At 43.7% G+C, this 144,179-nt stretch overlaps 1 protein-coding gene across 9 annotated transcripts; it reads left to right on the top strand.

Moving 5' to 3' along the window:
• Window positions 1-60,650: 60,650 nt before the first annotated feature.
• Window positions 60,651-123,561, top strand: BNIP2 (BCL2 interacting protein 2). Of its 9 annotated transcripts, none has more exons than XM_056572545.1 (12): window positions 60,651-60,870; window positions 84,413-84,529; window positions 87,880-87,941; window positions 88,869-88,934; window positions 96,826-97,005; window positions 103,467-103,643; window positions 110,178-110,280; window positions 111,130-111,261; window positions 112,225-112,311; window positions 112,432-112,530; window positions 114,626-114,661; window positions 123,308-123,561. In XM_056572545.1, exons 1-12 carry the CDS (start codon window positions 60,809-60,811, stop codon window positions 123,357-123,359), a joined length of 1,173 nt encoding a protein of 390 aa, XP_056428520.1. In that variant the 5' UTR covers window positions 60,651-60,808; the 3' UTR covers window positions 123,360-123,561. The 9 variants fall into 9 exon arrangements, with proteins under 9 accessions (XP_056428520.1, XP_056428522.1, XP_056428525.1 ...); XM_056572550.1 differs by lacking the exon at window positions 60,651-60,870 and adding an exon at window positions 61,046-61,064; XM_056572544.1 differs by lacking the exon at window positions 60,651-60,870 and adding an exon at window positions 61,129-61,220.
• Window positions 123,562-144,179: the final 20,618 nt, after the last annotated feature.

The raw sequence follows: 144,179 nt of genomic DNA, 5'->3' as shown, positions 1-144,179 counted from the left end.
GCTGTACTCAGTTCTTTTCAGCGCTCCCATAGGAATGAATGTGTCAGCACGTGCTCCTCACCCAGCGCTCGGACCCCCCGCGATCAGCTACTTATCCCCTATCCTGTGGATAGGGGTATGTTTTTTTTAGAGGATTTCTCCTTAAATTTTCTCACAATTTCACACCAACAGAAAAAAGAATGGGACCAACCAGGGCTGGGCCGCATCTCTCCAAGGGCACTATAGCAGCTGCATGGTCTGCCTCTATGGCACATATGCCTTTGCGGCTGAAGCTGTGTGTGTGCGTCTGATGTAGGAAAATTAGATTGTGAGCCCCACTGGGGACAGGAACTGATGTATATAACAATCTATATGAGTGGTTCCTAACCAGTGTGCCTCCAGCTGTTTCAAAACTACAGCTCCCAGCATGCTGGGAGCTGTAGTTTTGAAACAGCTGGAGGCACACTGGTTGCCAAACACTGATCTATGTAGAATCCTGCAGATCTGTTCATGCTATGTAAGTAATACAAATAAATAAATATATATTTATATACAAAGATAATTCTGGATGGCAAGATTGTCCCTTTCATTGTCAGAGTCAATATAACAGAATCGGGGAAGGTTTATCCATGATTCAACATTCCATAGCTATATAAGCAAGCTGCATTACAATGACAAATCTAGGCATTTGTCTTACAGTGCAGGCGGCTCTCATTGCTCCAGTTTTAATAATCATTAGCTATAAACCATTCATACACTTTAAAAACGATTGTCTCTTGTTGTTGGATGAAGCTCAAGCTTAATTTAGCAATATTACTAATTTTTTAAAAGTTGAACCATTTCCATATTCAATATTTTTCATACGAACTGTAAATAACCAGCCAATTTGGTGGATAATAAATGATCCCTTCTAAATTGCAATCATTTCTGGGCTTAGTTATTACCCTAGTCAGAGCAATATCCTGCACTGGAAAAATGGCAATGCTCACACTACATGCATATCATTTTTTAAGACTTAGAATAAAGTTCTGGAGTAAGTCCATTTGTTTAATTTATAGATGTAAAATAACCATAAAAGGCTTCTCATTTACAATTTATATTTTATCATGTTAACTGTGTTTCTATTCTTCAGTTTCTTCCCTTTTAATTAGGATATTTCTTATCTTCCGATATATTTCTTATCTTCCTAGCATATTAATGCTTTAAAAAATAATACAGACTTTGCCCAGTTTCAATTTAAATGGTTGTTTGCCGATCTTAAAGGGGTACACTGGTGGAGAACATTTTTTTTAAATCAACTGGTGCCAGAAGGTTAAACAGATTTGTAAATTACTTCTATTTAAAAATCTTAATCCTTCCAGTACTTATCAGCTGCTGTATAATACAGAGGAAGTTAAGTTATTTTTTAATTTCCTTTCTGTCTGTCCACAGTGCTCTCTGCTGACACATGTACCCCTTTAACTCTGTCTGAAGAAACATAAAATGCTTTTTTTTTCTTTCTTTTTTTTTGTCTCCCACAGTAGTTTAATTATAATGTTCTTTAGGGAAAAAAAAATTACAAATGTGTGTATTAAAGCACATATACCACACTGAAAAACGTATCGCCTATCCAAGAGATAGGGAAAAAATTTTAGACAGTGAGCAGGGCGTGATGACCCCTGCACGAAGCGACGGCCGACACGTCCCCTCTTTGTATCTCTCAGCTTTCCTATAGAGACATATGGAAGGGGCGTGTTAGCCACCTCTTACCTGCCTAATCGCCTTCCGATCGGTGATCTGATGCACCAGCCAGCCATGGCAGCCTGGAGCAGCAGAGCACCGATAACACTGATCAATGCTATGCTATGAAGATTGCATGTAATAGTCCCATATGGGGACTATAAAATTGTGCAAAAATTGTAAAAAAAAAAAAAAAGTTTATAAAAGTTATTTAACCCCTTCTCTAACAAAAAATAAACATAAACATCTGGGGTAATGGTGCGTGCGTTAATGTCCGATCTATAAAAATTTTACATTACTTTAACTGCACTGTGTAACGCCTGCACTCTCCAGCCGGACACACCAGCCGTAAGCGCTCTTTGCTCATGTCCCCGCTGCCAGCGGGGCTGGGATTCGCATCGTGGGAAACGCCCACATGCAAATCCCAGCCCGTCACTCACCTCCCTCATCTTCCGCCTCTCCGTGTCCTCGCAGCCCCGGCGCGCATGCCCCTGCCTCCTAGAGCACGCGCTTGTGCAGGAGCTCTCACTCTTAAAGGGCCAGTGCTCATTTAATCAAGTGTCTTCACCTGCACCCTGATCCTCCCTTTGTTCCCTGCCGGATCTTTGGTTGTCTATTACCATAGTGAAAGTCCTGTGTCTCTTTTACTGTGTACCTGTTCCTTGCTACCTTACCTCCCCTGCACCTGTTACCTGCCCTGACCTACTGCTATCTTGCCACGTCCTGCCAGTCTCCTTCTATGCCACGCCACCTCCCAGCTACCTGTGTGGAGGAGTCGTGCCAGGGGTAGCGACCTGGGTGCCGCCTGCAGCAGCAAGACCATCCCACTTTGCGGCGGGCTCTGGTGAAAACCAGTGGCACCTTAGACTCTGCCCCCTGGCACGGCTCACATCATCATCCACACAGGCCCAGAGGATCCACCACCTGCCATGACCATAACACAATCAATGGTGTATACGTAAAAAAATACTAAAGTCTAGAATTACGTATTTTTGGTCACTTTGTATACCCTAAAAAATTTTTTCAAAGTGATCAAAAAGTCCCATAAAAACAAAAATGGTACCGATAAAAACTACAGAATATGGCACAAAAAAGAAGACCTCGTACATCCCTGTATACGTAAAAATAGAAAAGTTGTAGGGGTCAGAAGAAGACATTTTTAACCCATCCATGACACAGGGCGTAAAGGTGCCCTCCAAGACGGTACCTATCACCCTTTAGCAGCAGGAGTAAGGTGGCACTGGTGTGTTTACAAAGCACCCATGGTGCCAGAACAGTGGTCCCCCCAAATGTGACCCCATTTTGAAAACTACACCCCTCACAGAATGTAATAAGGGGTGCAGTGAGCATTTACACCCCACAGGTGTCTGACAGATTTTTTGAACAGTGTTCCATGAAAATGAAAAATTTAATTTTTAATTTGCACAGCCCACTGTTCCAAAGGTCTGTCAATTGCAAGTGGGGTGTAAATGCTCACTGCACCCCTTATTACATTTCAAGAGGGGTATAGTTTCCAAAATAGGCTCACATGTCGGGGGAGGTCCACTGTTCTGGCAACACGGGGGCTTTGTAAACACACATGGCTCCTGACTTCCATTCCAAACAATTTCTCTCTTCAAAAGCCATATGGCGCTCCTTCTCTTCTGAAGCCCTGTAGTGCGCCCGCAGAGCACTTTACATCCACATATGTGGTATTTCCATACTCAGGGTGTTACAAATTTTGTGAGGCTTTTTCTCCTATTACCCCTTGTGAAAATAAAAAAATTGGGGTAATACCAGCATTTTAGTGAAAAAAAATCAAATTTTTCATTTTCATGTCCAAATTTTAAGAAAATTTGTCAAACACCTGTGGAGTGTGTAAAGGCTCACTGTACCTCCTTGTTACGTTCCTTGAGGGGTGTTGTTTCCCAAATAGTGTGCCATGTGTTTTTTTTTTGTTTGTTTTGTTATGTGACATGCCCCCCAAAAACCATTTCAGCAAAATTTGCTTTTAAAAAGCTAAATGTGGCTCCTTCTCTTCTGAGCATTGTAGTGCTTCCGCAGAGCACTTTACATCCACACATGGGGTATTTCCAGCGCACTGGGCTGGATGTCAGCTGGCCTTCTCACCACTGCGGGAGTGCGCGCCACCGGTTGTTCAATTCACAAGTCTCGGAACCGGGCACCAGCTGGAGGTTATTGAGGCAGACCTCCGCTGGATGACTTCATGAGATAGACCCATACGGTTTTATCAAATCTTTTTTATAAACTGTCTGTCAGTGGTTGTGTAGATAACTATCACACCTTTACTGTCTGACACTGATCTGCTGTGGGGTTAAAGTACCTTAATGGATGATTAATAACTCCTAATTAGTTCTTTAATACTCCTCTGATGACATAACTGAAGTAGGCGATAGAAATGCGTTGGGTGAACCAGTCACCAGCAATGGATGACTGAGGGAGTGACATGTAAAGAACGACCCAATTTGAGTTGTTCAAACAGATACTAGATGTGCTTGTGCATGATAGAGAAAGCATTCCAGATCTGATGTGTTTATCTTTTTAACAGCTCTTTCTGTGCAACATGTACCATTATGTGAGCACTTGATTAACACTATTTGCTTTGATATTTTAATTAATATTAATAAAAGGTATATTTTAGGCACCTCTATTTTTCACTGGTTTTGGTCACCTTTCGTCAAACACCTATGGGGTGTTAAGGCTCACTCTACTCCTTGTTACGTGCCTTGAGGGGTGTAGTTTCGAAAATAGTGCCTTTTTTTTTTTTTTTGCTGTTCTGGCATTATAGGAACTTCCTAAATGCGACATGCCCCCCAAAAACCATTTCAGCAACAGTCACTCTCCAAAATCCCACTGTCACTCCTTTTCTTCTAAGCCTTGTAGTGCACACGCAGAGCACTTTACATCCACATATGAGATATTTCCTTACTTGAGAGAAATTGGGTTACAAATTGGGGGCTCTTTCTCCTTTCACCCCTTGTAAAAATAAAAAAAATGGGTCTACAAGAACATGCGAGTGTAAAAAATTTAGATTTTGAATGTTCTCCTTCACTTTGCTGCTATTCCTGTGAAACACCTAAAGGGTTAACAAACTTTCTGAATGTCATTTTGAATACTTTCAGGGGTGCAGTTTTATAATGGGGTAATTTATGGGGTATTTCTAATATGAAGGTCCCAAAAATCCACTTCAAACTGAACTGATCCCTGAAAAATTCCGATTTTGAAAATTTTGTGAAAGATTGGAAAATTGCTGCTAAACTTTGAAGCCCTCTGATGTCTTCCAAAAGTAAAAACATATCAACTTTATGATGCAAACATAAAGCAGACATATTGTATATGTGAATCAATATATCATTTATTTGTTAGGTCTATTTTCCTTACAAGCAGAGAGCTTAAAAGTTAGAAAAATGCAAAATTTTAGAATTTTTCATGAAATTTTAGAATTTTTCACCAAGAAAGGATGCAAGTATCGACAAAAATTTACCACTATGTTAAAGTAGAATATGTCCCAAAAAACTCTTGGAATCAGAATGAAAAATAAAAGCATTCCAGAGTAATTAATGCATAAAGTGACAGTGGTCAGATGTGCAAAAAATGCTCTGGTCCTTTAAATGGGTACTCCGGTGGAAAACTTTTTCTTTTTTTTTAAATCAACTGGTACCAGAAAGTTAAACAGATTTGTAAATTAGTATACAAAGCTGCTCGGCACCACTCTAGTGTATGACACCGGATTAGGTGGATGTGACTACGGCCCCTTGAAACTGCTAATGGCTCCTGATGGCGGTGCTGCACATGTAATAGAGTTCATATAACTTGAATCACGGAGAATATGGAAAAAATGGAGCACTCACCGGAGTCCTGTGCAGTAGCTTCTTTATTCACATGAAGACATAGGGTAAAACAGAACGCATAGAGTCACCAGCTAGAGGTCTGAACAGACACCAACATCTACTAAGGAGCCAAGCAAGGTGGATAGTGCGGACGGACGCCACCTGCCCCCTGGGCTTCAATGAAAAATATGAAATAGGCGCATTTATATAAATATTTATATCGAGACCTTACCTGCATAGGTTGCTTTTAATGTTATTTGCACTTTTTTGTATTTTCACATGTATAAGTAATGAAGAGATCTGGTTTACCTGTGTTGTCAAGGAAACCAGGTCCTCCTTTTAAAAGCACACTTCTTCCTGTGATCGTCATCTCCCCTGTCTGACCAAGCGCTTCGGCGTGCAAACGGCCCATCACTGAGACGATCTCTCCCCCCCGCATCCGTCCATCTGTCCTCCCTGCTGTTTTATCCTATGTCTTCATATGAATAAAGAAGCTACTGCACAGGACTCCGGTGAGTGCTCCATTTTTTCCATATTCTCCGTGCTTCAAGATTTGTAAATTACTTCTATTAAAAAATCTTAATCCTTCCAGTACTGATTAGCTGCTGAATACTACAGAGGAAATTATTTTCTTTTTGGAACACAGAGCTCTCTGCTGACATCATGACCACAGTGCTCTCTGCTGACATCTCTGTCCATTTTAGGAACTGTCCAGAGCAGCATATGTTTTCTATGGGGATTTTCTCCTACTCTGGACAGTTCTTAAAATTGACGGAGATGTCAGCAGAGAGCACTGTGTTCAAAAAAAAAAAGAATTTCCTCCTCCGGAGTACCCCTTTAAGGTCATAATGGGCAAATGTGGTGCCAATATTTAAAAAGGAGTCAAAAGGTGATCCGGGAATTATAGGCCTGTTAGTTTAACCTCTGTTGTATGTTAATTGTTTGAGGGTTTTCTAAGGGATGCAATTTTGGAGTATCTTGATACAAATAAATGTCAGCATGGTTTTATGAGGGATCGGTCCTGTCAAACTAACCTGATACACTTTTATGAGGAGGTGAGCTCCAGACTGGACCAGGGGCAATTGCTGGATGTTGTATATCTGGATTTTTCCAAAGCATTTGATACGGTGCCACATAAAAGATTAGTGCATAAAATGAGAAGGATCGGGCTGGGGGAGAATGTGTGTAAGTGGGCAAGTAACTGGCTCAGTGATAGGAAACAGAGGGTTGTTATTAATGGTACTTATTCTTTTTGGGTGACTGTTACTAGTGGGGTACCACAGGGGGTCAGTCTTGGGTCATTTTCTATTTAATATATTTATTAAATACCTTGTAGAGGGGTTGACTAGTAAAGTAGAAATCTTTGCAGATGATACTAAACTCTTTAAAGCGGTAAACACAGTAGAGGACAGTGCACTGTTACAAATTGATCTGGATAGGTTGGAGGTTTGGGCTGAGAAGTGGCAGATGTGGTTCAACACTGATAAATGTAAGGTTATGCACATGGGGAAGAAAAATCCGGGCTGGGATTATGTATTAAATGGGAGCACACTTGGGATGACTGAAGTGGAAAAGGACTTGGGAGTCTTAGTTAACAGTAAATTTAGCTGTAGTGAACAGTATCGGGCAGCTGCTGCCAAGGCAAATAAAATTATGGGATGCATCAATGGGGGCATAGATGCCCACGACAAGGAAATAATTCTACCACTGTACAAATCACTAGTCAGACCACACATAGAATACTGTGTACAGTACTGGGCACCAGTGTACAAGAAAGATATAGTGGAGCTGGAGAGGGTTCAAAAACGGGCAACCAGAGTAATACGGGGAATGGAAGGACTACAGTACCCAGAAAGATTATCAGAATTAGGGTTATTTAGTTTAGAAAAAGGAAGGCTTAGGAGAGACCTAATAACTATGTATAAATATATCAGGGGACAGTACAGAGATCTCTCCCATGATCTATTTATACCCAGGACTGTATCTATAACAAGGGGGCATCCTCCATGTTTAGAGGAAAGAAGGTTTCTACACCAGCACAGACGGGGGTTCTTTACTGTAAGAGCAGTGAGACTGTGGAATTCTCTCCCAGAGGAGGTGGTCATGGTGAACTCTGTAAAATAATTTAAAAGGGGTCTGGATGCATTTTTGGAGAGTAATAACATTGCTGGTTATGTATACTAGATTTATAGGGACAGAACGTTGATCCAGGGATTTATTCTGATGCCATATTTGGAGTCAGGAAGGAATTTTTACCTCGATTATGGGTTAAACATACTTATTTTGTTTAAAAAAAAAGTGATTTCTTTTTAAAGCAGTACAATATTAGTAAAATACCTAAACATGGGTATCATTTTAATTGTATTGACCCACAGAATAAAGAAAACATGTCACTTTTACTGGAAAGTGCACAGCTGTTACGCCGAGCGCTCCGGGTCCCCGCTCCTCCCCGGAGCGCTCGCTTCTCTCTCGCTACCGCAGCGCTCCGGGCAGCTCCACTGACCCGGTGCGCTGCGATACCGTCTCCAGCCGGGATGCGATTCGCGATGCGGGTAGCGCCCGCTCGCGATGCGCATCCCGGCTCCCGTACCTGACTCGCTCTCCGTCTGTCCTGTCCCGGCGCGCGCGGCCCCGCTCCCTAGGGCGCGCGCGCGCCGGGTCTCTGCGATTTAAAGGGCCACTGCGCCGCTGATTGGCGCAGTGGTTCCAATTAGTGTGTTCACCTGTGCACTCCCTATTTATACCTCACTTCCCCTTCACTCCCTCGCCGGATCTTGTTGCCATTGTGCCAGTGTAAGCGTTTCCTTGTGTGTTCCTAGCCTGTGTTCCAGACCTCCTGCCGTTGCCCCTGACTACGATTCTTGCTGCCTGCCCCGACCTTCTGCTACGTCCGACCTTGCTTCTGTCTACTCCCTTGTACCGCGCCTATCTTCAGCAGTCAGAGAGGTTGAGCCGTTGCTAGTGGATACGACCTGGTCACTACCGCCGCAGCAAGACCATCCCGCTTTGCGGCGGGCTCTGGTGAAAACCAGTAGTGACTTAGAACCGATCCACTAGCACGGTCCACGCCAATCCCTCTCTGGCACAGAGGATCCACTACCTGCCAGCCGGCATCGTGACAGTAGATCCGGCCATGGATCCCGCTGAAGTTCCTCTGCCAGTTGTCGCCGACCTCACCACGGTGGTCGCCCAGCAGTCACAACAGATAGCGCAACAAGGCCAACAGCTGTCTCAACTGACCGTGATGCTACAGCAGCTACTACCACAGCTTCAGCAATCATCTCCTCCGCCAGCTCCTGCACCTCCTCCGCAGCGAGTGGCCGCTTCTGGTCTACGACTATCCTTGCCGGATAAATTTGATGGGGACTCTAAATTCTGCCGTGGCTTTCTTTCCCAATGTTCCCTGCACTTGGAGATGATGTTGGACCAGATGCCTACTGAAAGGTCTAAGGTGGCTTTCGTAGTCAGCCTTCTGTCTGGTAAAGCTCTGTCATGGGCCACACCGCTCTGGGACCGCAATGACCCCGTCACTGCCTCTATACACTCCTTCTTCTCAGAAATTCGAAGTGTCTTTGAGGAACCTGCCCGAGCCTCTTCTGCTGAGACTGCCCTGTTGAACCTGGTCCAGGGTAATTCTTCCGTTGGCGAGTACGCCGTACAATTCCGTACTCTTGCTTCAGAATTATCCTGGAATAATGAGGCCCTCTGCGCGACCTTTAAAAAAGGCCTATCCAGCAACATTAAAGATGTTCTGGCCACACGAGAAATCCCTGCTAACCTACATGAACTCATCCATCTTGCCACTCGCATTGACATGCGTTTTTCCGAAAGGCGTCAGGAGCTCCGCCAGGATATGGACTTTGTTCGCACAAGACGTTTTTTCTCCCCGGCTCCTCTCTCCTCTGGTCCCCTGCAATCCGTTTCTGTGCCTCCCGCCGTGGAGGCTATGCAGGTCGACCGGTCTCGCCTGACACCTCAAGAGAGGACACGACGCCGCATGGAGAATCTCTGTCTGTACTGTGCCAGTACCGAACACTTCCTGAAGGATTGTCCTATCCGTCCTCCCCGCCTGGAAAGACGTACGCTGACTCCGCACAAAGGTGAGACAGTCCTTGATGTCTACTCTGCTTCTCCACGTCTTACTGTGCCTGTGCGGATATCTGCCTCTGCCTTCTCCTTCTCTACTATGGCCTTCTTGGATTCCGGATCTGCAGGAAATTTTATTTTGGCCTCTCTCGTCAACAGGTTCAACATCCCAGTGACCAGTCTCGCCAGACCCCTCTACATCAATTGTGTAAACAATGAAAGATTGGATTGTACCATACGTTTCCGCACGGAGCCCCTTCTAATGTGCATCGGACCTCATCACGAGAAGATTGAATTTTTGGTCCTCCCCAATTGCACTTCCGAAATCCTCCTTGGACTACCCTGGCTTCAACTCCATTCCCCAACCCTGGATTGGTCCACTGGGGAGATCAAGAGTTGGGGGCCCTCTTGTTTCAAGGACTGCCTAAAACCGGTTCCCAGTACCCCTTGCCGTGACTCTGTGGTTCCCCCTGTAACCGGTCTCCCTAAGGCCTATATGGACTTTGCGGATGTTTTTTGCAAAAAACAAGCTGAGACTCTACCTCCTCATAGGCCTTATGATTGTCCTATTGACCTCCTCCCGGGCACTACTCCACCCCGGGGCAGAATCTATCCTCTGTCCGCCCCAGAGACTCTTGCTATGTCGGAGTACATCCAGGAAAATTTAAAAAAAGGCTTTATCCGTAAATCCTCCTCTCCTGCCGGAGCCGGATTTTTCTTTGTGTCCAAAAAAGATGGCTCTCTACGCCCTTGCATTGACTACCGCGGTCTTAATAAAATCACGATAAAGAACCGCTACCCTCTACCCCTCATCTCTGAACTCTTTGATCGCCTCCAAGGTGCCCACATCTTTACCAAACTGGACTTAAGAGGTGCTTATAATCTCATCCGCATCAGAGAGGGGGATGAATGGAAAACGGCATTTAACACTAGAGATGGACACTTTGAGTATCTGGTCATGCCCTTTGGCCTGTGCAACGCCCCTGCCGTCTTCCAAGACTTTGTTAATGAAATTTTTCGTGATCTCTTATACTCCTGTGTTGTTGTATATCTGGACGATATCCTGATTTTTTCTGCCAATCTAGAAGAACACCGCCAGCATGTCCGTATGGTTCTTCAGAGACTTCGTGACAATCAACTTTATGCCAAGATAGAGAAATGTCTGTTTGAATGCCAATCTCTTCCTTTCCTAGGATACTTGGTCTCTGGCCAGGGACTACAAATGGATCCAGACAAACTCTCTGCCGTCTTAGATTGGCCACGCCCCTCCGGACTCCGTGCTATCCAACGTTTTTTGGGGTTCGCCAATTATTACAGGCAATTTATTCCACATTTTTCTACCGTTGTGGCCCCTATCGTGGCTTTAACCAAAAAAAATGCCAATCCCAAGTCTTGGCCTCCTCAAGCGGAAGACGCCTTTAAACGGCTCAAGTCTGCCTTTTCTTCGGCTCCCGTGCTCTCCAGACCTGACCCATCTAAACCCTTCCTATTGGAGGTTGATGCCTCCTCTGTAGGAGCTGGAGCGGTCCTTCTACAAAAAAATTCTTCCGGGCATGCTGTTACTTGTGGTTTTTTTTCTAGGACCTTCTCTCCGGCGGAGAGGAACTACTCCATCGGTGATCGAGAGCTTCTAGCCATTAAATTAGCACTTGAGGAATGGAGGCATCTGCTGGAGGGATCAAGATTTCCTGTTATTATTTACACCGACCACAAGAACCTCTCCTATCTCCAGTCTGCCCAACGGCTGAATCCTCGCCAGGCCAGGTGGTCTCTGTTCTTTGCCCGATTTAATTTTGAAATTCACTTTCGGCCTGCCGATAAGAACATTAGGGCCGATGCTCTCTCTCGTTCCTCGGATGCCTCGGAAGTCGAACTCTCTCCGCAACACATCATTCCTCCTGACTGCCTGATCTCCACTTCTCCAGCCTCCATCAGGCAAACTCCTCCAGGAAAGACCTTCGTCTCTCCACGCCAACGCCTCGGAATCCTCAAATGGGGTCACTCCTCCCATCTCGCAGGTCATACAGGCATCAAGAAATCTGTGCAACTCATCTCTCGCTTCTATTGGTGGCCGACTCTGGAGACGGATGTCGTGGACTTTGTGCGAGCCTGCACTGTCTGTGCTCGGGATAAGACTCCTCGCCAGAAGCCCGCTGGTTTTCTTCATCCTCTGCCTGTCCCCGAACAGCCTTGGTCTCTGATTGGTATGGATTTTATTACAGACCTACCCCCATCCCGTGGCAACACTGTTGTTTGGGTGGTCGTTGATCGATTCTCCAAGATGGCACATTTCATCCCTCTTCCTGGTCTTCCTTCAGCGCCTCAGTTGGCTAAACAATTTTTTGTACACATTTTTCGTCTTCACGGGTTGCCCACACAAATAGTCTCGGATAGAGGCGTCCAATTCGTGTCAAAATTCTGTAGGGCTCTCTGTAAACAACTCAAGATTAAATTAAACTTTTCTTCTGCATATCATCCTCAATCCAATGGACAAGTAGAAAGAATTAACCAGGTCTTGGGTGATTATTTACGACATTTTGTTTCCTCCCGCCAGGATGATTGGGCAGATCTTCTACCATGGGCCGAATTCTCGTATAACTTTAGAGTCTCTGAATCTTCCTCCAAATCCCCATTTTTCGTGGTGTACGGCCGTCACCCTCTTCCCCCCCTCCCTACTCCCTTGCCCTCTGGTTTGCCCGCGGTAGATGAAGTGACTCGTGATCTTTCCACCATATGGAAAGAGACCCAAGTTTCTCTTTTACAGGCTTCATCTCGCATGAAAAAGTTTGCCGATAAGAAAAGAAGAGCTCCCCCCATTTTTGCTCCCGGAGACAAGGTATGGCTCTCCGCTAAATATGTCCGCTTTCGTGTCCCCAGTTACAAACTGGGTCCACGCTATCTTGGTCCCTTCAAAGTCTTGTGCCAAATTAATCCTGTCTCTTACAAACTTCTTCTTCCTCCTTCTCTCCGTATTCCTAATGCCTTTCATGTCTCTCTTCTTAAACCACTCATCATCAACCGTTTCTCTCCCAAATTAGTTTCTCCCACTCCTGTCTCCGGTTCTTCTGACGTCTTCTCAGTGAAAGAGATACTGGCCTCCAAGACAGTCAGAGGAAAAAAGTTCTTTTTGGTGGATTGGGAGGGCTGTGGACCTGAAGAGAGATCCTGGGAACCTGAGGACAACATCCTAGACAAAAGTCTGCTCCTCAGGTTCTCAGGCTCTAAGAAGAGGGGGAGACCCAAGGGGGGGGGGGTACTGTTACGCCGAGCGCTCCGGGTCCCCGCTCCTCCCCGGAGCGCTCGCTTCTCTCTCGCTACCGCAGCGCTCCGGGCAGCTCCACTGACCCGGTGCGCTGCGATACCGTCTCCAGCCGGGATGCGATTCGCGATGCGGGTAGCGCCCGCTCGCGATGCGCATCCCGGCTCCCGTACCTGACTCGCTCTCCGTCTGTCCTGTCCCGGCGCGCGCGGCCCCGCTCCCTAGGGCGCGCGCGCGCCGGGTCTCTGCGATTTAAAGGGCCACTGCGCCGCTGATTGGCGCAGTGGTTCCAATTAGTGTGTTCACCTGTGCACTCCCTATTTATACCTCACTTCCCCTTCACTCCCTCGCCGGATCTTGTTGCCATTGTGCCAGTGAAAGCGTTTCCTTGTGTGTTCCTAGCCTGTGTTCCAGACCTCCTGCCGTTGCCCCTGACTACGATTCTTGCTGCCTGCCCCGACCTTCTGCTACGTCCGACCTTGCTTCTGTCTACTCCCTTGTACCGCGCCTATCTTCAGCAGTCAGAGAGGTTGAGCCGTTGCTAGTGGATACGACCTGGTCACTACCGCCGCAGCAAGACCATCCCGCTTTGCGGCGGGCTCTGGTGAAAACCAGTAGTGACTTAGAACCGATCCACTAGCACGGTCCACGCCAATCCCTCTCTGGCACAGAGGATCCACTACCTGCCAGCCGGCATCGTGACAACAGCATAAACAAAACTCCAAAATTTGCAAAATTGCCGTTTTCTTTTCAATTGCCATATATTTTATGGTAAAAGAAGTGATAGGCACATGCAAAAAAAATATTTATGCAACATATTTACACATGTATGAGCTAAAAATAGATGATAAATACATGAATGTCATAGAATATGAAGACCACAAAGGGAAAGAATAATATGAAAATACAACAAATGAAAAACCTATGAACAATGAAGTAAACTATTAATATGTAAGGATAAGCCTGTTGGCTTTATGTGTGTCCAGAATATAGATCCACTATGTCTCACATGTAGCAGAAGACCTAAAAATAGAACTGCTGTTAATATACTACAGATCCTATGGCCATAACCAGGGCATTCGCTTGTTTAGATATATATAAGCTGGGGGGGGGGGAAATATTTCTTAACGTGTCTGCCCTCTTAGGGACAACCTAAACCCCATTTTGTAAGATTTTGGCAAGATCCGGGTTTTGTCTAAGAATAGGGAGGCGGTGAAGGACAATGTTACATATCTCAGTGAACTGTCTACTGGAAGTAGTAAGGAAATTAATACCACAAGTAGATTGATTGTGTGGGCATTTCAGTTTTTGGGCGTGTTCAAAGGCATTGGCCCTCATTTACAAAGACTAGAGTGTCTTTTTTTTCCTAGTGATTTACTAATCTGTCGCCCAATTTCCCTTTCTTTCTGTCGCAGGGTTTTTTTCTGTACACAAAATGTACAAAGTACACAAAATGTACACAAAATGTACACAAAATGTATTCTGTGCGACAGAAAAAAGTCTCTACAAATTCTGACTACATTAGTGCTTGTACTACTACCCCCATCATGGAACACAGTCTGTTCCATGTTGGGGGTAGTAGTACAGGGGCTGAGGGATTGATCGCATCGGGTCTCACTTCTGAGCCCCGATCCGATCAGATGTTATTAAGCAGGGGAGCGGGCGACATGTTCCGATCCCGTGCAATGTACTGTAAACTTTCATTTTTAAATTCCCCACCAGTCCACCAGGAGCCCTGAATGGCCGCGACCGAGGAGCCAATCAGGGCTCCTGGCAGAGTTTTAATATAGAAGCGCTGTGGTGGGCAAAGATGTATAGAATCGCTGGGGGGGTATATATCTGGCCCCTCCAGCATATCTATATATCTTTCCCCCTGCTGCGCTATATCAAACTTAGTGCCCGCTGCACTTGAATAAATGTACTGCCCCCCCAGCACTATTATATATCTATACTGACCCCCGCTGCACATATACTGACCCCCGCTGCGCATATTTATATATATATACTGCCCCTCCCAAGCTGCGCATATTAATCTTCATGTTCTCCCTCCCCTGGCTGCCAATGAATGAAAACTCTATTAGCGGGGGAGCGGAGGGCTGCTGCCCGCTCTCGTTGCTAAGAGTTTGTCATTCATAGCGGGAAGCAGCTGCATATCATGCTGTGGGGGTCAGACATATGGATATATGTCTGACCCTCACATCATACATATACAAATGCCGACTCACCGCTATGAATGACAAGTAAGCTATTAGGAGCACTTGTCATTCATAGCGGTGAGCCGACACCTGTATATATAGATGCTGTGAGGGTCAGACATATATCCATATGTCTGACCCCTACCGCGCATCTATATATACAGGTGCTGGCTCACTGCTATGAATAACAAATAAAGCAGTGCAGGGAGCGGAGGCTCGCGCTGCTGCTCCTAATAGCTTACTTGTCATTCATAGCGGTGAGCCGGCATTTGTATATGTATGATGTGAGGGTCAGACATATATCCATATGTCTGACCCCCACAGCATGATATGCAGCTGCTGCCCGCTATGAATGACAAACTCTTAGCAGCGAGAGCGGGCAGCAGCCCTCCGCTCCCCCGCTAATAGAGTTTTCATTCATTGGCAGCCAGGGGAGGGAGAACATGAAGATTAATATGCGCAGCTTGGGGGGGGCAGTATATATATAAATATGCGCAGCGGGGGTCAGTATATGTGCAGCGGGGGTCAGTATAGATATATAATAGCGCTGGGGGGGCAGTGCATTTATTCAAGCGCAGCGGGCACTAAGTTTGAGATAGCGCAGCAGGGGGGAAAGATATATAGAAACGCTGGATGGGCCAGATATATACTCCCCCAGCGATTCTATACATCTTTGCCCACTACAGCTCTTCTATATTAAAACCCTGCCAGGAGCCCTGATTGGCTCCTCGGTCCCCACCATTCAGGGCTTCTGGTGGGGAATTTAAAAATGAAAGTTTACAGTACATTGCAGGGGATCGGAACATGACGCCCGCTCCCCTGCTTAATAACTTTTGATCGGATCGGGTCTCAGAAGTGAGACCCAGTGCGATCAATCCCTCAGCCCCTCTACTATTACCCCAACATGGAACAGACCCTGTTCCATGCTGGGGGTAGCAGGATTTACTCTGTTTTGAGTAATTTCCCGACAGCTCAGAGCTGTCGGGTTTCTGTGAAGCAAAACTCACAGGTTTTCCTGTGAGTTTTCTTCACACTCGGAGGGTTTTTTCTCTTTTTGTTGGGAACACGCCCCTTTTGTCGGAAAAATCACCCCTTTTGTAGTTTTTTTTTTTCACTCTGAGTGATTTTGATTTTGTCCGGTTGTGCACCAGATTCTGGCGCAAATTCTGGCGCAGACAAGATTCTGGTGCAAAACCCGACAAAAAGTGTCGGGATCCTGTTAGTAAATGAGGGCCATTGTGTAGAATAAATGTAGGGTTAGAGTAAATTTTCTATTATAATTTTTTCAGCTGATGGTACTTTCTATTCATATCTATGACTAAGATCATTATGATTGGAACACGTCAGATTTTATCCTTTTGTTCTCCTCCACGTGGATATCACTTTTGAGGATTTTGCAATAAAGCTATATGTTTTTAGGAATCCTGCAATCTGGAAATTTTCGTTTGCTCTCCCCTACTAACTGTGGTCTCGCCCCAAACCATCCTTGCAGGCAGGTTCCTTGGATCAAAGTGAAAGCTGGTTTACTAATGGTGTGCATTGAGACTTGTCCTCAAGAAGATAGGTAATAATTGATCAGTGGTGGTCAGACTTTTGAAGCCTTACTGATCACAAGAAAGGGGATCCTGAGTGCAACTCTTTAAATGAAATGGTGGTCCTGTATTCTCAATAGTCAGACCCCCATGAATCACTTATCACCCATCCTCTGGATATCCTCTATCTTATGGATACGTAATCTTGGTATAACCCTGTGCTCTATTATATTATTATGTTACCGTATATACTCGAGTATAAGCCGAGTTTTTCAGCACGATTTTTCGTGCTGAAAACACCCCCCTCGTGTTACACTCGAGTGAACTCTCCTCCTGTCAATCCCTTCTCAGTGGTCTTCAACCTGCGGACCTCCAGATGTTGCAAAACTACAACTCCTAGCATTCCCTGACAGCCATCGGCTGTCCGGGCATGCTGGGAGTTGTAGTTTTGAAACATCTGGAGGTCCGCAGGTTGAAGACCACTGTGGCCTTCATCATCATCCAGACCCCCCCCCCCCCCCCTTTAGTTTTCTACTCACCTCCCCTCGGTGGGAAGGAAGGGTGAGCTGGTCCGGGCCATCTATGATGCAGGGACCGTCCAGTGGGGATGGTTAGTTGTTCCGGGCTGTCCATTTTCCCCGGGAGGCCCTCTTCTCAGCTCCGGGCACGGTCCCGGACTAGTGACGTTGCCTTGACGACAACACACAGGGACGTTCATACGCAGGGACGAACGTCCCTGTGCGTCGTCGTCAAGGCAACGTCACTAGTCTGGGGCAGGGCCCTGAGCGGAGAAGAGGGCCTCCCGGTGAAACTGGACAGCCCGCAATGACTAACCCTCCCCACCGGACGGTCCCTGCAGCATAGATGGCCCGGACCAGCTCACCCTTCCTTCCCACCGAGGGGAGGTGAGTAGAAAACTAAAGGGGGGGGTCTGAATGGTGACAAAGGCCCTCGCAGTGGTCTTCAACCTGCGGACCTCCAGATGTTTCAAAACTACAACTCCCAGCATGCCCGGACAGCCGATTGCTCTCCGGGCATGCTGGGAGTTGTAGTTTTGCAACATCTGAAGGTCTGCAGGTTGACGACCACTGGATTGACAGGCGGTGATGATGAAGGGGGATGATGACAGGTGGGGATGATGAAGGGGGGATGATGACGGGGTGATGATGAAGGGGGGATGATGACAGGGTGATGATGATGGGGGTGTTAATGATGGGGGTCTGGATGATGACGGGGGGTCTGGATGATGACAGGGGGATGATGAATTCCCCCCCCCCCCCCCCCCCTAGGCTTATAGTCGAGTCAATAACTTTTCCTGGGTTTTTGGGGAGAAATTAGGGGCCTCGGCTTATATTCGGTTTGGCTTATACTCGAGTATATGCGGTATATTAAACTATATATAAAAAGCACTACATACATAGCATTTTGGTTTCTGGCATTAATATAGGATCTGGAAAATGGCAGAAAAAACTGCTGTAAATGTTACAAAAAATATAAACACACAAAAAAAAAAAAAAAAAAATGAAAAACGCTGGTAACACATACCATTACACTGATGAGCAAAATGCCACTCCAAAAAATAGCTGTGTCTGTAGTAATGGACTTTTAATGTATATTCACTGTCCTGTTTGTACATCTGAATAATAATTTCATATGACAATATAATTACATTGGAAAACAATTCCTATTTCCTTGGAATTTTATGGATTTATCATCATTTTTATCTTTACCTACACATCCTTCTATAAATGATATTGTAAAGAGAGTTAAATAAGTTAAACCAATGCAATTACATTCACAGATTTAAATTATTTCAGGTATCAATTTATAAGGCTTTGCATCAGGCACGTACAATTTACTCTGTTCAAATAAATGCACTTGTAGCAGTATATTTATGATGTCAGCGCTGTTTCTGTGTTTGCATTCCCCTCCTGAGTAATAGCCTGCATGGAAGAACTTGACATTTTAACAGTATTTTCAAACAATTTCATTCATTATCAAATAACCATTTAGTTCACTGCTGCAATTTCATACCATTTACTGGCCCTTTTAGACATTGCTAAACAATGATTTATCAGTTTCAGCATACGTTTAACTGCTTATCCCAGCACATAGGGTAAGTAGTATGAGGAAACTGTCAAGGTCTGCTTTTAAAAGGCCACGTAGCAATAGTTTTACATTTATGCAATTTTCACTGAAGGAGAGTTCGCCTATTTGGCGACCAGGAGATTTTCATTCAAGTGGAAACACTTACATTAAGCTTAGATATCAATATTTCAGTATTTATGATACAGTACTTGTTAAATCTACCGTAATATGGATGGAGCAGTGTGACTCCCATACTTGGACTCTACTTGGATACATACAGTGCTTTGCAAAAGTATTTACCTCCTTGATCTTTTTCCTCCTTTGATGCAATAAGAACCGGAATTCCAATAGATTTTGGGGGTTTTACACAAGCCTGGCACTTTTAGGCTGGGTTCATACAAATATCAATTTTCCAACATATTTCATTTTACACAGGCTTTTCAGTTTATACTTGGGAAAAAGCTGTTTAAAGAAATGGCTGATTATGGCAGAAAAGTCATGTGTAAAACTAAAAACGTAGCAAAATTGTATTTAAAGGGGTACTTCATTGCTAGACAACTTATCTCCTATCCAAAGGATAGGGGATAAGATGTCTAATCATGGGAGTAAGGCCGCTGGGATGGCCTCCCCAACCCAGTGTTCTGAACATAATGTTCAGAGCGCCGGGTGTCTGCATGCAGATCGCAGGGGTCCCAGCGGCCGGACCCCGCAATCAGACATCTTATCCCCTATCCTTTGGATTGGAGATAAGATGTTTAGCAACAGAGTAGCCCTTTAAGATGCAAAATATTACTTACTATGACACAAACAATTTAGACAAAAAACAAAGAGCTTATCCGGGAAATAATTTTTTTTTAATTTTTATAAATTTGCTCAGGCTATCTGTACTCACTTTCCAGTCTCCTGCACAGCCTCCGTTATCAGAGTGTCCAGTCTCCACTGTGCAGCACTTCCTGACACACGGGTACAAGCTTTTGTCACTCAACCAATCACTGGAAGATGAGTACAGTTTTTTTCCTGTTATAAGGCAGCCTGGGCATATTTGGCTTAAAGGGGTACTCCAGTGGAAAACATTTTTTTTTTTTCAATTCAACTGATTTGTAAATTACTTCTATTAAAAAAATCTTAATCCTTACAGTATTTGTGAGCTGCTGTATACTACAGAGGAAGTTGAGTTGTTCTTTTCTCTCTGACCACAGTGCTCTCTATAGACACTTCTGTCCATGTCAGGACCTGTCCGGAGCAGGAGAGGTTTGCTATGGAGATTTGCTCCTGCTCTGGACAGTTCCTGACATGGACAGTGGTGGCAGTGCAGAGCACTGTGGTCAGACAGAAAATAACAACTCAACTTCCTCTGGAGCATACAGCAGCTGATAGGTACTGGAAGGATTAAGATTTTTAATAGAAGTAATTTACAAATCTGTTTAACTTTCTGGAGCCAGTTGATATGAAAAAAATATTTTCCACCGGAGTACCCCTTTAACCCCTTAAGGACCTGGCCCATTTTCACCTTAAGGATCCGGGCATTTTTTGCACATCTGACCACTGTCACTTTAAGTATTAATAACTATGGGACACTTTTACTTTTCATTCTAATTCCGAGATCGTTTCTTCGTGACATATTCTACTTTATGTTAGTGGTAAATTTTTGTCGATACTTGCATCATTTCTTGATGAAAAATTCCAAAATTTGATGAAAAATTTAAAGATTTTGCATTTTTTTTTACTGCTTGTAAGCAAAATAGACATACAAAATAAAGTATATATATTGAATCACATATAAAATATGTCTACTTTATGTTTGCATCATAAAGTTGACATGTTTTTTTACTTTTGGAAGACATCAGAGGGCTTCAAAAATCAGCAGCAATTTTCCAATTTTTCACAAGATTTTCAAAATCAAAATTTTTCAGGGACCAGTTCAGTTTTGAAGTGGATTTGAAGGGCCTTCATATTAGAAATACCCCATCAATGACCCCATTATAAAAACTGCACCCCTCAAAGTATTCCAAATGATATTCCGTAAGTGTGTTAACCCTTTAGGGTTTTCACAGGAATAGCAGCAATGTGAAGCAGAAAATTCAAAATCTTCATTTTTTACACTCACATGTTCTTGTAGACCCAGTTTTTGAATTTTAACAAGGGGTAAAAGGAGAGAAATCACCCTAAAATTTGTAACCCAATTTCTCTCAAGTAAGCAAATATCTCATATGTGTATGTCAAGTGCTCTGTGGGTGCACTAGAGGGCTCAGAAGGGAAAGAGCGACAATGGGATTTTGGAGAGTAAATTTTTCTGAAATGGTTTTTGGGGGGCATGTCACATTTAGGAAGCCCCTATGGTGCCAGAACAGCAAGAAAAAAAACACATGGCATACTATTTTGGAAACTATACCCCTCAAGAAACGTTACAAGGGGTCCAGTGAGCCTTAACACCCCACAGGTGTTTTTCTACTTTACTTAAAGTTGGATGTGTAAATGAATTTTTTTCCCACTAAAATGTTGGTTTTTCAACAAATTTTTAATTTTTACAAGAGGTAATAGGAGAAAATGTCCCCCAAAATGTGTAACCCCTTCTCTTCTAAGTATGGGAATACCCCATGTGTGGACATCAAGTGCTCTGCTGGCGCACTACATGGCACACTATTTTGGAAACAAAACCCCTCAAGGAATGTAACAAGGGGTACAGTGAGCCTTAGCACCTCACAGGTGTTTGACGACTTTTCGTTAAAGTCGGATGTGTAAATGAAAAATATTCTTTTTTCACAATTATGCAGTTTTTTTCACCACATTTAAAATTTTTACAATGGGTAATAGGAGAAAATGACGCACAAAATTTTTAACCCCATTTCTTCTGAATATGGAAATACCCCATGTGTGAATGTCAAGTGCTCTGCTGGCGCACTACAATGCTCAGAAGAGAAGGAGCGCCATTGAGCTTTTGGAGAGAAATTTTGGTTGGAATAGAAGTTGGGGGCCATGTGTGTTTACAAAGCCCCCCGTGGTGCAAGAACAGTGGACCCCCCACATGTGACCCCATTTTGGAAACTACACTCCTCACAGAATTTTATAAGGCGTGCAGTGAGCATTTACACTCCACTGGCGTTAGACCGATCTTTGGAACAGTAGGCTGTGCAAATGAAAAATTACAATTTTCATTTTCATGGACCAATGTTCCAAAAATCTGTCAGACACCTGTGGGGTGTAAATGCTTTACTGCACCCCTTATTACATTACGTGAGGGGTGTAGTTTCCAAAATGGAGTCACTTGTTGGGGGGGAGGGTCCACTGTTCTGGCACTATGGTAGCTTTGTAAACACACGTGGGCTTCAATTCTGGACAAATTTTCTCTCCAAAATCACAATGGAGCTCCTTCTCTTCTGAGCATAGTAGTTCCCCGCAGAGCACTTTACATCAACATATGGGGTATGTTCTTACTCAGAAGAAATGGGGTTACAAATTTTGGGGGGCTTTTTTTCTCCTATTTTCCCTTCCAACTTTAACAAAAATTTGTCAGACACCTGTGGGGTGTTAAGGCTCACTATACGCTCACTATACCCTTGTTACGTTCCATGAGGGGTGAAGTTTCCAAAATGGGGTCACATGTGGGTATTTTTTTTTTGTGTGTTTATGTCAGAACCACTGTAAAATCATCCACCCCTGTGCAAATCACAAATTTAGACCACAAATATACATAGTGCGCTCTCACTCCTGAGACTTGTTGTGCGTCCGCAGAGCAGTTTACGCCCACATATGGGGTATTTCTGTACTCAGAAGAAATTGCATTATAATTTTGGGGGCCTTTTTCTTTTACCTCTTGTGAAAATAAAAAGTATGGGGCAACACCAGCATGTTAGTGTAAATTGTTTTTTTCTTTTACATTAACAGGCTGGTGTAGACCCCAACTTTTCCTTTTTATAAGGGGTAAAAAGGAGAAAAAGCCCCCAAAATTTTAACACAATTGCTCTCGAGTACGGAGATACCCCATATGTGGCCCTAAACTGTTTTCTTCAAATATGACAGGGCTCCGAAGTGAGAGAGCACCATGCGCATTTGAGAACTAAATTAGGGATTGCATAGGGGTGGACATAGGAGTATTCTATGTCAGTGATTCCTAAACAGGGTGCTTCCAGCTGTTGCTAAACTCCCAGTATGCCTGGACATTCAGTGGCTGTACGGAAATACTGGGAGTTGTTGTTTTGCAACAGCTGGAGGCTCCGTTTTGGAAACACTGCCATATGATACGTTTTCATTTTTATTGGGGGGGACAGTGTAAGGGGGTGAATATGTAGTGTTTTAACCTTTATTATGTGTTATTGTAGTGTAGTGTAGTTTTTTTAGGGTACATTCGCACTGGCAGGGGTTTACGGTGAGTTTCCCACTTGGAGTTTGCGCTGCGGCGGAAAATTTGCCACAGCTCAAACTTGAAGCAGGAAACTCACTGTAAACCCGCCCGTGTGAATGTACCCTGTACATTCACATGGGGGGGGGGGGGGCGGCAAACCTCCAGCTGCTGCAAAACTACAACTCCCAGCATGCACTGACAGACCGTGCATGCTGGGAATTGTACTTTTGCAACAGCTGGAGGCACACTGGTTCTAAAACCTTTAGTTAGGTTCTGTTACCTAACTCAGTATTTTCCAACCAGTGTGCCTCTAGTTGTTGCAAAACTACAACTCCCAGCATGTACTGATCGCCGAAGGGCATGCTGGGAGATGTAGTTATGCAACAGCTGGAGGTACGCAACTGTGCTGTCCCGGCACCTTATTTCATACTGCGAGTCCCTAGGACTGTCAGGGTTTGCTTCCCTAATTAACCCCTAGTCACCCCTTAGTAACTTGATATTTATAAATATTATCTATGTAAATACATGTATATGGTGTTACTCACTTGTTTTGGCATCGCAGGACCAGCAGGTCATGTGACACGGTTCACAGAACTCTATGGTTTGCTAAAGGACCTTTGGTGGTTCTAGTCAGGTGATCACCCACAATCCATTGTAACGGTGAGTGACAGCTGATAGGGACCAATCCAAAATGGCCAGCCCCTGCCCATATAAGGGAGCTGCGCCATTTTGTCACTCTCTTGTTCCTGTGCTGCCAAGCAAGCAGCATCGCTCTTGGGTTGCTGACTCTGGACGAGTTAGGACCTCTGCAGCTTTCAAGACAAATACTAGGCCAAAGCCTTGCGGCCTAGGCCTACACTAGAGACGGATAGTTCTTACAATTCCCCACTATCTCCGCAAGACCTCTGGACCTAATCCAACCCCTAAATCCAGCGGATCTATGCACATACAATCCTCCTAATCTTAAGAGAACTTTCCGGTCCTAAGCAACTGTCAGTCACTGCTGTGCTGTCTATATAGACTCTGTTATCTGGACTGTTACCGATACTGCATGTACAGAAAATCTTCAGTAAAGTTCCTGCAAGTTTTAAGTTCAGCACTTCTGTGGACCATTTATTTTACACTCACCTATCGCTCTTCGGAAGGGTGGCGATAGGCCCAGCATCACTACAGAGTTTTAACCCTCACCCTGGCGTCACAAGTGACAAGGGTTAAATTAACCCCTCTTATACTACAGCAACACCCCAACTACCCTACAACCCCACCAGGCTACCACACAACTACAACTCCCAGCACGGAGAGACAGACGTTTTCTGTTCGTGCATGCTGGGAGTTGTAGTTTTGCAAGATCTAGAGGGCCACAGTTTAGAGACCACTGCACAGTGACTTCCACACTGTAGCCCTCCAGATGTTGCAAAACTACAAATACCAGCATGCCCAAACAGCTGGGCATGCTGGGAGTTGTAGTTTTGCAACTTCTAGTGTGCTACAGTTTAGAGACCACTCCATACTGTAGCCCTCCAGATGTTGCTAGGCAACAACTCACCTGCTTCCATAGTCGCAGGATCGCCGCCTGCCGCCGCCGGTAAGTGGACCTCCACCACCGTCGCCAGTCACAGGACAGTTCCCAGAACTGAGGAACCAAACTTTAATCCCCCCCCACCCCGATCTGCCATTGGTCGGCCACTTCTGACCAACCAATAGCAGGGATAGGAGGGGTGGCACCCCTGCCACCTCACTCCTATCCCTTCAGGAGGATCGGGGGTGTCTTGGACATCCCCGATCCCCCTTATTTTCCGGGTTACCGGAGACCCGTATGACCCGGAATCGCCGCAGATCGCAGGTCTGAATTGACTCAGGACCCTCCTGGGCATTGTCACGGGATGCCTGTTGAATGATTTCAGCAGGCCTCCTGGTCTGGTCCCCGCCCGGTAGGTATGCCCTGAGTCCTTAAGTACCAGGGAGCGAAGGCGTACCTGTATGCCCTAGTTCCCTAAGGGATTAAAGGTGGTGTCTGGTTATATAAAATTTATCACCTACCCACAGGATAGGGCATAGGTGTCTGACCCTGCATGATCTCTAAAACGGGGCCCGTCTCTGAGGTGGGACATCACTGTGTGTGACTGGTGGCTCGTCTCAGAAGGTCGGAGCTGGAGCGATCAAGAGTAAGAGACAGGTCCTGTTCTTGAGATTGCAGTGCAAGCATTTAGAGTTCCAATGATCAGACACTTATCCCCTATCCAGTGGATAGGGGATACGTTTTACAGTACCAGAGTACCCCTTTAATGTGATGTTTTTAGGGTACAGCAACAATTTTAACTGACCTTAAATAGGCACTGTCATTTAACCACTTAGAGACAAAGGGCATACAAGTACGCCTTCGCTCCCTGGTACTTAAGGACCAAGGGCGTACCTGTATGCCCGTGGGAATTTCGGGCCCAGACCAGTATGACTGCTGATATCTATCCCGTGCCCCTGGTCCTGAGACCCCCCCCCATGTCGGCTCCCATGTGAATTCACACCAGCGATTTGTGGCGACTGAGTCATACGGGTCTCCGGTGACCCAGAAAATGAGGGGGATCGGAGTTGTCCATGACACCCATGATCCCCCTGAAGGGATAAGAGTGAGGTGGCAGGGGTGCCACCCCTCCTATCTTTGCTATTGGTCGGTCAGAAGCGACGACCAATAGCAGATCGGGGGCGGGGGGGTTAACGTTCGGTTCCCCCATTCTGCCCACTCACAGTAATCCGGGCAGAACAGGGGAACCGACGGTGACTGACACCGGATGTCCACTTACCATTGGCGGCAGGCGGCAGAGGACGGCGATCCGGCTCCCTGGTGAAACGATCCTACGCAAGCCGGTGAGTAGTTGCCTAGCAACATCTGGAGGGCTACAGTTTTGAGACCACTATACAGTAGTCTCTAAACTGTAGCCCTCCAGATGTTGTAAAACTACAACTCCCAGCATGCCCACACAGCTGTTTGCTGTTTGAGTATGCTGGGATTTGCAGTTTTGAAACAGCTGGAGGGCTACAGTTTGGAAGTCACTGTGCAGTGGTCTCTAAACTGTGGTCCTTCAGATCTTGCAAAACTACAACTCCCAGCATACCCAAACCGCAAACCGCTGTCTCGGCATGCCAGGAGTTGTAGTTGCGTACCTTCGGCTGTTGCATAACTACATCTCCCAGCATGCCCTTCGGCGATCAGTCCATGCTGGGAGTTGTAGTTTTGCGACAGCTGGAGGCACACTGGTTAGAATATACTGAGTTAGGTAACAGAATCTAACTTAAGGTTTTACAACCAGTGTGCCTTCAGCTGTTGCAAAAGTACAAATCCCAGCATGCACGGTCTGTCAGTGCATGCTGGGAGTTGTAGTTTTGAAACAGCTGGAGGTTTGCCCCTCTCCCAGGGTACATTCACAAGGGCGGGTTTACAGTGAATTTCCTGTTTCAAGTTTGATCTGTGGCAAATTTTCCGCCGCAGCGCAAACTCCTAGCGGGAAGCTCATCGCAAACCCCCACCAGTGCGAATGTACCCTAAAAACACCACACTACACTACACTTACACATAATAAAGGGTAAAACACTACATATTCACCCCCTTACACTGTCCACCCCCCCCCCCCCAATAAAAATGAAAATGTATCGTACAGCAGTGTTTCCAAAACGGAGCCTCCAGTTGTTGCAAAACAACAATTCCCAGCATTTCCGGACAGCCACTGACTGTCCAGGCATACTGGGAATTTAGCAACAGCTGGAGGCACCCTCTTTGGGAATCACTGGCGTGTCCACCCCTTTGCAATCCCTAATTTAGTCCTCAAATGCGCATGGCGCTCTCTCACTTCGGAGCCCTGTCGTATTTCAAGGAAACAGTTTAGGGCCACATATGGGTTATTTCCATACTTGGGAGCAATTGTGCTACAAATTTTGGGAGGCTTTTTCTCCTTTTACCCCTTATGAAAAGGAAAAGTTGGGGGCTACACCAGCCTGTTAGTGTAAAAAATTAAAAATTTTACACTAGCATGCTGGTGTTGCCCCATACTTTTCATATTTTTTTTTTATTTTTTTTTATTTTTTCACAAGAGGTAAAAGGAAAAATGACCACCAAAATTTGTAACACGATTTCTCCTGAGTACGGAAATACCCCATATGTGGGCATAAAAAGCTCTATGGATGCACAACAAGGCTCAGGAGTAAGAGCGCACTATGTACATTTGAGGCCTAAATTGGTGATTTGCACAGGGGTATCTGATGTAACAGCGGTTCTGACATAAACGCAAAAAAATGAAATATCCACGTGTGACCCCATTTTGGAAACTACACCCCTCACGGAACGTAACAAAGGGTACAGGTGTTTGACGAATTTTAGTTAAAGTTGGATGGGAAAATGAAAAAAAAAATGTTTTCACTAAAATGCTAGTGTTACCCAAAATTTGTCATTTTCACAAGGGAAAATAGCCCCCCAAAATTTGTAACCCCATTTCTTATGAGTAAGAACATACCCCATACGTGGATGTAAAGTGCTCTGCGGGGGAACTACAATGCTCAGAAGAGAAGGAATTGAAGGCCACGTGTGTTTACAAAGCCCCCATGGTGCTAGAACAATGGACACCCCCCCCCCCACATGTGACACCATTTTGGAAACTACACCCCTCAAGTAATGTAATAAGGGGTACAGTGAGCATTTACACCCCACAGGTGTCTGACAGATTTTTGAAACAGTGGTCCATGAAAATGAAAAATGTAATTTTTCATTTGCACAGCCCACTGTTCCAAAGATCTTTCAAACGCCAGTGGGGTGTACATGCTCACTGCACCCCTTTTTAAACACTGTTCTGGCAACACTGGGGGCTTTGTAAATGCACATGGCCCCTGACTTCCATTCCAAAAAAATTCTATCTCCAAAAGCTCAATGGCGCGCCTTCTCTTCTGAGCATTGTAGTGTGTTAGCAGAGCACTTGATGTCCACACATGGGGGTATTTCCATACTCAGAAGAAATGGGGTTACAAATTTGGGGGGGGAGGGAATTTTCTCCTATTACCTCTTGTAAAAATGTAAAATTTGGGGTGAAAACTGAATCTTAGTGGAAATTTTTTTTTTTTTCATTTACACATCCGACTTTAACAAAAAGTCGTCAAACACCTGTGGGGTGTTAAGGCTCACTGTTCCCCTTGTTACGTTCCTTGTGGAGTGTGGTTTCCAAAATAGTAGGCCATGTGTTGAAGATTTTGAATTTTCTGTTTCACGTTGCTGCTATTCCTGTGAAACCCCTAAAGGGTTAACACACTTACTGAATATCATTTTGAATACTTTGAGTGGTGCAGTTTTTATAATGGGGTCATTTATGGGGTATTTCTAATATGAAGGCCCTTCAAATTCACTTCAAAACTGAACTGGTCCCTGAAAAATTTAGATTTTGAAAATTTTGTGAAAAATTGGAAAATTGCTGCTATACTTTGAAGCCCTCTGATGTCTTCCAAAAGTAAAAAAAAAACATGTAAACTTTATGATGCAAACATAAAGTAGACATATTGTATATGTAAATCAATATATAATTTATTTGGAATGTCTATTTTCCTTATAAGCAGAGAGCTTCAAAGTTCCAAAAAATGCAAAAATTTTTATTTTTTCTTAAAATTTTGGAATTTTTCATCAAGAAATGATGCAAGTATCGACGAAAATTTACCACTAACATAAAGTAGAATATGTCCCGAAAAAACAATCCCGGAATCAGAATGAAAAGTAAAAGCATCCCAGAGTTATTAATGCTTAAAGTGACAGTGGTCACTAATATAATCAGCCCTGGTTGGGATACATTGGCATCACACACAAAAGGGACTACAACTCCCAGCATGTGTCATTCAGGAGTCTTCAGTCTGTGGTATAACACCAGCATGCTGCCTCTGTAATCTCCTGGGGGTTGTAGTTCATCACACCTCTATAGGGCATACACCAGTGTTTCCCAACCAGGGTGCCTCCAGGTGTTGCAAAACTACTACTACCAGCATGCCCGGACAGCCAAAAGCTGTCCGGGCATGCTGGGAGTTGTAGTTTTGATACAGCTGAAGACACCCTGGTTGGGAAACAATGTACTTTGTTTGTAATTGGCTAGAACAGTGTTTCCCAACCAGTGTGCCTGTGGAAAAACTACAACTCCCAGTATGCCCAAAGGCTGTCAGGGCATGCTGGGAGTTGTAGTTTTACAACAGCTGGAGGCACACTGGTTTGGAAACACTGGTGTAACATGATGTGTATGCTGAATAGGCCTAGACAGTGTTTCCCAACCAGTGTCCCTCCAGCTGTTGCAAAACTACAACTCCCAGCATGCCCAAAGGCTGTCAGGGCATGCTGGGAGTTGTAGTTTTGCAACAGCTGGAGGCACACTGGTTTGTAAACACTAGCATACACACACATAACAGGGACTTCAACTCCCAGCATGTGTCATTCAGGAGTACCCCCCCCCCCCCCTCCTTCACACACAGAAATCATCCCCAGTCCGAGATTTATTCCCCTGCAGTCTATACATCCCCAGCCCGTGCACTTTGTTGTCCTCCACTTCAGATCACACTCTTATCTTCTCTGTCTTCTTTCAGTGCAGACCTGCATCCTCAGAAGTAATGTCCTCTCTCTCCCCCTGCTCTGGCTTCTTTCTCTCATGCACACCTGCGTCCTCCAGGAGGGGGAGATGAGGGGGCGTGGCTTCTTTCTCATACAGACCTGCGTCCTCCGGGCTCTGAAAGAACAGAGAAAAAAAAAGCCCTGACGCGTTGTCCACAGCCTCATCCTAACATGGCCGACGCTGTGGACGACAGTAAGAAATCCAACACAGAACTACAGAACTTCCTGGCCCACAAACAGGTAAGAAAAAAGACACATGCTACACAAGCATGTAATACATGTCAATTACAAAAAACATGAACATTAAAAGAGAATGCAATATAGCCAAAAATCTTAACCACTGGAGTACCCCTTTAAGGTGAAAATGAGCTTGGTCCTTAAGGGGTTAAGGACCAGGCCAATTTTATTTTAGCATTTTTGTTTTTTCCTCCTCGCCTTCTAAAATCCATAACTCCTTTATATTTCCATCTACGGACCCATATAAGGGCTTGTTTTTTGCGTGACCAATTGTACTTTGTAATGAAACCTTTCATATTACCATAAAATGTACGGCGAACCCCAAAAATTATTAGGGTGAAATTTTAATGAAAACCACAATTTTGCACATTTTGGAGGGTTTAATTTTCACACTGTACACTTTATGGTAAAAATGACATGTGTTCTTTATTCTGTGGGTTATTGCGATTAAAATGATACCCATGGCTAGATACTTTTATATTTTTGTACCGCTTAAAAAAAATCTAAAACTTTTTGTACAAAATCAGTAATTGCCCTATTTTGCCCACCTATAACGTGTTCATTTTTCTGTATATAGGGCGGTATGAGGGCTCATTTTTGTGACGTCATCTGTACTTTTTATTGATACCACATTTGCATATATAAAACTTTTAGATAATTTTTTATTAATTTTTTTGTGAATAAAATGGGACAAAAAAGCAGAATTTTTAGATTTTTTTACGTTAATGCCGTTCACCGTACGGGATCATTAACATTATATGTTGATAGTTCGGACATTTACGCATGCGGCGATACCAAATATGTTTATAAAAAAAAAAAAAGCTTTTTGGCAGTAAAATGGGGAAAAATGACAATGTTCATTTTTATTGGGGGAGGGGATTTTTTTTTTTTTTTTAATTCCTTTATTTTTTTTACATTTTTCAAATTTTTTTTACTCTTTTTATGTCCCCATAGGGGACTATTTATACCAATTTGATTGCTAATACTGTTCAGTGCTATGCATAGGACATAGCACTGATCAGTATTATCGGCTATCTCCTGCTCTGGTCTGCTGGATCTCAGACCAGAGCAGGAGATGCCGGGAGACGGACGGAGGCAGGTGAGGGGACCTCCGTCCGCCATTACAGATGATCGGATCCCCGCGGCAGCGCTACAGGATAGCAATCATCTATTTTAACATGTGCATTGCCGCAGATGCCGGGATTTGCACTGACCACGGCATCTGAGGGGTTAATGGTGGACATCCACGTGATCGCAGATGTCGGCCATTACCAGCAGGTCCCTGGGTGCTGATAGCAGCCGGGAACCTGCCGTGTATGACGCGAGCACCGTTCCGATGCTCGCGGTCATACGCAGGACATAAATGTACGTCCTGGTGCGCGAAGTACCTCCAAACCAGGATGTACATTTTCGTCCGTGGACGTTAAGGGGTTAAGGTTTTATGCCTAAAAAAGGATGTTGCTTTGGTAAAAAAGGAATGTGGCTTAAGATGTGACAATGTGAGCCAAAAAGGCATCAGGATTCTTGCTCACAATTCTGGTGCAGTTAAAGCCAATAGTAGACGGTCTAAGCATACAACAGATTTATCAAGCAGCTTGAGCCACTGTTAAAAACTGGTATTTCTAGACTTTCGAGTATAATGCTTATTCTGTAGTCTTGATTAAAATATTTTGTGTACAGTACAGTGTGTACAGTAACTATGCACACAGACTTCAAGCAAACCCTGCGTGTAAGAGCAGTGTCTCTTTAAATGTTCTGTTTGTGTTCTGAGTTGGGTTGCTGTGGTTACATTCTGACCTATCCATGGTTTTGTCTTTTTTGCCAATTGGATACCTTGTATGACCACACCTGCTCAGCTGCATGGTCCTGTACCCTCCCTAAGTCCCCTCAGGAAGAGTCCATGCAGTCCATAGGGCTCTCCTGCAGGGTTCACCCTTTTGCTCACCTTCTATTGTCTCATATAAAGGCATTGTAAATATTGTGTATGCATTGTCAATATGTATAAAGTTTGTACAAATGTGTACAGAAGTGTTAGTCATGTGAAGTACTGTCATGTGACATACCCAGAGTTCCATGGGTACAGGACCCCCAGGCTTTTCAACCAATGGGCTTTAGTTCAGCCTCCTTAGTATATAAGAGGCTGTAGTCTCCATACTCGCTCTCTTATCTCCTGGATTTCAGCCAAGCACAATACCTGTACTATCTAACTTCATCTCATCTAGGCCAAAGCCTAAAGAACCTGCAGCCACTTCAAAACGTGAGTTATCAAGCTCTATCTACAATTCTAGTGACTACTACTCAACTCAAGAATAATATTAGCCTGCGAGGTATCCTGTGTCCCGGTTTCCTCTAGAGAGACTGCATAACTGTAAAGACTGTTTCTTAAGAATTACAAGTAAAAGTTCCAGTTCTTGCATAATTCCTACTGTGGACATTCCTTTATTGAAGACCGTCATTGGGTTGGTTGACGGTGGTTACCATACCGGAAGAACCACATCCTGGCATCACGAATAATCAGGGGTTAATAACACCTTACCCCACATGGTTAATACCATCAGACCCTGCTACACTATTGCAACACCCCAGCTCACCACACCTATATGAGCCTGCAGTGGGCTAATACACTTTGCCTGTGAAAGAACTTAGTTCCAGAGAATAGCATTTATATCCTGCATCTGCATTTATCTTGATTATCTGGTATTTGTGACCATGGTTTTGTCTTTGGAATTCTCTCTTGTTTTCATTTCTGCATATTACTGTCCTCTTGGTTTCCCCACTCGGCTTGTTGACAATCCTTTGTGTTTGTTTGTCTCCCTTGAGTGTTGTATTGTATTTATCTTTGTATTTCTGAATGTGTTTTTTTATATTGTTATTTTAACACTACATCCCAGCACCTAGGAGGGGACTGTCTTCATGGGTTGTGGATCAGTCCCTTAGGGCGCAATAGGCATGGACTGCATTTGAGTGTAGGACCTCACTTATTCCCTGTCCATATGTGACATTTTAACAGGCCCACTTACTACATTTGCCTTGCACCTTTATTATGAGAATCTATGGCAGCTCTGGTGGAGCAAAAGCAGGGTCTCACACAGTTGATGCAATTTCTGGCTGAGCGGGTTCAGGCCCAGGAGTGGGCACAAGTTCAGACTGAGTCTAGTCCTCCTACTGTTTTTGTTGAACCTAAAATAAAGTTTCCTGATCATTTTTTTGGTAATAGAAATAAGTTTGTGGTGTTCAGGGAGAGCTGCAAGTTATACTTCCGTTTAAAGGGGTACACCAGTGCTTAGACATCTTATCCCCTATCCTAAGCACCGAAGAACCCCTTTAAGGACTCTGTCTATCTATTTAAATGTTCTGTTTGTGTTCTGAGTTGGGTTGCTGTGGTTACATTCTGACCTATCCATGGCTTTTTTCATTCAAAAGGGTGAGATTTTGGGTGGGTTCATTGCATTCTGAAAAATCCTAATTTTTTGTTTAGTAAAATCTATCTGTTTACATGATCTTAACATGTCACAATCCTGTGTTTAATTGGTCCTCTGGAGAGCTTGTCAAGTGGGGTTCAAACTGTCTCAGTAATTGTATTTCCACCTGTATTGTGACTCTCTGTGTGGCCTAGAGCGATATACCTGAAATTATTCTGCTAAACACCCTAAAGGTTGAATCTATAATTTGTGTGGGCCTGGAAGGGCAGCAACAAAAGATTCCATTCCACTCCAGTCAAGTCTGCAAAAAGGTCACATTCGTCCATCGGTGTCACCTATAGGAGCAGGGTTCTTCTTTGTGGCCAAAAGAGGTGGAGGATTAACCTTGTATTGATTATCAAGGCCTGAATAATAATCAGAACGTATTGCCCCTTATTCCAGATCTGTTTAATTCAATACAGAGGGCATGTTGGTTTACCAAACTTGATTTTTGTGGGGCTTATAATCTAATCCGTATCAAGGAGGACGATGAGTGGAATATTGCATTCAACACCCCACAGGGGCATTTTAAGTATTTGGTAATGCCTTTTGGTTTAAGTAATGCTCCCGCTGTTTTCCAGAATCTTGTCAATTATATATTTAATAAATTCATGGGAAGGTTTCTTGGGGTTTACCTTCATGATATTTTGATTTACTCACGTGATTGGTCTTCACATGTTGGGCATGTGCGCTCCATTCTGCAAGTTCTCTGTCAAAACAAGCTGTTTGTCAAACATGAAAAGTGTGTGTGTGTTTGGTGTATAATTTTTAGGGTACCGTATTTTTCGGCATATAAGACGCTCCGGCATATAAGACGCACCCAATTTTAAAGCATAGAAATCTAGAAAATAAAGATTCTGAACCAAATACAATGTAAAGTATAGGACAGTGATCTTCAACCTGCAGACCACTGGTATAGGAGGTAGTACTCACGTGCCCCCGCCGCTCCGGACCCGTCACCGCTTATCACCGCTGCCCTGGATGTTTCCCTCCATCACTGTCACCACGTCACCGGGGTGTTCCCGTCGCTCCGGAACGTCTCTGCTGCCCGGTATCCTCGCTCTCTGTCACCGCCATCACGTCGCTACGCACGCCGCTCCTATTGGATGACGGGACGGAGTGTGCGACGACGTGATGATGACGAAGGAGAGTGCTGGCCGTGCAGGGGATCCCGGCACGGAGCAGACACCGAGGAGGCAGGTAAGGTCCCTCCTGGTGTCCTGTAAGCTGATCGGGACGCCGCGATTTTACCGTGGCGGTCCCGAACAGCCCGACTGAGCAGCTGGTTAGTGTCACTTTCGCTTCAGACACGGCGGTCAGCTTTGATCGCCGCATCTGAAGGGTTAATACAGGGCATCACTGTGATCATTGATGTCCTGTATTAGCCGCGGGTCCGGGCCTTTGATGGCCGCAGGGATTGCCGGTTATAATGTGTATTTGTCGTGTAAGACGCACCAAGTTTTCCCTCCCCCAGTTTTGGGGAAGAAAAAGTGCGTCTTATACGGCGAAAAATACGGTATATTTTGTATCCAGGGCTTTACAAGATAGCCTCTTCCTCCTTAAAGGCTCTGCGGCGGTTTTTGGGGTTTGCAACTATTACAGAAAATTTATCAGAAATGTCTCTTTTGTTTCAAGACCATTAACTGATTTGACTCACAAAGGGGCTGATCTGGCCAATAGGTCAGCTGAGGCGGTGACAGCTTATGAACATCTCAAGAGGAGTTTTACTACCACCAGATCAAACCAAGCCCTTCACTGTGGAAGCTTCTGAGGTTGGTGTAGGAGCAGTACTGTCTCAGGGTACTTCCTCTCATACCTATCTACGTCCATGTGCATTCTTCTCTTGTAAATTCTCTGGAGCAGAATATAATTATGATGTTGGTAATCGAGAGTTGCTTGCAATCAAATGGGTGGAGACACTTTTTGGAAGGTGCAGTTCATCAGGTCTCTGTCATTACTGACCACAAGAATCTGACTTTCCTGGAATTAGCCAAATGCCCCAATCCTCGCCTAGCACGTTGGGCTTTGTTTTTTTTTACTAGATTTCATTTTATCATAACTTATCGCCCTGGTTCCACGAATGTCAAGGCTGATGCCTTATCCTGGAGCTTTAATGCTTGGCAGCCTGTAGACTCTGACCCTGAGACTATACTACATAAAGGTATTGTAATTTCAGCCGTATCTTCAGATTTCACTTCCAAGAATAAAGTTTGAAGCAAGCAGTACAAAAAATCAGTTTGAATTGGGCATGCATCTGAGGAAAAGTAAAGATATGAAATAATACATTTATTAGAATTAATATTTTAATTATATGTTATACACACTTATAAAAAAAAAAATTAAAACATATGAAGAAGTGAAATACCAACATTAAACAAGTGTTGATTCTGCAATATGTCTGATAAATGTCTGTGCCTTGTGTTATCACCCCAGTAAACCGGTTCTCCTTAGTACAGCTCTTTCATGGAAGATTTTGCTTGTATTAGCAACATTTGTTTGATGTTAATAAAGCTGCTCGTGCTCTTTTTAGGGCAGCTGGTTTTGGCATCTGGCCTTCTATTTGAGCATTTTTTTCTCTGGGTTACAAATGTGCTTACCTTTACTTGAAATCTTTTTCTGCCACCATGTGGAGCTTTTGGAAATTGCAATTGATAAACCACTGTTCATTTCTTGTGCCATCCCGTGGTAAAATTATATTATGACTGCGGACACACAACTTTTCCTATTAAAATATTAGTTTAACAGATACATAGGTATATTTGATTTTTCAATTAAACTGAAAAAATAGTGTTCATAGAACTAGAAAAACATTTCATGTGAAAAAGCCATATTTTCTATACAGTGGTCCCTCAACATACAATGGTAATCCGTTCCAAATGGACCATCGTTTGTTGAAACCATTGTATGTTGAGGGATCCGTGCAATGTAAAGTATAGGACAGTGGTCTACAACCTGCAGACCTCCAGATGTTGCAAAACTACAACACCCAGCATGCCCGGACAGCCGTTGGCTGTCCGGGCATGCTGGAAGTTGTAGTTTTGCAACATCTGGAGGTCAGCAGGTTGAAGACCACTGGTATAGGAGGTTGTTCTCACGTGTCCCTGCCGCTCCGGACCGTCACCGCTCGTCACCGCTGCCCTGGATGTCGCCTTCCATCGCCGTCGCCTCATCCCCGGGTGTCCCCAACGCTCTGCTTCCCCGGCATCCTTGCTCTCCGTCGCCGCCATCACGTCGCTACGCACACCGCTCCTATTGAATGACGGGACGGCGTGCGCAGCGACGTGATGACGACGATGGAGAGCACCGGCAATAGAGGGGATCCCGAAGAGGATGCGCCGGAGCCCCGAGGACAGGTAAGTGATCTTCAGCGGACCACACGGAGCACCGTAAACTGCTATACGGCAGCAGCAAAATATGTTGATGCTGCCTTCAACATGCGATGGCCTCTGAGAGTCCATTGTATGTTGAAATTATCGTATGTCGGGGCCATCGTAGGTTGGGGGGGGGGGGGGTCACTGTATTGCAGTTTCCCAATTGAAGTAAAATGCTGCAAAACAGACCAAACCTGTATGGTCTTGCCTACCATGCTGCAGCTCAGTTTCAGGGTTTTAGTAATCTTTTTATAGCCTAAGGTCCCTTTCACACTACCGTTATTTTCCTGCATTCTGAGACCCGTTATTTAGCAATAACGGGTCATGAAAAAATGGATGAAATAACTGAATACAAAGGATGATAACTGATGACCAATTTTGGCGCACATTCTGTCAAAATAATGCACGTGTCATCCATTATCACCCATTATGCACCGTTATAGTCTGTTATTTTATGTCCGTTATTTTATTTCCATGTGACTTCCTGGTTGTGATGCTGTGCTGAGCATGCTCAGTAGCAATAATGGATCATAACGGAATATATAAATAACAGACAATAACGGATGCCATTTGTGAACATCTGTCCCCCATAGACTTCAATGTTAAAATTTTAACGTCCATTATTCCACCATTATTTTTGAAGGGATAAAAGTTGCCCTGTCAAAAATAAAGTACGTAAGTCATAACAGGACACAACTGATGCTAAAGGATGGTCAAAAAATCCCATTGACATGAATGGGACTTTCTGACTGGAGTTCATGACAGGGTTTTTTGCAGGAGCTTATCAGTAGTGTGATAGGGGCCTAAGCCATTTTTATATAGAGCAACAATTCTTTTTTTCAGATCCTCAGAATTTTTTTTACCATGAGGTGCAATGTTAAACTTCCAGTGACAAGTATTGGAGAGTGTGAGAGCGATAACTCCCAATGCAAGACACCTTCTCCTCATTTACACCTGAGACCTTGTAATGCTAATGAGTCACAGTATATCAGGGAGGGAAAATAGCTAATTTGGCCCAATTTGGACATTTCCCCTTAGGGGTGTACCCACTTTTGTTGCCAAGGTTTAGACATTAATGGCTGTGTGTTGTGTTATTTTGAGGGGACACAACTTTAAAGGGGTACTCCACTAGAAAACATTTTCTTTTAAATCAACTGATGCCAGAAAGTTAAATAGATGTGTAAATTCATTCTATAAAAAAGAATCTTAATCTTTTCAGTACTTATCAGCTGCTGTTGTGATCCACAGGAAGTTCCTTTCTTTTTGAATTTCCTTTCTGCCTGACCACAGTGCTCTATGCTGACACCTCTGTCCATTTTAGGAACTGTCTGGAGTAGAAGCAAATCCCCATAGAAAACTTATTCTGCTCTAGACAGTTCCTGACATGGACAGAGGTGTCAGCACAGAGCACTGTGGTCAGACAGAAAGGAAATTCAAAAAGATCCTGTAGATCATAACAGCAGCTGATAAGTACTGGAAGGATTAAGATTTTTTAATAGAAGTAATTTACAAATCTATTTAACTTTCTAGCACCAGTTGATTTAAAAAAAATGTTTTCTAGTGGAGTACCCCTTTAACCTCTTAAGGACCCATGACATATGCGTACGTCATGAGTCCCGGTCCTGCGATATAACGCGGGGTCACACAGTGACCCCGCATCATATCGCGGCGGGCCCGGCGTCATAGTGAAGCCGGGACCCCCCTCTAATAGCGCGCGGCACTGATCGCTGTGCCGCGCGCTATTAACCCTTTAGCCACGCGCTCAAAGCTGAGCCGCGCGGCTAAAAACAAAAGTAAAGTGTGCCGGTTAGCTCAGGGAGCTGTTCGGGATCGCCGCGGTATAATCGCGGCATCCCGAACAGCTGTAGCACAGGAGGAGGTCTTCTTACCTTCTCTTGCACTGTCCGATCACCGAAAGAATGCTTCAAGCCTGAGATCCAGGCTTGAGCATTCAATCGCCGAAAACACTGATTGATCCATTCCTATGGAGATGGATCAATCAGTGTAAAAGATCAGTACATGCAATGTTATAGCCCCCTATAGGAGCTATAATATTGCATAAGAAAAGTGTAAAAAAATCATTAACCCTTTCAATTATCCCTTCCCCTAATAAAAGTTTGAATCACCCGGCATTTCCAAAAATAAAAAAAACATTATGTAAATAATAATAAAAATAAACATATGTGGTATCGCCGCGTGCGGAAATGTCCGAATTATAAAAATATACCGCTTTTTAAACCGCTTGTTCAATGGCGTACGCGCAAAAAAATTCCAAAGTCCAAAATAGCACATTTTTTATCACTTTTTATACCACAAAAAAGTGAATAAAAAGTTATCAAAAGGTCTGATCAGAACAAAAATGGTACCGCTAAAAACTTCAGATGACGGCGCAAAAAATTAGTCCTCAAAGCGCCCTGAACACAGAAAAATAAAAAAGTTATAGGGGTCAAAAGATTACCATTTTAAACGTATAAATTTTCCTGCATGTATTCATGATTTTTTTCTGAAGTGATACAAAATCAAACCTATACAAGTAGGGTATTAGTTTAACCGTGTGGACCTACAGAATAAAGATAAGGCATCATTTTTGACAAAAAAATGTACTGTGTAAAAACAGAAGCCCCCAAAACTTACAAAATAGTGTTTTTTCATCAATTTTGTCGCACATTGATTTTTTTTCCCGTTTCACCGTAGATTTTTGGGTAAAATGACTGTCATTACAAAGTAGAATTAGTGACGCAAAAATTAAGCCATTATATATAATTTTAGGTGAAAATTTTTTAAAGTTAAGGAGGAAAAATTGAAAATGAAAAAACGGAAAAAGCCAGGGTCCTTAAGGGGTTAAACACTGATACAGGCTGTGTACTCACTACATTACATTGTAGCAGAATGTTATTTCTTCAGTGTTGTCACAGGAAAAGATTTGATGAAATATTTACAGAATGTGAGGGGTATATGTTCTTATGTAAGATACTATACTTAGTAAATTTACTGTACATGCCCCATTTTGGATAATAGGGTGCACTGTACATTTTAATCTCATACTGACTTACAGCCAATATAAGTAAATGTGCCCCATTGTGCTTTGTTTAACAAACCTGTCTCACAGGGAAAGCTATTTTGTTTCCACAACAATGCAGCTATAGATAACAAACACTTTTGGTAAATCTCTTTTGTACATAAGGTACATTGTTCAGAAATCCATGTCTAGTTGTGACTGCAAACAATGCCAACAAAATGCAAACTGCATAGATCTGCACAGACCTCAGCTTTCTGATGAGAAATCTGGGGGATAATCAAAAGCTGTCGATTATTTAGACAGTATAAACTTAGACTGGACAGTCTAATGCGTCTTTTAACAGTGACTCATGCTGTTTGAAATTCAGGTGCATCTTTAAACTGTCTACTCTAAGGCCCTATTCACACTATGGAAAATCTGTGCAGACTATACTTATTGCAGCCTCACATTGATTTAAATGGTAATTCTGCTGTTCTGTTCATACGCTAGAAGATCCATGATCAAACGTCCAATGATGATTTAGATTCTGTCAGAAAATTTTATATGTTTAACCCCTTAAGGACTCAGCCCATTTTGTCCTTAAAGGGGTACTCCGGCGCTTAGACATCTTATCCCCTATCCAAAGGATAGGGGATAAGATGCCTGATCGCGGGGGTCCCGCCACTGGTGGGGACTGATTTTAACTGGGGTGCTGCATGCAAGATCACGGGGGTCCCCAGCGGCGGGACCCCCGCGATCAGGCATCTTATCCCCTATCCTTTGGATGTCTAAGCGCCGGAGTACCCCTTTAAGGACCCAGTTGATTTTTGTACTTTTGTTTTTTCCTTCTCCCCTCTTAAAAATCATAATGTATAAAATTTTGCACCTACAGAGCCATATAAGGGCTTGTTTTTTTTGCATCACCAATTGTACTTTGTAATGATATCACTTATTTAATAAAATAATTTGTAGCCAAACAAAAAAAAAAACTTATTTGTGGGGCGAAATTAAAAAACAAAAACAAAACATCATTTTGTAACTTTTGGGGGCTTCCGTTTCTAGGCAGTGCACTTTTCAGTAAAAATTACACCTTATCTTTATTCTGTAGGTCCATATAGCTACAAGGATAACCATAATCCATGCCCAATTAATCAGGCCCCACCTTCTTTCCAATAAGCCATGCCTCCTCGTCAAGTGTGGACAAAAGCGTGTAAAACACCTAGAAAATGTGGTGCAAGTCATGTAAACCAGTTTTTTTGCCACACATTGCAACAGATTTTTGGAACAGGCAGCTTTAACCCCTTATCGACGCAGGACATATATTTATGTCCTGTGCTGGCTCCTGCGTGACCCCGTGTGTCAGGCCCAAGGCCTGATTATGAAAACATACATGTGTTTTATAATTGTATCTGTGTATAAACTAAGACCTGGGGGTGAGGGTCATTCGACTGTGGGTTTGTGTATTGCATTTTATTGGGGTCTGGCTGTTTGGTATCTCCTTTGAAGTCATGCACCCTGGTCCCATCATATAATCAAACAGATAAGGGGTCAGGAAGAGAGATGCCCCACCTGGTGGGATCAGAGGGGGGGGGGGGATGGAGTTTCCCTCCAAGGAAGCAGATAAGACTTAAATTGCTAGACTCAACTGTTGTTCAAGGCTGTGCCCAAAGCTGACAAGAGCTGGACTCTCACTGACAAGGACGGCTATACCATCATGCTGTAAGAACTTCATATTTGTTTTCTGAACTTGCCTTGCTAAACTCTTTCATATTTTTGTAACTGTATGTCATTTTATATATAGCACTGTGATACCTTTTATCAGATTAAATGTTTAATTAATCAGCTCTGGTCTTTGATCTCTAAATATAGGAGCTCACCTTTCTGAAGGCAGCTCTGGTGGAAACACGTTTATCTAAGGGTTAATTTGGTGACTTGCTGGGACTAGTAGCGGATACTCAGAGGTCTGGTGGCCTGAACCCTTGCACCATCACACTCTTTCTAGCATCTTAGCTGGACCGATAGGGTGTGATCGTGACACCGTGTCATATCATACCATGGCTAATACCGATCGCGGTGATACCCAGTATTAACCCTTCAGACACGGCGATCAAAGATGATCGCCACATCTAAAACAAAAGTAAACCGTTCCCGGCAGCTCAGTCGGGCTGATAAGGACCACCGATGTGAAACCGCGATGTCCCAATCAGCTGTTGGGACACAAGGAGAGTCCCTACCAGCCTTCTCATTGTCCGATCGTCAATTCACTGCTCCATGCCTGAGGATCCAGGCAGGAGCAGTGGACCACAGATAACACTGATCAATGCTATGCTATGGCATAGCATTGATCAGGGTGGGCAATCAGTGTAATGCATGTTATAGTCCCCTATGGGACTATAAAAAATTGTCCCTATGGAACTGTAAAAAAATTGTTAATTAATGTGATTTAACCCCTTCCCTAATAAAAGTTTGAATCACCCCCTTTTCCCATTAAAAAAACAAAACAATGTAAATAAAAATAAATATAAACATATGTGGTATAACTGAGTGCGTAAATGTCCGAACTATAAAAATATATAATTAATTAAACAGCATGGTCAATGGCGTACACGCAAAAAAAATTCAAAAGTCCAAAATAGCGTATTTTTGGTCACTTTTACAAAAAGCGATCAAAAAGTCAGATCAAAACAAAAATGGTACCGATAAAAACTTCAGATCACGGCGCAAAAAAATTATCCCTCATACATCCATGTATGCGGAAAACTAAGAAAGTTATTGGGGTCTTAAGAGGACATTTTTAAACGTATTAATTTTCGTGCATGTAGTTATGATTTTTTCCAAAAGTAAAACAAAATCAAACCTACATAAGTAGGGTATCATTTTAGTCGTATGGACCTACAGAATAAACATAATGTGTCATTTTTACCAAAAAATGCAATGCATAGAAACGGAAGCCCCCAAAATTGCTTTTTTTTTAAATTTTGTGCCACAAATATTTTTTTCCAGGTTCTGACATAGCTGACTGATGTCATAACAAAGTAGAATTGGTGTCGCAAAAAACAAGCCATCATTTGGGTCTGTAGGTGCAAAATTGAAAGGGTTATGATTTTTTAAAAGGTAAGGAAGAAAAAACGAAAGTGCAAAAACAGAAAACGCGGAGTCCTCAAGGGGTTAATTATCTTCCTCAGTGTTCATCCACATATGGTGCATTCATTATCTAGAACAGAATCCCATATAAGAGATTGCTAGTGTCTATGAGGGGAATAAATCAAGCCTTTTTTTTTGCAATATTTCATTTAGAGCATTTTTGACTGTTAACCGGATAGTGGACTGGTTTAGTCACATTTTGCAGTGGTTACTAATTCATCACTTGCGACTTTTATGCGAGTGACGCACGTTTAGCGCAATGGACGTCATTTACACCATATCTCCAGCTAGCTCCTACCAGCCCTAGAAAAGCTTCTAAAGAGGCTGGATGATTTGACCATGTGACAAACTTATCAAGTGCTGTGCGACATTTGATGAATTTGCACCATGCACAACAAAGCCAATGTTATTTTTGTACTCTATCATAGTGCAGTCATGATGAATGTCCCTCAATTATCCTTGAACTGTAACATCACTGTGTACATAGGCAGTTTTTGTAAATCTGTCTGTAACAGTTTAACTGCCTTTGTAGTCTTTTTACATTTCCCGGTCAGCTTTTATTTCTGAAATGTTCTGTGATTGGTAGCTATTGTACTGTAAGACAGTTCTAATTAATCTTCCCCCATTTTCAAGCACAAACTTTTTATTAATCCTATCCATTAAGTATAACATAAGTGATTTTTTTTTTTATCTACATCGACATGCCACAAACAGTTTTATTTATTTTTGGTAATATTTAAGCATTATATAACAATAACATTTATTTGTACATGTCGAATAAACAGTGTATTGTAATAAAAAAAGAAAGACAGATTTGCGCAGACACCATATTGTGCTGGTGACATAAAGGTTGGAGTTAGGCCTCGGAGTGGAGTATAAACAAATTGTTTCTCCAAGGAATTTAGTTAGGGTTGTCATAAGTCTCACAAAGACATGGAAATTGTAGTTTGATCTCTCCAGCTTACACAATCTTACAGCAACCATTTACCTTCTGGAAATAATTTTCTTTCAATCAGGAACATGTCAATCCTTAGGTATAGTTTGTGTGGGTTTAAAAAGAAGGTGACGGCTCTTTTAGTTGGGTGTTGAAGATGTATAAAAGGCTTTCCCTGTTTCTGAGTAAGAACAGGTCAGAGGTTTTCTAGAAACATTCGGTGCTGTGGAGTTGTTGACCTGTTTTATATGTTTTCTGTACCTATAATGAAACTATGGTGTAAGTTTTTTTGCTCATGTAACACATGATATGTGTAAAACATAACATAGTGGTTCTCTGGGTCAAAAGTTTATTGGGGCACGGAATACCTTTCTTTTAAGTATTTTGTGTGAGCCCACCCTGGGCAATAGTAAGAAATGGGTACTAAATCAGCCCTTAACCCCTTTACGACTCAGCCCATTTTCACCTTAAGGACTCAAAATTTTCATTTTCTGCACGTTCGTTTTTTCCTCCTCATGTTCTAAACATCATAACGCGTTCAATTTTGCACCTACAGACCCATATAAGGGCTTGTTTTTTGCAACACCAATAATACTTTGTAATGGCATTACTTATTTTATAACATAATCTTCGGCGAAACAAATAAAATTATTATTTGTGGCGTGAAATAAAATAAAAAAAATGCCATTTTGCAACTTTTTAGGGTTTCCGTTTCTATGCAGTGCACTTTTTGGTAAAAATTGCACATTGGCTATTGCTAACCTGACAGGATTTGTCGGGTTGTGCGCCAGATTCTGGCACATTGCACCAAAATTTGCGCCAGAATTGAAAAAAACCCTGACTAACTCTTCATTTTGCTAAGAAAAGCCGAAAAAGTGGCGTGGCTGTCTGGGAAAGGGGCATGGTCACCAAAAAGGGGCGTGTTCCCGACATTTTCACAAAAACCCAACATATTTACTAAGGTTTCCACATAAAATGTGGTGGATTTGAGCTGAGGAAAACCAGACAGATCAGAGCATGTGTAAAATAAGGAAAGTGTAGGGAAAGTGGAAAATGTAGGGAAACCTTAGTAGATACCGTGGAAAATAAATTGTAGGGAATTAAAACCCACAAGGAAACCTACACAACATTCTTAGTAAATGAGGGCCATGATGATTATTCTGTAGGTCCATATGGTTACAATGATACCCAATTTATGTAGGCTTTAATTATTTTACTACTTTAAAAAAAAATTATAACTATATGCGCCAAAATGAGTATGTTTAAAATTGTCATTTTTTGCACCGTGGTCTGTAGTTTTTATCTGTACCATATTTGTTTTGATGGGACTTTTTGATGGCTTTTTATTAAAATTTTTATGGTATATGAAGTGACCAAAAATGTATTTATTTACATGTACACTATCGAACGTACGGTTTAGCTAACCTTATATTTTAATAGTTCAGACATTTACGCACGCGGCGGTACCGTTTTTTTTAATTACATTTTATTTTTAAAAAGTAAAAGAGGGGTGATTCAAACTTTTATTGGGGGGCTTATTCACATTTATTCCCTTATAAAGGGGGCTATACCATGCAATATTTTGATTTCACACACTGTTCAATGATATGCCATAGTTTTACTTTCACTTTAGAGGGCCGCAATCAACTTTTATTGCGGTGTTTAGAGGGTTAATGCCAGGCATCGGCCCGATCGGCGGTACCAGGCATTAGCCATGGGTCCTGGCTGCCCATAGCAACCGGGACCCACTGGATTAACCCGCTCTCCGCTCGGGAGAACAGGGGTGTACATGTACATTCTGCATCCTAAAGTGGTTAAAATTAGACACAACACAGTATCAGATTATAACACAAAACTTTCATTCAAGTAAGGCTCTAAAACTTTCATAGATTATAGTAACCAAAAATTGCCATCTAGTTTAAAGCACTAAGTGAATTTGTTTACTCTCTCACTATGAGATTGTATAACTGGTTCCCTGAAGAAGGTGGATGGTCCTGGACGACAGAAGAGCTATGTCATGTTGGGTAGGGAAGAGTGCATCCTGAGCTTATCCCAGAACTGCTTTTCCTGCCCCTTTGCATAGCCACTCTTGCAGAAGCTCTACAACTGTGCGCCAGTCCCCCTGCTGACTAAAGTGCAGGGGCAATTTAGTCAAACCAATAAACAAGAACAGTACAAGGTCAGGGAAACAGGTCAGAATACAAAAGGTAAACAACTATAACACACAGACAGGGAGCTTGAATACTAAATAATGGCAGGAATCCAAAAGAAGCAACAAACATATATCAGGGTAACAAGGTAACGAGTATATAATGTACAGACAACAGCCTAATAACCACAGCAAGATACAGCAGGTATGAGAATATGAACTGAACAGAATACCAAAAGACATAGCGGCAAGAATAACCAGAAAAGCAGAGAATGGACAGGTTAACTGAAGTCATACGTTATATAGTTTAAGGATGCATGGAACAGCTTAAGGATCACACTATGAACAGAAATCAAAATTATTCAAGGTTAGAGACATAGCAAAGCTAAGGTACGAAATTCTGCACGAAATTCTGACTTCTGAACATAGCCTAAGGAGGCTAGAAATAACCCATCAAAGCTGCTGATTGGACGAGGACAGTAACTCTTACCTGACCAGGGAGCAAGGTGCACAGCCTGACGAGGAGCGATCATTACAGGCTAATTTTATTGTTTGTTCTGTCCTTGGGATAGCCTACACCATTGGCTTTGTTGCAGCTCAATGGTGGTGTAACAATCCTACAGGCTCACCTGAGTCAGAGGACCGCTGGCTGGAGGTAGGAGTGGAGCCCAGTGGCAAGGACCACAGGCAGGTAGTAAGTGCAGGAAGTCTGGCAGAGGCGTAGTCAGTAATCAGGCGGTGGGTCAGGGCAGGCAGCAGTAAGCGTGGTCAGAAAATCTAGATGGCAACGGTGGTAGCAGTTCAGTAAGTAGGGACAAAGCAGAAGAGTAGTCGGTAGGCAATTCCTGGTCAGCAGTGGACTTCAGTAGTAGCAAGAGCAGTAGATGAGGAGACGCTTGATCAAGGCTCAGGAGCTCAATAATCAGCAAGCTAGAGTGCAAGGGGCTGGACTTATATAGGGAAGTACCAGGTGTGGGGAATCAAGGGTGATGAGCAAGGCTTGGCAAACCTAAGGTTGCATGATAGGTTTCAGGAAGGAATGTCCAGAGAAGACGGTAGCCTAGTAAGCAGGGCTACTGCCTGGGATGTGGCTGGTCACAGGTTCAAATCCCGACAGTACTCCCCCCCTTCCAAGGTGACCTCTGGGCACCGCAGGGGCAGGCTTACCGGGGTGCCGTTGGTGGAACTCTTTTACCAGTCTGGAGGCGTGGACATTTTCTTCGGGCTCCCAGGAGTTATCCTCGGGAGGGTAACCCTCCCACCCAATTAGGTATTGTAGTCTTCCCCGGTGAATCCTGGAGTCGAGGATCTTTGCGACCACGTATTCTTCTTCACCCTGTACCCTCACGGGTGGTGGAGGGGGCGAGTGGCGGCCTGTGAAGGTGTTCTCCACGTATGGCTTGAGGAGTGAGCAATGGAAGACAGGGTGCACCCTAATGGAGTCCGGAAGGTCAATCCGGAACGTGACCTCGTTTATTTGTGCGGTGATCCGGAACGGACCCATGTATCTTTGGGCCAACTTTTTGGAGGGTACCTTCAATCTGAGGTTCCTGGTGGACAGCCACACCTTGTCTCCCACATGGAAACCCGGGGTGGGTTTGCGACGTCTGTCTGCTCCCTGTTTAAAACGCCTCTAGGCGAGCTGGAGGTTGTCTATAATGTTCTTTTGTGCCTCCTGTAGGGTTGTTAGGCGTTCGGCCACTGCTGGGAGGGTGGAGGCGACGGGCATGTGGGGAATGAATACCGGGTGCGAGCCTGTGTTAGCAAAGAAGGGGCTGTGCTTGGTTGAGCTGTGCTCAGCATTGTTGTAGGCAAACTCAGCCGTGGGGAGATGGTCAAGCCAGTCATCCTGCAGGTGGGAGCTGAAACAGCGTAGGTACTGCTCTAGGGTCTGATTAGTTCTCTCAGTCTGCCCGTTTGACTGAGGGTGGAAAGCGGAGGACAGGTTTACTTTAACCCCGAGCGCCAGGCAGAAGTTCTTCCAGAACTTTGAGGCAAATTGTACGCCTCGGTCGGAGAACACTTCGTCCGGGATCCCATGCAGCCTGAAGACCTCTCTGAGAATTAGATCGGCCGTCTGTTTGGCGGTGGGTATGCCTTTGTAGGGGATGAAATGGGGCATCTTGGTGAGACGGTCGACCACGACCAGGATGGTGTTCATCCCTTTTGAAGGAGGAAGGTCTACCACAAAGTCCATGGAGATCGAGCCCCAGGGGCGAGAGGGAATAGGGAGGGGTTGTAACAGACCCACGAGAGAGGAACGAGGAGTCTTATTGCAGGCACAGACCGCGCACGATGAGATGTACCTCTGATGTCCTCCTTGTATGTTGGCCACCAGAAGGAGCGGGAGAGAAGCTCCTGGGTCTTTCTTGTGCCAAAATGGCCGACCAGCTTGGAGTCATGGTTGAGTTTGAGCACTTCGAGCCGTGCGATTTCTGGTACATATAGTTGTAGGTCCTGATGAAACCAATGGCCGTTCTTAAACGTAAGGCTGATATTCCCTGTGGGGTGGGCAAGGAGGGGGTCATTTTCATATCCTTCTTTGATTGTGCCCAGGAGTTCTTTAGAATAGGTGGCCCCTACGACCCTTCTCTCGGGTAAGATGTTATCTTGGCCCTTGTTACTCTGTGAGGGCTCGGAAAACATTCTGGAGAGGGCGTCAGCCTTGCCGTTTTTTCATCCGGGGCGATAGGTGATGAGAAAGTTGAAGTGGGAAAAGAATAGGCTCCATCTGGCCTGTCTGGCTGAGAGTCTCTTAGCGCTGCGGATGAACTCGAGGTTCTTGTGGTCAGTTAGTACGATTATGGGGTTTGTGGCTCCCTCCAGCAGGTGTCTCCACTTGGAGAAGGCATCCTTGATCGCCAGTAGTTCTTTGTTACCGATGTCATAGTTCTTCTCGGAGGGGGACATCTGGTGGGAGAAAAATGCACACGGTGTAATAGCATCCTCTCCCCTGTTCGTTGTGACAAAACTGCCCCCACCGCAGAGTCTGATGCATCCACTTCGACTGTAAATGGGAGCTCGGGGTTCGGGTGGATTAGGATTGGGGCAGAAGTGAAGAGGAGTTTCAGCTTGGTGAAGGCCTCCTGGGCCTCAGGTGTCCAGGAGAAGGGGACTGCCTTCTTGGTGAGTTGGGTGATTGGTGCTATGACCTTGGAGAAGTTCTGGATAAACTTCCGATAGAAGTTGGCGAAGCCAATGAATCTTTGTATCTCCTTCTCATTTTTCGGAACGGGCCAGTTCATCACAGCTTGGACCTTCCCAGGGTCCATACTTATGCCCTCTGGGGAGATGATGTATCCGAGGAACTGAGTGGTGGTTCGCTCAAACTCGCATTTCTCTAGCTTGATGTAGAGAGAGTTCTGTCAGAGTCTCTGCAGTACCCTGCAGACGTGTTCTCGGTGCTGCTCGAGGTCTTCAGAGAAGATCAATATGTCGTCCAGGTAAACGACTACAAACAGATCCAGCATGTCCCTGAGGACGTCGTTAATGAAGTGCTGGAATGTGGCGGGAGCATTGCAGAGTCCGAAAGGCATGACCAGGTACTCGAAATGACCATAGCGTGTCCGGAAAGCTGTCTTCCATTCGTCCCCAGGGCGGATTCAGACGAGATTGTAGGCCCCTCGAAGGTCGAGTTTAGTGAAGATCTTCGCTGCCCGGAGTCTCTCAAGGAGTTCCGAAATGAGTGGGAGCGGGAACCGGTTTTTTACAGTTATGTCGTTAAGCTTTCTGTAGTCTATGCAGGGACGTAGGGAGGAGTCTTTTTTCTCTACGAAGAAAAAGGGGGCTCCGGCAGGGGAGGTGGAGGGCAGGATGAACCCCTTCCTCAGGTCCTCGTCCAGGTACTCTTTCAGAGCCTTGAGTTCAGGCTCTGAGAGGTAGTAGATACTGCAAAAGGGTATTTCGGCCCCGGGCAACAGTTCTATAGGGCAGTCGTAGGGTCGGTGTGGTGGCAGCTTGTCTGCGTTTTTCTTTTCGCAGACATCCTGGAATTCGCGGTATTGAGGGGGTAGCAGATCCTTGACCGATAGTTTTGAGATGTTGGTGTCTTCGGGTGGAAGGACAGGTTAGTGGGAGCAATTTAGCGAGCAGAACTCGGACGGGAATTGTATGCAGCGGGTTTCCCAGTCCACCGAGGGGTTGTGGGTGGCCAACCATGGGATGCCCAAGATCACTGGGAACTTTGGGGAGGCGATCAGAGAGAAGTGGATCTTTTCACAGTGATCTGGTTCTATGAGGAGTTGTAGTTCGGTGGTCTCGTGAGTGGCCAGCCCCGAGGAGAGTGGGGATCCGTCAACGGTTTCCAGGTCAACGGGAGCTGCCTTGATTGTCAGTGGAATGTTCTTTTCGCGGGCGAAGGTTAAATCCATGAAGTTGCCTCCCGCCCCGGAGTCTAACATCGCTGAACAGGGAAGTTGTCGCCCCTCAATGTCGATGAGGATGGGGACGATGAAGTGGGATCCATGAGCCGCCGTGTTGTTATTTTCGGGGGCTGCAGGCGGAGTTGGAGTCTGTAGTTGCTCCTTTAGCTCTGTGACGGCAATAGTCTTTCGGATCTTATGAGGACATTTGATGGCAAAATGACCTGGCTCCCCACAGTAGAGGCAGAGGTTTTCTGCCAACCTTCTCTCCTTCTCAGCTGTGGATAGAGACCTACGTAGAGCGTTGACCTGCATAGGTTCAGTTACTGACTGGGGGTCACGCTGGGCGGTGGAAGAGAAGGAGTAAGTGGGTCTGTGGTCCGAGGACCAGAGTCTTTCTTTTTTCCTCTCGGAGAGTCTTTGATCTATCCGGATGCATAACTGAATGAAGTCATCCAGATCGTCCGGGGCCTCAACTCTGGCGAGTTCGTCCTTAATTAATTCGGACAGGCCTCGCCGGAATTGGCTTCTCTGTGCTGCTGGGTTCCAGGTGGTGTCCGTGACCCAACGGCGAAACTCGGCGGTGTATTCGGCGACGGAGCGTCTCCCTTGCCACAGACCATGTAGTCGCGCCTCGGCTGTCGCACAGCGGTTGGGGTCATCGAAGACTTGGCTCATGGCGGTGATGAAGTTGTTAAGGTTGTCCAGGAGGTGACTGTTAGTCTCTACGTATGGTGATGCCCATGCTAATGCTTCATCCGTCAGGAGATTGACCACAAATAGCACCTTCTTTTTCTCGGTGGTGAAGGGGGCCGGGTACATTTGAAAATAGATGCGGCATTGGTTTAGAAACCCCCGATACTGGCGTCTGTCGCCGCTGAATCTTGATGGGAGTGGCATGCGGGTGTCTACGGATGCGTCGCGGACGTCCAGGAGTTGCCTCTGTAGTTCAATAATCTCCCTCTGTTGGCTTTGGACTACGCCTTGGAGCTGGGCAAATTTCTCCTGATATGTAGTGCCAAATTCTTGAAGTTAGGAGACCTGCTTACGCAGAGAGGCCATTGCGGACTCCATAGTGTGGCTGATTATTCTGTAACAATCCTACAGGCTCACCTGAGTCAGAGGACCGCTGGCTGGAGGTAGGAGTGGAGCCCAGTGGCAAGGACCACAGGCAGTTAGTAAGTGCAGGAAGTCTGGCAGAGGCGTAGTCAGTAGGCAGGCGGTGGGTCAGGGCAGGCAGCAGTAAGCGTGGTCAGAAAATCTAGATGGCAACGGTGGTAGCAGTTCAGTAAGTAGGGACAAAGCAGAAGAGTAGTCGGTTGGAAATTCCTGGTCAGCAGTGGACTTCAGTAGTAGCAAGAGCAGTAGATGAGGAGAAGCTTGATCAAGGCTCAGGAGCTCAATAATCAGCAAGCTAGAGTGCAAGGGGCTGGACTTATATAGGGAAGTAACAGGTGTGGGGAATCAAGGGTGATGAGCAAGGCTTGGCAAAACTAAGGTTGGATGATAGGTTTCAGAAATGAATGTCCAGAGAAGACGGTAGCCTAGTAAGTAGGGCTACTGCCTGGGATGTGGCTGGTCACAGGTTCAAATCCCGACTGGTGGTTGACCATTCCCTTCCCTTTTTAGCTTTCCCATCTGTGTCTTTTTTTTTGTGTGTTCTTTAATATTACTCATAGTACAACCGTATTGCCTGTCAAGAACATCTCGGAAAATTTGTCATCCGTGGGTGATGTGAAGTACCTATTCTCCTCCAGACATGGTGTGCCTCCAAACAATTCCATTTTGCTCTCATCTGACCACACTATATTCTGCCAGTATTTCACTGGCATTTCCAAATGTTGTGCAGCAAATGTTAACCTGTTAAGGACAACGGGGGTAAAGGTACGCCCCTGATGTTTGATACTTAAATGAAATATGCAGCAAAATACAAATTATCCCCTATCCTATGGATAGGGGATAAATTTTGATAGCGGGGGATATGAACGCTGGGACCCCCTGCAATCTCTTGCACGGGGCCACGCCTATGCTGCGGCTCTCCCATGCAGGAGGCGTGCTGGCCGCAGCGTGACATCGCAGCCGACACGCCTCCTCAATGTAGTTCTATGGGAGAGGCAGCGTTTGTGCCTCCCCGCCCATCAACCTCAGAGAGATCAATGCTACGTGCATTAGCCACTCACGTAGAGCAGCAATGTGGGGCGCCTTTGGGAGATCACAGGGGGTCCGCGCGGTCAGACCCCCACACTATCAAACACTTATCCCCTATCCTGTGGATAGGGGATAAGTTGTATTTTGCTGCAGTTGTCCTTTAACAATCCAAACCAGGGCATACATGTAAGCTCTGGAGTATTAAAGAAGTTATGTGCTGCATGACAACTTATCCCCTATCCAAAGGACCCGCTGGGACACCCCCCCCCCCCCCCCCCCGATCTCCTGCACGGTGCCCTGGCTCTCTGCAGAGAAGGAGCTGTGTTGGCCAAGGGAGGAAGCGGTGGTCGACACGCCCCCTCCATGTATGGCTATGGGAGAGGTGGAGAAACAGTGTTCCCGTTTCTCTGCCTCTCTTATAGGGAAACATGGAGGGGGCATGTTGTCCCCCACTTTTTGCGGGGGATGACACTTTACTTGCAAGGAGTGGAAATCACTCTGTGTACTAGAAAAGTGGGGTGCAGTGCAGGAGGTTTCGGGGGAGTCCCAGCAGTGGGACCCCTGATCATCAGACACTTATCCCCAATCCTGCTTAAAGGGGTACTCCGGTGGAAAAACATTTTTTTTTTCTTTTTTAAATCAACTGGTGCCAGAAAGTTAAACATATTTGTAATTTACTTCTATTTAAAAATCTTAATCCTTCCTGTATTTATTAGCTGCTGAATACTACAGAGGAAATTATTTTCTTTCCGGAATGCTCTCTGATGACATCACGAACACACCGCTCTCTGCTGACGTTATTATAATAATAAGTCTTTATTTATTGTTGTCCTTAGTGGGATTTGAACCCAAGGCCCCAGAGCTGCAAGGCAGCAGTGCTAACCACTAAGCCACCATGCTGCCCTTAGCATACATCTGCACGGTTGCTAAAATGGACAGAGATGTCAGCAGAGAGCACTGTGGTCGAGATGTCATCAGTGTTCCAAAAAGAAAGGAATTTCCTCTGTAGCATTCAGCAGCTAATAAGTACTGGAAGGATTAAGATTTTTTAATAGAAGTAATTTACAAATATGTTTAACTTTCTGGCACCAGTTGATTTAAAAAAAGAAAAAAAAAATAGTTTTTCCACCGGAGTACCTTTTTAAGGTGTTATTTAGGCTGGGGAGGGCCAGTAACAATGGTCCTCGTCCACCCTGGTAACATCATGCTGTTGCTGCTTGGTTGGTATCAGGCTGATCCTGAAAATACAGGGAACCCTATGCATGTTTTTTTTATTTTTGAAAAAAAAGTAAACGCATAGGGTTCCCTCTATTGTTCACATTGTTCATTATATGCAAAACCGACTATGTGGTTCAAGACGTAGCCTAATATGTGGATTCTGCAGACACGGCAAAGACATTTTTTTTGTGAGAATATATTAGCCGACATCTGGTTGTCCCACTCAATATAACAGAGTAATTTGAATATTAGAATTTGGACATCCAGATGTCGCCTACCCACTGATTTTTAATGGTTTCTAATACATGATAATCATGATTTTATATTTGATATATTAATAAATAATTTTATTTATTTATTTATACACTACACCCTCCATACACCTCATATATACACACACTACACCCTCCACACACCTCATACACACTACACCCTCCATACACACTACACCCTCCATACACCTCATACACACTACACCCTCCGTACACCTCATATACACTACACCCTCCATACACCTCATATATACACTACACCCTCCATACACCTCATATATACACTACACCCTCCATACACCTCATATATACACTACACCCTCCATACACACTACACCCTCCATACACCTCATATATACACTACACCCTCCACACACCTCATACACACTACACCCTCCATACACCTCATACACACTACACCCTCCATACACACTACACCCTCCATACACCTCATACACACTACACCCTCCGTACACCTCATATACACTACACCCTCCATACACCTCATATATACACTACACCCTCCATACACCTCATATATACACTACACCCTCCATACACCTCATATATACACTACACCCTCCATACACACTACACCCTCCATACACCTCATATATACACTACACCCTCCACACACCTCATACACACTACACCCTCCATACACACTACACCCTCCATACACCTCATACACACTACACCCTCCATACACCTCATACACACTACACCCTCCATACACCTCATATATACACTACACCCTCCATACACCTCATATATACACTACACCCTCCATACACACTACACCCTCCATACACCTCATATATACACTACACCCTCCATACACCTCATACACACTACACCCTCCATACACACTACACCCTCCATACACCTCATATACACACTACACCCTCCATACACCTCATATACACACTACACCCTCCATACACCTCATATACACACTACACCCTCCATACACCTCATATACACACTACACCCTCCATACACCTCATATATACACTACACCCTCCATACACCTCATATATACACTACACCCTCCATACACCTCATACACACTACACCCTCCATACACACTACACCCTCCATACACCTCATATACACACTACACCCTCCATACACACTACACCCTCCATACACCTCATATACACTACACCCTCCATACACCTCATATATACACTACACCCTCCATACACCTCATACACACTACACCCTCCATACACCTCATACACACTACACCCTCCACACACCTCATACACACTACACCCTCCACACACCTCATATATACACTACACCCTCCACACACCTCATATATACACTACACCCTCCACACACCTCATATATACACTACACCCTCCACACACCTCATATACACTACACCCTCCACACCTCATATACACTACACCCTCCACACCTCATATACACTACACCCTCCACACACCTCATATACACTACACCCTCCACACACCTCATATACACTACACCCTCCACACACCTCATATACACTACACCCTCCACACACCTCATATATACACTACACCCTCCATACACCTCATATATACACTACACCCTCCATACACCTCATATACACACTACACCCTCCATACACCTCATATACACACTACACCCTCCACACACCTCATATATACACTACACCCTCCACACCTCATATATACTACACCCTCCATACACCTCATATACACTACACCCTCCACACCTCATATACACTACACCCTCCACACACCTCATACACATTACACCCTCCATACACCTCATACACACTACACCCTCCATACACACTACACCCTCCATACACCTCATATACACTACACCCTCCATACACACTACACCCTCCATAAACCTCATATACACTACACCCTCCATACACCTCATATATACACTACACCCTCCATACACCTCATATATACACTACACCCTCCATACACCTCATATATACACTACACTCTCCATACACCTCATATATACACTACACCCTCCATACACCTCATACACACTACACCCTCCATACACCTCATATATACACTACACCCTCCATACACCTCATATATACACTACACCCTCCATACACCTCATATATACACTACACCCTCCATACACCTCATACACACTACACCCTCCATACACCTCATACACACTACACCCTCCATACACCTCATACACACTACACCCTCCACACACCTCATATATACACTACACCCTCCACACACCTCATATATACACTACACCCTCCACACACCTCATATACACTACACCCTCCACACACCTCATATACACTACACCCTCCACACACCTCATATACACTACACCCTCCACACACCTCATATATACACTACACCCTCCATACACCTCATATACACACTACACCCTCCATACACCTCATATACACACTACACCCTCCATACACCTCATATACACACTACACCCTCCACACACCTCATATACACACTACACCCTCCATACACCTCATATACACTACACCCTCCACACCTCATATACACTACACCCTCCACACACCTCATACACATTACACCCTCCATACACCTCATACACACTACACCCTCCATACACACTACACCCTCCATACACCTCATATACACTACACCCTCCATACACACTACACCCTCCATAAACCTCATATACACTACACCCTCCATACACCTCATATATACACTACACCCTCCATACACCTCATATATACACTACACCCTCCATACACACTACACCCTCCATACACCTCATATATACACTACACCCTCCATACACCTCATACACACTACACCCTCCATACACCTCATACACACTACACCCTCCATACACCTCATATATACACTACACCCTCCATACACCTCATATATACACTACACCCTCCATACACACTACACCCTCCATACACCTCATATATACACTACACCCTCCATACACCTCATACACACTACACCCTCCATACACACTACACCCTCCATACACCTCATATACACACTACACCCTCCATACACCTCATATACACACTACACCCTCCATACACCTCATATACACACTACACCCTCCATACACCTCATATATACACTACACCCTCCATACACCTCATATATACACTACACCCTCCATACACCTCATATATACACTACACCCTCCATACACCTCATACACACTACACCCTCCATACACACTACACCCTCCATACACCTCATATACACACTACACCCTCCATACACACTACACCCTCCATACACCTCATATACACTACACCCTCCATACACCTCATATATACACTACACCCTCCATACACACTACACCCTCCATACACCTCATACACACTACACCCTCCACACACCTCATACACACTACACCCTCCACACACCTCATATATACACTACACCCTCCACACACCTCATATATACACTACACCCTCCACACACCTCATATATACACTACACCCTCCACACACCTCATATACACTACACCCTCCACACACCTCATATACACTACACCCTCCACACCTCATATACACTACACCCTCCACACACCTCATATACACTACACCCTCCACACACCTCATATATACACTACACCCTCCATACACCTCATATATACACTACACCCTCCATACACCTCATATACACACTACACCCTCCATACACCTCATATACACACTACACCCTCCACACACCTCATATACACACTACACCCTCCACACCTCATATATACTACACCCTCCATACACCTCATATACACTACACCCTCCACACCTCATATACACTACACCCTCCACACACCTCATACACATTACACCCTCCATACACCTCATACACACTACACCCTCCATACACACTACACCCTCCATACACCTCATATACACTACACCCTCCATACACACTACACCCTCCATAAACCTCATATACACTACACCCTCCATACACCTCATATATACACTACACCCTCCATACAACTCATATATACACTACACCCTCCATACACCTCATATATACACTACACTCTCCATACACCTCATATATACACTACACCCTCCATACACCTCATACACACTACACCCTCCATACACCTCATACACACTACACCCTCCATACACCTCATATATACACTACACCCTCCATACACCTCATATATACACTACACCCTCCATACACCTCATATATACACTACACCCTCCATACACCTCATATATACACTACACCCTCCATACACCTCATACACACTACACCCTCCATACACCTCATACACACTACACCCTCCATACACCTCATACACACTACACCCTCCACACACCTCATATATACACTACACCCTCCACACACCTCATATATACACTACACCCTCCACACACCTCATATACACTACACCCTCCACACACCTCATATACACTACACCCTCCACACACCTCATATACACTACACCCTCCACACACCTCATATATACACTACACCCTCCATACACCTCATATACACACTACACCCTCCATACACCTCATATACACACTACACCCTCCATACACCTCATATACACACTACACCCTCCACACACCTCATATATACACTACACCCTCCATACACCTCATATACACTACACCCTCCACACCTCATATACACTACACCCTCCACACACCTCATACACATTACACCCTCCATACACCTCATACACACTACACCCTCCATACACACTACACCCTCCATACACCTCATATACACTACACCCTCCATACACACTACACCCTCCATAAACCTCATATACACTACACCCTCCATACACCTCATATATACACTACACCCTCCATACACCTCATATATACACTACACCCTCCATACACCTCATATATACACTACACTCTCCATACACACTACACCCTCCATAAACCTCATATACACTACACCCTCCATACACCTCATATATACACTACACCCTCCATACACCTCATATATACACTACACCCTCCATACACCTCATATATACACTACACTCTCCATACACCTCATATATACACTACACCCTCCATACACCTCATACACACTACACCCTCCATACACCTCATATATACACTACACCCTCCATACACCTCATATATACACTACACCCTCCATACACCTCATATATACACTACACCCTCCATACACCTCATATATACACTACACCCTCCATACACCTCATACACACTACACCCTCCATACACCTCATACACACTACACCCTCCATACACCTCATACACACTACACCCTCCACACACCTCATATATACACTACACCCTCCACACACCTCATATATACACTACACCCTCCACACACCTCATATACACTACACCCTCCACACACCTCATATACACTACACCCTCCACACACCTCATATACACTACACCCTCCACACACCTCATATATACACTACACCCTCCATACACCTCATATACACACTACACCCTCCATACACCTCATATACACACACTACACCCTCCATACACCTCATATACACACTACACCCTCCACACACCTCATATATACACTACACCCTCCATACACCTCATATACACTACACCCTCCACACCTCATATACACTACACCCTCCACACACCTCATACACATTACACCCTCCATACACCTCATACACACTACACCCTCCATACACACTACACCCTCCATACACCTCATATACACTACACCCTCCATACACACTACACCCTCCATAAACCTCATATACACTACACCCTCCATACACCTCATATATACACTACACCCTCCATACACCTCATATATACACTACACCCTCCATACACCTCATATATACACTACACTCTCCATACACCTCATATATACACTACACCCTCCATACACCTCATACACACTACACCCTCCATACACCTCATATATACACTACACCCTCCATACACCTCATATATACACTACACCCTCCATACACCTCATACACACTACACCCTCCATACACCTCATACACACTACACCCTCCATACACACTACACCCTCCATACACCTCATATACACTACACCCTCCATACACCTCATATACACTACACCCTCCACACACCTCATATATACATTACACCCTCCACACACCTCATATATACACACACTACACCCTCCACACACCTCATATATACACACTACACCCTCCACACACCTCATACATACACACTACACCCTCCACACACCTCATATATACACACTACACCCTCCACACACCTCATATATACACACTACACCCTCCACACACCTCATATATACACACTACACCCTCCACACACCTCATATATACACACTACACCCTCCACACACCTCATATATACACACTACACCCTCCACACACCTCATATATAACACTACACCCTCCACACACCTCATATATACACTACACCCTCCATACACCTTATATACACTACACCCTCCATACACCTCATATATACACTACACCCTTTATACACCCTACACCCTCCATACACCTCATATATACACTACACCCTCCATACACCTCATATATACACTACACCCTCCATACACACTACACCCTCCATACACCTCATATATATACACACTACACCCTCCATACATCGCCTCAGGCACAGTTTTCCAGTGATACAATCATACACCACGATCTCCTCTCCTGTGATTCACCGACTGAACAGTCTACAATGAGCGGTCACATGGTACTCTGACATCTTGGTCATGTGGTCGTGACGTCATCAAGGTCCTTGTAGAGGATAGGAACTGGGGCTCCTCCGCTCCCGGAGGCCGTGTGTACAGAGGGATCCGTGAAAAAGCCGCCCGGGCCACTCCTTGCAGTGGTGAGCGCCGCCGGACCCTGCTACAGATGACATGATTCAAGGGGACGGACCCGCAGACATGTCTGCTGAGGAGCCAGACGTCCAGGATGCCGAGTGAGTGCTGCAGCGTCCGTGACAGGAGCCGGGGCGGGCGGCCGCCTGTGTCTGCTCGATCGCGGTTATTCTTAGCGGTGGTCGTAGAGCTGACAGAATGGTCGGGAGGATTAACTTCCATTACCGGGGACAGGGCCGGGAGCCGTCTGAACCGCGCTTCTCCGTCTACACCGCGCTTCTCCGTCTACATCTCCGTTAGACACTGTTCACCCTGGGCACGGTTCTGGTGGGATCTATAGGGTTAAAATAGCGCGGGGCAAATCATCGGGCGGTCACATGACAAGAGAGCATTGGGACAGCGTATTTACTATAGATGCCAATGGGCAGAGCCAGCCATACTATGCACACAGGTCTGCCCCGGACACTTGTGGAATGGGGGAAATGGAGAATGAAAAAAAGTCACCTAAAACATGTTCCTGGTGATGGTATAGGAAGGTGGGATGACATGGGGGGAGATTTATCAAAACTTGTGCAGAGGGAAAGTGGTGCAGTTGCCCATAGCAACCGATTGGCTAAATCATTGCTCCACACCAAAAACAACCATATATATATATATATATATATATATATATATATATATATATTCTTCTATTGAGTTTAATAGAAAAACAGATCCCCTGACCACTACCCCATAGAGCAGCAGTCTCCAAACTGAGGACCACCAGCTGTTGCAAAACTTCAACTCCCAGCATGCTTGGACAGCCAACGGCTGTCTGGACATGCTGGGAGTTGTAGTCTTGCAACAGCTGGAGGTCCACAGTTTGAAGATAACTGCCGTCTTGGGACAATCGGTGGAAGTCCCAGCAGTGGGATCTCCACCATTCAGCTTTTTATTCCATATCATGCTTAAAATCCATGTGTGTGAACATGCCCGTAGGGTTAAAGGGCCAGTGCACTTGTTTAGTGCTGGTGGCAAGGAAGGACTCTGCATGGAAATACTTTAAAGGGGTACTCCTCTGGAAAACATTTTTTTTTTAAATCAGCTGGTGCCAGAAAGTTAAACAGATTTGTAAAATACTTCTATTTAAAAATATTAATCCTTTCAGTACTTATCAGCTGCTATAATTTCCACAGGAAATTCTTTTCTTTCTGAATTACCTTTGTCTGACCACCCCTGTCCATTTAAGGAACTGTCCAGAGATAAAGAGGTTTTCTATGGGGATTTGCTCCTACTCTGGACAGGTCCAAAAATGGACAGAGGTGTCAGCAGAGAGCACTGAGGTTATGACAGAAAGGAAATTCAGAAAGAAAAGAACTTCTGTCGAGCATACAGCAGCTGATAAGTACTGGAAGGATTAAGATTTTTAAATAGAAGTCATTTACAAAACTGTGTAACTTTTTGGCACCAGTTGATTAAAAAAAAAAATATTTTCCAGTGGAGTAGCCCTTTAAAGGGGGGATGCAGAATAATGCAGTTCATCCTTCCAATAGGGGCTCTCAGCAGTCAGGCGATTATATATGTTGGTGAGATGGGTATAAGGGTACGTTCACACGGGCGGATTTTACGCTGCAGATCCGCTGGTGAAGGCCCCGCTCTATGCTGGCTTTACATGTGCCTGCTCGTAGTGGCAATACGCCGCTACCAGCAGACACACTGCGATGTGCGAGTCGCAGTATACTCGCACATTGCGGGAGCTCTCTGCCTAGCTCAGTGCAGGCCGCGGTGTGCGTGTACGCGGCCACGATGTACGAGTACGCTGCGCATATTGCTGCAGTGTGTCTGCTCGTAGCAGCGTATTGCCACTACCAGCAGGCACATGTAAAGCCAGCATACAGCGGGGCCTTCACCAGTGGATCCGCAGCTAAATACGCTGCGATAATCCGCACGTGTGAACGTACCCTAAGGCTATAAATACACAGTAGCTTAGGCCACAAATCACATGACCAAAGATCGCAGCTAATAAAAGCAAAATCAATTGTGTTGCCACAGGCAAGTTATCGCTCACGACCCCACAGAGCGAGCGTGCATATGTTGGAAAGTTGGAGAGCAGCTGATCTCTCCAAGAACAAATGGATGGGGCATATTAAAATCCAGCCTGCCCGATCCTTTATTCCCCTGACATCTGCTGTTGGGAGGCCCCCATTTACATTAGATGTGTATCGCCATCTGAACTGTCACAAAGCATCCTGGGAAGGGTTCAGGGAGACTGCAGGGTTGGATTCTTTGTTGCACTTCCAGACAGATCTTTGTAAGGATAAGGATGACTCTGAATTGCAGCATGATGTCACAAGGTGTGGCAGTGTAAGGTTTGGTTTTTTTTCTTGCTTGAAGCAAGGATTTCAAAGGAGTACTAAGGTGTGGTGTAGGACAGTTTATTCCCTAGGCAAAGTATAGATAAGTGAACATGGGGGGGGGGGGTCCGATCGCTGGGGCCCCCTACAAAAGAGTCGGGGCATTGTATAGTGCCCCGGCTTTTCCCATTAACGGAGCAGAGTCTCTCACAGCATGAAGCGACCCTCCATGCATCTCTCTGTGGGTCGACAGTCTCTTTGCCCAGAACGGGTATTGCTTCGGGCAGGAGATTGCCCCCCCCCCCCCACTATCAGACATTTATCCCCTATTCTTTGGATAGAGGATAAATTGTCCTACTCCTCTAAATCGTAGGTCCCACCATCTTATTATTATTATTTTTTCTGTCCCTACCTATTGGTCATCTCTCCCTAACCCCCTCCCTGCCTTTAAAAATGTTTTTCCTACCTTCTAAAGTCTTTTTTTTTTTTTTCTGCCTCTCACACTGCTTACTCTCGCTGAGCAGGAAGCTGACTTCCCCAGCAGGCGAGACTACACTGAAGCCTGCTGGCGTCGGCTTCCGCCCTAACCTCATCTGTGCAGAGCTCCCGTCGGGATCGTGCATAGATGAGCGGCCTATAGCACGGCAGGCTGCTCTGGGGTCTCCTCCTCCCTGTTTCTCACTGCATGTGCTATCCAGGGAGGAGGAGTATAGGAGCTTCGGCGAACCTGCCTTGCAAAATTTCACTGCCGAGTACCGGTACCTGCCTGCCACCAGTCTGTACATGCCGGACGTACATGCCCCGGCGTTCACAGTGCTAGCACCCGCCTGTCTGATTGATAGGAAGGGAGCGAGCGCTGGCTGACAGAATTCAAACTGATGCCCGGCCGGGATCAGTCCGAATTCAGCGGTGACGTCAGCCGCTCTGCAGCCGGCCACTAGGAGGGAGACCCCTAGTGGCCGGCTTTTCAAGGGCAAAAATAAGCTATTTAGACACACACAAAAAAAAATTAAAGTATATTCGGAATATGTTTTACTACATTAGTAGTAGAACATCTAAAAAAATAAAGATGATGACAGTGCTCATTTAAGGATGATATTATATGCCACACACTTGTTGCAGTTTTTTTTAGCATCTTCATAGGGTTTGCAAAAATCCATGTGCTTTCCACCTAGATCAAATCTTTAGGCCGGGTTCACACTACGCTTAGGAATTTCAGTCGGAAATTCCGGTGCAGCAGAATACCATTTCTGGCAATGGGATTCCGCTACACAGTGCACACTATGGAATTTCAGTGGCGGATATTCTGCCTCTGAAATTCCACCATCAAAAGAATGAGCTTGTCGGAATCCGCGACAAGACATTAGTCTATGGGGACAGCAATGTCCTTGCAGTCCTAGCCTCGACTGATTCAGCGCATTGGGATCTACAGACGGAATTTTCTTCTTCAGTGTGAATCTAGCCTTAGTTCCAAAAATGTATGCAACAAATTTGATATATTTAAAGAGGTATTCCAGCCATTCTTATCTTTTTATTTATTTATTTCTTAACATTGAATGGATTCCAATTCCCCATTGTGGTCATTGAGAATCTGTGTTGTAATTCGCACTGTATGCTGCATGTTTTTTTTCAACACAGATTGAAACCTGCATTGTGGGGAAAAAAAGTTACTTGTTACTACTACAGTGAAATCTCCCTTAGTGGACACCTCCCATTAGGGGACACCTCACAATAGTGGATCGTTTTTTATTCCCCGGGAGAGTCACGTAGGACTTAATGTATTTGCACCCTCCGAATAGGGGACATTCCCAATAACGGTCATGGACACACCCAATAGAGGACAAAATACTCCCAATAGGGAACAACTAGGCTTATGTGCCGGCCCTACCTTGTACACAGGTTTGCCGTCGGGGGGGGGGGGGGTACAGCCAATACCCCAGTAAGAGGCTTGGATTCCCAGGGGGCCCTGGCCCTTGCTGGACCCCCTTGTGCCAAATCATTCCCCCTGTGCCAAATCATCCCCCATGCGAAATCATTCCCTCATCCCCATGCCAAATCATTCCCCCATGGCCTCATCCCCCTGTTCTTCTTACCTGGCCAGTAGGGGTGTGAATTGGCAAGAATCTGGCGATACGATACGTATCACAATACAAGTATGACGATATGATATTTCCTGATATATCCCGATTCTGTCTCAAAGACGATATTGCGGTTTTTTTTCGCATGAGGCTGTACGAGGGCTATTTTTTTTTTTTCCGTCATAATCTGTTTTTGGTATCGGTACCATTTTGGTATTGATCTGACTTTTTAATCTCTTAACTTTTTTTCTGGGATATTATAAAAGTTGCAATTCTGTGGGTTTTTTTTACAATTTTTTTTTTTATCATTTACGTCATTTACCATATGGGATACATAATGCTATATTTTAATAGGTTGTACAATTACGCACGCAGTGATACCAAATATGTTTATTTTTATTATGTTTACATGTTTTTATATAGGAAAAGGGGGTGATTTGAACTTTTAATATAGAACGGGTTAGTGTGTGTCTTCTAAACTTTTATTAGAACATATTTTTTTTATTAGTCCTTTAGGAGGAATCATTAGATTCCTCATACAGATCAATAGAGTCCTATTGAACTCTATTGATCTGTGTGCTCTGCGCTCCATTGATGGCTATTAGCGGCGGCCCCCAGTTACTGAGAACTGCCGGGGCTGCAGAGTACAGAGTGGGCACGAGTCCAGAGCCCACTCCATACAGACTGCTGAGCGCCGCAGCGCTTGTCAGGTCCGGCCCTGCTTGCCCGAAGCCGGGCTAAGGGTCGGAGAAATTCACCTGCCCGGCGCCCGGAACTGCATGTCCCGGGCGTCGGGAGTTAGGAATTTCACATATCTGAAAAGATTGATTGGAAAACATTTTGAATCGAGACAGTATCGTCAAATGAAATTTCGTGATACTTGACTGCTTTCGGGATTTGCTTTGGACTTGATAAAGGGAGGAATCCCAAAAGCTTGTCTCTACAAAATGCTGTTAGTCCAATAAAAAAGGTATTACAAGATACTGCAACATTTTATGATTTGCATCTGCATCACTGGACTAATACGGCTACTCAAATTTACTATATATATATATATATATATATATATATATATATATATATATATATATATATATATATATACATACATATACATATATTTTTTATGATTATTAGTCTCTTTTGCGTGAAATTTTGTATTTTGGAGTTCATATTGGGCCATATATTAGTATAATGTAGAGCACTTGTAGCTACGTATTATATCAGAATCATTGTTTCGAATTGTCTTTGTTTGTAAATTTGTAAGTTACTTCTATTAAAAAAATTCTTAATCCTTCCAGTACTTATCAGCTGCTCTATACTACAGAGGAAGTTGTATAGTTCTTTCCAATCTGACCACAGTGCTCTCTGCTGACACTTCTGTCCATCGTAGTAAAAAAAAAAAAATCATAAAAGTGAATAAGCCCCTTTAAAAATCAACATACTTGGTACCGGGTGTGCAGAAAAGTCCAATCTATTAAAATGCTATGTTAAAGGGTACCTCTCATCAAATAAACTTTTGATATATTTTAGATTAATGAATGTTGAATGACTTTCCAATAGCATGTTAATGAAAAATATGCTTCTTTCTATTGTATTTTTCCCGATCAGTCCTGTCAGCAAGCATTTCTGACTCATGCTGGAGTCCTAAACACTCAGAGCTGCCAGCCTGCTTTGTTCACAGCCAAACAGGCTGTGAACAAAGCAGGCTGGCAGCTCTGAGTGTTCTCCTTTGTGAACAAAGCAGACTGGCAGCTCGTAGTGTTTAGGACTCCAGCATGAGTCTGAAATGCTTGCTGCCAGGACTGGTAGGGAGACCCCTAGTGGTCATTTCTTCAAAGTGGAAAATTAAATAGAAGCATATTTTTTAATAACATGCAATTGTAAAGTTATTCTGCATACATTAATCTATAATATATCAAAAGTTTTTTTGATATATTATAGATTAATGATCCCGTAAATGTAAAAAAATACCAAAGTCCCAAAATATAGATTTTTAGACACGTCATATATGAAAAAAATGTATGAAAAGTGAAAAAAAAAACATCAAAACAAGAATGGTAACAATAAAAACTACGGATCACTGCTCAAATAATGAGCCCTCATACATCCCTGTGTACATCAAAATAAAAAAGTTATAGTTTTTTTTTTTTTTAAATATACTAATTTTATTCACTAAAGATTGACTTCTTAAAGTAGTACATTAATAGAAAAACTATATAAATTGGGTATCATATTAATCACACTGACCTACAAAATAAAGGGAATGTTATTTTTTACCATTAAAGTGTACCGTGTAAAAAGAAAACCCCCAAAAGTTGCCATATTTCTCTTCAAGTCTCCCACACAAATACTTTTTTTCTTGATTTCGCTGTGCATTTTATGGTAAAATCAAAAGTGTCCTTACAAAGTACAATTGGTCATGCAAAAAAGAGCCCTCATATGGGTCTGTAGGGGGGAAAAGAAAAAAGTTATGGCTCTTAGAAGGCGAGGAGGAAAAAGCAAAAAATGCAAAAATTGAAATTTTCGGTGTCCTCAAGGCCAAAATGGTCTGAGTCCTTAAAGGGGTTCTCCGGTACTTAAACATTTTATCCCTTATCCAAAGGATAGGGGATAAGATGCCTGATCGCGGGAGTCCCGCAGCTGGGGACCCCCGTGATCATGCACGTGGCACCCCGTTTATAATCCATGCCTGGAGCGTGTTCGCTCCGGGTCTGATTACCGGCGACCGCAGGGCCGGCGGCGTGTGACGTCATGCTCCGCCCCTCAATGCAAGCCGACAGGAGGGGGCGTGATAGCTATCACGCCCCCTCCCGTAGGCTTGCATTGAGGGGCGGAGCATGACGTCACACGGCGCCCGCCCTGCGGTCGACCATAATCAGACCCGGAGCGAACACGCTCCGGGCACTGATTATAAACGGGGTGCCACGTGCATGATCAAGGGGGTCCCCAGCTGCGGGACTCCCACGATCAGGCATCTTATCCCCTATCCTTTGGATAGGGGATAAGATGTTTAAGCACCGGAGTACCCCTTTAAAGGTATTCTGGTCTTAGACATCTTAACCCCTATCCAAAGGATAGGGGATACACTGTCTAAGGCCGGAATACCCCTTTAAGTGGTTAAAGAGACATCATTTATAGATCTGCATAACTTTCTGGCACTAGTTGCTGTGAAAATTTTTTTTCTCCTCAGTACCCCTTTAATACTTACATTTGACCCCATACAACCCCCTTACAGAATGGAGTTGTCCTTGTAATCAGCTGTAAGGCTGCACTGACCCCTGGGAGCAAATGGTATTTACTGTGTTAGTCACGTTCTATGTGGGAGATCTGTGCTATTAATAAATGGGTTTCATTTGGAAAAGTGCTTACACAATAAAATCACACGTATGATGTAATAAGTCTACTTCACAACCATAAATGGCAGCCAACTGGTGGTAACAGAGTGGTAAACCCACTTTAAATATGGTAACTTTTGTGCCACATAGAGGTTATGGATTATTTTGGTAATCCTCTCATCTTTAAAAAATAAAAAACTGTTTTGCTTTCCTCCACCTCCGTCCCTGCTCTAACTTCTCGGCTCGGCAGTTGATGACTTTTCCTGCGTAAATTAGTTCAGCTTTCAGGTGCTCCCGTGGGCTGGAAAAGGTGGATACAGTTCTAGGAGACTCTTTCCTAGGAATGTATCCACCTTTTCCAGCCCACCGGAGCACCTGAAAACTGAACTAATTTACGCAGGAAAAGACATCAACTGCCGAGCCGAGAAGTTCGTGACGAATCGAATTTACTGTAAATCAGCTTATCTCTAATCTACTGCAAAACAACAAAAAAAATTATCATAATCAAAATTTAAGAAAAAACGCCATTTTGTAACTTTTGGGGGCTTCCATTTCTACGTAGTAAATTTTTTGGTAAAAATGACACCTTCTCTTTATTCTGTAGGTCCATTCGATTAAAATTATACCCTACTTCTGGAAAAAAATCATAACTACATGCACCAAATTTAATACGTTAAAAATTGTCATCTTCTGACCCCTATAACTTTTTTTTTTTTCGCACACTTGGCAGAATTAGGGCTAATTTTTTGTACCATGATTTTTTATCGGTACCATTTTTGTTTTAATGGGACTTTTTGATTGCCTTTTATTTTTTTTATGGTATAAAAAGTGAACAAAAATACACTATTTTGGACTTTGGAATTTTTTTGCGCATACACCATTGACCATGCGGTTTAATTAACAATATATTTTTATAGTTCGGACATTTACGCGCTTGGCGATACCACATATGTTAGTATTTTTATTTACAGTTTTTTTTTTTTTTTATGGGAATAGGGGGGTGATGCAGACTTTTATTAGGGAACAAGTTAAATGATCTTTATTAACTTTTTTTTCACTCTTGTTTTTGCAGTGTTATAGCCCCCATAGGGGACTATAACATGCAGTACGTTGATTCAATACACTGATCAATGCCATTGCATTGATCAGTGTTATCGGCGATTGATTGCTCAAGCCTGGATTGCTTGGAGCAATCAGTTGCCGATCGGATGCGAAGGATGCATGCTAGCTGACCGGGAAATCGTGATTTTACCGCGATGGTCCCGATCAGCCCGACTGAGCTGCCGGGAATCTTTCACTTTCACTTTAGACACGGCGATCAACTTTGATTGCCGTGTCTAAAGAGTTAATGCCGGACATCTGCTGCCTGAATGGCGATGTCCGGCATTAGTCACGGGTCCTGGCTGCTGATAGCAGCCATGACCGTGCGGGTATGATGCGAGCTGAGCCTGCTCCATAACCCTGCCGTGCCACAGCGCCGTTCATAAACAGCGTTTTGCGGCAAGGGGTTAAACAGATTTGTAAATTACTTCTATTTAAAAATGTTAATACTTCCAGTGCTTATCAACTGCTCTATGCTACACATGCGTTTCCTTTCTGCCTGACCACAGTGCACTCTGCTGACACCTCTGTCCATTTTAGGAACTGTCCAGAGTAGGAGCAAATCCCCATAACAAACCTATCTTGCTCTGGACAGTTCCTAAAATGGACAGAGGTGGTCAGACAGAAAGGAAATTCAAAAAGATAAGAACTTCCTGTGTAGCATAGAGCTACATAGAGCAGTTGAGAAGTACTGGAAGGATTAAGATTTTTAAATAGAAGTAATTTACAAATCTGTTTAAAGGGGTACTCCGGCCCTAAAACATCTCATCCCTTTTTAAAGATACCTAAAACGCATAGAACGTGTTTAAAATGATCAATGAAAGGTAAAATCTACAAATGTAGAGGACATGCAGGACATCTTTACACTGAGGACCCCCTGCAATCTCCGCTGCGGCCACCCCAGAAATCCAGTGCACCGAGCGAACTTCGCTCTGTGCCGGATGACTAGCGATTCGGGGCTGAGGCTCATGATGTCACAGCCACGCCCCCTCAGTGCAAGTCTATGGGAGAGGGTGTGACGTCTGTCATGCCCCCTCCCATAGACTTACATTGAGGGGGTGTGGCCATGAGGTCACGAGCCTCAGCCCCTCATCGCCAGTCATCCGGCACAGATCAGACATCCCCAAAGGAGAGGAGATAAGATGTCTAGGGGCGGAGTACCCCTTTAAATACAATCTTAGGTCATAGTGAGCATTAGGGTTAGTCATTAATCTCAACTTAGGTTAGTTTATAGAAAACAAATTGCTCCCAAAATCTGGACTAAAATTACAGTAACTGGACTTTGCTTAACACTTATTCCTTATTTTATGTCTAACACCAAAGCTGTTTAGACCAAGGAGCCTATAATGACTTGTTTTATTATTTATCCTCTCTACAACCAGTCGGGTTGGAGCAATTTGATGTGGCTATTTTTAGTTGGCAGATTTCTTGCAGAGAGTTTACACTAGTGTTTTATTCTTCTAGGGTTTTTTTTCCCAATCTTGAGTAAAAGGCATGAGAGGTGATATGAGGCATAGGGAAGTTATATCTTTGGACCAGGAGAGTTTACATATGATACAGGGACATTTACCACCAAATGTTTTCTATCAGAGAATCCTGCATGACTTAAATATCCTGAATCTTTCATTGGGTTATCTGAGAATATTCAAGATAAAAACTTGCATTGTATGCTCAGTTATAGAAAATCTCGGATTAGATGACCGACCCTTTACACTCGGTTTTCTGCTTGTCTTTAAAGGGAACCAGTCAGCAGATTTTAGCATATATAACACTCGACAACACGTTATATATGCGAAAATCATTATCCTCAACATCCCCGAGGGACGTTTGTGCCCTCAGGGATGGTGAAGATATGAACTTATAAAGTCCCCCCGGCCACCAGGCAAGTAGTCCCCTGGGCGGGGACTTACACTTACTAGCTCCCGTTACTGCGGCCGTGGTCCCATCCCCTTGCCTTGATTGACAGCTGGCGTCACTGCTCTGCTCCGTCAGCTAAGGGAGCAGAGCGATGACGCGAGCCGTCATTCAAGCCATCGGGATGGGGTAAGTGTAAGCACAGGGGACTACTTGCCGGGGGGACTTTATAACTTCATATCTTCACATCCCTGGGGGCACAAATGTCCCCTGGGGATGGTGAGGATAATGATTTTAGCATAGATTACATGTTGTTGAGTGTTATGTATGCTAAAGTACCCATAGCAAACTTCTCCTGCTCTGGACAGTTCCTGACATGGACAGAGGGGTCAGCAGAGAGCACTGTGGTCAGACAGAAAAAAAGATTCGAAAAGAACTTCCTCTGGAGTATACAGCAGCTAAGTACTGGAAGGATTAATATTTTTAAATAGAAGTAATTTACAAATATGTATAACTTTCAGGCACCAGTTGATTAGAAAAAAATAGTTTTCCACTGGAATACCCCTTTATGCTGTGATTTCTCCAAACACTGCAGCATTTCAGAGTATATCCATGCTCATTGTAATAAGGGAGTCTGGCGGATTCCCTTTAGTAACTTTAGTAGATAACCCAGAATGGGGGCAGTACATTCAACTTTGTACTTTAGGAAAGAGCGATCTGCTGATGCAGGTTACTGACCAGAAGTTGATCAAGGACATGTGCATCACTTTGTGTGGACATCATAATGGTATTGTTATTGTGTTGCCTATAGTGGGACTGGAATCAAAATCCTGTGAGCAGAGAGTCACGTAAATGCTGAATTCCAGTGAATTTCAGGAGTGTGTCAGGGCTGATACATGAAACAACCCGAATATGCTGAAGTTCTTGTAACTTAAATCACTCCCATTAACATTTCAATAGAAATACTGTTTACCTACCTACGTTAATGGCTTTCCAGTTATTTATATATTTTATGTAATGAATATAATTTATATAACTGCTTTATATAATTGAGGGACAATTTGTGCATTTATGTTTAGGAGTAGGGTCACATGTGCCGTATTTTGCTGCTACATATTTTCTTACCCATTGAGCTCAATAGGTAGCAAAACACACAACGGATGTTGCTACTCATTGACTTCAATGGGTAGAAAAATACCCAGCAGCCTAATACAACATGTGACCCTACTCATAAGGTGCATTTCTATCTCCCCTCTTTTATAAATAGTGCTCCAGTCCTTATATACTAAAAACTCTCATGAGTTTAATGCAAAAAAATTCAAACTTTGCAATTTTTCATGTCCTTTTCTTTCCCACTGTGGTGCTCCTTGTTTGAGATGTAGACTGAAGTCTGCACCTATGGGACCTTATCCATGCACATACATGATAGCACTATTTATTCAGAATAGTATCTGCAGGGTTTATAGTAAGTGAGGCTTTCCTGTTAGTGCCTCTTTACCCCTGTGCCCTGTATACCGTACTATACTGTAGGTTACAGACGTCTGGAACAGCTGAATAGGAATGATATTAGGCTACTGTGCAAACTTGGAAGCCTTTCTATTCACTTACATTAAAGTGCAGAGGGGTGACATGATAAGAAAAAATGGTCTTTCCTTAGAACTTGGCCGGGAAGCTATGTTCCTGCACGGGCGACTGTATAGAAAATACAGAGAGGACTACAGAAGGTTTTTATGTTAAAGGGGTATCCAGCGGCTGGGAGGGAAGTTTCGAAACTATGCCTATTGTATAAGGTATAACAAAATAAACCTCTTCTTACCTCCGGTGCTCCCGCCATGTCTCCATTGTCCTGGTCCAGTCCTCTGCAGCTATCATTTTCCTTTACCTGGGCCCAGTGTGTCACACTGCCTGCCGCTTAGTGATTTCCTGAGCAGCATTATGACACATTTGGCCCAGGTGACACCACAGTCATCCGGTGCACGGAGAAAACTTCGCTTCATGCCAGATGACTAGCAATATGCTGCTGATGTCACGGCCATGCCCCCTCAATGCAAGTCTATGGCCGTGACCTCACGAGCCTCCGGTGCAGCAGTCGGCATTCTACACAAACGCTGGGTGCTGCGGGGGGTCCCAGCGGCAGGTCCCCCGCGATCCCTCTCCTTTGGATAGAGGATAAGATGTCTAGGGGCGGAGTATCCCTTTTAAATACAGTGGTCCCTCAACATACGATGGTAATCCGTTCCAAATGGACCATCGTTTGTTGAAACCATCGTATGTTGAGGGATCCGTGCAATGTAAAGTATAGGACAGTGGTCTACAACCTGCAGACCTCCAGATGTTGCAAAACTACAACACCCAGCATGCCCGGACAGCCAACGGCTGTCCGGGCATGCTGGGAGTTGTAGTTTTGCAACATCTGGAGGTCCGCAGGTTGAAGACTACTAGTATAGGAAGTTGTACTCACGTGTCCCTGCCGCTCCGGACCGTCACTGCTGCCCTGGATGTCGCCCTCCATCGCTGTCGCCGCATCCCCGGGTATCCCCAACGCTCTGGCAAGGCCTCTGCTTCCCCGGCATCCTCGCTCTCCGTCGCCGCCATCACGTTGCTATGCACGCCGCTCCTATTGGATGACGGGACGGCGTGCGCAGCGACGTGATGACGACGATGGAGAGTGCCGGCAATAGAGGGGATCCCAAAGAGGACGCGCCGGAGCCCCGAGGACAGGTAAGTGATCGTCACTGGACCACACAGGGCACCGTAAACGGCTATCCGGCGGCAGCTGAAGCAGTCAGCGCTGCCGGATAGCCGTTTATGCGATGGCCCCGACATACAAAAGCATTGTATGTTAATGCTGCCTTCAACATGCGATTGCCTCTGAGAGGCCATCGTGTGTTGAAATGATCGTATGTCGGGGCCATCGTATTATGAATGCTATGTGTATTATGAACTTTTTTTTTAATTAATAACAGTATGTAGACATCCAACCAATATACAGACACAGTTCACAAAGAATACTGTACTTATTTGCCATATTTAAATGTCTTAAACCTGGACATATCAAAAACCAGACTGAGCCCATTTGTCCTATATATTTCTATGTCAGAGAAATTAGAGAGAGACTGAAGAAGTGAACCTTTTAAGACAAGCCAATATGTCTAGTTACACGTTGTGGTTGTGTAGACTTGGAATGCTGTTCCCAGTGTAGCTGCTCTGTCCCTGCTGCTTTCCTGCTTCCTCTCAGGCATACCGGCGCTCTATAGCGGTTTTCCTATTGGGGTTTCCTGTTTTACAGCTGTACTACTGATAAAGTGTGTTTGAAGCCTAAGCTCATTGTTTTGTCCTATTCCCATAGACGTCTCTTCTTCCTTCAGTATTCCTGGATCTCCTATTCTTTCCATGCATTCCTAGACCTAGGACCTATGGGGGGGGGGGGGGGGGAGCAGCAGGTTAATAGCAGGGTTTATAATTGTTAGTGGTAAATCAGTATAATAAGTCAATGGCTGCCATTTGGAGAACAGATAGAACTAAGAAATGGCTGAAATGTTATTTAGGACTTTTTTGTGGTGACCTGCTGCTTTAGATAATGAGTTAGCATGTACAGCTATATTATACTATATAGCAGATAGGTTCTAGAAATATCATGCGGTTCTGTATCCCTAGCATGTTTGAGAGCTGAAGTGTTGGGTATGAAATTGCATGTTCATGCATTTAAAATAGATTTTTCTTTTAGAAATGCTTCTCCTGCCTTTTAAAGGGGTATTCCGGCTTTATACATCTTATCCCCTATCCAAAGGATAGGGGATAACATGAATAATCACAGGGGTCCCACCGTTGGGGACCCTCGCGATCTTGGTGCAGCCCCTGGCATTCTGTGCCGGGCAGCACCAAGATCGTGGGGGTCCCCAGCAGCTGGACCCTTGCGATTATTCATCTTATCCCCTATCCGAAGGATAGGGGATAAGATGAATAATCGCAAGAGTCCCGCATGAACATGTCGCAAGGGTCCCGCATGAACATGTCATAAGATGTATAAAGCCGGAATACCCCTTTAAGTTGAGTCTTAGTACCTTTACTACACAAGTGCCTGAACTCTGGGGCAGATGCCATGCTACTTGTCACATACAGGCTTCTAATCTCCACTATAAAGCCATTAATAAAATGTAATTCATGGTCTGAGTCCTGTAAGTAATGAAAGATTTATGGAAGACTAAGGACAGTATATTCATATTGTTTGGCTTTGTTCACACGATGCAGATTAGGAGTCTTCATCACAGATTCTGTAAAAATGCTGGAGAAATTAACACTGTGGCCCAGATTTATCAAACTCTGTGAGAGAAAAAATGGAGAGCTTTTCCCACAACAACCAATCACAGCTCAGTTAATGAGTTGAGGTAAAGTGAAAGCTGAGCTGTGATTGGTTGTTTTAGAGAAAATCACTTTTTTTTTTCTCTCATACAGTTTGATAAATCTGGGTCACAGTATGTTGCACTATTTTTTCCTCTCATAAAATCGCTCGCACCATGATGGAAATCTGATGGTCCTCATTATAGTCATTGGGGTCTGTTCAGAGCTGTTTGTGTCTCTTATTTGGCACACTTATATGTCCCTTTCACACTTCTCAATAGGGCTTTTTGGCAGTCGCAGTAAACAGTGTAAGGCTGCATTCAAGTCCCATTTTTGCAATACGGTTCCCGTATCCGGTTTCAGTGGAAAAAACGTATGGAACCATATTGCAAACCTTATGTAGAGACATTTAATAGAAAACCGTATGCCAACCGTAGCATCCGGTTGTGTACGTTTTGCATCATTTACGGTTTTATCTTTTTTTTCCCCGTACACAAAACCGTAGTTTACTACGTTTTTTTTTGTCCGGATGAAAAACCGGATACAACCCGTATACGTGTTTTTTTTTTTGTTTTTTTTTTAAATGGTGTTCTATGGGAACCCTACTGAACCGTATGTGTGCGTACGGTTCCATACGGTTTGCACAATACAGTTTTGCAGTTTGCACATGCGCAGTGCACGCCGAAAGTCCTTCCCACAAATAGAGCAAGAAGAACTTTAATTAAGGACATACATAAAACCATATCAGTTTTCCAAAAAACATATTAAAGGAGTACTCCAGTGCACACTTTTTTCATTTTATCCCGTCCGGGCTGCAAAATAAAAGAAAATGCACTTTATCTTACCTGCCAACGAGCCCCCGGAGCTCCGGTACACTCCGGTATAGGTGTTCGGTCCCCGGGGTGTATTCTTCTTACTTCCTGTTAGTCCGACACGTCACACGGAGCTTCAGCCTATCACTGGCCGCAGCGATGTCCCGCCTCCGGGGGCTCGTTGGCAGGTAAGATGAAGTGTGTTTTCTTTTATTTTGCAGCCCGGACGGGATAAAATGAAAAAAGTGTGCACCGGAGTACTCCTTTAAACAGTATGCAACCGGACATCCGTTTTCAAACCGTAAAACCGTACAGTGGTCTATATGGTTTTATATGGTTCGGTCAGGTTTTGAGACATACATTTTTATACAAAAAACCTGATACGGGAACTGTATTGCAAAAACGAGATGTGAATGCAGCCTAAGCCTGCATTCACACCTCGTTTTTAGCCTACGGTTGCCGGACTGGCGCTGAAATCCATTTACTCTAATGAGCCGACCAGGGTCAAACGGTGACTTCAGTTGGCTCATTTTTGACCCGTATCCAGTTTTGTGACCGGACCTAAAACCGTAGTATACTACGGTTTTAGGTCCGGAGCGCCTGTTTTTCCCCTCCCCCAGCTGGATCCTGCAACCGTAGGCTGAAAACGAGGGGTGAATGCAGCCTAAAGCTCGTCAAACTGCTTCAATCGCTTTGAAAACAGCATTGAACAGCAAGTCGGTGCAGTCACCAGATGCATCTGTGCTATTCAGCAGCCACTACATGCAGATTAGACTACTCGAGCTGGGTGAGAAAGGTGGCAGACGATGTATGACAAACAGGTTGCCAACCTAAAGAGTGTTTTACTGCAGCAAGGGATCACTGACCTCCAGGCCTGGTTTTAGTTACACAAGACTGTGCAGAGTCCACTAGCTTGTTTTCTAAATCCTACTCTTTCTATGAGACCAGTCAGTTCAGTGCTCCAGACTGAAAAGTATTACTTATTTGTCTTAATGTGAAGAATTTACAACTAAACAAATAAATCTTTGTCATCAATTATATAAAGGATATATAAGATGTTGTAAAATTCTGCTCTGAAGGTGGACATGCTGTACAGCACAGGACCAGGGGTGTGGAAATTTAATAAAAAACTACCTGTCCACAGGACTAAAACGGAGCAAAATCTACTTGAGGGACATCATGATGACCCACTTGTCTGGACCAAATTATCGCTTTTACACTCTAATTTTTTCTACTATAATGATACCTTTTTTATTTTTCAATAACATTCTCCAAATAAAAAAAATAAAAAATGAATACATATAATCGGTGAAGTAAAATTGAAATAGTAAAAGATAATTTTGCAAATTTGGTGGTTTTCTTTTCTACACCATTTATCTTGTGGTTGAGCTAACATGTTGTTTTGATACTTTAGGTTGTCCTGATTACAGCAATACCAGATATGTATAGTTTCCGTCATGTTTTACTAATTAAAAAAAAATCTGAACTTTTTCAAATTTTTTTAATTGACATTTTTTTTGACCCCTGTAGCTTTTTTAAAAACTTTTTTATTTTATTTTTTTTCGCATACCAGGCTGTATGAGGTCTAATTTTTTGCACCATAATCTGTTTTTTGTATCGGTACCATTTTGGTATTGATCTGACTTTTTAATCGCTTTTTAACTTTTTTTCTGGGATATTATAAAAATTGCAATTCTTTGGTTTGGTAATTTTTTTTACATTTGTCATTTACAGTACGGGATACATAATGTTATATTTTAATAGTTCGTACAATTACGCACGCAGCAATACTAAATATGTTTGTATTATATTTACATGTTTCTATATAGGAAAAGGGGGTGATTTGAACTTTTAACATGGAAGGGGTTAATGTGTGTCTTTTAAACTTTGATAAATTTTTTTTTTTTACACTTTATTAGACTTTTAGAGGGAATCACTAGATTCCTCATACAGATCGATAGAGTTCTATTGAACTGCATTAATCTGTGTGCTCTGCAATCCATTGATCAAGTCTATCAATGACAGAGCCACAGACACCAGGGAACAGAGGTAAGCCCTCCGGCTACCTCCACAGTGGATCGCCCCCCTGTGATGACGCTGCGGTGGGGCGATCCACCCCACTAGCCCACCAGGGAGCATTCACAGGTCCCTTTAGACACCGCTGTCAGCTTTGACAGCGGCGATCTAAAGGGTTAATAGCCACCCGTGGCGATCGCCGCATGCTGGCTATTAGCGGTGGCCCCCAGCTACTGAAAACAGCTGGGGGCTGCAGAGTATGGAGTGGGCAGGAGTCAGGAGCCCGCTCCATACAGACTGCTGAGCGCCACCGCACTTGTCAGGTCTGGCACTGCTTGCCCGAAGTAGGACTAAGAGCTGGAAAAATTCACCTGCCCAGCACCCGGAACTGCATGTCCCGGGCGTCGGGCGATAGGAATTCCACATCCCTGACAAAACCCATGCTTCTGCCCCATCATTTGCCTCTGCTGAGATATTTGCTATTTTGAAATATTCTGGATTTTTCAAATAATCTGCAGCAAAGAAAATTGAGGCTGAAACTTGGTGATCCACATGTGGAATAGCCCCACTGTAATTCAGCAGGCTAATTCATGTGCCATCTGCCATGTCACCATGGGGGAATTTATTAAGACCGGCATGTTCAAACTGGTACCACCTCTCTCACCCACGCTGTATTTATTGAGGGGTGCAAACCTCTCAATAAATTGGGCTGATCTGAGTTAACCCATACGTCAGGCTCTGAAATCTACACATGCTTTAATTTATGCCTGTTTGGCAGTATGAAATGTTGTAATTCGGCATCACGTGCATGCCCCATTTAATGAGCTCAACAAATAGTAATTTCTTGTCAGGCGGAACCTTGATAAATCTCCTCCACATTGTGAACATAGCCTAAGAAGCCACTCTGTGTAGTGTTCTCTCTCCCCACTTGCCTATGGTTGAAGCCTTGTCTGCACCTTCTATTAAAGGGGTATTCCAGGAAAAAAAAACTTTTTTTTTAATATATCAACTGGCTCCAGAAAGTTAAACAGATTTGTAAATTACTTCTATTAAAAAATCTTAATCCTTTCAGTACTTATGACCTTCAGAGTCCTCTCTGATGACACGTGTCTCGGGAAAAGTCCAGTTTAAAAGCAAATCCCAATAGCAAACCTCTTCTAAACTGGGCGTTTCCCGAGACAGGTGTCATCAAAGAGGACTCTGAGAGGACTTCATTTATGACGGACCCTATTCAAGTAAACTGGATCAGTTGTGCTCTTACCCATAAAAAAAGAACTGAACTGACCCTTAACTTTAACATCAATATTCATAACACTTGAATAGTTTTGTAAGGAAAGCAGTTTATTCTTTTTTTGTAAAGTAAATTTTATTAAGGTTTTAACACAAGAAATCAAACAAAGCCCGGAGGGCCCAAAGCACATAAGTACAAGATAGAGCATAAAAATGGGCTCCACATATGGAGTTTCAAATAACAGCTATATCACTCTTTGCATTTCTCAGCAGGTTAGGGAACATACATAGAACAGTTTATTGATATGAGTATAATTGCTGCTTATACGAGAGAAAGGTTGCTGATGGACAAAACAGTGGGGTTAGTTCCACAAAAGGGAAAAAACCAATGAGCAAGGTACCTATATTATGCAAAGAGAAATAGTGGAAAGCAGTTTATTCTATTCTCACTTATTGTAATAGTGTATATAGTTTTTACCTTTAATTATAATCTACATTATTGCAGTTTTTGAGAAGACATGGCTAGGCTTGAATACCATACCATGAAACCCTCTGCACATGTGCCTGCTTATTACCAGCGAACTGACATTTCTCCTGTCCGGTGTTAGATGGGACTGGGTAAATATAGTGTATGTAAGGCTCAGCTTTCCAGTAGCTGTCACAAATACTGCTGCTGTATACTGAACCTACACGTTATGTGTCTTAGAATGTATGACCAGCTCTTTTTCTAACTGTGGAGCCATGTATTGGTAAACACTTAAAGTGTACCTGTCATCAACAAAAACTTGTTATATAGTCTAAATAATAACATACATGTATAGTTGTAATATACATTGGTTAAAAAATGTGTATATTTTTGGCTGTAAAATGCTGTCCCTGCAGCTATTGCCTGTGTGTCTCTGTGAGGAAGTGAGGGCAGGACAAGCAGGGCTTTATGCAGGCTCCTGGCTTGTCAATCATCCTCACGTGTGAACATATAGCATGTCACAGTGCCTCACTGCACAGAGCCCCCGCTTGTCCTCGGTGCACAGAGCCCCCGCTTGTCCTCGGTGCACAGAGGCCCCGCTTGTCCTCGGTGCACAGAGGCCCCGCTTGTCCTCGGTGCACAGAGGCCCCGCTTGTCCTCGGTGCACAGAGGCCCCGCTTGTCCTCGGTGCACAGAGGCCCCGCTTGTCCTCGGTGCACAGAGGCCCCGCTTGTCCTCGGTGCACAGAGGCCCCGCTTGTCCTCGGTGCACAGAGGCCCCGCTTGTCCTCGGTGCACAGAGGCCCCGCTTGTCCTCGGTGCACAGAGGCCCCGCTTGTCCTCGGTGCACAGAGGCCCCGCTTGTCCTCGGTGCACAGAGGCCCCGCTTGTCCTCGGTGCACAGAGGCCCCGCTTGTCCTCGGTGCACAGAGGCCCCGCTTGTCCTCGGTGCACAGAGGCCCCGCTTGTCCTCGGTGCACAGAGGCCCCGCTTGTCCTCGGTGCACAGAGGCCCCGCTTGTCCTCGGTGCACAGAGGCCCCGCTTGTCCTCGGTGCACAGAGGCCCCGCTTGTCCTCGGTGCACAGAGGCCCCGCTTGTCCTCGGTGCACAGAGGCCCCGCTTGTCCTCGGTGCACAGAGGCCCCGCTTGTCCTCGGTGCACAGAGGCCCCGCTTGTCCTCGGTGCACAGAGGCCCCGCTTGTCCTCGGTGCACAGAGGCCCCGCTTGTCCTCGGTGCACAGAGGCCCCGCTTGTCCTCGGTGCACAGAGGCCCCGCTTGTCCTCGGTGCACAGAGGCCCCGCTTGTCCTCGGTGCACAGAGGCCCCGCTTGTCCTCGGTGCACAGAGGCCCCGCTTGTCCTCGGTGCACAGAGGCCTGCTTGTCCCTCACCCTCACTTCCTGTATTTGGACTCCTCATAGAGACACACAGGCAATAGCTGCAAAGACAAAAATATACAAATTTTTAACCAATGTAATTACAAAAATACATATAATGGTATTATCTACATTTATATAAAAAGTTTTTGTTGACGACAGGTACACTTTAACACATGGTTGGTTCCATCGTACCAGATGTTTAGCTGCATTCACCGTCCATTGAACATCAGGAGGAAATGATACCAGCACATGCAAAGCCTCTATGTATAAAATAAATGGGTACGAATTACCACAGGGGTCTGCAGCATCCTAGTCACAAGGTGCCTGTGATAGTCCTTCTCACTTCTCTCTTTATATTAGAATCACTAAACCTTATTCAAATGTTTCAAGCAGGAAAACATGGGTGAAGCGCTCATGTAGACTTGAAGAAGTACAGTCAAAATTTCCTTTTGATACGTCCTAGATACATGTTAGAATTTCAGTGGACATTCAGACGGGGGCAGTTCTAATCAATGTGAATGGATCTTTGCTTAGAATGTTTCAGATTTTCATGCGTTTCATTACGTTTTTCTAAAGAAATCAACTGTGTGATTTTGGTAGCTATGACCTAGCAGAGAATCCTCCTGGCTGATTTTTTTGTTTAGACAATGAAAGATGAAATCTGGTTTCTATGGGCAACTACTCCACTGATCCACACTTTGGCCATTCAGTATCAAAGTAAGACATTTAGGTGTGTTTGACTGAACTTCTTGTCTATCTTTTTGTTTTTAGAAGAACACTTAGGGTTCATGCACATTATAGAATTTCCTAGCAGAGAAAGTCCACTATGAAATTCTGATGCAGCAGACTCCCATTGCTGTCAGTGGGATTTCAATGCACAGTGCACACTATAGGGAAATTTATCAAAACCAATGCAAAGGAAAAGTTGTCCAGTTGCCCATAGCAACCAATCAGATTGCTTCTTTCATTTTGCAGAGGCCTTGTTAAAAATGAAAGTGGTGAGCTGATTGGTTGCTATGGGCAACTGGACAACTTTTCCTCTGGACAGGTTTTGATAAATCCCCTATGAAATTTCTCCCCCTATGAAAATTCAGCAGCAGAGCTTTCCACTGCTAAAATACACCCACAGAAAGAATGAAGAGGTTTTTTCTTGTGGTGTTATATTGAGTGTCATGCATTGCCAGCTATAGGAACTGGCAATGTCCGCATGGTCCTAGCACCAGCCTCCATCTAAGTCTTTCTGGGTGGAGATTGGCCTTAGGGCCCATGCAAACTGAGGAAATTCTGCACCTGTTGCAGGGAAATAAGTGCCGGAAATCAAAGTCCCCTTTACTAATGTTTTTTTCAGCTGATGTGTGAACAGAGCAGCAGCCCCCCATTGAGATGAATGGGAGGTTGCTCCAAGCGGAATGGCTGTAGTGTGCATGGGCCCTTACAATGAGAATCCCTCCCATGAACCAGGACAGTTTCCCCTATACTCTAAGGGGGAGATATAATATTGTTTTGCTGTGCAAAGTCCTTTTTTATGTGGGGTTTTTTTTTGTGCTTTTTTGTTTTTGCTGTTGTGCACTGAATTTATCAAAGCGGCCCATAGACTTTAATAAATATTGCGCAAATTTTATTTCACCTCACAAACGGCTGTGACCCACCAAATTGGAAGTTTGCTTTCGTTTTCCCTCAGACTGAGTTGCCTACGCTCCGGAAACCTGTGTGCTCGGTACAGAAGGTGCTGTCATAGCAGGTCACCCTTCTTATGAGTGTTCAATGTTAAAAAGTGTTTCTGCCTGTCTTATTTTTTTAACTTTTTGTCTGTTGCAGGTCCTTTTCTGCCTATTTATCCTTAGACAGAGTCGGCCCTACTTAATCGCCAATTGTTCAATAACATACCAACCTGGCAAGCACAACAGATTTTGCGCGCCCCAAGTGGGAATAACAGAGAGTTGTCTTTCTGTTAAGACACATGCACCAACCTTCAGACTAAACACAGCTTACCTGTTATCGAGCTGCCTCCCCTGCAGTGTTTTCAACACCTAGGCCAGTGTTTCCCAACCAGTGTGCCTCCAGCTGTTGCAAAACTACAACTCCCAGCATGCCTTTGCCTGTCCGGGCATGCTGGAAGTTGTAGTTTTGCAACAGCTGGAGGAACACTGGTTGGGAAACACTGACCTAGGCCATTGTGATTAGGATTGTCACCACTCCCTGGTCTCAAAACTCGGGGCTCTTACTTTGCGCTCTCCACTTTATTAGATGAGCGACAATTTAGACGATTTGGCTCACGGAGCAACACAAATACCTTGAATACTCTCTAAAGCTGGTTGTTAGAAAATATGACAGCAGTGGTGTCTCCAGCTGTTGCCAAATGTAAAAGCAAATCCTACATGATTATAGTAGCTTGTTTTTCCAAAAATGTCTTTTTCTAAATTTGTGCAAATTGCGCCTTTTTACAGCCAAAAAAAAACCGTATGGGAACAGCTTGATAAATCTCACCCTAAGCTTTCACTGCAGAAATATCAACCTCCTGCTTCTCTAATGTGCTATATTCCCTCTACAATAGACATGGAGGTAAAAATATGTGGGGTGGGGGGGGGGGGGGGGTATAAATAGCAATAAAACATTTTCTTTTGCTGTACGGTGTACCATTTTAAGTCTTTACATATTTCAATGTTTTCTTCTATTTCTTCTGTTATTCACTTTAGCCAAGACACGTTTTCTGGATCCTTTGAAAGGCACGAGTCTGTGGCTACAACCGAAGCAAGGCTCAGGATGGAAGGTGTAGAACTTAAAGAAGAATGGCAAGATGAAGATTTTCCAAGGTAAGTGATTTTACACTTACTACAACAATTACTGTTAGCGTTATTATTAGTATTATTAAGGGCTGCTCAATTCGTTGTTGATTAATCGATTTGTCGTTTTTAGCCTTACATACCTGTCTCCGGCTCGTGGTCCGGTTTACCTATTAGCTTCCTCCGTTTGGATGCCGGGCGGAGCTTCATGACGTCACTGCTGCTGTTTCCCCAAGCTAACTCGCAGTGAGGCCTGTCAGTGGTAAAGCTCCGCACGGCTCCCGAACAGAGGAAGAAGACAGATTAACCAGACGGCTCGGAGACAGGTATGTAGGGCTTGATTAATTGACAACGAATCGATAAAAATAATTGTTAGTTGCAGCCCTAATATTGTGGTTTGGCATCCCTTTCATGCTAGGATTTTATATTTACAGAAAATAATAGTTTTTCATTGCTTATTGCTTTGTTTCCCAACCAGGGGGCCTCCAGCCGTTGCAAAACTACAACTCCCAGCATGCCCGGACAGCCAAAGGCTGTCCGGGCATGCTAGGAATTGTAGTTTTGCAACAGCTGGAGGCACCCTGGTTGGGAAACACCGTCTTATTGTATAAAAAAAAATCCAACATATACTTCAGCACTGTCCATAGATCACAATCACTCACCTAATTCCCTATCCCCAGTGGGGCTTACACACACACACACTTAAACACTTAATAGAAAGTGCAGTAAAATCAGCAAAATAGCAGATACAGGTACCATTGCAGGAATATAGCTTGACGCGTTACATGGTAGCCCACTTTATCAAAAGCTGCTTTTGATATCACTACTCCTGCTAGCGCTGGACTATTTTTTCAATTTGGATTGACCACCTGCATAGTGGTGGTCCGTGCGCTGGGATTTCTTCTGTAACCTATGGTGAGTGGATTTCCTAAATATTCATTATATCAGTATGATTGTTGTGTGGTTGGAATCTGAAAAGCATACAAACATCATGAAGATGTTACCTTTTTAGAAAAAAGTGTATTTTCACTTTTGTGACTATTCACATATTGCAGGGCACATGTGACATACCCTTGGTGATAGATAGGTTCTTTAACGGGAATCTGTCAGCTTATTAATGCTGCTTTTTATCTGGTGGTGAGACACGCTGTTCTAAGCCATGTGTCACTTATGTGGAAATGTGCTGTATACTTACTGTTTATTAGTTGCACTGTGCCTAAAGCTAGGTTAACAATGAGGCTTCTCCTGCTGCGGTTTGGGGCGGCTTTCTCCCTACTATTATCAGCAGTGGGAGGCTGGCAGGGCCTTACAGCTTATGGATATCACTCTCTGCACAGTTTAAAATAATAGTATATAGTAAAGCGTACACAAGCAATACATGGCTGAAATCAGCGTGCCTCATTACAAGATACAGCCCTCAGGAAGGACAGCAAAAAAAATGCTGACTGCTTCCCTTTAAAGGGGTACTCCACTGGCCAGCGTTCGGAAGTAAATGTTCCGAATGCAGTTTTCGCACTGCGGGGGTCGGCCACGCCCCTTGAGACATCACGCCCATCACGCCCCCTTCCATAGACTTGCATTGAGGGGACGTGGCCATGTGACGAGGGCCGTGGCCGACCCCGCAGCAAGAGAACAGCGTTTGGAACATTTACTTCTGAACGCCCCTACCCCTTAATTCCCTGGTTGAACTTGATGGACATATGTCTTTTTTCGACCGTACTAACTATGTAACTATGTAACGCTGGCCAGTGGAGTACCCCTTTAATGCAAGTGATGTGTAGCATTAGATGCTATTATATAATGCATTGACAGGTCAAGCCTGTCAGGGTGGATTTTTGCTCCGGCCCCTGTATTGCCCGTCATTACGTGCAGAGCGAACTTGCTCTGCACTGTAATAGCGTGGAGTCGCAGCGGGGATCCCGGGGATCTCCAGCAGTGGGACCGCGGCGATCTGACATCTTATCCCCTATCCTTTGGATAGGGGATAAGATGTCTAGGGGCAGAGTACCCCTTTAAGCCAGTACATGTCCAGGCCCGTCTGAAGTTTGCTAGAGAGCATTTGGATGATCCAGAAGAGGACTGGGAGAATGTCATATGGACAGATGAAACCAAAGTAGAACTTTTTGGTAAAAACTCAACTCTTCGTGTTTGGAGGAGAAAGAATGCTGAGTTGCATCCAAAGAACACCATACCTACTGTGAAGCATGGGGATGGAAATCTCATGCTTTGGGGTGGTTTTTCTGCTAAGGGATCTGGACGACCGATCTGTGTAAAGAAAAGAATGAAAGGGGACATTTATCAAGAGATTTTGGGTGAAAACCTCCTTCCATTAGCAAGGGCATTGAAGATGAAATGTGGCTGGGTCTTTCAGCATGACAATGATCCCAAACACACCGCCCAGGCAATGAAGGAGTGGCTTCGTAATAAGCATTTCAAGGTCCTGGAGTGGCCTAGTCAGTCTCCAGATCTCAACCCCATAGAAAACCTTTGGAGGGAGTTGAAAGTCTGTGTTGCCCAGCGACAGCCCCAAAACATCACTGCTGTAGAGGTGATCTGCATGGAGGAATAGGCCAAAATACCCTCAACAGTGTGTGAAAAGACTTACAAAAACGTTTGACCTCTGTCATTGCCAACAAAGGGTATATAACAAAGTATTGAGATGAACTTTTGTTATTGACCAAATACTTATTTTCCACCATAATTTGCAAATACATTCTTTAAAAATCAGACAATGTGATTTTATGGATTTTTTTTTCTCATTATGTCTCTCATAGTTGAAGTATATCTATAATGGAAATTACAGGCCTCTCATCTTTTCAAGTGGGAGAACTTGTACAATTGGTGGCTGACTAAATACTTTTTTGCCCTACTGTATATAATTTAAAATAATCCTGATTCTTGAAATCTTGCAATTTCCATTTTGGCCTAAAACTAAGATGATACTTCCTGTTCTGTACAGATAATGTTCAAAAGTTATGCCCTTATCATCCCAGACAGGATTAGAGTGGAAGCTGACACCACTAGATGGATAACAGAGGTGCACACTATTGACAGTGCTCACAGATTAGTCTCCCCCTTCCCTGTAGAATGACCTCTGAAAAGGTCACAGAGAATGCCTAGTAATGTTTCCAATTCATGTGAATGAGCCATGTCCTTTGTATTGTTGTCTATGTCCATGGTTTTGGTGTAAAGTATATCTCCAAATGCTGTTAAAAACATTGCAAGCAAATTGAAACCCCCCTTTATAATGTCATAAAAAGAATTACAATCCTAAAATAGAAACAAATAAAAAAATATGTATGTTTAGCTATCAGGCTCTTATAAGTAAAAAATAAAGATGATACATTCCCTTTAACTTTCTACTATGTACTTTTCAATAGACCTCTACCAGAAGATGACCATATTGAAGGAGATTTCCTATCTGGAGCAGATGGCAGGCCAGGTAAGAGCGTATTTGACAATAGTAATGACTCCTGTATATAGTTATCGAAAAATGCTGCACACTTATCGAAAAATGCTCAAGAAAACTAGTGGTAGTACCTTTTATTAGTTTCACTTGTCATCTAAGGGTGCATTCACATCACTTTTTTAGATTTTATAATCCCCACTGTGGAAAGGAGGGGCACGACATGCCACCTGCTTCCTTGGTTATTAAGTAAGAATCGCAGTGCGTCTCAGGAGTGAGTCCCGGTGCGATCGGTCCCTCAGCCCCTGTACTACTACTCCCAACATGGAACAGACTGTTCCATGAGGGGAGTAGTAGTACCCGCACTCACGCAGCCATGGGATGTGCAGGAGCCGTCCCTCAGCACTGCAATAGTACTACTCCCATCATGGAACAGAGTCTGTCACATGATGGGAGTAGTAGTAGTACCACAGCGCCGAGGGTTGGCTCCTGCACTCTGCTGTGGGAGTCCCCACCTTTTATAAAAGCTGTATACGTTCTTATGAATCCAATTCTAACATATGGTTTTGTCTTTTTTTGTTTCCTGTTTTGTGGAAATTAAAGGAGTATTCTGGGATCAAATATTTTATCCCCTATCCAAAGAATTGGCGATAAGATGTCTGATCGTGGGGGCCCGCCGCTGGGACCCCCCGCGATCTCGCTGCAGCACCCGCATTTTATGTGGAGCTGTGTCTCCAGTTTTGGAAACCTCCAGTTTCCTAGTCTGGAGACGTGACGTAACGCCACGCCCCCTCCATTCATGTCTATGGGATGGGGCGTAAGTATTTCAATCGCCTTTACGAAGTGATTATGCCTATGCACATATGGTTATGGAAAAACTTCTGTTACTTACTCCTAAACATATTTAAATGTCTCTTATTTTGTGTCCCTTTATTGTCTGTGGACCCTGTATGTCTGCTTTAGCTTGGGCATTCCCAGTGCTGGATCAGTCAGTTTACTGTATCCCTTACTCAGCATCTCATAACTCACGCAAGTATCTACCTCCTAGCTATATCTGCATGTTACTCAATCTGCCTGTCTGTGCCTGCTGCATTCACAACCATCTGTATTTTGTCCTTTTGTACGCACTCTCTAAATCTTTCCCTTCCAATGAAGATTATGACAACGCATGGCAACTTTCATGGACACACATCTGCACTCAGGATCATACTGTGCAACATGAATATGAGCTGTAGTGTACTCAATGGGAGACTGTTAGCATCTTAAAGGGTTACTCCACTGGCCAGCGTTTTTTGGAAGTAAATGTTCCGAACGCTGTTTGCGCTGCGATGGTTGGCCATGCCCCCTTGTGACACCACGACCATGCCTCCTCAATGCAAGTCTATGCTATGGGCGTTGCCGTGATGTCACGAGGGGCTTGGCCGACCCCCGTAATGCGAAAAACGGCGTTCGGAACATTTACTTCCAAATGCTGACTAGTGGAGTACCCCTTTTAAGTTTACCTTGAAACATCAGTTTAAAAAGTGAATTATGTGAAGTGAACTGTATTATGGCAACTAATTTAAAGGGGTATTCCGCCCCTGGCATCTTATCCCCTATCCAAAGGATAGGGGATAAGATGTTAGATCGCCGCGGTCCCGCTGCTGGGGACCCCGGGGATCGCCATCGCGGCACCCTGCAATCATTACTGCACAGAGCGAGTTCGCTCTGTGCGTAATGACGGGCGATACAGGGGCCGGAGCAGCGTGATGTCATGGCCCCGCCCCTCATGACATCACGGCCCGTCCCCTTAATGCAAGTCTATGGCAGGGGGCGTGACGACCGCCACGCCCCCATCCCATAGACTTGTATTGACGGGGGGCGGGCCGCGACGTCACGAGGGGCCGAGCCGTGACGTAACGATGCTCCGGCCCCTGTATTGCCTGTCATTACGTGCAGAGCGATCTCGCTCTGCGCAGTAATGATAGCAGGGTGCTGCAGCAGCGATCCCCGTGGTCCCCAGCAGCGGGACCCCGGCGATCTAACATCTTATCCCCTATGGTTTAATCCAATTTGCGTATGGTTTAATCCAATTTGCGCCATACGGTTTTTGACTTTGCACATGCGCAGTGCACACCGAAAGTTTTTTTTTTTTTTTTCTTGGAATTTCAATCAAACAAGTGAAACTTTATTTATAATAAAGAGAAAAGTTAATAACTTATACTTTTTTTTCTTACAAAACAGATACTGGACATCATTTTTCAAACCATATACGGTTTTCAACCATATACAGGTTAAAATTTGTACACCCGTTTTGATACTGTTTAGTCCGGTTTTGAGGAATCCGTTTTTTATCAAAAACCTGATCTGTATTGCAAAAACATGGTGTGAACCCAGCCTAAGTCTGAAACAACATTGTACACTAGTAAAAACCTAACACTCTTAGTAAATGAAGCCCATTGTGTCTTTGACTGTATTAGAAAAGGTTTTTTTTTTTTGTATTTTAACTTTTTTTTTCTCAATAATGCAGTTTAATATTGTCATAAGTAAAAAAAAAAATTATACTTTTGGGGCAGTCCTGTACTTTTTCTTCCTACTTTGTTGTACAGAGATTGTCACCATTACTGTCCCGATCAAATGTTCCTATCTCTGACACGGACATTAGAGTCAGTTTCATTGAAAGCTAGTTATCCTAGCTGGTAACTATAAAAGAAAGTCCACTAAGTGATTGTCTGAGCTAGTTATTGTGTGTCTGTATACAAGAGGGTGAAGTATACAAGTGAGTGTAGGTATGAAAGTGAGAGGGACTTAAAATTAAGGACTTTAAATTCAGTGAGTTTAATTGAAGTATTTGATTGTTTTTTTTTTTTTACTGTAAATGTTTGCAATCCAAAAAATCTAGTATGACCTCCATGTTGGAAAAGGCAGTCCAGTGTGCATCTTGCACAATGTAGGGATCGACCGATTATCGGTATGGCCGATAATCACGATTTTGGGCATTATCGGTATCGGCAATTACCTTGCCGATAATTCCCCCCCGTACCGCCCCCACCACACCTGCACTCACAGCTGTCAATCAAGGAAGTGGTCCATGACGTAGGTGAAACAGCAGGACTAGTATGTGTCCAAGCCGGCAGGGGGGAGGGGCAGTTTTTTGACTGGCTTTTTCAGTATGAAATACTGAAAATTGTCTAATGAAAGCAATTGCAAAACCTATTGGTTTTGCATGCTTTACAACATATCAAAAGTTTTTGTGTCTGACAGTGCCCATTTAATATTAACCAACAGACCTGATAGTCACTAATGTGCAGGTAGAAGGAAACCTAGGAAATAGTGATCATAATATAATACATTATAACTTGTTCTTCAATAAGGGAATCTCTTGAGGGGCCACAAAAACAATGAACTTTAGGAAGGCAAAGTTTGATCAACTCAAAGAAGCCCTTAACAATATAAAATGGGATAATGTCCTCAAAATCATGAATACTGACACTAAATGGGAGACTTTTAAAAATATCTTAAATTCTCACTGTAAGATGTATATACCTTATGGGAATAAAAGGGTCAGGAATAGAAGAAAACCAATGTGGATAAATAAAAATGTTAAGGGGGCAATAAATGACAAAAATAAAGCATTTAAGCTACTAAAACAGGACGGCAGTGAATAAGCATTAGAAAGCTATAGAGAAGAATGTAAAATATGTAAAAAAATGGAGACAGAAAGACTTGCCAAAGAGAATAAAACTAACCCCAAAATGTTGGCCCTTTAAAAAGTGATGAGGAAGAAATTATAGACGGGGGTCAGGAAAAAGCTAATATATTAAACACATTCCTCTCCACTGTATTCACCAAGGAAAATGAAATGTCAGGTGAAATACAGCGAGATAAGGTAAACTCCCCAGTACAGGTCACCTGTCTAACCCAGGAAGAAGTACAGTGCCGCCAACAAAAAATCTAAATCGCCAGGTCCAGATGGCATTCACCCCCCGTGTTCTAAAGGAATTAAGTAATGTAATAGACGGACCCCTATTTTTAATACCGTATATACTCGAGTATAAGCCGACCCGAGTATAAGCCGAGGCCCCTAATTTCACCCCAAAATCCCAGAAAAGTTATTGACTCGAGTATAAGCCTAGGGTGGGAAATACATCATCCCCCCTGTCATCATCCAGACCCCCGTCATTAACATCCTCATCATCATCACCCTGTCATCATCCAGACCCTCATCATCATCACCTGTCATCATCCCCTTGTCATCATCCCACCCCCCCCTTCATCATCCCCTTGTCATCATCCCCACCCCCCTTCATCATCCCCTTGTCATCATCCCACACCCCCCCCCCCTCATTATCCCCTTGTCATCATCCCACCCCCCCCCTTCATCATCCTCTTGTCATCACCCGCCCTCAGTGGTCTTCAACCTGCGGACCTCCAGAGGTTTCAAAACTACAACTCCCAGCAAGCCCGGGCAGCCATCGGCTGTCCGGGCTTGCTGGGAGTTGTAGTTTTGAAACCTCTGGAGGTCCGCAGGTTGAATACCACTGCGGCCTTCGACATCATCCAGCCCCCTCTCACCCCCTTTAGTTCTGTACAGTACTCGCTTCCGCTCGGCGCTGGTCCGGTGCTGCAGGACTGTCCGGTGAGGAGTCTGCAGAACTGTCCGGTGATGGCTGCCCGGGCTTGCTGGGAGTTGTAGTTTTGAAACCTCTGGAGGTCCGCAGGTTGAAGACCACTGCGGGTGGAGAGTTCACTCGAGTATAAGCCGAGGGGGGTGTTTTCAGCACGAAAAATCGTACTGAAAAACTCGGCTTATACTCGAGTATATACGGTATTCAAGAACTTTATTGTAACCAAGACTGTTCAACAGGACTGGCGCATGGCAAATGTGGTGCCAATATTTAAAAAGGGGTCAAAAAGTTACCCCGGAAATTATAGACCTGTTAGTTTAACCTCCGTTGTATGAAAAGTGTTTGAGGGTTTTCTAAGAGATGCTATTTTGGAGTATTTTGATAAAAATAAATGTGTGACCCCATATCAGCATGGGTTTATGAGGGATCGGTCCTGTCAGACTAACCTGATTTTATGAGAAGGTGAGCTCCAGACTGGGCCAGGGGCAATCGCTGGATATTGTATATCTTTTTCCAACGTTTTTGATACGGTGCCTCATAAAAGGTTGGTGCATAAAATGAGAAGGATTGGTCTGGGGGATAATGTGTGTAAGTTGGTAAGTAACTGGCTCAGTGATAGGAAACAGAGGGTGGTTATTAATGGTACTTTTTCTGATTGGGTGACTGTTACTCAGGGGTGTGGAAATTTTTATAAAAAACGACTTGTCCACGGGACTAAAACAGAGCAAGATCCACTTGTCCGGGCCAATTTTCGCTTTTACACTCTTGTTTTTTCCTCCTCGCCCTATAATAGCCATAACTAACTACTATAATGATACATTTTCATTTTTCAATAACATATTCTCCATACCAAAAAATATATATATAATCGGTGAAGTGAAATTGAAATAGTAAAAGATAATTTAGCAAATTTGGTGGTTTTCTTTTCTACGCCATTTACCTTGTGGTTGAGCTAAGATGTTGTTTTGATACTTTAGGCCGGCCTAATTATATATAGCAATACCAGATTTGTATAGTTTGTATAGTTTTCGTCATGTTTTACTAACTTTAAAAATACATACCAGGCTATATGAGGGCTCATTTTTGCACCATAATCTGTTTTTTTCGATCAGTACCATTTTGGTATTGATCTGACCTTTTAATCGCTTTTTAACTTTTTTTTTCACTTTATTAGACTTTTAGGAGGAGTCATTAGATTCCTCTGACACACAGATCAATGGAGGTCCATAGAACTCCATTGATCTGTGTGCTCTGCGCTCCATTGATAGAACCTAGTGCAGCCAGGCTCTATCAATGACAGAGCCACGGACAGCAGGGAACAGAGGTAAGCCCTCCGGCTACCTCTATAGTGGATCGCCCCCTCACCCACCCCACTGGACCACCAGGGAGAATTCACATTTCCCTTTAGACGCCGCTGTCAGCGGCGATTTAAAGGGTTAATAGCCAGCCGCGGCGGTTGCCGCATGCTGGCTATTAGCGGCGGCCCCCAGCTACTGAGAATTGAGGGCTGTAGAGTATGGAGCGGGCATGAGTCGGGAGCCTGCTCCATACAAACTGCGAGCGCCTCCGCTGGGGGCATCAATAGGGGCATAGATGCCCACGACAAGGAAATAATTCTACCACTATACAAATCACTAGTCAGACCACACATGGAATACTGTGTACAGTACTGGGCACTAGTGTACAAGAAAGCTATAGTGGAGCTGGAGAGAGTTCAAAGACGGGCAACCAGAGTAATACGAGGAATGGGAGGACTACAGTACCCAGAAAGATTATCAGAATTAGGGTTATTTGGTTTAGAAAAAAAGAAGGCTTAGGGGAGACCTAATAACTATGTATAAATATATCAGGGGGCAGTACAGAGATCTCTCCCATGATCTATTTATACCCAGGACTGTATGTATAACAAGGGGGCATCCTCTTCGTCTTGAGGAAAGAAGGTTTCTACACCAGCACAGACAGGGGTTCTTTACTGTAAGAGCAGTGAGACTGTGGAATTCTCTGTCTTAGGAGGTGGTCATGGTGAACTCTGTAAAAGAACTTAAAAGGGGTCTGGATGCATTTTTGGAGAGTAATAACATTGCAGGTTATGGATTCTAGATTTATATGGACAGAACGTTGATCCAGGGATTTATTCTGATACCATATTTGGAGTCGGGAAGGAATTTTTACTTCGAGTATGAGTTTTTTTTTGCCTTCCTCTGGATCAACTCAGTAGGGACTCATTAGGGTTATAGGTTGAACGTGATGGACTCTGGTCTTTTTTCAACCTTATGAACTGTGTTACTATCCTATCAGCATAATTTTGGAGTGATAGGGAAAGTAATACTTTGAGTCCACACAACGTCCATCCTATGGATTTTTGAGGGGTTGCCTTATAAATCTCCACATTATAACCTTAAGATGACAGTGTAAAACATTATGGCCAGACTATTTAAGCCAGCGTGGATTAATGGACTAATGGTCTCCAGAAGACAACCTCTTCGAAAAGACCACCCCTTTCCAGAACACATTCTATGCAATTTTGGTGGCTTTCTCAAAGATTTTTTTTTTACCATATATGTAAGTTTGTCTCTGTTTGAGAGTTTTCCTAGGTCTTTTTTGCAGCAGTCATTCAGAAGGCACATCTGTAAATCATCCTAGATCAGTGTCCTTTAAAACTAATTTTGTAAAGATTGACTGCATGCTCTCAATTTCAGTATTTAATATTTTGTGACACAATTCCAGAAAATTTTGAATAGAATTATAGAAAGAATGAAACTTGTGAATCTTTGGTACATCAGAATGGACATAGCTCTCACCACTTAGCACCTAAGCCTGAAATGGGCTGATGCCCATATTGTGTCATGTGAGGCTTCTTAAAGGGGTATTCTGACTTAAAGGGAATCAGTTTGCACTGGAACATGTGCTGAGTGCATAAAGCTAGTGCCCTCTGCTGGGCAACTCACAGTGAGCCTTGATTAGAAGGTAAAGGGAAAGAAGCGGAGGAGTGGTGTGCAGGACCACGGTGCTTATGTAACTGGTCATTTATGATAAAAAAAGACTGTTTTATAAGTTTTCAAAACACAGGGAACGGTAAGATCAGCATTAGTGCTAAGTCAGCAACTCTGTTTATGTCCCTTAAATGGGCACTGTCAGAGACAAACATTTTTGATATGTTGTAAAGCACGCTAAACCAATAGGTTAATACTGAAAAAGCCAGTCAAACAACTGCCCCCCTGCCTGCTTGGACACATACTAGTCCTGCTGTGTCCATGCATCATCACCTATGTCATGGACACACTTTATTGACAGCTGTGAGCGCAGGGCTCAAAGCTGGAGGAAAAATCCTCCCACTGCTTGTGTCCCGCTACTGTCAGTGAGGACAAGCTGGGAGTTGTAGTTTTGCTAATGCTAGGGGAGATGTGAGCAGACAGCATACTGAGGGAGGGGGCGGAGACCGGCACAGTGAGGCCACGCCCCCTCCCTTTGAGAGGAATTCAGACTAGTGAGCTAAATTAAAAGTGTAATAAAAAATAAATAAAGGTGCTAGACACATAAAAATTAGATGTACATGGTCAGGATTAGGTACTGAGTGATATATTAAAAATTTTGTTGGATCTGACGGGTACGCTTTAAGGTTTACATATCCTCTAACCACAGGCGTCACTCGCCGATTCATTTATAACAGACTGAGCCCTGCGCTGGAGTTAGTGATTGGTAAAGTGTGGCAGAGAAAGTACAACCATTCTCTATAGGCTAAGACTAATGAAGTGAATGGGACTGAATTGTAATGTTAAATGGGTACTCCACTGGCCAGTGTTGAGAAGTAAATGTTAAGAACGCTGTTTTCGCGCTGCATGGGTCGGCCATGCCTTTGTGACATCACTGCCACGCCCCCTCAATGCAGGTCTATGGGAGGGGGCGTGGTCGTGACGTCACGAGGAGCATGGCCGACCCATGCAGCGCGAAAACAGCCTTCACAACATTTACTTCTGAACACTGGCCAGTGGAGTACCCCCTTAATGTAGTACATGACTATCTATATTGTAAGAAGGCAATATTTTCCAATCTCCTTGTGTTAGTGACGTTTCACATGCATCTTCACTACAGAGATGTCACGACCACTGCATGCGGGGAGCAGTCACAAGTAACACACTGGTTCTACATGTTTTTATTTTCCTTCAGCAGCGTTTTCATCCCACTGTTATTATACATGCACTTCCATGCTGTGATGCACACGTTTCATATTGCGATATAAGCATTTCATACATCTTATAATGCACTTGGAAGACATCTGCATATATCATTTTTGCTTATATTTTCTTTATTAGTACCTAGTCCAGTGGAAACAAATAAGAAAACAAAGAAGAAACTTATGGCTCCCAACCTGAGTCTAACACTGGATCGCAGTGACGGCTCCATCTTATCTGAAGACTTGGATGAAAGTGGAGATTTGGACTTAGATGATCTAGATACACCCTCTGAAAACAGCAATGAATTTGAATGGGAAGGTAATGGAATCATTATTTTCTTGTGTGTGTGTGTTTTCTGTGCAATTATTTTCGAGTTAGTAGAAACAATGCCCTCTATTTCTGACAGAAGCCATTACGGCATCTGACATGCAACACATAATGACTTTTAGATGCCAGAAGCGCTTAACTCATGAGCTGCATGGCTTATGGAGACCTTGAGTACACAGAGCCGGATTAGTGATAATCCTCTAAAGGCAGCTTGCTTATAGAGAAGTAGTTTTTTTCCCCAAATAGAAAAGTTATGATGTATAATTCCTAGTTAAACTCATGTAAAATCAAATGTCATTGTTTATTCTGTTTTTGTGTCTGAATCAAACCACAAGCAATAGTTTGGATCTTTCTCCTGTGGTCTGCTGTCTTTTTTTGATAATGTACTGGGTGGGCACTTCCTGATGTGATGGTAGGCTGTTCACATGATGGAATTTCTGTGCAGAATTCCACATGGAGATTCCATAGCAGCAGAGGCCTATTGATTTTAATGGGATTCAGCTGCGCTGTTCACATCTGGGGTGGACATTCAAATTCTGGGTATTTGCTGAAAGAATAGACCATGTGTATCCTTTCTGCATACTCTGCAGGGAAATGCATTGCCATCTATGAGACGGCACATTTTCAAGTGGTCCTAGCACCAGCATTGGCACCAGCATGTTTTGCCGGCGCTCTGCTGTCAGGCGAATGTCCGCACAGAGATTTTCCATACGGACATTTCCCCCCCATGTGAACATAGCCTAGTTATTTAGCTAATGATGCCGCCCTCTCCTTTTTCAGTTCCAGAAACATTGAGGATAATAAACTGCACCTCCATTTTCCCTCTCATCCCCCCCTCCCCCCTTCAGTGCCTATTCACTGTGTTACTGACTTTAAAGGAGTAGTCCAGTGATGACCCAGTGGTGAACAACTTATCCCCTATCCTAAGGATAGGGGATAAGTTTGAGATTGCGGGCGGTCCGACCGCTGGGGCCCCCTGCGATCTCCTGTATGGAGCCCCGACAGCCCACGGGAAGGGGGTGTGTCGACCTCCGCAGGAAGCGGCGGCTGACACGCCCCCTCAATACAACTCGCTTCGTGCGGAGGTCGACACCCGTTATCTGGCCGGAGAGCCTGGCCCCCGTACAGAGAGATCGCAGGGGGCCCCAGCGGTCGGACCCCCCGCGATCTCAAATTTATCCCCTATCCTTAGGATAGGGGATACATTTTTCACCACTGGACTACCCCTTTAAGGACTTGTGTGGGTTCTGTACAGTTATAGAGAGCCTACATACATGGAAAGATTGGAATACAGGCTCCAAATAAAATATTTTACAAGCTTCATGTATTCACATATACTGATTTATGTATGATGTATGTATTTATGAATAGACTCGTAGGCCCTGATTTACTGTTGTAAACCCGACATGCTTTGTGCTCTAGATTAAAAAAAAAAAAAAAAAAAACGACGCTCTCTCCATTTTACTCAGAAAACCCGAAAAAGGGGTGTGGTCGTTGGGAAAGGGGGCGTGGTCACCAAAAAGGGGGCATATCCCCAACATTTTTACAAACACCCTACATATTTACTAAGGTTTCCACAGAAAATGTGGTGGATTTGAGGTGAGAAAAACCCGACAGATCGGAGCATGTGTTAAAAAATTAAAATAAATAAATTTTAAAAAGCGTAGAGAAACCTTGGTAAAAACTGTGCAAAAAATTTCATAGGGAATTAAAACCCACAAAGAAACCTTCACAACACACTTAGTAAATCGGGCCATAGACTCCATACCACTAGGAATGCTTTTAGGTTATCATAGAGGCAGGGGCCATATAGATGATTACAAGCGTCTGTTCTGATGATCTGTTCAGCTGTGGTGTCAGAACAGGAAAAGCATATCCATCTGTACCAAAATAAGAGGCATATCTAATCATTTTGTTTCTTAGACATGCACTATTCTACACATACTTTTTTGTGGCATTGTTTTGGCTTTAAGGAAAAAAAATCTGAGAATTGCAGTTTTTGTGTGTAGAGGAATAAACTTTTTGTACAGACTCTGCATTGGGTGCTGTTCCTTGCCCCTAGTGAATATTGATGGGCCTTTTGCACTTCACTAGTCCCAATGAGTTTTCATTAAATGTAACTGTAAAGTTTTTTGTTTTTGTTTTTACTATAGTGCAGCCATGAGCACAATAGTCATTTGTATAAAAAAAAATCCGGGTGATAAATACCTTAGCGGAGCAGTCATTTTTTCCGCTCACAGCTAACATTAAGTCTCTATAGTAGTGGTCTTCAACCTGTGGACCACCAGATGTTTCAAAACTACAACTCCCAGCATGGCCGGACAGCCGATGGCTGTCCGGGCATGCTGGGAGTTGTAGTTTTGCAACATCTGGAGGTCTATAGGAGTCTCCTGCTCAGTCTCCTAGGTAACGGTAACCACATTTTTAAAACATGTCATCTAGACAAGTGACTATCATGCTCATGGCTATACAATAGTTAAAAAACTTATGATTAAAGGGGTTATCCAGGAAAAAACTTTTTTTTATATATCAACTGGCTCCAGAAAGTTAAACAGATTTTTAAATTACTTCTATTAAAAAAATCTTAATCCTTTCAGTACTTATGAGCTTCTGAAGTTGAGTTGTTCTTTTCTGTCTAAGTGCTCTCTGATGACACGTGTCTCGGGAACCGCCCAGTTTAGGAGAAAATCCCCATAGCAAACCTCTTGTAAACTGGGCGGTTCCCAAGTCACGTGTCATCAGAGAGCACTTAGACAGAAAAGAACAACCTTAACTTCAGAAGCTCATAAGTACTGAAAGGATTAAGATTTTTTTAATAGAAGTAATTTAAAAATCTGTTTAACTTTCTGGAGCCAGTTGATATATAAAAAAAAGTTTTTTCCTGGAATACCCCTTTAATCATACGTTTTTTAACTATTGTATAGCCATGAGCATGATAGTCACTTGTCTAGATGACATGTTTTAAAAATGTGGTTACCGTTACCTAGGAGACTGAGCAGGAGACTCCTATAGAGTACTGAAAGGATTAAGATTTTTTAATAGAAGTCATTTACAAATCTGTTTAACTTTCTGGAGCCAGTTGATGTATATAAAAAAACTTTTTCCTGGATAACCCCTTTAAAGGGGCACTCCGCCCCTATACATCTTATTCCCTATCCAAAGTATAGGGGATAAGATGTCAGTTCGCCGGGGTCCCGCTGCTGGGGACCCCGGGGATCGCCACTGCGGCACCACGCTATCATTACTGCACAGAGCAAGATTGCTCTGCACGTAATGACGGGTAATACAGGGGCCGGAGCATCGTTACGTCAAGGCCCGCCCCTCGTGACGTCAAGGCCCGCCCCCCGTCAATACAAGTCTATGGGAGGGGGCGTGGCGGTCGTCACGCCCCCTGCCATAGACTTGCATTAAGGGGACGGGCCGTGATGTCATGAGGGGCGGAGCCATGACGTCACGCTGCTCCGTATCTGTATCGCCCGTCATTACGCACAGAGTGATCTCGCTCTGTGCAGTAATGATGGCAGGGTGCTGCAGCGGCGATCCCCGGGGTCCCCAGCAGCGGGACCACGGTGATCTAACATCTTATCCCCTATCCTTTGGATAGGGGATAAGATGCCAGGGGCGGAGTACCCCTTTAAGTGAGCCACAGACCTTTTCTCTTTGGTCAGTTGGGTTTCCGTCATGGTGTATATCATTGTACTGGATAAAATAGCTCTGTATGCTGTTCACTTTTTTTTTATTGAGGATATTTAAAGGAAGTTATGATGGAGTCTTAACAGCCTCCTGCTTATATGAACAGAGACTTAAAACAAAGCAAAGGTTTTTTATTTTACACAGGAAGAACAATGGATCAGAGCTGCCATGTAAACCTCAGCGTTTTCAGATGTTGTTCAGTCCCTGGATACTCGTACATAAGAGTACTTCGGACATATCAGAAAGTGGACAATTTCTTTACTTGTGTAATTGTTGACAGTGTTCATGTTGTCCTGAGCTGGTTAATGCTTTTTTGTGGCTCTTAATTGGCATCCCTAGCCTGTATGCCATTAAAGCTATTAACCAGTCAAATGCCCCCTTCTTTCTAAAGACACTGTAAAGGGTTCCTGTCTTTTTTTTTTTTTCTTTTCTTTTTTTTTTTTCTATGCTGCTGTTTTCATTGCCGTGGAAGATAGTTTCCTTGAACAGCTAAGCCTTGGAAACAGGCAACTAACAGTAGGTCGTTTCCTCCTGGCTTTGTGGTAAGGCCGCAGACTCCTTGGTTTACAGAAATCATGAAAAACCAAAAATTTGGCACAGAATCAACTCCAATTTTGTGTAGCCTTTATTGAAATGCTTTGTCAGTGTATATATATAGCTGTGATCTGGCGCATGTCCCCATAGTAATTCATATCTGATTGTATGCTTGCCTGCTACGCAGCACCATAGTATGTCTTGTGCAGCTTCAGCCATCCAATTGGTAAGCAGCTGATAGTCCCCGTCTGTACAAGTAATCACTCTCTGTGAGAGGACTCTGGAAACAATAAGAATGCACCCGAAACATCTAGCCGTGCCATGTGTGGACACTTCTTAAACTTGAATTTGGGAGACTACACAATAAATGTGTGATGCTAGGGCAGGAAAATGGTACCAAGGTATCACTGATTTGGTTCAAGCATTGCATAAAAGTAATGGGGGGCCTCCGAACTGTACACCGACAGCAGATATTTGGGGAGAATAAGGGTCAGCATTTTGAGTTTTAAAATGCATGATTCTTTTGAGGCGGTAATCTACTGCCAAATGTGTCTGGAAGGAGCCTTTATCCTTATCCCAATTCAGAATACATACAGGTTTGTCCAAGCCAAGTGTTGTGTATGTTCAGGAGAGGCTGAACAAGCATTCTTGTGTGGTCAACTTAAAGGGGTATTCCGGCTTTATACATCTTATCCAAAGGATAGGGGATAAGATGTATGATCGCTGGGGACTAGGGATCGACCGATTATCGGTTTGGCCGATATTATGGGCCGATATTCACGATTTTTATACATTATCGGTATGTGCAACTACCTTGCCGATAATGCCGCACCGCGTCGCACCCCCCACCACCGCACCGCGTCACACCCCACACCACCACACCGCCCCGGCCAGAGGCCGCCGCTGCCCCATTGCCTCCCCCATCCCCAGTTTTATAATTACCTGTTCCTGGGGCCCGGGGTCCGCACTATTTCTGGCTCCTGCAGTGTCCTGTGTTACGTTGTGCACTGCGCAGCGCAATGACAAGTGACGTCCTCAACGCAACGTCACCGTCAGTGCGGACAGTGACAGCTCAGGAGGACGGCGCCGGAGCCAGAAGTAGCGCGGGCCCCGGGAACAGGTAATTCTAAAACCGGGAATGGGGGAGGCAATGGGGCAGAGGCGGTCTCTGGGTGGTGCGGTGGGGGGTGGCGGTGATAGGACTCAGGACCCCAGGACAGGCAGGGGAAGAGAAGCGGGTGGCGGCGGCGGTCTCTGGCACCGCAAAAGCCGCTGCAGTTCATTGATTTAATGCGCCCGCTTTAAATCGACGATCTGCAGCGGTGTTGCCGGGGGGGGATTGGAGGCTAAATAGCCGTTAACTTATACCGAAATATCGGTATAAGTTATCGGTTATCGGTCCTAACCTCCACAGAGTATCGGCCCTAAAAAAATTATATTGGTCGATCCCTACTGGGGACCCCCGCGATCTCTGTGTAGCTCCCGGCATTCTGTGCTGGGCGCTGCCTACAAGATGGGGATGTGACGTCACAGCCACACCCCCTAGTGACATCACTCCACACCCCATCCATGCATGTCTATGGGAGGGGGCGTGACAGCCGTAGACCTGAATGGAGGGAGCGTGGCGTGACATCACTAGGGGTGTGGCCGTGACGTCCCTGTCTCAAAGGCAGCGCCCAGCACAGAGTGCCGGGAGCTGCACAGAGATCGCGGGGGTCCCCAGCGATCATACATCTTATCCCCTATCTTTGGGATAAGATGTATAAAGCCGGAATACCCCTTTAAATCTGGACAGATAAAGAATAACATACAATATACATTGTAAAATGGGTTAATATCTGGGACTAATTTATTTACTAGAAAATATTTTACTGGATATAGTCCCTGTATACTGAAATGCTCCTCTTCCACCTTTCCAGCCGTTACAGACTGGAGAGAAGCCAGTAACCTCCATAGCATCCTATGATCTATGGTGAAGTGTCGTCTTCCAAAGTCAAAGCATTGACTTTTTCTAATGGGTGTGCTGTATTTGATGCTGGAAGTGTGTTACAACTTGTCGATTGTTTCCCACTTCAACATTATTCACAACCATCCATTCGCGTTATTGGTTAACCAAGAAGAAAATGCTTGCAGAGAGTGTTGTTCCCAGAGATCCAGCTGAAGGAAAGTGGTGAAAGATCGAAAATCTCTAGTTTGCATCTTCATCTAGTTCTATGTTTTGACAGATGACCTTCCGAAACCAAAATCCACTGAAGTACTTCCAAAAGGGTCAATCCCAGAGTACACCGCTACTGAGGAGAAGGAGGAGAGCAGACGCTGGCGTATGTTCAGGATTGGAGAGCAGGATCATAGGGTGGACATGTCAGCCATAGAACCCTACAAGAAAGTCATCAGCCATGGAGGTAATCTGGACAACGGGCCTATTGTGTTTACCTGGCACTCTGTTTGTAATGGATTTTATTTCATTCCGGATCAATAACCAATGTAAACACAATACGAGCAGTACTTGTTTGTAGATATCTGTTACATAAAGGCAGTCATCTGCACAATAATCTTCTTTATGCATATTTTGTGACCTATTAGAGAGACATTTTGGACAATTGCATAGTTAAAATCTGGTAGAAAAAGGGGCCATGGTGCTGTTCAGAGTATCACACCTCTTTGACTCCTAGTTTGGGCAGTGCCTTATCTCTGAGCTATGCTGTTATGTTGTCCATGGGTTTCAGTGGAGCTCCCTTAGGCATGTGGAAGTAGAAACAGTAGGAGGTATCTTGAAAAGGCCAAAGTCTTTTTTTTCTTTTATAGCAGTGTAGTGTTGTTGCAGTGACCTGAATGTACAGAGGAGTCCTTTTAGTCACTACACCAGTGTTTCCCAAGCAGGGTGCCTCCAGCTGTTGCAAAACTACAACTCCCAGCATGCCCGGACAGCCGTTGGCTGTCCGGGCATGCTGGGAGTTGTAGTTTTGCAACAGCTGGAGGCCCCCTGCTTGGGAAACACTGCACTACACCAACATCTAGCTCCGTGCATCTGAGTCCACACATATCTGAGGGTTATTTATATTTCCTTCTGACCTGCATAGAGGCAGCAAGTCTTACATTCCAGGAGAGGTCAAGAGAGCAATGCTGAGCTCAACCAATATTCAGTCATTTAAGACAATGGCCGCCTGATATAGGAACCACTTATTTACATGAGATTATATTATATACATTATATTACATTAAATGCTCCCTCTCTCAGACGGCACTCACTGCGGCAGTCTAGTTTCCAAGTCATTTCTGGCTACTGCTGCATTTGAGATTAATAAGAAATATTAGTTATGCCGCGCTATACACTATACTAAATATGTTTTAGAAGAAGAAAAAAAAAGTGTCATATAAAACAGCACACAGCCAAGAGTCCATTCGAAGTTGCAGATTATTCTTACAGGTCTTCATCTTGTACCATTTGACTGTCTACAGGTACCTGTATCCTGCTAATATATTCATATGGGCCATCAGGAAGGGTTCACATGAGCCTAATACATATGTATTTTTTTGTCCCCATTATGTGGGTGTGATGACCTGGACTGACAGCTAATGTCAACAGACATGCAGTTAGGCTGGGACTTGCAGCCATAATGGGGATGTCCAAATATCAAGCCTTAAAGGACATCTGCAGTAAAAGACAACTTATCCCCTATCAACTGGATAAGGGATAAGTGTCTGACTGCGGGGGGGTGGGGGGGGGTCCCGACCGCAGGGACCCACCGTGATCTCCCAGACCAGCCCCCCTGCGTTGCCACTCTATGTGAGCGGCTAATGCGCGTAGCGTCAACCTCTCTGAGGTTGACGGTACGCCCCCTCCCTATACATTTCTATGGGATGAACACTGCCTCTCCCATAGAGATACATGGAGGAGGCGTGATGGCCGCGGCAGAGCCATGGCCCCGTGCAAGAGATCGCGGGGGGGGGGGTCCCAGCAGTCTGACCCCCACAAATCAAACACTTATCCCCTATCCTGTGGATAGGGGATAAGTTGTATTTTGCTGCAGATGTCCTTTAATAACATTTGAAAACTTAGGTGTCTAAAAGTTTAAAAAACATTAAGATGAAAGTGTAAAATGCAGGGAGCAGCACTAGATTTTAGTCTGGGATCAGCTAGAAATGTTTTTCTTCCTGTTGTGTGTATGTGAAGGATGGGGAGGGATGGGCAGGCTGCAAGTGATACCAGGAAGAAAGATCACAGACTTCAGTGACCCCAGAGGGTGTGATAGAAAAATGTGTGTTCACATTATCACCATCCCCCCACATGTAGTCATATCCTGAATATTTTCTTTTTGTGAGGAGTATCCACTTACAGAAAAATAGGAGTATAATAATGATTTTTTGACATTTTGATAATTCAAGTTTTATCATTCATGTGAATGTTTTTTCTAAAAACCCTGATAGTGAACAATTTGGGCATACAATTTAGACAATACTGACAATTTAATGTACGTGGGGGCACCTGACTGCTCCTTAAAACATTACAAAAAAAAGCTGATTTGTTAAGAAACAGCGCCACTCTTATACTGAGGTAGTGTGTGATATTGCATCTCAGTTCCTATGAAATAGGAGCAAAGCTGTAATACCACACACCATTTGAGAACAGGTGTGGTGCAGTTTTTTTTAACCCTGGATAAAACCTTTAAAATGTGTTTCACTTGAGATAAGTGCACAATTTACTTCCCCCCCCCCCCCTCTTTTGAGGTCCACACCCTCAGACTTTTCGCCCATTTTCTCTCAAAGTGGCAGTCATCTATTGACCCACTGGCTCATGTCTAAACATTATTGATCATTTTACCACCTGGCTTCCTCATTTCCTATCATCTGAAATACCTACACTAATCATAGGGGATTTTAACATCCCCATTGACACCCCAATTTCTTTGTTTGCTTCTACCTTTAAATGGGCACTGTCAGATACAAAAACTTTTGATATGTTGTAAAGCATACAAAACCAATAGGTTTTGCAATTGCTTTTATTAGAAAATGTTCAGTATTTCATATTGAAAAATCCAGTCAAACTGCCCCCCTGCCTTCTTGGACACATACTAGTCCTGCTGTGTCCACGCGTCATCACCTATGTCATGGACACACTTCCTTGATTGACAGCTGTGAGTGCAGGGCTCACAGCTAGAGGAAAAATCCTCCCACTGTCAGCTTGTGTCCCGCTACTTACTGTCAGTGAGGACATGCTGGGAGTTGTAGTTTTGCTAATGCTAGGGGAGATGTGAGCAGACAGCATACTGAGGGAGGGGGCGGAGACCTGCACAGTGAGGCCACGCCCCCTCCCTTTGAGAGGAATTCAGACTAGTGAGCTAAACTAAAAGTGTAATAAAAAAATAAATAAAGGTGCTAGACACATAAAAATTTGATGTACATGGTCAAAATTAGGTACTGAGTGATATATTTAAAAAAAAAAATTTGTTGCATCTGACAGGTACACTTTAACCCTTTTCCTCCTGTCTTCACAGCTTACTGACTCTCCCACACACTAGGATGGGAATACACGGGACCTGGTCTTCTCTAGACTTTGCTCGGTCTTTTACTGCACTAATTCTTCTTTGCTGCTTTCTTACAACAACCTTCTCTCTCTCATCAAAAACTCTCATCCTCCTCTGGAAACCCCAACTTTATATTCTCCCAGAAACCTACATGCCATAAATACACTACAACTTACAGACACTCTGCAGTATTCTCTGTGACTGTACTCTTTCCTCTCCTGACCCAATCTGGCAGCCAGACATTATCATGACACTCTCAAGACTGCCCTGGACAAAGCAGCACTCCCTACAATCTGAACCTTCAACATGACCAGCAGCAACCCTGGTACACGCAAAGAACTTTCTTCAGTGGTATGCAAGCTGTGCTGAATGTCTGTGGAGGAAATCTAAAATGTCAATGGACCCTCTACACCAGTGGTCTTCAGCCTGCGGACCTCCAGATGTTGCAAAGCTACATCTCCCAGCATGCCCGGACAGCATGCTGGGAATTGTAGTTTTGCAACATCTGGAGGTCCGCAGGTTGAAGACCACTGCTCTACACTATAAATTTATGCTTAAATACTGTTACTCTGCCCTCAACACGACTAAACAAAACAATTTTACCTCCATCATCTCCTTCCTGTCTTAATAGTTTGAAACAACTCTTCGACAACCCTCTCCTTAGGCCTAAAGCAAAGATGCTCATCACCGACCTCTGTGCTGAAGACCTGACCTTCTACTTCAAAACTAAAATAGTGGGCATCTGACAAAAAAGAATCTTCCAGTGCCCTAGTGTTTCTGATCCCATTCTCTCTCATACTTCCTCCTCATCACTCTGTTTTTAATCCAATAACTGAGGATGAAGCCTCCAGGCTCCTCTCTTCCTCCCGCCCCACTACCTTCATTAGTGACCTTATCTTCTCACACCTTGTCCAGTCTCTCTCCTCTGCCGTCACCAGTCACTTAACTCAAATTTTTAACCTCTCCTGCTCCTCTGGTATCTTTCCCTCTTACTTCAAACATTATGTTATAACTCCAATACTGTCTGTATCGGCCTCTAACCTCCAAAGTCCTGGAACACTTGGTCGATTACTGCCTTATTGACTGACTCTGTGAGAGCTTGCTCCTTGACTATGTTCACACGATAGAAGATTCCGCAGAAGCAGAGTGCTATTGATATCAATGGGATTCTGCTGTGCTGTGCACGTGTCGGAATTTCCGCAGTGGATGTTTCTGCTGTGGAAATCCCTTTTCCGGAGTCTGAAAAAAAGAATAGACATGTCTCTTTTTTCTGCGGAGTCTGCATGGAAATGCATTGCCGTCTATGACATTCTCCCATCTAAACATTGCTTTACAGTCTGGTTTTCACTCCAATACAGAAATGTAGGTGCACTACTGTGGTAGATGTATACAAGGACATTGGCTATCCCTCAACACTGATGTTAAAATTGAGACATTCACCAGTATATCCTTATATGATGGACATACCTGAGCCCGCACACCAACGCCAAGGTTTCTCAAGTGGCGCGGGACCTAACGCTTACCTACCTGTGCGTGATAAGCAAAAACCAGGGGAAAGTGGGCAATTACAGCAGCATTAGGCCGACTGCAGCCTGCTCCCAGTTGCCTCCAGTGTGACTGAGCACACATACAATGGGAGGAGGGAGAGGCAGGCTTTCACTCCCTACCCTCCACAGAATCTGCCCTAACCAAAGTCTATAATTCTCTCCTGACCGCCAAATCTTATAGCAATTTTTCTTTGCTGATTCTTCTTGATCTTTCTGTGGCGTTTGACACTCTCGACTGCCAACTCCTCCTCATTAGTCTTCTCCATTGGCCTTAAAGGTGTACTCCCACCCTAGACATCTTATCCCCTATCCAAAGGATAGGGGATAAGATGTCTGATCGCGGGGGTCCCACCGCTGGGGGCCCCCGCAATATTGCATGCGGCACCCACCTGTTTCTTGTCCGGAAGCGCTGGAGGGTCTGGGTCGCGACCAAGGGAACGGAAGTCCGTGACATCATGACTCCGCTCCCGTGTGATGTCACGCCCGGTCCCCTCAATGCAAGTCTATGGGAGGGGGCGTGATGACCGTAGAGGAGATAAGATGTCTAGGATGGGAGTACCCCTTTAAGGACTCTGCTCTCTCCTGGTTTTCTTTCCTACCCCTCTGGCCGCTCCTTCAGTTTATCACATTCAGTCTCTACTTCTTCTCCTCTCCTCTTGCTGTCAGGGTTCTGTTTTTTTGGGCTAACCGCTATCTTATGTGAATAGGGGCACTCGTGGCTTATGGAATAGTTCTTACATAGTTACATAGTTAGTACGGTCGAAAAAAGACATATGTCCATCAAGTTCAACCAGGGAATTAAGGGGTAGGGGTGTGGCGCGATATTGGGGAAGGGATGAGATTTTATATTTCTTCATAAGCATTAATCTTATTTTGTTCCAGGAATGTATCTAATCCTGTTTTAAAGCTGTTAATTGTTCCTGCTGTGACCAGTTCCTGAGGTAGACCGTTCCATAAATTCACAGTCCTCGCGGTAAAGAAGGCCCTTGAGACTAAACTTTTTTTTCTCCAGACGGAGGGAGTGCCCCCTCGTCCTTTGGGGGGGTTTAACCTGGAACAGTTTTTCTCCATATTTTTTGTATGGGCCATTAATATACTTATATACGTTTATCATATCTCCCCTTAAACGTCTCTTCTCAAGACTAAACAATTGTAACTCCTTTAATCGCTCCTCATAGCTAAGATGTTCCATGCCCCATATTAGTTTAGTCGCGCGTCTCTGCACCCTTTCCAACTCCGCAGTGTCCCTTTTATGGACAGGTGACCAAAACTGAACAGCATATTCCAGGTGAGGCCGTACCAATGCTTTATAAAGGGGGAGTATTATGTCCCTGTCCCTTGAGTCCATGCCTCTTTTGATACATGACAATATCCTGCCGGCTTTGGAAGCAGCAGCCTGACATTGCATGCTATTCTGTAGTCTGTGATCTACAAGTACACCCAGATCCTTCTCTACCAGTGACTCTGCCAGTTTAATCCCCCCCTAAGACATACGACGCATGCAGGTTATTAGTACCCAGATGCATAACTTTACATTTATCCACATTGAACCTCATTTGCCAAGTGGATGCCCAGACACTTAGTCTATCTAAGTCATCTTGTAACTTATGCACATCCTCTATAGACTGTACCGTGCTACAAAGCTTGGTGTCATCTGCAAAGATAGAAACAGAGCTGTTAATACCATCCTCTATATCATTGATAAATAAATTAAACAACAGCGGTTCCAGTACTGAACCTTCTTAATAAATGAAATGTAATTTTCACATTGAAAACCATCTATAAATAGAAGCTAGAACATAATGGTCATATACACTGCATCAGTTTTGGAAATGTTGTCCAACTTATCTTGTCCTGTTTTTAGGTTACTATGGAGATGGCCTGAATGCCATAATTGTATTTGCTGTATGTTTTATGCCAGACAGCAGTCAACCAAACTATCGATATCTAATGGACAATCTCTTTAAGTAAGTATTCATGAGCACCGATGATATATGGATTGCATTATATAAATCCTGTGTGGTCGTTTCTCTCAGCATGATCTTCCTCCTACTTTTATTTGCATTTTTTTTTGTAACAAATGATTTTGAGCGATTATCTATATGTTTGAACTGCAGTTGTAACACACTATTGAAGTATATTTACACATGGCAGATTTGTTGCAAAGATTGGATTTCTGCAAGACCCATTAAAATCCAGCATCTTGCAAAATCTGAAGCCGATAATTGAACAGCGATATTGGACTAGAGAAATTTTTATCCTGGAAAATAAAGTGATCCTAGCTTATTTTATGCTGCCCACCAATGTACATTGAGTGTAACTTCGTTTGAAGAATTTCTGTTGCAAAAACTGGGCAGATTGAGATTCTGGAACCAGTCATGGAACCAATCATGTCCTATGACCTAAGATTTGTATACTGGGCTGCTGTGGATATTCACTTCTCATATTCACACATACAGTCGTGGTAACTAGAGATGAGCGAACTTACAGTAAATTTGATTCGTCACGAACTTCTCGGCTCGGCAGTTGATAACTTTTCCTGCATAAATTAGTTCAGCTTTCCGGTCCTCCGGTGGGCTGGAAAAGGTGGATACATTCCTAAGAAAGAGTCTCCTAGGACTGTATCCACCTTTTCTAGCCCACCAGAGCACCTGAAAGCTGAACTAATTTATGCAGGAAAAGTCATCAACTGCCGAGCCGAGAAGATCGTGACAAATCGAATTTACTGTAAGTTCGCTCATCTCTAGTGGCAACTTCTGGCTTCTATCTAATATTTTCCACTTTTGTAAAAGTCCTGTTGACCTTTGTTTTGGCAGGTATGTCATTGGCACTTTGGAAATGCTTGTTGCAGAGAACTACATGATAGTTTATTTAAATGGAGCCACAACCAGGAGAAAAATGCCAAGTCTTGGCTGGCTCCGGAAATGCTATCAGCAGATTGATAGACGGTAAGACTGTCACAATTCTTATTTTTCTGAATTTCTGCTTTTTTTAATTGAAACATACATTCTGGTTGTTTTGCATGGACATCTTCCATGTCTTTTTTTTTTTTTTTCCAGTTTATGAAATCTATTTTTATGGAAACCTATATGACCTTGAAAGATCACATATTGCCAATACAACAAATAAGTGTTAAACTTTATATATTACATTTTGCAGTGTCCTAGTCATCTTCAGTATTCTTTCCTTCAGGGGGGAAAGGTGACTAAACAATTGTCCCATGGCATGCAGTGTAATCCTACAAGGAATTTGCAGTAGAGGTCCATTCATAATACGGAATTTCTAAGCAGAATTCCTCTCGAACATTCTGCGTGAAAATTCCATGTATGCAGCCTCCTATTATTTTTAATGGGATTCTGCTGCACTGTGCACACTGCAGAATTTCTGCATCAGAATTTTTCCTTGGTAAAATTCCAGATTCCAAGCTCTGCCGAAAGAATGAACATACAGGTATGATAATTTTGACGGCCCCTGCTCCACGCTGAATCTTTCCGGGTGGACATTTCTTAGTGAGAATGGGCCCTTAACTGTCCATAGCAAAAGTGATAAATGATGAGGCTACTAGGGGCACTGCTGGGAATCCTTCTGATCGCTAAAATTGAAGTTTTATTCTGCTTTATCAGCACAACTGAGGATGAGGTTGTATGAAGAGTTGGTTGAATGTATGCGATGCCACCCCCCCCCCCCCCCACATAAGTAGAGCGACAGGGTTCAGGGGTTGGTACAAAAGATGTAGAAGTATTTTGTTCCACTGTATGGAACCCATTCTACGTTGATAGACAAGGAAAACTCATTCTATAACTTTCAATAACATATACATGGGCATTTTCCTTTGGGGAATAAGGACTTTGAAATTCATTAATTGTCTATTTTTTATTTTGCTTTAACATAATGTGATGTTTCTTTTTAAGGTTACGGAAAAATCTGAAGTCTCTCATTATAGTCCATCCTTCCTGGTTTATCAGGACATTGCTAGCTATCACAAAGCCCTTCATTAGGTAATAATACATATGATTTGTTTCAGCAGTTTGTAAGCTGCTTGTTCTGCCTTTCCTAAACAATAGTCAATTATTCATTCTTGTGTGTTCACTTTCTATTCATGTTTTTCCATTCTCCAGCTCAAAATTCAGTCAGAAGATTAAGTATGTCTTTAGCCTGGTAGAATTAGCGGAGCTTATTCCTATGGAGTATGTCGTCATACCGGAGTGCATAAAAGAGTATGTAATATTATTATTATTTTTTCATATTACAATTTGGACTTGGCAGTGTTCCGCAACCTGAGGCTGTGTAGCCAGATGAAAAATATAACTTGTAGCATACCGCGTCCTTTCAGGGCATTGGAAATTGTAATGTGCCGCAGGTTGAGGACCACTGTGGTTGAAAACTGTATTTACTGTCAAAATGTTCTTAATGATGTGTGTATTTGAGCTCTCACATTTTTTAATATCTACATCACTTGAAAGTAGTAACCACCACCCTACACCCCCCCCCCCCCCCCCCCCCAAAAAAAAGCAAACCATAAATACAGAACAGCAAGCGACTTCAGTGTAAAAGAGGAATCAACGGCGCTGTGCAGGACTTCAATCACGGGAGACACCAGGTAGCGTGTAAAATCTTTACTAGAGAACCATGCAACGCGTTTCACTGCGCAAGCGTGATTGAAGTCCTGCACAGCGCCGTTGATTCCTGTTTTACACTGAAGTCGCTTGCTGTTCCTTATGTCTACATAGGAAGGCTGCAGTCAGGCTGAACATTTTCCTTCATCCACACACTTACCATTGTTGTGTATGCGGGTACACAAGCTGCTCCAGTAAGCTGCTTATCTCCTCCCGCCTTTGCCCATACTTTGTAGCCATCCTGCACCATGGAGCGCCTCTCCTTTCTGTTTTAAACCTTAAAGGGGTACTCCAGTGGAAAACGTGTTTGTTTTTTTTTTTTTTTTGTTTTTTTTAAATGAACTGGTGCCAGAAAGTTAAACAGATTTGTAAATGACTTCTATTAAAAAATCTTAATCCTTTCAATACTTTTTAGCAGCTGTTTGCTACAGAGGAAAATCTTTATTTTTATTTATTTATTTTTTTTGTTGTCCACAGTGCTCTCTGCTGACACCTGATGCCCGTATCAGGAACTGTCCAGAGCAGGAGAAAATCCCCATAGCAAACCTATGCTACTCTGGCCAGTTCCTGACACGGACTGAGGTGTCAGCAGAGAGCACTGTGGACAAGACAAAAAAGAAATTCAAAAAGTGAAGAATTTCCTCTGTAGCATACAGCTGCTAAAAAGTACAAAAAGGATTAAGATTTTTTAATAGAAGTAATTTACAAATCTGTTTAACTTTCTGGCACCAGTTCATAAAAAAAAAAAAAAAAAGTTTTCCACCGGAGTACCCCTTTAATACAGTAATAGTTGCGCTATATGTACTGTCATTACTACACTTTCTGATTGCCGTTTTGCAACATTTTGAGATCTGCACTGGACTATACACTTAAAGGGGTTATCCAGGAAAAAAACTTTTTTTTTTATATATATATCAACTGGCTCCAGAGAGTTAAACAGATTTGTAAACTTCTATTAAAAAATCTTAATCCTTTCAGTACTTATGAGCTTCTGAAGTTAAAGTTGTTCTTTTCTGTCTAAGTGCTCTCTGATGACACCTGTCTCGAGAAACGCCCAGTTTAGAAGAAGTTTGTTTTGGGGATTTGCTTCTAAACTGGGCGTTTCCTGAGACAGGTGTCATCAGAGAGGACTTAGACAGAAAAGAACAACCTTAACTTCAGCAGCTAATAAGTACTGAAAGGATTAAGATTTTTTAATAGAAGTAATTTACAAATCTGTTTAACTTTCTGGAGCCAGTTGATGTATAAAAAAAGGTTTTTTTCCTGGATAACCCCTTTAATGCATATACATATGTGAAGAGTACATAAATGGTCAGCATTAGACGATTACGCTGTACAGTCAGTGCTTTTCCCACACATCTATGTGACCTAACAGAGCATGTGTCTACCATGTAGAAGCATATGGGTCACATTGTAAATGCATTGCACTACATAGTGACCTACAGAACCCCCTCACGCTCTGATTTTGTGCTGCCAGCACTTCTTTGCACTATGTTAATTTAAAAAAACTGTAAAAATGCAGTTGAGCCCTCTAGGAAGTAAGTGAAATGTATACAAGATCTTATTTCAACTTGTTTTATTGTATGGATTATTGTGTTGATTTCCTTTTGTGTGATGCTAATCTACAGTCTGATCAGTCATATATGTTGTCTAGCAGTTGTTTCTGTTTACTGAACTCCGACTCTTTCCTACTAAGGTTTGACGACGCAAAAAGTAAAAAGAATCACAAAAGGTATCTGCACACCTTCTGTGGGTTGCACCAAGACAAGTCCATTTGCTCTGCACAGACTAACCCCTTCCTTCTTGGTTGGCTTGAAGAATACAGTATAGCATTAGTAAATACAAACATGCACCATATACATTATAGAACACTGTAATGTCTATACATTGGTCAGTGTTAATAAATCAGTGTCTGTAGTTCTGTTCACGAATAGTCCTGAATAGCAATAGCCCAGTTTTTAGATTGATGGAGAGGAATCGAAAGCAGTTTTTAGGAAAAGCTATTTTAGTGTGCAGTCCATTAATAGAGACGTATATACTGCATGGCCTGTTCTTTGCTGTCCTGTTATTGCTTGTTTATAGAACTGTTTTCTTCTACACCAGTGCAATGTTTGTATTTGCTGTGCTCAAGTGTTCAGGCTAACCAATATATCACAATGGAGAATGTTCCTGATCCCTCCTCTTCACTTTTCCTCAGCTTTCATGCACCTGATAGGCAGTGACGTGCACTTGCTGATCTGCATCATTTTCTCCTGCCTGCTATTAAAAATACAGTTTCCAAATTTCCACAACTTGCATGAATACATTATATTAATGGACTATTTCTACATCATTTAATTGAAAGGCTTTGATTCAAGTTTATATATATATATATATATATGTATATATATATATATATATATATATATATATATATATATTATATTGCAGATTTTAAGTCCTTTTCAAATAATTTTAATTTTAATAAAAAAAATTATATTTGTTTACTTACATTTCTATGTACGGTAATACTTAATTTTGCCTTTTATCAACACACAATAATTTCTGCAGAACACCATTGCTACTAGGGGGAGCACAGTAAATACAGGTCCATAGAACATCATGGGGACATTTATCATTGTCTTTGGTAAGCTTCTGAAGGCGTTTTTTGCTTTAGCTTTGCTTATGTGCTACATATTTATCATACTGTCACGGGGTTGATAAATTTGGAGCGCATGAGTAAAACAAAAAAGTCACAGCTGAGATGTTTTTGCGACTTTTTAAATTTGCTCACATACAGGAGTTCTGTACTCCAGGTGAGACCTGGAGCAGACTTGCGACTTTTTGTTATGTGTTTGTGATTTATTTATTTATCTTATTTTTTTTTGCCTACGTGTGTCTTTCGCACATTTTAACCCTTAAGGGGTTTTTTACGTGTACGCCATTGACCGTGCGGTTTAATTAACAATATATTTTTATAGTTCGGACATTTACGCACGCGGCGATACCATATATGTTCATTTTTATTTACACTGTTTTATTTTTTTTTTATGGGAAAAGGGGGGTGATTCAAACTTTTATCAGGGAAGGGGTTAAATGACCTTTAGTAACACTTTTTTTTAAACTTTTTTTTTGCAGTGTTATAGATCCCATAGGGACCTATAACACTGCACACACTGATCTCTTACACAGATCACTGGCATGTATTAACACGCCTGTGATCGGGGTTATCGGCGCTTGACTGCTCCTGCCTGGATCTCAGGCACGGAGCAGTCATTCACCGATCGGACACAGAGGAGGCAGATAAGGGCCCTCCCAGTGTCCTGTAAGCTGTTTGGGATGCCGCAATTTCACCACGGCTGTCCCGAACAGCCCGACTGAGCAGCCGGGATACTTTCACTTCAAACGCGGCGGTCAGCTTTGATCGCCGTGTCTGAAGGGTTAATACAGGGCATCACCGCGATCGGTGATGTCCTGTATTAGCCTCGGGTCCCAGCCGTTGATAGCCACCGGGACCGACCCGATATGACGTGACCCCACGGCATATCGCGGGAGCTGGCGAAGAACGTAAATATACGTCCTTCGTCGTTAAGGGGTTAAATTTGGGACCACTGCAAAGTGAAAACTGAAATTTGCTTAGGTAAGGCTGTTTGTAACTTTTTACTTACCCACAAAAGTCACACAAAAAATGCTTAGGTGCACGTGCGACTTCTTATGCCCCTGGAGTAAGCAAAAAGAAAAGGCTCTAAATACCTTGATAAATGTCCCCCCATTTGTTTACAGTGTGCACCTCCTAGTGGCAGTAACAGAAATGTATTCTGTAAGCTTCCATATGTGGAGGCATCTGAGAAAGCATCTCCAAAACTGGATTTCCTGAGTTTCAATATAGTAAGTTTATGAGTGTAAACTGGCATGTATATTAATAAAATTACAATAAAAATCAGTGCTGTATTGGACTTAACCCCTTAAGGACCCAGCCCAAATATACCTTAAGGACCTGGGCATTTTTTGAACATCTGACCATTGTCACTTCAAGCATTAATAACTCTGGGATGCTTTTACCTTTCATTCTGATTCCGAGATTGTTTTTTGTGACATATTCTACTTTGTTAGTGGTAAAATTTTGTCGATACTTGTATCATTTCTTGGTGAAAAATTCCAAAATTTGATGAAAAAATCAAAAATTTTGCATTTTTTTAACTTTGAACTCTCTGCTTAAAAGAAAAATGGATATTCCAAATAAATTATACATTGATTCACATATACAATATGTCTGCTTTATGTTTGCAGCATAAAATTGACATGTTTTTACTTTTGGAAGACATCAGAGGGCTTCAAAGTTCAGCAGCAATTTTCCAATTTTTCACAAAATTTTCAAAATCGGAATTTTTCAGGGACCAGTTCAGATTTGAAGTGGATTTGAAGGGCCTTCATATTAGAAATACCCCACAAATTACCCAATTATAAAAACTGCACCCCTCAAAGTATCCAAAATGACATTCAGTAAGTGTGTTAAAGGGGTACTCCGCCCCTAGACATCTTATCCCCTATCCAAAGGATAGAGGATAACATGTCAGATTGCCGCGGTCCCGCTGCTGGGGCCCCCGGGATTGCCGCTGCAGCAGCCCGCTATTATTACAGCACAGAGCGAGTTCACTCTTTGCGTAATGACGGGCGATACAGGGGACGGAGCAGCGTGACGTCATGGCTCCGCCCCTCGTGACATCCCGGCCCGTCCCCTTAATGCAAGTCTATGGCAGGGGGCGTGATGACCGCCACGCCCCCTCCCATAGACTTGTATTGAAAGGGGCGGGCCGTGACATTACGAGGGGCGGAGCCGTGACATAACGATGCTCCGGCCCCTGTATTGCCAGTCATTACGTGCAGAGCGAACTCGCTCTGTGCTGTAATGATAGCGCAGTGCCGCAGCGGGTCTCCCGGGGCTCACCAGCAGCGGGACCGCGGCAATCTGACCTCTTATCCCCTATCCTTTGGATAGGGGATAAGATGTCTAGGGGCGGAGTACCCCTTTAACCCTTTAGGTGTTTCACAGGAATAGCAGCAAAGTGAAAGAGAAAATTCAAAATCTTCATTTTTTACACTCGCATGTTCTTGTAGACCCAGTTTTTGAATTTTTACAAGTGGTAATAGGAGAAAAAGCCCCCCAAAATTTGTAACCCAATTTCTCTCGAGTAAGGAAATGCCTCATATGGTATGTCAAGTGTTCGGCGGGCGCAGTAGAGGGCTCAGAAGGGAAGGAGCGACAATGGGATTTTGGAGAGTGAGTTTTTCTGAAATGGTTTTTGGGGGGGCATGTCACATTTAGGAAGCCCCTATGGTGCCAGAACAGCAGAAAACCCCACATGGCATACCATTTTGGAAACTACACTCCTCAAGGCACGTAACAAGGGGTCCAGTGAGCCTTAACACCCCACAGGTGTTTGATGACTTTTCGTTAAAATCGGATGTGTAAATGGGAAAAAAACAAATTTTCACTAAAGTGCATTTTTCCCCCCCCAAATTTACCATTTTTACAAAGGGTAATGGGAGAAAATGCCCCCCAAAAATTTTAACCCCATCTCTTCTGAGTATGGAAATACCCCATATTGGGACGTAAAATGCTCTGCTGGCGAACTACAATGCTCAGAAGAGAAGGAGTCACATTTGGCTTTTTGAAAGCAAATTTTGCTAAAATGGTTTTTTGGGGGCATGTCACATTTAGGAAGCCCCTGTGGTGCCAGAACAGCAAAAAATACCCACATGGCATACTATTTTGGAAACTACACCCCTTAAGGAACGTAACAAGGGGTACAGTGAGCCTTAACTACCCACAGGTGTTTGACGACTTTTTGTTAAAGTTGGATGTGTAAATGAAGAAAACATTTTTTTTACTAAAATGCTGTTTTTTCACTAAATTTTACATTTTTACAAGGGGTAATTGGAGAAAATTACCCCCAAAATTTGTAACCCCATTTCTTCTGAGTATGGAAATACCCCATGTGTGGATGTCAAGTGCTCTGCTGGCGAACTACAATGCTCAGAAGAGGAGCGCCATTGAGCTTTTGGAAAGAGAATTCGTTTGGAATGGTAGTCAGGGGCCATGTGCATTTACAAAGCCCCCCGTGGTGCCAGAACAGTGGACCCCCCACATGTGACCGCATTTTTGAAACTACACCCCTCACAGAATTTAATAAGGGGTGCAGTGAGTATTTACACCCCACTGCGTTTGACAGATCTTTGGAACAGTGGGCTGTGCAAATGAAAAATTTTATTTTTCATTTTCACGGACCACTGTTCCAAAAATCTGTCAGACACCTGTGAGGCATAAATTCTCACTGTACCCCTTATTACATTACATGAGGGGTGTAGTTTCCAAAATGGGGTCACATGTGGGGGGGTCCATTGTTCTGGCACTATGGGGGCTTTGTAAACACACGTGGCCTTCAATTCCGGGCAAATTTTCTCTTCAAAATCCCAATGGCGCTCCTTCTCTTCTGAGCATTGTAGTGCGTCAGCAGAGCACTTTACATCCACATATGGGGTATGTTCTTACTCAGAAGAGATGGGGTTACAAATTTTGGGGGGCTTTTTTTTCCTATTTTCCCTTGTGAAAATGAAAAATTTAGGGTAACACCAGCATTTTAGTGAAATTTTTTTTTTCTCATTTTCCCATCCAACTTTAATGAAAATTTGTCAAACACCTGTGGGGTGTTAAGGCTCACTTTACCCCTTGTTATGTTCCGTGAGGGGTGTAGTTTCCAAAATGGGGTCACATGTGGGTATTTATTTTTTTGCCTTAATGGCAGAACCACTGTAAAATCGCCCCTCCCCCCCCCCTGTGCAAATCACCAATTTAGGCCTCAAATGTACATGGTGCGCTCTCACTCCTGAGTCTTGTTGTGCGTCCGCAGAGCATTTTATGCCCACATATGGGGTATTTCCGTACTCAGGAGAAATTGCGTTACAAATTTTGGGGGTCTTTTTTTCCTTTTGCCGCTTGTGAAAATAAAAAGTATGGGGCAACACCAGCATCTTAGTGTAATTTTTTTAATTTTTTTTACACAAACAGGCTGGTGTAGCCTCAACTTTTCCTTTTCACAAGGGGTAAAAGGAGAAAAAGCCCCCTAAATTTGTAGTGCAATTTCTCCCGAGTACGGAAATACCCCATATGTGACCCTAAACTGTTTCCTTGAAATACGACAGGGCTCCGAAGTGACAGAGCGCCATGCGCATTTGAGGATTAAATTAGGGATTTGCATAGGGGTGGACATAGGGGTATTCTATGCCAGTGATTCCCAAACAGGGTGCCTCCAGCTGTTGCTAAACTCCCAGCATGCCTGGACAGTCAGTGGCTGTCCGGAAATGCTGGCAGGAGTTGTTTTGCAACAGCTGGAGGCTCCGTTTTGGAAACACTGCTGTACAAGACGTCTTTCATTTTTATTGGGGGGGGGGGGAGGAGACAGTGTAAGGGAGTGTTTTTTTTTTGTGTTTTACCCTTTATTTTGTGTTAGTGTAGTGTTTTTAGGGTATGTTCGCACTGGCGTGTTACGGTGAGTTTTCCACTAGGAGTTTGCGCTGCGGCGAAAAATTTGCCGCGGCCCAAACTTGAAGCAGGAAATTTACTGTAAACCTGCCTGTGTGAATGTACCCTGTACATTCACATGGGGGGGGGGGAAGAGAGAGAGAGAAACCTTCAGCTGTTTCAAAACTACAACTCCCAGCATTACTGACAGCTGGAGGCACACTGGTTGGAAAACCTTCAGTTAGGTTCTGTTACCTAACTCAGTATTTTCCAATCAGTGTGCCTCCAGTTGTTGCAAAACTACAACTCCCAGCATGTACTGATCACCAAAGGGCATGCTGGTAGATGTAGTTCTGCAACAGCTGGAGGTACACAACTACAACTCCCAGCATGCCGAGAAAGCTGTTTGCTGTCTGGACATGCTGGGATTTGCAGTTTTGTAACATCTGGAGGGCTACAGATTAAAGACCACTGCACAGTGATCTCCAAACTGTGGACCTCCAGATGTTGCAAAACTACAAACCCCAGCATGCACAGACAGCAGACAGCTATGTGGGCATGCTAGGAGTTGTAGTTTTGCAAGAACTGGAGGGATATAGTTTAGAGACCATTGTATAGTGGTCTCAAACTGTAGCCCTCTAGCTGTTGCAGAACTACATATTCCAGCATGCCCAAACAGCTGTCTGGGCATGCTGGGAGTTGTAGTTTTGCAACATCTGGAGGGCTAGAGTTTAGAGACCACAGTCTCAGACTGTAGCCCTCCAGATCAACTTACCGGCTTCCGTAGGATCCAGGGAGCCGTCCCCTTGTGACACACGTCATCGCCGTCGCCGCAGCCTCCGGACCGGTAAGTGAACGTCGGCGTTCGGTCCCCTTCATTTCCCCGTTCTGCCCCGCCTATTGTGGGTGGGCAGGACGGGGAAAACAAAAGTTAACCCCCCCCCCCGCTCCCGATCTGCTATTGGTAGTCACTTCTGACAACCAATAGCAGACCAATAGCAGGAATAGGATGGGTGGCACCTCACTCCTATGCCTACAGGGGGATCTTGGGTGTCTTAGACATCCGCGATCCCCCTTATATACCGGGTCACCACAGACCCGTAATCGGCACAAATCGCAAGTGTGAATTCACTTGCGATTTGCGCCGATCGCCGACAGGGGGGGGGGGGGGGGTTCTGATGACCCCCCTGGGCAGTTGCGCGGGGTGCCTGCTGATAGAAATTCCCACGGGCGTATGGATACGCCCTGGGTCCTTAAGTATCAGGACGTCAAGGCGTATCCATACGCCCTAGGTCCTTAAGTGGTTAAAAGTGTAATGTAAATAAGTTATAAAAATCTAAAAAGATTAGTGTATACCTGATAATGAGATGTATCTTATGAAGCTGTAAGTGCTGGAGTTTCCTCAGTTTAGTATCGTGCAATATCGATCCTTTGTAGTAACGGCTCCTGGAAAATCATTTTTTTAATCCTGGAGTTTTGCTCCTATAGTTCAAACAGCGCTGACTTTTATAGTAATTTTATTGGTTTATGTTATGGTATACAGGGCCCATATTTAAGTTTTTAGCGGTAGTATTGGCACCTCAGCTTAGATCCACAGCACCAGCGCTAGGGCATTAAATCGATACACTTTGGCATGTATATTAGTCATAAAAATAGTGATAAGTACTTTTTAAAGTGTAAAAAGAGAATCATAATGCAAAATTTGGCTTGAAATTCTCTTGGTGTCTTATGGCAAAAAGTTGTGGTTTACAAATATCTGGTTAGCCCGTTATTACAAAAAGTGTTTCCATAGAAGCTTTTAGCTACTTGCATGATAAGCTTCTACCCCTCAATAATACTGGCACAGTGGCAAATGCAGTGTATGCAATGCAGGAAAAGGCAAACAGCTGGAAGCATAGTTGCTATTTCTATCCACATGTTTAATCCACATAAACTTAGCTCACATCAATAAGACTAGTTTATCCTGGTGGGCAAAGCACTGTCTCTCTGAATGGAACCTCAGAAGAAAGGCTTCTGTTAAAATACTTGCATGGTCCCATGTGTCAAAACCTACTGTACTGTATTAAATTGCAGTCCCTGCTACAGCTGTAAGCAATAGCCATCTTTGTATTGAAGCCATGTTACTGTGCTACATTTGATCAGATTTTGCACTTACATTTTTTTATGGAAAACCTTGTTTTGTCTTTGAAGGTTTCCTATCAAGCGTTTGCAATTCTTACCAAAATACATGTTAAGAAGCAATTGTTCAAAATTCTAATGTCTAAAGAGCAAAGGTCCACATACAGGCTTTTATGGCGTGTTTATGTGAGTGCGATCAGTTGGGGTCCTTAAAGGGGTACTAGACATTTTATCCCCTATTCAAAGGATAGGGGATAAGATGTCTGATCATGGGGGTCTTGCCGCTGGGGACCCCCGCGATCTCCCTGCTGCACCCGGCATTCGTCTAGAGCGTTGAGTGCAGCGCTGGAGGCTCGTGACGTCACGGTCACGCCCACTCATCTGTCACAGCCATGCCCCCCCTCAATGCAAGTCTATGGGAGGGGGCATGATGTCCGTCATGCCCCCTCCCATAGACTTGCATTGAGGGGGTCGTGACCTTGACATCATGAGCCTCCAACCCGCATTGCCAGTCATCTGGCACGAAGCGGTTTGCTCCGTGCATCGGATGTCTCGGATGCAGCAGCCGAGATCGTGGGGGTTCTCAGCAGTGGGATCCCAGCAATCAGACATCTGATCTAGGGGTGGAGTACCCCTTAAATGCTGGCATGCCATAAAAGTGTAGTATGAGCTGAACATTTCTTTGACTTCTAAATATAATTTTCATTTTTTTCAAATAACAAAACATAATTTGTCTTTTTTTTTTTTTTTTTACTCTAGAGTTGATAAAGAACTTAACAAGAAGACGGAAGACCAAACCAATGAGCAATAAGATTGTAGACGACGTCCCATAAGGCTGTAGAACATCCATCAAGATTGGGGAAGAGTGGCCACTTCTTCTGTTTGCAATATACTGTTGTCACAGTTTTCCTGTTCTGAAATGTGCCTTTTCAGATGTGACTATGGGTTTTCTTTGAAAGGAAATCCTGATCCTTATGTTTATACTGTTACAAATATAAAGGCACTGGACACGTTGCAATAGACTGTTTACCCATTGATGGTGCCCTACCTTTGAATAGTTATTGTATGTGATAGTGACAGTGAAAGTGCGCACACCTCGTGGTTACATTGGAAGAAGAAACCGTTTGCCAAATAGATACTTTCCTTTGTGAAAATGGCACAAAGCGTTGATAACCATCGTGTAGGAGTTGGTTGTAAGCCAACACTGCGTAAGTGTTAAGCATTGCTGTTGGTCAGGAGCGTATTTGAGTTGTTTAGATGCACTTTTGCTATAATGGTTTATATGTCATATTTATCGTCCGATACATCTATTGGTGAAATACATTGCATGTCCAGTGGAATATATTAGGTAACAAATACTTGTGCTTTAACGTTGAGAAAAAAAATCTGATTGTTGACATGAAAAGCTTTGTTTGCTGCTCAGAAATTCTTATGGGTTTTATGTGCAAAATGTATCAGTTGTAAGTTTCCATTGGTAGAGCTTGAAGCTAGGTAACATACTAGGTCAGGCAAGGTAAGAGATTATACTATTGTGTGGTAGCTTACATTTCACTTACTTGCCATATTATTTTAAGCATATCACATATCCGCTTTACTGTTTTTTGATGTTTTGAAGTATTTTACAACAGTAAAATAGGTTGTAAATGACGCCTCAAGTACCTACTTAAGCTGTAGTCCATTTGAACCTGTTTTTCCACATCCTTACTGAATATGTATGTGTATAAATACCTGATTGATTGTTTCTTTAAACAGATGGAACATTGCAGTAATATACACACATGGCAGTGGGGAATTTCTAGTTTTCAGCTGTGGACCTATAAGTCTGTCAGCACTCCACAGGCTGGTTTACAGCAGTTTGGAGTCCGTTGACTAAGCACAGGTTGTGATGAAGAGTTGTAGTCTGCTGACAGGTGTAGGCTAGGTTCACATCTGTGTTGGAGCTCTGTTTGTGACAAAAACAGACTGTTGCATAACTGACACCAATGGGTTCAGACTGATCCCACTGACTTAAAGGGGTTGTGCGCTGCCCTGCCTTTCGGAGCTCCGCTCGCAGCGTCCGGAAGTTCATTACTCCGAACGCTGTGTGCGTGCTTCCGTGTTCGCGGCCGCCCCCTCGTGACGTCACACCCGGCCCATCGTGACGTCACGCCCGCCCGCGCCCTCAACAAAAGTCTATGGGAAGGGGGCGCACCCCCTTCCCATAGACTTTGTTGAGGGAGCGGGCGTGACGTCACGATGGGCCGGGTGTGACGTCACGAGGGGGTGGCCGCGAACACGGAAGCCCGCACACAGCGTTCGGAGTAATGAACTTCCGGACGCGGCGAGTGCAGCTCCGAAAGGTAGGGCAGCGCACAACCCCTTTAAATGGGGTTTATCAGGATTCCGTCTGGTGTACGTTTATTAGCAGGATTTGAGCAGAAAATAGTCACAGCTTGCAGTATTTTTTGGTATATATTGGTATTCCCTCCACTTGTGCCCCACTATCTTAGTGGATTCTGCACAGATGTGAGCCTAGCCTTTAAGGGCAATGGTATAGATATATTATTGGATAGTTGTTGTGGTATTCCCTTAGATAGTATACAACTGGTAGTTCTGTTTAGTTTATGTCAGCCTCTTTTTAAAGCACATACCGATACATCTTGAGGTGCCACAAAAATCTGTTCTGTAATTTCCTCAAATATTTAGTCTCCTTAGCTATAGTCTTATTTAGCCAAGTGACTTATGAACGTTGTATAAAACTGTGGGCGCTTATAAAAATAGTAACTGTTTACAGACTTAATGACTTATCTTCATAAAGCCATCCTTCATGTGTTAGTGCATCAAAGGTCAAAGCAAGGGCCCATGTTGATGAGGGACAGGGTGTCATTTTTATTCATAGTCCACTATGTCTGAAGATTGTACTTGACACCTACCCTACCTGAAGTTGTCAGTCCTGCATTGCATAGCTTAGAGGTGTGGGCCTTTGGTGCAGTGAGGATTTGCATTATAATGGTTGTCTGAAAAGAAAAATGATACAAATTATTGTCAGACTATCAGTGAAGGAAGAGGTCACCAACACAAATGGTTTTGAGAGCTTTATCAAGCTGTCAACATGGCTGATTCATGTATGTTAGGCTGGGTTCACACCACGTTTTTGCAATACAGTTCCCGTATACGGTTTCAATTTGAAAACCGTATGGGACTGTATTGAAAACTGTATGCATTGACTCTCCATTGAAAACCGTATTCCAGAAGATGCATCAGGTTGCGTCCATTTTGCATCCTGTACAGTTTTGTCAGTTTTTTTTCACCGTAGCCTACCACGTTTTTTTTGTCCTGGTGAAAAACCATATTGAAAAGTATAAGTTTTAATTTTTAACACGTATAAGTTTCAGTACCATCCCAAATGGTTTTTGACGTTGCACAGTTTTTTTCTTGGAATTTCAAACAAGTGAAACTATATTCATAATGGAATGAAAAGTAAAAAACGTATACTTTTTTTTTCTTTAAAAAACTGATGCAACCGGACACCATTTTTCAAACCGTATACGGATTAAAATTTGTACACACGTTTTGATACAGTGTAGTTAGGTTTTGAGGAATCCATTTTTTTTTTAATTAAAAACCTGATACGAGAACTGTATTGCAAAAATGAAGTGTGAACCCAGCCTTATTAAGCAAATGTATCAATACGTAAGTGATATAATCTGATAATACAGTCATCTGTTTTAGTGGTAGCCGCAGGCTGTCATCACATGACTGTGGTATTGAAATACATCTTTAGCCTAATTATTCACAGTCATCTGCAGAAGAGGTAATAGTTGATCCCAATCTTTTATAGCGTACCACTTCATATCAGTCCCATTGAGTATGTGCAGGCTATTGTAAAACTTGTAGCAGAATCCCCCCTCTAGTTGATCTCCTTTGCTGTAAAGAATCAACAATAGTTTTATGCCTACACACATGATTTTCAGATCCTACCAGCCTAGTGTAAAGGATCTGTCTAATGTTAACAATGTCTTGTTTTAACTGTACCCTGATAACCTGATCAGCCGGGAAAGTGTCGGAGTCCTCTTCTCTGTTACAGGGAAAATTCTGCATCACAAAGCATCTATTGAAATACAGGGAAGTCTTTTAACTTAGAAGGACCTTATATGTCAAAGGTATTGTTTGTGTAGAGCCCCCTACAATGACCTTATTGATAAGATTTCCGGGGTCATAGGACAACTGGTAACCACTGGTGACTCTACAATATGTTACAGGGAAATGACTGGCTAGAAGGAGAATACACCCTTGGAGCCTAGATCCCAAAGCTATTGGAAAGTAAAGTAGTTGCATCTCTGAAGCTCTGCATTACTCTGTTGATGTTACAGGAAGCTGATATTGTTTTTATTTGTTTACCATAAAACCAACCTTTTTAATATTGTATTGTTTTCTATTTTATAATGTAAAATGTCAAACACATATTTTCTCTTGTTTGCTCTTTTATGTATATAGATTGTACTCTAGCAACTTTTACCTGGAGGATGCATGTTCTTTATTGAAATATTTATATTCATAAAGAGAAAAGGACAGAGCTAATATATATTTTTATTACACTTTTGTGAACAATATTTTATAATGTACTGACCACCCCCAAGCGAGTGCTCCTCTATGACTGTTATTAGAAAAAAAAAATAAAAAAAAAAACCCACCTACATATCTGTACTGTATATGTGGGGGTGTGATCGGACAATGTTGCTGTTCTTATAAATGTGCTTTTATTATCCCTTTATACTGGGCAGGCTAAATATAAATATACTTTTCATCATACATCCTACATGTCATAGAGTTAATGGCAATTTAGTTATGTTTCTCATACATTTAAGGCTGCGTTCTCCCATCAAAAAAAAAAAAAAAACGGACTTAAAAAAAAAAAAAAGGACAATAACAGATGCAAACGGATGTTATCTGTTTTTATCCATTTGGATCCATTATTGTTCAGTTAATAAACAAAATAAATATATATATATATATTTATTTTTGTTCTGAACATGCTAAGAAGTAAAAATGGATCAAAAAACTGATGCAAACTGATTACATTAAAGGCTCATCCGTTTTCCATAGACTGTAGTGTTAAATTTACTGTATCCGTTTTTTCTTCAGTTTTTTTTTTTTTTTTAACGGGAGAAAAAATACTGCATGCACCGTCTTTTCTCCTGTAAAAAAAAAAAAAAAACGGAAATGAGCGCAGACGGATGCAAACGGATGTGAAATGATTGTAAAAAAATCCCATTGACATCAATGGGATTATTTTACAACCGTTTGTAATCCGTTTACAAGCAGCAACAACGGGACCTAAACTGGGGGGGGAAACAGGGACAGACGGCCTTGTGAACGCACCCTAATGTAGTGTTGTGGCCTGTATTACTATTAACACAGTTGTAGCTGACCACCATCTAACAGATACTTACTTGGTGCATAGTGTCTCTCTAGTATTTCTCGGATATCGGTTAATTCAGAAGCTGTTACTAATTTTTAAGATATACCGTATATTATTTGGTAGATAATATTTGGCAGAAAATTGGAAGGACCAGAAAACTGTATGTTTAAATGTTTTGTCAGTTTTTTTTTTCCATAGGAACAACCTGTATGGTAACAAATGAGTTCTGTTAAGCAGAAGAGTTGACAAATTATGGCTTTTTTTTTTTTTTTTTTTAAAACAGTGTATGCACTGACAGCCTTTTTCCATACTTATAGGGGGAGATTTATCAAAAACTGAGGAAGAGTGGTGCAGTTTCCCATGGCAACCAATCAGATTGCTTCTTTCATTTTTAGAGACCTGTGAAAAATGAAAGAAGGAATCTGGTTGCCATGGGCAACTGCACCACTCTTTTTCTACACAGGTTTTGTACAGAAGGGTGACTGGAAGATTGTAGGAATTCTTTGGCGCTGGACGTATGGAGGAAGCCGGACCACGAGGATAAAATAAAGTGCTGTTTACTGTACAAAGATGCAACGCGTTTTGCTGCACATGCACAGCTTCATCAGACATCCCTACACATGTTTTGATAAATCTCCCCCATAATGTGTGAACCCAGCTATTAAAAGGGTACTCCGCCCCTTGACATCTTATCCCCTATCCAGAGGATAGGGGATAAGATGTCTGATTGTGGGGGTCCAGCCACTGGGGACCCCCGTGATTTCCGTGCTGCACCGGGCATTTGTTTAGAGCATCAGGTCCAGCGTTGGAGGCTTGTGACGTCCCTGCCACGCCCCTTCAATGCAAGTCTATGGCCGTCACACCCCATCTCATAGACTTGCATTGAGGAGGCATGACCGTGATGTCAAGAGCCTCCGCCCCGCATCGCCAGTCATCCGGCATGGAGCGAAGTTTGCTCCGTGCATCGGATGTCTCGGGTGCCACAGCCAAGATCGCGGGTGTCCCCAGCGGTGGGACCCCCGCGATCAGACATCTTATCCTTTGAATAGGGAATAAGATGTCTAGGGGCAGAGGACCCCTTTTAAGCACACTATAAAGAAATAGAAGTGCAGGATATGAAGGACATCGTAGAGATGAAGCCTACGGAGCAGAAATGTGGTGAAAAATGCCATTTACAACTTATGTTACAGCCAGAAATACTGATGATACTCATGTATACACACAATAGATAAAACAGGCTTTAACCTTTTGTGTTATTGTCTGCTCTATTTTCTTCTGTACATGTTGCAGTTCACATATAATAATTTTTTATTTTTTTTTTATAAAGAATCAAAATGTAGAATTGACATTTCTCTTATCACGTAGGTTTATTTAAAGCAAGTTTATATAACAAACCCCAGAAAACAAAATGCATGTAATATTGTACATAACCATGTAAGAAGTTCTGTTTATCTACAGGTTCATATCACCCTCTTAGGCTGGGTTCACACCATATTTTTGCAATACAGTTCCCGTATTATGTTTTTGATAAACGGATTACTCAAAACTAGGGATCGACCGATATCGTTTTTTTAGGGCCGATACCGATAATCGGTGGAGGTTAGGGCCGATAGCCGATAACTTATACCGATATTCCGGTATAAGTTATCGGCTATTTATCCCCCCGCGACACCGCTGCAGATCATTGATTTAAAGCGGGCGCTTAAAATCAATGCACTGCAGTGGCTTTTGCGGTGCCATAGGCCGCCGCCACCCGCTTCTCTCCCCCTGCCTGTCCGGGGGTCCTGAGTCCTATCACCGCCACCGCTCCCGGCCAAACCGATAATCGGTCGATCCCTACTCAAAACCGGACTAAGCTGTATCAAAATATGTGTACACATTTTAATCCGTATACAGTTTGAAAAAGGATGTCCGGTTGCATCCGTTTTTTAAGAAAAAAAAGTATACGTTTTTAACTTTTCACTCCATTATGAATAAAGTTTCACTTGTTTGAAATTCCAAGAAAAAATAAAAAACTGTGCAAAGTCAAAAACCGTATGGTGAAAACTGGATCGAACCATATGCACATACGGTTCTGTACAGTTCCCATTGACTCCCATGTTAAAATACGTTTTTTCACCCGGACCAAAAAAACGTGGTAGGCTACGGTTTTGGGTACGGGAAAAAAAACTGACAAAACAGTACAGGATGCAAAACGGACACAACCGGATGCAACATTTGGCATATGGTTTTCAATGGAGAGTCAATGCATACGGTTTTCAATACAGTCCCATACGGTTTTCAAATTGAAACCGTATACGGGAACTGTATTGCAAAAACGTGGTGTGAACCTAGCCTTTACTGGGTTCCATTCAAAGGTTAGGTACAAGAGTGAGTGCATGTACATGTATAAAATTCTTATTATCTAGTTATTTTTAGTACATGTAAATTTGGAATATGTAAATATTGGCACCCCTGAAATTTTTCAAGAAAATGAAGTATTTCTCACAGTAAAGGATTGCAGTAACACATGTTTTGCTATACACATGTTTATTCCCATTTTGTGTGTTGGAACTAAACCAAAAAAGGGAGAAAAAAAAGCAAATTGGACATAATGTGACACCAAACTCCAAAAATGGGCTGGACAAAATTATTGGCACCCTTTAACTTAATATTTGGTTGCACACCCTTTGGAAAAAATAACTGAAATCAGTCGCTTTCTATAACAAATCAATAAGCTTCTTACACCTCTCAGCCGGAATGTTGGACCACTATTCCTTTGCAAGCTGCTCCAGGTCTCTTATTGGAAGGGCGCCTTTTCCCAACCGCAATTTTATGATCTCACCACAGGTGTTCAATGGGATTTAGATATGGACTCATTGCTGGCCATTTCAGAACTCTCCAGCACTTTGTTGCCATCCATTTCTGGGTGCTTTTTGACGTATGTTTGGGGTCATTGTCCTGCTGGAAGACCCAAGATCTCGGACGCAAACCCAGCTTTCTGACACTGGGCTGTACAATGTGACCCAAAAATCCATTGGTAATCCTCAGTTTTCATGATGCCTTGCACACATTCAAGGCACCCAGTGCATGAGGCAGCAAAACATTTCATTTAAATGTTGACGATAGTTCGTGCTGACACTGATGCACCCTGAGCCTGCAGGACAGCTTGAATATCTTTGGAACTTGTTTGGGGCTGCTTATCCACCATCCGGACTATCCTGCGTTGACACCTTTCATCAATTTTTCTCTTCCGTCCTCGCCCAGGGAGATTAGCTACAGTGCCATAGGTTGCACACTTCTTTATAATGTTGTGGACTGTGGACAAAGGCAAAATCTAGATCTCTGGAGATGGACTGATAACCTTGAGATTGTTGATATTTTTTTTCCACAATTTTAGTTCTCAAGTCCTCAGACAGTTCTCTTCTCTTTCTGTTTAGTGTGGCACACACAATGCAAAGACTAAGTCAACTTCTCTTTTTATCTGCTTTCAGGTGTGATTTTTATATTTCCGACACCTGTTACTTGCCCCAGGTGAGTTTAACCCCTTAAGAACGCAGGGTTTTTCAGTTTTTGCATTTTCGTTTTTTTCCTCCTTACCTTTTAAAAATTATAACCCTTTCACTTTTCCACCTAAAATCCATATTATGGCTTATTTTTTGCGTCACCAATTCTTCTTTTCATTGACATTAGTAATTTTACCCAAAAATCCACGGCGAAATGGAAAAAAAATCATTGTGCGACAAAATCAAAGAAAAAACGCCATTTTGCAACTTTTGGGGGCTTTCGTTTCTACTCAGTGCATATTTCGGTAAAAATGACACCTTATTATTCTGTAGGTCCATACGGTTAAAATGATACCCTACTTATATAGGTTTAATTTTGTCGTACTTCTGGAAAAATCATAACTACATGCAGGAAAATTTATATGTTTAAAAATGTCACCTTCTGACCCCTATAACTTTTTTATTTTTCCGCTTACAGGGCGGTATGATGGCTCATTTTTTGCTCCGTGGTCTAAAGTTTTTATCGGTACCATTTTTGTTTTGATTGGACTTTTTGATCACTTTTTATTCATTTTTTAATGGTATAAAAAGTGACCAAAAATAAGCTTTTTTGGACTTTGGAATTTTTTTTACGTGTATACCATTGACCGTGCGGTTTAATTAGCGATATATTTTTATAGTTCGGACATTTACGCACGCGGCGATACCACATATGTTTATTTTTATTTACACTGTTTTATTTTTATAATGAGAAAAGGGGGGTGATTCAAACTTTTATTAGGGAAGGGGTTAAATGATCTTTATTAACACTTTTTTTTGCAATGTTATAGATCCCATAGGGGCCTATAACATTACATACACTGATCTTTAACACAGATCACTGGCATGTATTAACACGCCTGTGGTCAGTGTTATCGGCGCTTAACTGCTCCTGCCTTGATCTCAGGCACGGAGCAGTCATTCGCCGATCGGACACCGAGGAGACAGGTAGGGTCCCTTCCCTTCCGGTGTCCTGTAAGCTGTTCTGGACGCCTCGATTTCACCGCAGCGATCCCGAACAGCCCGAATGAGCAGCCGGGTTAGTGTCACTTTCGCTTCAGACGCGGCGGTCAGCTCGCTGCGTCTGAAGGGTTAATACAGGGCATCACCGCGATCGGTGATGTCCTGTATTAGCCGCGGGTCCCGGCCGTTGATGACCGCCGGGACCAACCTGATATGACGCGGGGTCACCGCGTGGCCCAGCGACATATCGCGGGAGCCGGCGCAGGACGTAAATATACGTCCTTCGTCGTTAAGGAGTTAAAGGAGCATCACATGCTTGAAACAATCTTATTCCACAATTTTTAAAGGGTGCAAATAATTTTGTCCAGCCCATTTTTGGAGTTTGGTGTGACATTATGTCCAATTTGCTTTTTTTTCCTCCCTTTTTTTTGGTTTAGTTCCAATACACACAAAGGGAATAAATATGTGTATAGCAAAACATGTGTTACTGCAATCCTTTTCTGTGAGAAATACTTCATTTTCTAGAAAAAATGTCAGGGGTGCCAACATTTACGGCCATGACTGTGTCTGGATAAAAGATAAAACAAATAATTGTGGGTTACCACAGTAAATTTATTTTTTTAGCATGTGCTCACGAGAGCTCTACAAGCTGGTTCTCTTCATTGCTATGGCTAAGGCTGTTGGGCACTAGGGGTGTGAATCGCCAAGAATTTGGCGATTCGATTCGAATCGCGATACCAGTGTGGCGATTCGATATATATATCCTGATATATCGCGATACCGTCTAGGTGACGATACATCGCGATATATCCCGATTCTGTTTAAAAAACAATGTCTTTTACGCTTTTATTAAAACTTTATTTTTATTTTATTTTTTTTTTGTACACTTTATTAGTCTTTTAGGAATCATTAGATTCCTCAGACAGATGAATAGAGTTCTATTGAACTCCATTTATCTGCGATCCATTGATAGAGCCACGGAGAGCATATACATCTCCCTTTAGACGCTGCTGTCAACTTTGACAGCGGCGATCTAAAGGGTTAATAGCCAGCCGCGGCGATCGCCGCATGCTGGCTATTAGCGGCGGCCCCCGGCTACTGAGAACAGCCGGGGGGCTGCAGAGTATGGAGCGGGCACGAGTCGGGAGCCCGCTCCATACACACTGCAGAGCACCGCATGCTGGCTATTAGTGGCGGTGATGCATCAGCGGCCCCCGGATACTGAAATCAGCTGGGGGCCGCAGAGTATGGAGCGGGCACGAGTCGGCGCCCGCTCCATACACCCAGAGCGCCGCCGCCGCCGCCGCGTCAGATCCGGCTGACAAAATGTGGAACTTGTATCTCCTGATGCCCGGGACATGCTTTCTGTGCATCAGGAGATACAAATTCCACATCACTAAAGCGATTTTTCACTTGCCGATACTGAATCGATTCAAAATATTTTTGAATCCATTCAGTATCGGCAAGTGAAAAATCGCGATAATCGCGGGAATCGATTTTTTCTTACATCCCTATTGGGCACTGTCCAGATCGGCGTTTAACCCCTTAAGGACCCAGCCAATTTTCATGGTAGGACCCAGCCATTTTTTTGAACATCTGACCACTGTCACATTAAGCATTAATAACTCTGGGATGCTTTTACTTTTCATTCTGATTCCGAGAAAGTTTTTTCGTGACATATTCTACTTTATGTTAGTGGTAAATTTTTGTCGATACTTGCATCATTTCTTGATGGAAAATTCCAAAATTTGATGAAAATTTTTAAACTATAGCATTTTTTTTTTTTTACTTTGAAGCTCTCTGCTTGTAAGGAAAATGGATATTCTAAATGAATTATATATTGATTCACATATACAATATGTCTACTTTATGTTTGCATCATAAAGTTGACATGTTTTCACTTTTGGAAGACATCAGAGGGCTTCAAAGTTCAGCAGCAATTTTCCACCTATTTGCAATATTTTCAAAATCGAAATTTTTCAGGGACCAGTTCAGTTTTGAAATGGATTTGAAGGGCCTTCTTATTAGAAATACCCCACAAATGACCCCATTATAAAAATTGCACCCCTCAAAGGATTCAAAATTACATTCAAAACGTTTGTTAACCCTTTAGGTGTTTCACAAGAATATCAGCAAATTGAAGGAGAAAATTCTAAATCTTCATTTTTTTTACACTCGCATGTTCTTGTAGACCCAGTTTTTGAATGTTTACAAGGGGTAAAAGGAGAGAAATCTTCCTAAAATGTGTAACCCAATTTCCCTTGAGAATACCTCATATGTCAAGTGCTCTGTGGGTGCACTAGAGGGCTCAGATGAGGAGCGACAGAGGGATTTTGGAGTGTGAGTTTTTCTGAAATGGTTTTTGGGGGCATGTCACATTTAAGAAGCCCCTATGGTAACAGAACAGCAAAAAAACACCCCACATGGCATACTATTTTGGAAACTACACCCCTCAAGGAACGTAACAAGGGGTACAGTGAGCCTTAACACCTCACAGGTGTTTGACGACTTTTCGTTAAAGTTGGATGTGTAAACGATTACATTTTTTTTTCACTAAAATGCTAGTTTTCCCCCAAATTTTACATTTTTACAAGGGGTATTTTTTAGTACTTATCAGCTGCTGTATACTACAGAGGAAGTTATTTTCTTTTTGAATTTCCTTTCTGTCTGACAACATGCTCTCTGCTGACACCTGTCAGGAACTGTCCAGAGTAGGAGAGGTTTGCTATGGGGATTTGCTCCTACTCTGGACAAATCCTAAAATGGACAGAGGTGTCAGCAGAGAGCATGTTGTCAGACAGAAAGGAAATTCAAAAAGAAAAGCACTTCCTCTGTAGTATACAGCAGCTGATAAGTACTAAAAGGATTGGCATTTTTTAATAGAAGTAATTTACAAATCTGTTAAACTTTGTGGCACCAGTTGATTTAAAAGAAAATGTTTTCCAGTGGAGTACCGCATTAACTCCTTAACGACGCAGGACGTATATTTACGTCCTGCGCCGTCTCCCACGATATAACACCATATCTGGTCGGTCGCAGCGGCCATCAAAGGCCGGGACCTGTGACTAATACTGGACATCACTGATCGCAGTGATGCCCGGCATTAACCCTTCAGACACGGTGATCAAAGTTGACTGCCACGTCTGAAGTAAAACTGAAAGCAACCCGGCAGCTCATTCATGCTGTTCGGGACCACTGCGGTGAAATCGCGGCGTCCTGAACAGCTTGCAGGACACCAGGAAGATACCTACCTGCCTCCTACATGTCCCATCTCCGAATTACTGCACTGTGCCTGAGATCCAGGCAGGAGCAGTCGAGCGACGATAACATTGATCAGTGCCATGTTAAATAGGTACTCCGGTGGAAAACTTTTTTATTTTTATTTTTTTAAATCATCTGGTGCCAGGAAGTTAAACCGATTTGTAAATTACTTCTATTAAAAAATCTTAATCCTTCTAGTACTTATTAGCTGCTGAATACTACAGAGGAAATTATTTTCTTTTTGGAACACAGAGCTCTCTGCTGACATCACGAGCACAGTGCTCTCTGCTGACATTTCTGTCCATTTTAGGAACTGCCAGAGCAGCATATGTTTTCTATGTGGATTCTCTCCTACTCTGGACAGTTCTTAAAATGGACAGAGATGTCAGAAGAGAGTACTGTGCTCGGGATGTCAGCAGAGAGCACTTTGTTCCAAAAAGAAAAGAATTTCCTCTGTAGTATTCAGCAGCTAATAAGTACTGGAAGGATTAAGATTTTTTAATCGAAGTAATTAACAAACCTGTTTAACTTTTTGGCACCAGTTCATTAAAATAAAATAAAAAGTTTTCCACCAGAGTACCCCTTAACCCCTTCATGACCCAGCCCATTTTCACCTTCATGACCTGGGCATTTTTTGAAAATCTGACCACTGTCACTTTAAACATTAATAACTCTGGGATGCTTTTACTTATCATTCTGATTCCGAGATTGTTTTTTCGTGACATATTCTACTTTATGTTATTGGTAAAATTTCACTGATATTTGCATCCTTTCTTGGTAAAAAAAATCTAAAAATGTCATGAAAATTTAGCATTTTTCTAACTTTGAAAGTCTCTGCTTGAAAGGAAAATGGATATTCCAAATAAATTACATATTGATTCACATATACAATATGTCTACTTTGTGTTTGCATAAAAAAATTGACAAGTTTTTACTTTTGGAAGACACCAGAGGGCTTCAAAGTTCAGCAGCAATTTTCCAATTTTTCTCAAGATTTTCAAAATCGGAATTTTTCAGGGCCCAGTTCAGGTTGGAAGTGGATTTTAAGGGTCTTCATATAAGAAATACCCCATAAATGACCCCATTATAAAAACTGCACCCCTCAAAGTATTCAAAATGACATTCAGTAAGTGTGTTAACCCTTTAGGTGTTTCACAGGAATAGCAGCAAAGTGAAGGAGAAAATTCAAAATCTTCATTTTTTACACTTGCATGTTCTTGGAGAGAATGTAAAAGGAGAGAAATCACCCTAAAATTTGTAACCCAATTTCTCTCGAGTAACGAAATACCTCATATGCGTATGTAAAGTGTTCGGCGGGCGCAGTAGAGGGCTCAGAAGGGAAGGAGCGACAATGGGATTTTGGAGAGTGAGTTTTTCTGAAAGGGTTTTTGGGGGGCATGTCCCATTTAGGAAGCCCCTATGGTGCCAGAACAGTGGACCCCCCCCCCACATGTGACCCTATTTTGGAAACTATACCCCTCATAGAATTTAATAAGGGGTGCAGAGAGCATTTACACCCCACTGGCGTTTGACAGATATTTGAAACAGTGGACTGTGTAAATCAAAAATTTTATTTTTCATTTTCACAGACCACTGTTCCAAAAATCTGTCAGACACCAGTGGGGTGTAAATGCTCACTGCACCCCTTATTACATTCCGTGAGGGGTGTAGTTTCCAAAATGGGGTCACATATGGATATTTATTGTTTTGCGTTTGTCAGAACTGCTGTAACAATCAGCCACCCCTGTGCAAATCGCCTCAAATGTACATGGTGCACTCTCCCTTCTGGGCCTTGTTGTGCGCCCCCAGAGCACTTTGCGCCCACATATGGGGTATCTCCGTAGTCGGGAGAAATTGCATTACAAATTTAGAGGGTCTTTTTTCCCTTTTACCTCTTGTGAAAATGAAAAGTATAGGGCAACACCAGCATGTTAGTGTAAAAAATTTATTTTTTTACACTAACATGCTGGTGTAGACCCCAACTTCACTTTTTCATAAGGGGTTAAAGAAGAAAAAGCCCCACAAAATTTGTAAGGCAATTTCTCCCGAGTACGGCGATACCCCATATGTGTCCCAAAACTGTTGCCCTGAAATACGACAGGGCTCCAAAGTGAGAGAGCGCCATGCGCATTTGAGGCCTGAATTAGGGATTTGCATAGGGGTGGACATAGGGGTATTCTATGCCAATGATTCCCAAACAGGGTGCCTCCAGCTGTTGCTAAACTCCCAGCATGCCTGGACAGTCAGTGGCTGTCCGGTAATACTGGGAGTTATTATTTTGCAACAGCTGGAGGCTCCGTTTTGGAAACAGTAGCGTACCAGACGTTTTTCATTTTTTTGGGGGAGGGGGGCTGTGTAGGGGTATGTGTATATGTAGTGTTATTTACTTTTTATTTTAGGTTAGTGTTAGTGTAGTGTAGTGTTTTTAGGGTACAGTCACATGGGCAGAGGTTCACAGCAAGTTTGCCGCTGGAAGTTTGAGCTGCAGCGCAAAATTTGCGCCATCTCAAACTTGCAGCACTCACTTTAAACCTCCGCCCATGTGAGTGTACCCTGTACATTCACATTGGGGGGAGGGGGCCAACATCCAGCTGTAAACTCCGAGCGTGCCCTTTGGCTGTCCGTGCATGCTGGGAGTTGTAGTTTTGCAACAGCTGGAGGAACACTGGTTTGGAAACACTAAGTTAAGTAATAAACTTTCAAGCGTTTTGCAACCAAACTTAGTGTTTCCAAACCAGTGTTCCTCCAGCTTTTGCAAAACTACAACTCCCAGCATGCATGGCCTGTCAGTGCATGCTGGGAGTTATAGTTTTGCAACAATTGCAACAGCTGGAGGCACTGAGGAAGGAAACGGACAGTTTCCCAACTAGTGTGCCTCCAGTTGTTGCAAAACTACAACTCCCAGCATGCCCAGACTGCCCAGGCATGCTGGAAGTTGTAGTTCGGCAATATCTGAAGGATCAGATGTTGCCGAACTACAACTTCCAGCATGCTTGGGCAGTCTGGGCATGCTGGGAGTTGTAGTTTTGCAACATCTGGAGGTCCACAGTTTGGAGACCACTGTATAATGGTCTCCAATCTGTGCTCTTCCAGATGTTACATAACCAACTCCCAGCATGCCTGGACAGACTGAGCATGCTGAGATTTGTAGTTTTGCAACATCTGGAAGAGCACAGATTGGAGACCATTATACTATGGTCTCCAAACGGAGGACCTCCAGATGTTGCAAAACTACAACTCCCAGCATGCCCAGAAAGCCAAAGGCTGTCTGGGCATGCTGGGAGTTGCAGTTTTGAAACTCTCAGAGGCAGCAGTGAGATCGCTTTACGGCGATCTCACTGCTGCCAATGAAGATGCCGCACTACTGCCGGAAACTCACCTCCGGGACGCAGCGCCGCCGGGACCGCCTGGGGGACGCCGCTCGCGCCGGGACCGCTCGGGACACCGCTCGGACGGGTAAGTGACGCCGGGGTGCGGGTCAGGGACACTTAGCAGAGCGGTGTGTGTCCCGATCCCCGTGATCGGGACTCACACACCGCGCTGCTATCAGCTAGTCAGATTTGACCAGCTGATAGCAGCGATCGCTGGGGGGGGTGGGGGATGAAACCCCCCCGTGGTCGCATGGTAAGATGGCTGGCTATCAGTGATAGCCACCATCTTTCCGGGCGCTGCGGGGTGCCGCGAGTAGCAGCAAAAATGTTCATGACGTACCTGTATGTCATGGGTCGGGAACACCTTGCCACCCATGACGTACAGGTATGTCATAGGTCGGGAAGGGGTTAAAGGAGTAGTCCAGTGGTGACTCAGTGGTGAACAACTTATCCCCTATCCTAAGGATAGGGGATAAGTTGCAGATCGCGGGGGGTCCGACCGCTGGGGCCCCCTGCGATCTCCTGTACGGAGCCCCGACAGCCCGCGGGAAGGGGGCGTGTCGACCTCCGCACGAGGCGGCGGCCGACACGCCCCCTCAATACAACTCTATGGCAGAGCCGAAGCGCTGCCTTCGGCAATCTCCGGCTCTGCCATTGAGATGTATTGAGGGGGCGTGTCGGACGCCGCTTCCCTTCCGGGGTCGACACCCGCTATCTGGGCGGAGAGCCGGGGCCCCATACAGAGAGATTGCAGGGGGCCCCAGCGGTCGGACCCCCCGCGATCTCAAACTTATCCCCTATCCTTAGGATAGGGGATACGTTTTTCACCACTGGACTACCCCTTTAACCCCTACAGGACCAAGGACGTACAGTTACATCATGGGCAGTTCTGGTCCCCGCCGTGTGCCGGGCGGGAATCGGACCGGGATGCCTGCTGAAATCATTCAGCAGGCATTCCGTGCAAATGCCCCCCCCCCCCCCCCCCAGTCCGCGATCGCAGAAAATCGCAAGTGAATTCACACTTGCGATTTGCGCGATTCCGGGTCATTACGGGTCTATAGTGACCCGGTGACCTGGAATGTAAGGGTGATCGCGGGTGTCTAAGACACCCAGAATCCCCCTGAAGCCATAGGAGTGAGGTGGCACGGGTCTAGACGCGACCACCAATAGCAGATCGGGGGCAGGGGGGTTAACTTTCGTTTTCCCCGTCCTGCCCTCCCACAATAGGCGGGGAAGGACGGGGAAACGACAGGGACCGGCGCCAAGGATCCACTTACCGATCCGGGCGGGCGACGGACGCTGCGGGCGTCGGAGATCGGCGGGCGGCGATGACGTGCGTCTGGATCCGACGGAGGCCGGTGAGTTGCCTAGCGACATCTGGAGGGTACAGTTTGAGACCATTATACAGTGGTCTCTAACTGTAGCCCTCCAGATGTTGCAAAACTACAACTCCCAGCATGCCCAGACAGCTGTTTGGGCATGCTGGAATATGTAGTTTTGCAACAGCTGGAGGGCTACAGTTTGAGACCACTATATAGTGGTCCCTAAACTGTAGCCCTCCAGATCTTGCAAAACTACAACTCCTAGCATACCCAAAACAACTGTTTGCTGTCAGGGCATGCTGGGAGTTGTAGTTTTGCAACAGCTGGAGGACCACAGTTTGGAGATCACTTTGCAGTGTTCTCTAAAACTGTAGCCCTCCAGATGTTGCAAAACTGCAAATCCCAGCATGTTCAAACAGCAATCAGCTGTCTCGGCATGCTGGGAGTTGTAGTTGCGTACCTCCAGCAATTGCATAACTACATCTCCCAGCATGCCCTTCGGCGATCAGTACATGCTGGGAGTTGTAGTTTTGCAACAGCTGGAGGCACACTGGTTGTAAAATACTGAGTTAGGTAACAGAACCTAACTGAAGGTTTTCCAACCAGTGTGTCTCCAGCTGTTTCAAAAGTACAACTCCCAGCATGCACAGTCTGTCATGCTGGGAGTTGTAGTTTTGAAACAGCTGGAGGTTTGCCCCCCCATGTGAACGTACAGGGTACATTCACACAGTAGGTAAATGAAGAAAAGTAGTCCAGCAGTCCCTTAAAACGTAGATCCTTTATTTCACTTTTCTTTAAAAGTACAGAGCACACACCATCCACCTTCACCTGGTCAGCAAACAACTCCTATGGACGCGTTTCGAACGCATGCGCGTTCTTGATCACCACACCACCTGTGTGTTCCTCACCTCCTAAATACCAAGTTCAAGAGGGAGGAGCACCAGCTTCAAGAAGACTTGTGTAAAACACCATTTGTGTACTTTAAAACTTCTTACAAAAACAGGTAACTATTAAAACTTACTATTGCATGAAAAAATGAATGAGACAGAGGAAAAACTGTGTTGTCAAATTCTGCTCGGTGTGTTTTCTGAATCAACCAGTTAAGGTTATACGTGTTCTACACCGACAGCAGAATTGACAGCAATCGCACTGTGTGTACTGGTTCAACACAGTTTTTCCTCTGTCTCATTCATTTTTTCATGCAATAGTAAGTTTTAATAGTTACCTGTTTTTGTAAGAAGTTTTAAAGTACACAAATGGTGTTTTACACAAGTCTTCTTGAAGCTGGTGCTCCTCCCTCTTGAACTTGGTATTTAGGAGGTGAGGAACACACAGGTGGTGTGGTGATCAAGAACGCGCATGCGTTCGAAACGCGTCCATAGGAGTTGTTTGCTGACCAGGTGAAGGTGGATGGTGTGTGCTCTGTACTTTTAAAGAAAAGTGAAATAAAGGATCTACGTTTTAAGGGACTGCTGGACTACCTTTCTTCATTTACCTACAAGTTTCAAGTCTGGCCGGGCTCGGGTCCTTGCAGACCGTGGAGGAGGTGAGCTGAGAGAACTTTATTTCTTATTCATTTGTTATGCATTTTGGCTGACTTTCGAGCTCCCTCTGAAGACCACACTCACATCAAATTTCCATACACCAGAGCACCACACACCTCACTGAAGACGCCAGCACAAACACTCCATTTTCTCTCCTCCTTATTGCCAGCCAACAAGGCAAAAAGCACATACTGCTATAATATGGCGACGGGACAGCAGAACAAACGCAATCGCAAAGAAAAAGCTGCTGAATTGTTCTCCTCGTCTGCACAGCAGGAGCAAACGGAGGTGAATTTTAAAGTACTATTGCATGATTTGGAAAAATTACTCTCACAGGAAACAAGAGTTTGGTGGGATCAAGCAACTCTAAGCAATTATCTGAGTCAAGAGATGATACCGAGAGGATTAAGAGTAAAAAAAATCCCAACCACAATTTACTGTGATGAGATGTTGCAGGAGTGGAACCAGGCACTCACGGTATGTTCAAAAACTCTTATTAATGTCATCACTAAATATGAAGCAATTAAACTGGATGATCTGAAAATTGACATAGACAAAACTAAAGAAGAAGTGGAAAAATACAAAAACTTACCGGACTATGATTTATTTCTGGAAAAAATCAATGATAGAGTGGAGAAGCTTGAGAATTTTATCATGGAAACGAAAAAAGTCAAATATAAAAGGGACACCAAGGATTACACGTTAAATCAAGTATATGATTGGCACAAATGGGAAAAAAATGAGAATGTTCCCAGATCTATCCTAAAAAGAGGTGGATATAAAAGGAAGCCGCGTAATCATCCTAAAGTAACCTTCAGTTCCACAGAAGTAGATACAGATGATGCAGAAAGTACAGGATCAGAAAGTTCCACGTCACAATTCAAAAGAAACATCCCCTATCAACATAAATCAAAAAACTGGAAGGGCAAAAAAGGAAAAAAAACAGACGGGCCGGACGCAAACATAGAAGAAGAAATCGCAGAACAAACGCTACAGACCCGGAGCAGGGTGAAAAAAGCAGCGTCCTAAACCTATCATCAAAGGATTTAAGCCCAGAACACATCGAAGTATTAGCCCTTGGTTTAAATTTTGCACCCACCAATAATTTCAATGTTTTCCACACTCTAACAGAAATCAATAAATTTGTTCGGAATCTAGCAGTCAAACGTCATTTTCATAATCCAGAGGATGAATCAAACTTGGTACAGGATCAACAAATCAGCAACTCATATTCCACACTAATGTTTTCTGAACAGTTGGCACTAAAGGCACTTGAGGATCTCAACATGGAAAATGAAGAGCAAACAAGGGACATTGAGAAAAATAAACATCACAAAATCAAAAATCCATATTTCTATCCGGTACAAGCGAGAACAGAAGGAATGGACAAATTTCAGGAAGCCATAGAAAGAGATCTCACGGACTTACAAACAGAATTAAACACAAACAGTCACAAGAACAATAATTTAAGCAAAGTACACAGATTAGCTTTAAAAGACCTCCAAGAAGACAAATCGATTGTTATTCGAATGTCAGATAAGGGGGGCATGGTAACTGTTATGAATAAGAAAGATTACATAACACAGATACAAAAAATGCTATCTGATGACCAAATATATGGTAAACTAAGTGCAGATCCAACTGCCAAATTCACCAAAGAGTTAAATATTATTCTAAGTGAGGGAATAGCTTTAAAAGTGCTCAGTGAGAGAGAAAAAGAGTACCTTCTGGGTGATAATCCTGTTATGCCCATCCTGTACACCTTACCTAAAATGCACAAGGGAGTGCTGCCACCCCCGATGCGCCCTATTGTATCCAGCCGAGGATCCTTGCTAGAGAGATTATCTCTCTGGCTGGATCAAATGCTTCAGCCACTTGTCCGCCGTGTGCCGGGGTACCTACAAGACTCTAGGGATGTATTGCATAATTTGAGAGATTTGCAGTGGCAGTCTGGATGGTGTTGGCTCACTTGCGATGTGGTATCGTTATATACTTGCATACCCTGGCCGGTGGCCATGAGAGCCTTAGAACACCATCTAGATTGTCACAGCAACTATACAAGCGATTTGTGTGAATTTATTAAACAAGTTACATGGTTTTTAATGTCACATAACTTTTTCAATTTCGACAACCAATTTTACATTCAGTGCAGTGGGGTGTCAATGGGGGCTAGACATTCCCCCTCATTGGCTAACCTCACCATGTCTTATTGGGAAGAGACCACTATCTTCTCAAGCCATAATCC

This window comes from Hyla sarda, chromosome 4 (assembly GCF_029499605.1).
Source record: "Hyla sarda isolate aHylSar1 chromosome 4, aHylSar1.hap1, whole genome shotgun sequence".
In the NCBI taxonomy this organism is placed as follows: Eukaryota; Metazoa; Chordata; class Amphibia; order Anura; family Hylidae; genus Hyla; species Hyla sarda.
This window is presented reverse-complemented; position numbering and strand designations above follow the sequence as displayed.

Coding starts and splice junctions, on each gene's coding strand:
- BNIP2 (XM_056572542.1), top strand. CDS start 61,184: ATGCCAATGGGCAGAGCCAGCCATACTATGCACACAGGTCTGCCCCGG. Junction 61,306..84,412: donor CCTGGTGATGGTATAGGAAG/GTGGGATGACAT, acceptor TATTCACTTTAG/CCAAGACACGTTTTCTGGAT. Junction 112,531..114,625: donor ATACCGGAGTGCATAAAAGA/GTATGTAATATT, acceptor TTTCCTACTAAG/GTTTGACGACGCAAAAAGTA.